We start from the raw sequence: 144,179 nt of genomic DNA on the forward strand, positions 1-144,179 counted from the left end.
AATACATGAGTGACCTTTTTCACTGTTTAATTAATCCTTAGCATATTTAAATCTTCAAAAATACTGGAAGGATATGTAATTCTACATCACTGTACATGATACCATTTGGATATGGCAGCCACAAAAAGGGTTGTGTTGATCCTGTGCAAATCTTGTTTGTAGCACCTGATACTTCTTTCAAAAACCACAACAGACCCATGAAAATCTGTACCTTTATCTTGGTTGCCCCATTGACTTTTCTGTCAGTAACTGTTCTGGAGTAGTAGCAGCTATTTAATATTTATGTGCACTTACATATTAATAATTGATAATTAGTTCTGATTTAGCTAAGGGAAATGCTTGACATGAATAGGGAAGTAATTGTGTTACGTGATAATCTTGGGAGAATTGATGATGGATCAGAAGAAACATGGTATGTCTGAGTATAAACAAAATCACTTGGGAGAAATCACTTGAAACCAAGCATCAGTGTCTGCAAAAAGAACGTGATGGTGCACCCCGCACAAACAGTTCAGGAAACTAAATGGAAGGTGGTGTGTTATGAGAGAAGACTATAGGAACATGAAATCTATATATTAGCCTCTATTTCAGGGACAGTATTCAACTCTCCATACCTAAGAAAAATAAAATTCAGAGATTGCAGTAAAGATGAACCAAGATGCCTGGTGGAGCAAAACCAGTCTTTTTACATAACAAATCAGGACTGTAAATCTTAACATTGGATATTAATAATTAAATGCCTATTATTTCAGTACTTCCTATTTATATAATTGTTACATACTTGATGACACCTACCTATTCCGAACCTCTGGACTCATAGTTAGTAGATGCTATGAAATATTATAAAAGACCAAAATATTTAACAAAAAAAGTTAAGGACTTTTCCTTAACTGTGTTATTGATGCAATGTGTACTGATGTAATATAAGTAAGATGACTACCTGGAATCTAGCAAATTAACATCGGTGAATTTTAGTCTGCCTCTTTGGGATAATTGGGATAATTGGGCATATCCATTATTGTTGATTACATGTTGTGAGAAAAAATACATTTTAATTTCCAAAACATGCAGGGTGCCATCACTTACATAAATGAAAAGCCGGCGACCATTCTCTGGTCCCTCATACCTGTGTAACTGGTTGGTGCAACTGGGCAGGTTGGCTGACTCACAAACCTGACAGCTTTCCCAGGCCTCCGGATTTTCCTTTTCTTTCCGCATGAGTCTAGTTATGGAGGCCTCACATCTGTGTTCAAAAGTCACTTATTTTCTCCTAATTTCCTCTGTAATGACCTGATGAAGCATGACAATCCTTTGTATGACATAAGGATAAACACGTAATTTTTGAAAGAACCTGGAAATCTCATTAACTACCAACGAAGGTAAGGAGGAAGAATATGGGGAGAAGCGCTTTCTGTTAAGCCAGTAAATCACCCAGACACAAGCTAAACTGCACATTTCATGGACACTGTAGTGATTGAGAGCAGAAATCACCCTCAGAGGTGCCCGAGAGTACAGGCCTGTGAGCGAGGGCACAGGCCGTACCACCCTTCCCTCATACAGACCCCAGGCCGCTCCCTCACGCCAGAGGAGAGGGCTCTGCCCCTGACTTGCACCAAAGGCGGTTTAATTCACTAGCTGCTATAAGGTAACATACACTGTAATTATTTAAAAAAACGAACAACCCCTTCACAAAACCAAAAAACAAACAAAAAAAACCCCAAACCATAACCACAAAGCACTCCGCAGCCTGCAATGGCAAAACTTCGAAGGCAAGCAGAAAAACAATCAGCTAAAGCTTTCTGTACAAACGACACCACCTTTATTTCCAAACTCAGTCCTCACACAAGATGGAGTTGGGGGCAGCACCTCCTCTTGCCCTTCCTGCTCATTGGCAGGGCCGGCAAAGCCCGCCGACCCCCCGTAGGGCGCTCTTCAAGTCTGCATCCCCTCCCTAAATCGCAGCAGGGAGCGGGAAGAAGACTCGGCGGCCCAGCTAGGGACGCCGCCACCCGCCACCGGGCGCCACCCGCCACCGCCCGACCCCCCGCAGGCGGCGGCGGCCGGCGCAGCCCCGCGAAGGCCGGTCCCGCCCGGCGCTGAGGGAGAGCCGCGCGGGGTGCGGGGCGGAGGCGCTGCCTGCGGCTGGGGGAGCTGCCAGGGAGGCGGTTGGAGGTGGGCCGGGGCAGTTCTTGGCATCGCTCGGCCCAGAGCGGGGCGGGAGCCGCTGGCGAGCGGCGGGCACGGCCGCCGCGGGCTGCTTGGGTGCCGAGCTGCTGGGAGGCGGCTTCTGGTGGGGAGCGGCCTTGTTTTCTTGTGGGTTGTGGCCGGTGTTCGGGGGCTCTGAGCGAAACAGTGCTGCGCCCCTTTGGGCACCGGGAGGGCCTCGGTTTCTGGTTACTCGTGGGCCTGCTGGGCTCTGGCGATGTTTCACCAAAATTGTGTTAATTGTTTTCCACATGTGCAGGAAAGAGTCTTCCAAAGAGCATTTCTGATGGGCCTTCATAACCTTTGAATGTCCAACTAAGTGTTAAGATGCTCAAGAAAAAGGTCATACAAAAATCCTGCTGGGCCTGCTTGCTACTGCAGAAGGCTTCCTTTCTGGTGGGCAAGTCACCAGTTGGAGTAGCTACTGAGAAGCAATAGGGCCTTTGTAAGGGGAAGTCACTTGATGCTAGTCACATAGAACACTATATTAATCCAGAAGACTAGACTAGATAACTTTTTGAGATCTTTTCTAGCCTCTCCCTTATGCTTACAGGAGGAAATAGAGGAAATTAGAACACTGTACTTGATTTCACCCCTTACCAAACTCAACCTCTCTTTCTCATACGCTTCTGTTCTTGCTTTGGGAGTATGTGGTTTCTTTTGACATCCTTCTCATGGAAAGGGGAAGGTGGAGGGGCAAATGTGTTGGTTTTCTGTCAGCAGGAGTCATCTTGTTTTCATTATCAGGAGAACACTTTAAAAAATACAGGTGTGCTACATTCTAGAAGCTACCCAGCCTCTTAAACATTTTTTCTTGTTTTAAAAAGTGTGCATATCATTTGCAATCAGGGGATGGAGGAAAACTTGCTTTTTTTTATCTTCCGATGCAAATATTATTACTGCATTGCTTTATGCAGAAATTTAGTATATAGTATAAATGCAGTTTAAACAAGCATTCCTTATCTGTATAAAATGAAATACATCTTTCATGCCAGTAGTCTCAGTTCATTCACCTGTAGGAATTTTCATTGTTGCTTTTGACTACAGCTTTCAAGTCTTTATTTTTTAAGATGAGAAGGTAGGAAAATCAGGAGGATCTACCCAGAGCTTTTTTTCCTAGTTTCAGCACAACTGTTCAAATTCAGACAGTAGCCATTTAACAGTTGGTTTCTAGACCAGAATGGGTTCAAACTGGCCTTGATGGAAGATTGTTACTTGAATATAGTAAGTGTTTAAAAGATTATAAAGTAGTATCTGCTCAGATGCTCAGATGATTGAAGAGGGGAGTGATACTGGATCATATTTTAAATAGCCTAACTTCTCTTTTCCTGTTCTATACCTGAATTGGATAATAATCTCTACAGTTTTAACTGTTGAAGTCATGATAGTTTCCTCTGAATCCTTTTTGTTACAATTATTCCCTTGTCTTGTAAAGTCTCTTAGAGAAGACACAATTTCAGTACCGTTACTGTGTTTTCATTTCTACTATTATTTTGCTCTAAAAGAAGCTGAAGTTTCTTCAAATCATGAAATCTCCCAGTTGACAAAGGAGATGGGGGTGGGAAGGAGAACAACTAATATACAGATATTAGAAATGAAGATTTTACAACTGACAGTTTACTTACAGTGGGAGATTTGTCAGCGCAGCACTACCTTAGCAGTTTTTGGTGTTTCTGTCAGCTAAACTGAGTGAAAAGATGCAAAAGTGTATTAATTTAATTCAAGTAGGTATTAAAGAACAACTATACAAGTTTATGTAGAGATATATATGTAAGGAATTCCTGTGCAGCCAGCAGACTGTAAAGGGTACACTGATGTTAATTAAAGTCCCATTGAATTAAATTGTTAGAAGATACTGTAATTTCCATCATGTGTCCCCATAGCCTTTCTCCACGCATACAGGTTTGTAGAGGAAAAATCTTTTTGAGAAGAACCTACAGTAGCTCAGTTGGAAGGAAAAATGAGAGATGTCTGATTCTGTCTTTATGCAGGTTTTTATCCAGCATATTCTGTCATCTAAGAAAACTTATGTGTTAGGCTTTTCTTCTTTTTCCTGCCCAGATGCTAAAATATCGTATATCCTCTTGTCAAATGCAGCTAACAAGTGGTAGATGTTCTCACTTAACATCCATATGTGAAACTGAATTCTCTCTATTGATTTCTGCTGCTTTTTTAAAGTGTGATCCTTCAAAATGTTAAAGGAATCTAAAAAGTTTATTGGTAAATCTCTTCAACCAGCACGACCAGTGCGTCATCTAGCTTCTAAACAAGGTGAGTAGCATGGCTAAGATACGGTTCACTTTACCAAAGCTTCAGTTCCTTTTAAGGAAATAGCAAGGATATGTAAGGTGGCTTTTTTTTTTTTTTTTCAATGACTTTGTTCATACTACAGTGCTGTATAAATACCTTGTGTGTTGATCTTACTCCATTATCTCTGATGAAATCTGAATTTACACTACATTAAGTTTATGCAAAACTCTTTTTGATGATGGTGTTCTAGCTTGGCATCTGAGTGGCTTCAGAATGTTAGATCAGGCTTCTCTATTAAATTTGGATTTCTTGGGTTATTGGGTCCTGCTATCAAATAAAATTTAACAAAAAGATTGTTGTTTAAGTTTTATTGCAAATACAGTATACTGCACCGTACTGTTCTAGCCTTCATACAAGTTTAAAGCAAACAAAAAAAGTGTAAGAAAAAAATCATGCCGTATTTATATCAGGTGTTTCTGTTTTCTTTTTTTTTTTATTATTTTTAAATCTCTGTATGTCTCAGATATTGCAGTATTATAGCTATTATTGTTAAGTTAGAAATTTTTGGTAGCCAGATAATGACAGAGATGTGGACAGGAGCTAAGTGGCATGATAAATTTTTATCTTGTTTAAAATTTGTGGAAGAAATGGAAGAAGGGTGCTGTGGTGATTTAGAGCTTTTAAGTTGTGAGTAAATGCCTATACAGTCTCTTTTCAGTTTGATTTCCATACTGTTCTTATGGCAAGTATCACAAAATAAAAATGTGGAGTCTGTCTAAAATATTTTTTCTTAATGTTTTCTTATATCTTCACTGGCATCAGCCATTGCATTAAACTTTCAGACTGAATTATCCAGCAACACTGAAGTATGTTTGCAGAGTAAGGTTGACTGGGTGAGTATGGAGTAAATAGTAGGTGACAAAGTTGATGGAGTGGGTTCTAGAGTGTTATAAATTGGAGGTCAGATGATCCTGTGTTAACAAATGAAAAGTAAACTCTTTCCAGCTAGTGTCCTTGAATCTGTATGTTAAAAACCAGCAGTGTTAGAAGTGTTAAAATTAAAAAGAAGTATGGGTTTCAGGAATGGCTTTCCCTGATATTTGCATGCACTAGTAGCTGAAAAATGCATCTTATGAGTTACTTAAGTCTTATGAAAGTCTGTGTGGTGTTTCTTCTGTCTTCACTGAATTTAAGATAGCTATTTTAAAGTACACATACTCAATCTTTGCATATTATGTGTAAAGAATAACATTAGAAATACTTTTTTTTTAATTTTTAGTTTTGTTAGCACATGCACCAATCCATTTGAGGCAGCCAGCTTCACAGAACTAGATAATTAAACTGTTGCAGTGCATTCTGTAGTTCTGTTTCATTGACTCTGCTGGACTGGGTGATTAAGGGGCTTTAGCATTCAAAAAAACAGAAGCACTCTAGTGCTTTATTGCCAGAAATACTTCGTTTTGGAGGTGGTACAATGTGTCCTTCAAACTTTAAATTGGTTCTAGCTGTTTGCTGCAAAATGAAGTTTGTAGTGTTAACAGCTGTAATGCTTAATGTTTCATAGTATAAATTTGATTTTTATTGATACTGATTTGAATGTTCTTCGGAGTGTATTGAAAGATGTATTTTTTTTTGTTGTTGTTAGACCAAGTGTCTGTTCCTTCATTTTTTTATTTTAGAAGAGGTCTAATAATCCTGTAGTCCTTCCTTTATTATATGAAGCTCCTGGAAGCTGCCTTTGACTTAATTAAAAAGAAGAAAGTCATGATGTTGGCAGCCTATCCTTGATCACACATAGGGAAATTATCAGTTATAGTTGTCTAGTTGTCTCTTGAGCAATATGTATTTAGGAGAACAAACTATTCCCTTTTACAACAGCCTGTGGTCAGCAGTGTTGTAGTATTCGGTTTCATCAATATTTGGCTACATGTAGCTACATGCTGCATTTCTTTGATGTTAGTATAGCTGTGTTTTTTAAAAGACTTTTTTTGACATAGGATGTTGAAAAGGCTTTTTAATGCTTTTGAAAGTCAGCTCTTTCATGGGTACCTCCAAATACCAGCTAATTAGTACCTGATGAACCCCTACTTGATAGGCAGCATTGGCTTGGAGGCTGGCATAGCAGCTTCACAGAACATTTTTCTAAGCAGGAACATTCAGTATCTAGTTCTGAAGATCTTGGGACCTGAATCTGATGATAGAGTTGTGTATTACCACTCTCTAATGAGTGAGTTACTCTTTAATGCTGAACATTCTCTGTGTTTCTAAAAGTTTCTCATCAGTGATGATCTGAGAAAGCTGTACATTGCTATCTATTTGCTCTTTGGCTCCTGATAAGGTGAAATAATGTCCCCATCCCTAGCATAATATATATATTTCACTTCAAGAACTTGTTCTTCAAACCTGTATTTCAGGTACTTTGAATCTTACTGCCTTTTTGGCAAGACAGTAATAGTGCTCTGTATCTGCAATCATAAAACTTCCATTATCCTCATTCCTTTTCCTTACTCCTCAAATATATTTTCTTTTATAGAAGATAAATGAACACAATGCTAAATACACTGTAAGGTGGAAAACCAAACTTGTTACAACTTTTTATACCAGTGATAGTCTTACATAGTGATGATCTATTCAAGAGAGAATAAATGTTCAAGTTGATATAGGTTAGGAAATGCAGGTTACTTTTTGGAAAGAGTGGTGAACAGTGAAGATTTTAAAAAGTAAAGCAGATTATATTTGCCACTAACTTATAAATAGATTTTTAAAAATAAAAGAGTCTTTAGAAACAAAAAAAAAAAAGCCAATTCTGACAAACCAGGTTCTTAAAGCAGTGAAAGAACTGAGGGAGAATCTGGCAACTGAGTTCTCTAAACTGTTTTACTCTGGGATATTTAGTATGCACACTTAAAGCTGCTTAGACTTCTGCCAGGAAAAAAGAATCATCAGCATATGGCACATCAGTTCTGGTCAGTGTTAGATTCAACTCCGAGTGTAAAGAACAGTGAATTACAGAATTAAAACTACTATGTGAGGAACTTACATTCTGAAACTTCTAGTCTTAAGCCTTAGAGGACGTGGAGAAGAGCTGCTGTTAATATTAAGCACAGTGATGGTTCATGTATCTACAATGTTAGCCTTGATCGTGGGGAATTTCCACCAAACTGGTGTTCACAGTAAGAGTGCCTGAATAGTCAGTGTGTCCTAAGTGGATAATTTAAAGCAACACATAATTTTTATTCCTTCATGGTATGCAAAGAATTTTCAGAAGAACCTTGAGAGTGTTGAGTTCGCTACCTCAGATCTATTTGAGGTAGAGTGAGAGGCTTGAAGTCTCCATCAGTCAGTATCAATTTTAATGCACTACTTCTTAACTACCATTTAAAAATTATGTTGAGCTTCAGAAATACTTGCCCTGATCTAGGGACATTCCTCATAGATGGATTCCATTCTTTGTAGATGGATTTCAGATAAAAAGATGTATGAGTATTGTTGTGAGTGGTGATACTCAAACATTAAGTTTTGGACTGAAAATGAAGCATAATAGAATTATTGATACTATAAACCAGTTGGCAGGATGATGTGATGGTGCAGGAAGAAATTTTAAAATGTAACATTGGCACATTGCTGTAAATTCTGCTCTATCATGTATGTCTTTTTCTTGTGGATTTGAGAATGTGTTAAATCCTTGTCTGTACTTGGAAAGACCCTTTGAGTAGCTAAGACTTGTGAAGCCTAGTTGAACATCACAAAGCAGTTAGAATTAGCAGTGCAGTTGTTAACTTCATTCTCTAAAATCCCTAGTTTTTTCAGATTTTTTTTTCCCCCAGAAGCTTTAGACAAATCAGGAAAAGATAACCAAATTTCAGCCACAGAAAATGGAAGTGTGAGTAGGGTGGGTAATAAACTAGAAATATTTTGCCATTTCAATTTGTAGCCTTAGCGCACCATGAAAGCTGTTGGTGCAGTTACAGTACAAAGTGTTTACTGTGTCTCTGTCTAGAAAATAGGATCTCTTCCACTTTTGACAAATGCTTCCCAAAATTTTCTGGTCTTCCTGCCCTTAACACACACACACACACACACACACCCTCCATCTGTCTCAGAATGAGATTAAAATTCCTCAGCCAAATCTGTGGAGCCTTTTGGGAGCCAAGACAAACTGTTGAGGGTAAACTGCTTTTGTACATTCCAAAACACTCACTTCAAGGTTTTGGCAGCCGGAAGGAATGCAGCATTATACTCTAGATGTTGGATCTTGATGCTTTTGAAACCTTTTGCTAAGTGAGAGAATCCAAGTCTCTCTTTTGGTTTTAAGGAAAGTCCTTCCTGCTTTTTTTATTCCCCAATATAGCAGCTTCTGCTGGATTATCTCTGAGATAAGAGAACAGGAGAAGATAATTAAGTTCTTTTGAAAAAATAGCAATAGTGCTAAAGTTCTCTCTACAAGATTGCTATCTCAGATGTGTTTACCTATACTGCTTTGTAGGTCATTGAACTATTTCTTTATTGTATGTAATCAAGAGTAACAAATGTTCTACAGGTTCAGATTAAATTTTTCGGTGGTTTTACATTACCGTTATTCATACTGACATTTTTCTGCAGTTATTTTGCAGGACCTTCATCTTTCAAGTTAGAGATGCATCAGTTGTTATAAATAGCTACAGTTCTGACTACAGTTTTCTTTGTGCAAGACTTGTTTCTTTTCAGACTGTTTTTATACTGAAAAGGAGATGGTGATTCAGTTGCAAGGAGTAGAAAAAAGTAACAGAATCCAGTTTTCTTTGTGCACAAAAAGTATTAATTGTTCAAAATCTTGGTGACTGATGAAGGCAAAATTTATTACTGAAACTGTTACACTGTTATTTTTAACTAAGAAACTCAGAAACATACATTCTTCTTTTAATATGTTTAAAGGAAACTTAATTTTGTGAAATATATCGAAAAATGTTTAACTCTTTCCTCCCTATTGTAGTTACCTGAAATGACTGAAGTGAAGGTCTTAAGTCAACCTATGATGTCCTGTCAACCAAAAGAGCATGAATCAGAAGGAAAAAAAGGTAAAATATTTCTGTGTCAGAATTGTATTTTCTGCATGGAAGACAGTTGAACTTTGAAGAGATGTGAGCTGCATATTATTTCTTCTGATTAGCCAATGCTTTGAGGATTTGGCTTCCTTCTGTACCAAGAGAGCAGTATGAAACCTTTTTGTTTTCACATAACACTGTAGAGAAAGTGTAAAACTTGGCCATAACTGAGGTGGGAAGCCTCCACTGGTAGACTTGATGCATATAAGGGTGTACCTGTCTTTTTTTAAAACCAAAACCAGCAAAGAAAACCAAGAAAAAAACCTCATGAGCTTAAAAATATTTTTTCACACAAAATCTTAGTTTTGTGTAAATTGCTTCTGTGTGTAGAAGTGCAGATTTGAGTTTCATCCTTTAGCCTGTTGCAGGGATTAGTCATGGCATACAGACTACTGCATGCAACTAATTTAAGAATGTAGTACTTCGGTTTCCTTTTCCTACTTTTACTACAGTGCTTCTGAAATACTAATACTCTGATGGTTAGAAATCACTTAATTTCTGCTATGATTAGTCCTGGACAGTTTGTTCTCATGTCAATGCTGTTGCTAAGGTTTGCTCCTTATGCTTTTCACCCAGTACTCATAAAGCATAGTAGTGTTTTTGTCATGGTTTGGTAGTTTACACAAGCCAAATTTTTGCTCTTTTTTTTATTAAGGGATAATTTCAGATTCCAAATGTATTCTCACAGTCCTCCTCTGCACTGCTTCCTGACTAATTCTTTGTTCTTGAACATGCCACAGGAACTGTGACAGTGAGCCAGCTTAGGTCATCAGTTCATTGAGAAAATTTTTTCTCTTAATGTCTTCCTGCAATCAGGTGTCTCAAATCTCCCATCTACAATCTACAGTCTTTAAGTAATCTCTGGAGACTTGGTTTGTTCTGTTGCACTTAGTACTCAAGAATTGAAAGAATTCTATTAAGTTTTTTTGAACCTTTCCTATTTTTCCTTAGTCTGAGGTTACCATCACCCAGGTTCTTGAGTAATTCTACATAAATTCTACACTGTTGTGTGCTGCTGACTTCAAAGTAGCTCTTCCATGTATCCCCTTTGAGGCTCAAGTTTGTTTCTTCTGTTCTTGATCTTGCTAAATAGAATAATGTTTGGTTCTTTGGATCTAGTTTGGTGTCAAGCTTGTCAAGTTCTAACTGGTGATGGCAGCTTTCTGGTCCTTTCTCAGTGATTCCGCTTGTGGTGTGTAGAGACTGTTTTATTCTACAAGATCTTCAGGAGTGGCTGGAGAGCTGCCTGGCAGACAGCTAAGAAATTCATGATTGAGTTTTCGATCCTGTGATCATGAGATGATTGATGGTTGAGTTTTTGATCCTTGAAGAAACAAAGAGAGGGGTTAGTAAAACTGCCATCTTAGAATTCCAGAGGGCAAAATTTGACCTGTTCAAAAGACTGGTTAACAAAATCCCTTGGGAGGCTGCCTTGAAGGATATGGGAGTCCAGGAAGGCTGGACATACTTCAAGAGCAAAGTCTTAACGGCACAGGAGCAGGCTGTTCCCGTGTGCCAGAAAACAAGCAGGCAGGGAAGAAGACCGGCCTGGCTAAACAGGGACCTTTGGCTGGATCTCAAGAACAAAAGGAGAATCTATTGCCTTTGGAAGAGGGGGCGGGTCTCTCATGAAGACTATAAAGATGTAGAGAAGCTGTGCAGGGAGAACATTAGGAGAGCCAAAGCACAGCTAGAGCTCAACTTGGCTACAGCTGTTAAGGATAACAAAAACAGTTTCTATAAATTTGTTAACAGCAAAAGGAGGATTAGGGAAAATCTCCCTCCTTTATTGGATGCAGAGGAAAACATGGTACCAAAGGATGAGGAAAATGCTGAGGTGCTCAACGCCTCCTTTGCCTCAGTCTTTAGCAGTGGAACTGGCTGTTCCCTGGACACCCAGCCTCATGAGCTGGGAGATGGGGAGGGGAAGCAGACTGAGGTCAGCACAGTTGGAGAGGAGGTGGTCAGAGACCTGCTGCACCACTTGGATGCACACAAGTCTGTGGGACCGGATGGGTTACACCCAAGGGTGCTGAGGGAGTTGGCAGATGTGCTCGCCAAGCTGCTGTCCATGATTTACCTGAAATCATGGCTCACTGGGGAGGTCCCATTGGACTGGAGGGTGGCAAATGTAACACCCATCTACAAGAGAGGCAGAAAGGAGGATCCAGGAAACTATAGACCTGTCAGTCTGACCCCAGTACCAGGGAAGGTCATGGAGCAGGTCATCTTGGGTGCCATTAAAAGTCATATAATGGACAACCAGGAGATCAGGCCTAGTCAGTATGGGTTTATGAAAGTCAGGTCCTGCTTGACCTGATCTCCTTCTGCGACAGGGTGACCCGCTTTTTGGATGAGGGAAAGGCTGTGATGTTGTCTACCTTGACTTTAGTAAGGCCTTTGACACCATTTCCCACAGCATTCTCCTGGTGAAACTGGTTGCTCACGGCTTGGATGGGCACACGCTTTGCTGGGTAAAAAACTGGCTGAATGGCCGGGCCCAAAGAGTTGTGGTGAATGGAGTTAAATCCAGTTGGCGGCCGGTCACGAGTGGTGTCCCCCAGGGCTCGGTTTTGGGGCCACTCCTGTTTAACATCTTTACTGATGATCTAGACGAGGGGATTGAGGGCACCCTCAGTCAGTTTGCAGATGACACCCAGTTGGGTGGGAGTGTTGATCTGCTCGAGGGTAGGGAGGCTCTGCAGAGAGACCTGGACAGGCTGGAGCCATGGGCTGAGGCCACCTGGAGGAGTTTCAATAAGGCCAAATGCCGGGGGCTGCCCTTGGGCCACAACAACCCCCAGCAGCGCTACAGGCTTGGGGAGGAGTGGCTGGAGAGCTGCCAGTCAGAGAGGGATCTGGGGGAGTTGACTGACAGCCAGCTGAACAGGAGCCAGCAGTGTGCCCAGGGGGCCAAGAAGGCCAATGGCATCCTGGCTTGTGTCAGCAATAGCGTGGCCAGCAGGGACAGGGAAGGGATCTGACCCCTGTACTCGGCACTGGTGAGGCCGCCCCTCGATTCCTGTGTTCAGTTTTGGGCCCCTCACTACAAAAAGGACATTGAATGACTCGAGCGTGTCCAGAGAAGGGCAACGAAGCTGGTGCAGGGTCTGGAGCACAGGTCGTACGGGGAGTGGTTGAGGGAACTGGGGGTGTTTAGTCTGGAGAAGAGGAGGCTGAGGGGAGACCTCATCGCCCTCTACAGCTCCCTGAAAGGAGGTTGCAGAGAGCTGGGGGTGAGTCTCTTTAACAAAGTAACAAGTGATAGGACAAGACATAATGGTCTCAAGTTGCGCCAGGGAAAGTTTAGACTAGATGTCAGGAAGTATTTCTTTACAGAACAGGTTGTTAGGTGTTGGAATGGGCTGCCCAGGGAGGTGGTGGAGTCCCCATCCCTGGAGGTGTTTAAGAGTTGGGTCGATGTAGCGCTTAAGGCTATGGTGTAGTTGGGAACTGTAAATGTTAGGTTAATGTTTGAACTAGATGATCTTCAAGGTCCTTTCCAACCTAGATGATTCTGTGATTCTGTGATCTTAAATGGCTTCTCATCAGATCCTGTTCTTTTGTATAGACCATCACTTTGGATCTTTTTTAGTGGTTAATTGCTCTGTGATGCCTTCCTGAGTCTGCTATACATTTGTCCATAATGTCAAACTTTTTCCAACACTTGTTTTCAGAGGGCTTTTCTTTGTTTGCTGATTGTTGTAATTCTTTCCTTTGGAGTAACACGACTTTGATTCTGTTGTTCAGCTACTGCCTACAAAGAAGTCTTTTTTTTTTTCCTTCCTCTCTTCCATCGCACTGTGAAATTTCCACTGAAAGTCCATTTTTATCTCCAGCTGTACCTTAAATTCTAGATAATAGTTTCTATTTGATATCTGTTCAGTGGTAGTATGCCTTCAATTATCTGTCTCTACAGTTCTTAAGTGCTTTTTATTGCTAGCTCAGTCAGTTCCTTGCTTTCCCTTAGAATCATAGTATGGTTTGCATTGGAATGGACCTTTAAAGGTCATCTAGTCCAACCCTCTGCAATGAGCAGGGACATTTTCAACTAGATTGGGTTGCCCAGAGCCCTGTCCAACCTGACCTTGAATGTTTACAGGGATGGGGCATCCACACTCCTCTGGGCAACCTGTTCCATCTGTTTTACCACCCTCAGAGTAAAAAAAGTCTTCCTTATATCTAGTCTGAGTCTACTCTCTCTCAGTTTAAAACGATTACTCCTTGTACTACCACAACAGGCCCTGCTAAAAAGTCTTTTAGCATCTTTGTTATAATCTCCCTTTAAGTTTTGAAAGGCTGCTATAAGGTCTCCCTGGAGCCTTCTCCAGGTTAAACAACCCCAACTCTTTCAGCCTTTCTTCATAGGAGAGGCGTTCCATCCCTCTGATCATTTTTGTGGCTCTCCTCTGGACCTGCTCCATCAGGTCCATGTCTTTATTTATGGTGGGGACCCCAGAGCTGGACACAGTGCTCCAGGTGGGGTCTCACGAGATCCGAGTGGAGGGGCAGAATGACATCCCTTGACCTGCTGGACACACTTCTCTCGATGCAGCAGGGTATTATTGGCTTTCTGGGGCTGCTGGTGCATATTGCTGGCTCATGTTCAGCTTTTCATCCCCCAGTACCCCCAAGTCCTTCTCCACAAGGCTGCTCTCAATCCTTTTTTCCCCCCAGCCTCTATTGATACCAAGGGTTGCACTGATCCAGGTTTGCTCTATTCTATAGGATTGCTCTATTGATACCAAGGGTTGCACTTGGCCTTGTTGAACGTGGCCCCACTTCTTGAGCTTGTCCAAGTTCCTCTGGACGCCATCCCATCCCTCAGGTGTGTCAACCACACCACCTAGCTTCATGTCATCTGCAAACTTGCTGAGGGTGCACTCGATCCCACTGTCTTGTGTGGCTGCTGAAGATATTAAACAGTACTGGTCCCACTGTGGACCCCCGAGGGACACCACTTGACACCAGTCTTTATCCATACATGGAGCTGTTGACCACTACCCTCTGGATGCGACCATCCAACCAGTTCCTTATCTGTTGAAGAGTCCAGCTGCCAAATTCTTATCTGTCCAATTTAGAGAGAAGGATGTTGTGGGGGACTGTGTCAAAGGCCTTACAGAAGTTGTCATTTTCATGTTTTTAAACAAGGGCAAAAAATGGCATCAGTGTATGCTCATGTTCTTTAAACTATTCTTTTAAAAGTTGTCCTTATGCCCTCACATAGGTTCAGCAGTTATTGCAGTCATTTATGGTCAAAAGCAGGAAAAAATCCCATTCATAGTTGACTTTGTGGCCTCTCTTGTCAACAGCGTACAGCCTGAGAAGCAAAACCTCTAGTCAGTCAAGTGGCAGATAACAGTCTTGCAGGAGGCCTGTTATTCCTAAAGGAATAAACTTCTTTGTCACTAAGGACCAGAAATAAAGTTTGTCCCTTTACCTAACTTTGCTTCTGTTCTTGTTTAAGAATATCAGCTTAAAATACGGATGTAGGTAGAGACAGTGGTACAAACTCGGAATGATAACATGCATATTTTAAATAAAGCAACAAAGCCCCTGACTCTTGTTGATTTGGTGTAAACCCCTCAAAACTATTTAATTGGTATTAATCTGCTTGCCAGTTCACATGCAGCAGATCTCATAATTACTTTTAGCTTTTGAAAGACATCAACTTAATAGCTTCAAGAAAAGAGACACTCAAGGTTTTGTTATCCGGCTCATAGTAACATGTGCCACTTTGGTGTGAGTTTTAAACAGATTTTCTTCTAGGGTTTCAGTTTGTGGTGTTTCTGATAATTAGTACAAGATATGGGGAGTCTGTCTGTAGCTTTAGGTTGGATTCACCTTTTTCTGTTCTTTTGTATTAAAACAACAAACCCTTATTAGCTTGGAGTAGTCCTCCATATTTACTAAGTCAATTTGATAGATTTAAAGTTAAATTCTCTGTAATTTACTCCAGATTGTCCTGATGCAAGGTCAGACTTAAATTACTGCTGGTTTTAATAATGATTTTTATATTCCACGTGCAGCATTTCCACCCTTCAATAAGAAACCAGATCAGTTCTCTGAATTCCCAACCTTAACGCCTTAAAAAAGTGTTGAACTTAGTAATTTTGTATATTCACAGAAAGGATCAAATACAGCAGAGATTTCCTCCTGAAACTTTCAAGTGTTTCTCTCTCTCAGAAGAAGCCAGAGTTTCTTCCTGATCATCCAATTGTACTTGAAAAGCCAGTAAGTGCATTTTTCATATTAAGTGAAGTTATAAAAACAGTCATGACAACCCATTTGATAGGAGACATTTTTCTTCAGACTAGCCTGCCAGATTGATAAAATGTTCAAAAGTCAGATTGTGCAATTCAGCTCTGTTAAGTTTGTACATAACTTCCCTGGTCATATAGTATGTGGCATCTTACCGTGGCAAGTACCATACAAAGGAAATGTTTTTTGTTTGTTTGTTTTCAGGAAGAAGATAGGTATGTTTCCAAATTTAAAGTATGAAATCATATTAAAGCTTTCTACTATGAAATAACAGTACATAGCTTTGGTATTCTATGGTGAATTCCATCTCTGTCTTTTCAAAATAAAATAGAGCAATCTTGATAAATTTCTGGCTTGGTGAAAGTCCGATTCCAGTGTTTAAGTTGTCCAGGCATCAGTGTCCACTACAAAATGAGCTTAATGCAGTTTGTGTGCTACCATTATCTCTGGTCTGTGTTGTTGGGGAGAAATGAATAGAAATGAATGTGAAGGATATCCAGGAGAGCCACCTTACCTTTGAGATGAAGTAATCCTCAAATACTTCATATGATAAGGGAAAAAAATCTAATGGTTTGCATTCCACACACCAAATGTGGGAAAATGTTCTTGAGTATAAACATTATAATATCAAATGGGGCTACATACTAGGTTGCTTTTGAGGTGATCAGCGTGTAGTTCTTCTAGAAATAAAATTCCTGGAGAAGTATGTCCCGATGACTACTGTGTTGGCTACAATTTGAGGCAGTTTTAAAATTTAAAAAAAAAAAAAAAATTCTATTTGGAAAAACAAAGTTAAACTAATAGATGACAGTAATTGGCCTTCCCTGGTCTTACTTTTTGCATCTTTCTGTTACATTTGTTCTCAAGATGAAAGCTTTACTTGTTTGAAAACCTGCCTGCGGATAGGAAGTTTCAACTCCTGAATTTTCGAACTTTTTTTTCCTCTTCTTCCTGTTGCTTGAGTTTTTAGGGGGCGCAAATTTTGATAATATATACACTTTCACATGGTTATGTTCATAGGTAAAGGAGGACTCTTGCAGAAATGGCATCAGTGGACAAAATAATTCTTAAATTGCTCATGACATGGCTAAGTTGCAAATAATTTGGGTAGAGGGAAAGGATAGTAAAAACTCATGCAAGCCAAGATGGGTTGCATGTGTTTTAAGATACTGTTTTGGAGCTGTAGGATCTGTGACTGTAGGATGATGTCTTACATGTATCCAGTTGTATATAGTCTTCAGAAATATGAGTATCTCACTGTTTGTGAGGCCTGCTCTTAAAAGTCTTTGCTCTACTTTGTGTTAGTCTTACGTATGTAAGCACCCACCTGCATATGCTGGCTTCTCACAGAGATAAAAAAGCAGTGAGTTCTCTGATTCTGTTCAGCTGCAAAAGGGGTAAATTACAAACCCTTATTAGTTAGGATGTTGTGTTAGAATAACATAAAGTGTATCACTTAGCTATTATTATTGGTGTCTCAAGCACAAATTATGGATGGTGAGTAGGAAGCTAAAGGAGACTAATCCTGTTCTCATTAAAAGAAAGCAAAAGCTGGTGAATTGGCAGTGTGATCTTGGAAACAGTGTTGAAAAGGGTACTGCAAGTATACTGGTCTCATTAGTAAATAAAGGTGATATTACTAGCTTGCCAGTCATACTTCAGAAGTTAGTTCCACATGAGAAGTTGGTCAGTGATAGTCTTTACTTTTTTTTCTGAATTGATAGAATGTTCTGCTCTAATACAGGATAAAACTATCCACTGTTGTATTCTAGTGTTGATTTTTAGTGTTGACATTGAATTTTAAGTAAATTGGGAGTTTGTTTGGAAGCATATTAACATGAATTAAATATATAAATTCTTTGGATGTGGTCTGTCTTAAGATGTATTTTGTATGTCTGCATGGATATACCAGCTTGCTTTTCATTAAGCATTTCCCTTATTGGCAAGGAAGAGGAAAAAATTACCATTGTTTCCAAGAAAGTTGTAAGATCTCTAAAGTATAAGAACATTGTTAGAAACCTCATTGCCATATACTGAAATAAAAATTTTATTTGTGGGACACATGAACCCTACCCAGGTAGTCACTTTCAATAAAAAGATTGAAGCACTTGGAGATATTAAGTTTTTCCATATAGGGATATAAATATCAGAGTATGTGTATAGAATAGAAGCTGAATCTTACCCAGGAATGCATTAGACTTGACTTGGCCTGTCAACTAACAGGTCTTACTTTCGGTCTTGTATATTAGTGAGAAAAGATACATACTGAATTTCAAGAATGAGGAGTGATAAAGCAACGTTTCAAAATTAGAAGAAAAAAAATCCAATAACTAAAAACATTTTATGGGACAAAATATGCATTATTTCATCTTCTGGGTTAGCTTCATCTCTTGGAAAACATTACTAGTGGGACTTCTATGAAATACAGGACTGATTAATCAACATGAAAAAAGGAGGGGCCTCTGTCTGTTCAGAATGTGGGCCTTGTTGGTGTATAGCTCCTCAAAACAGTGACACTGAATAAGCAATTCTACTTTCCAGGAGAGGGTTTGTCTCAAATCAGAATAGTCTGAGCCCAGAATCCCATAAAAGGATATTTGTTTGTTAGGAATTTTTCTTTATACTTCTTATAGGATGCAGATTGAAAGAAAACCATTCAGTAGTACTTGACTATGTAATCTGGTTTTTTTTGTTTGCTGGCTTTTCTTTTCTAAGCATGTTTTTGGTAGCTTTTAACGAATTTTACCAGAATCATTTAGTTTGGAAGGGACCTCTTGAGATAACCTAGTCCAAGGCCTCTGCTTAGGCAGAGTCAGCTAGAGCAGGTTGTCCAGGGTCATGGGCAGTCAGGTTTTGAGTGTGTCCACACTCAGAGACTTCACAATGTCTCTGTGGAGAGATTGCACAACCTGTTGCAGTGCTTGGTCACCCCCATGGTGAAAAAACAGTTGGTGTGGGGAGGCTGTGAAAGCTGTCTCTTTCATTGGATCTTACTGGATGATCCCATTAGTTAAAAAGAAAAAATAAATCAAAGTTTTTCCTTGTAGCCTTTGTGCTTTCTAGAAGGGTGGGAGAGATACTATCTTAATTTTAAGAATATTCTGTAGCAGAGCTGACATGATAGTGAGAAATTGCCTAAATGTTGCTGTTCCTGAGATCTCGAAGGTAAATGCTGAGGTTGATTTCTGTGCAGTTTTGTTTGTGGCATCCCGATAACAAGTTAGCTAAAGATAGTATTCTGTTGGTAGAGCAGTACCAGAAATGGTAGTAGAATGTTTGTATCCTGATGGTGTCATTATTCTGGATTTGTTTTCAGTGGAGTGTGCATAACCACTTAATTTACTTACACTGAACAGTAAATGGTGTTCAATTGTCCCATTAGTTTCCTTCGTGCAGCACATTCTCTGGTTACATGGGAGAATTCCAGTGTGTTGACTGATCCCATGTCACCTGTTTTTCTGCACAGAAACAAGAAGGATTGATGAGATGCATGTGTAAATAAAATGAATGATGCTTAAAAGGGCCAGAAGGAGGCATTGTCATTTCTAATGACAGACAATTCTGTGTGTCAGTGATTTTGTATTTAGGAGCAGGTGGGTGTCAGCAGTTGGCTGCTGAACTGAATATTCAGGCAGTTCTTGCCCATCTTAAGACTTCCCTAGTTCTGAATTTTTGAAGTCACTGCTGAAGTACATGCCCATCTATGAATGAAAGTCATATTTTCAGATGGGGAAAGCTTCCTAGAGTGACTTGTACAAGGGAGATGCTTTTGTTACAGTTAGTGGGCTGTGGGTTGCATTTGTCCCAAAAGACATCGGGGCTTTTCTAGATGTGGCGGTCAGGCCTACCTGTACATAGCTCAGCGTTTGAACTGAACTGGTGCTACTGTGTTGACAAAGACTTCCACGAAGATTTCAGATTAAGTCTCTATGATTAATGAAAGTAGAACTGTTTGCATTAATCAAAAAATACCAAATTGTTAAATGTACATGGAATAGAAAAGGGCTATAAGCAGAATCCTGAAAACTTGGTTTAACTGACCTCTTTCTAACTGTAGTAATTTGAGGGTTTGTTTGTCTTACAGGAAAAGAGCAACCCTTTTATTGACATATGCAAGAAGTGACAGGTTGTTTGGAAGATGAAAAATCCATCAATGAAGGAGCTACATATGATGTAGATCTTTAAGATTTTTGACGGTACTTGGGTATTTACAGATGAAAGTAGGACCCTATGAAACCTATGGAAATGCCTGTTTCTTTCCATAATTGCCTGAATGCTTTAAAAGTCAAACCTTTAATTTGTAATGCCTGAGATGGTAATACAATTAGAGTGAAAATAAATAATTTTACATTTTGCTGGGACAGAATTTTGTCCTTGAATTGTCTGTGTTATGTAGCCATATAGTTTGACCATAAATTCTAGCCTAATACTTGACTGGGGCTTTTTGCTTGCTCCCACCTCCCTTCCTTAGCAGTAATAATGGAACATCACATGCTGGCTGTGTCAAATCACAGATGTCTTAGAGTATGTACTCCTGTTGCTTTTTTTTTTTTTTCTTTCCCCCAAATCTTCACTTCCTTTCTTTCTTATTTTGAAATCTCCATCTTCACACAAGAGATTTATTGTGGATGCATACCTTCTTTCAAGGTACAAAGTCTCTTGTTACTAACAGTTTCACTAAAATGAGAAATTTTCTCTCATTGTGGATCAGAACAAGAGAACTGCCTACGCATTGCATTGCTTGAAGTTCTTTGTAAATAATTGTCCAGTGTTTTTGACTTTGAAAACTGGAAGTAATGGGCAAAATTGAGAAACAGGACATTTTAATCACATCTTATATGGGTCAATGGGTATACCAATTCATAGTTAATAACTTTTTTTCTTAAATTAGTATAGTATTTAATAGTGAAATGGAAAGCAGTAGTTTGAGTGTTGCCAGAAAACATCCTTTAGCTGAAAAGCATCAATAATAGTTGTTTTGTATGAATATAATTACCTTCAAAACCTGTATTCAGACCTACGATAACATAATTTGGGCACTGAAGGCAATTTTTTAACCTCCATCATAAATTGTAATGGAAGATAAATGAAAATGTGTCACAATAGTGCAGAAAACTTTCAAGTTGTATTGGATAGACACTAAGATTTCTTTCCATGAACTATGCAAATAAACTTGTTTGAATTCAGTTTCTTTTATGTTTAGCAGCAGTTAGTCAATTAAAATAAGCTTGCAAGTATACTGTGTTTGTATGTTGTTTAGAAGTAATGTTACAAAGAACTGAAATATTTTTTTGTTTGTCTGGTTTTTAATCTCTGAGAGTTTTTTTAGAGTAAGTGCTATGGATCTTTTTTGCCAGTACATCTTGAAGGCAATTTCTGTGTGTAGCTCTCAAAACTCTGAAGTGAAACTTCTCAAACTTGTTCCGTACAATTTCTCAAAGCATTTGTTTACTAGTAAATATACAAAGGAGACTAACTGTTAGAAGGACATATGACCTTCTAGAACATTTTCTCCCCTCCAGCACCTAATTGACATGAAGTTCTAAAGCAGGTTATTTTAAGAATAATTTTAATAGAGTTTTTCTAATGGAAAGGAAAAATTTCATGAATCTTAGTGTAGTTGTGTCGGTTTCCACTTAAGAATTTACCCTGTGGCAGTGTCACATGTCACTGTTTCCTTTGTTGGTAGATCAGTATTGACAAAAGAAAACATGCTGTACACTGTACTGACATCTTGACATAGGAAGAAAGCCAGCCACATCTTCAGGAATATGAGTACTTTTATTTTGATAAGACAAGAAACCTTTAAAATTTCACTGATATGTCATATGTGAGTGTAATACGGCTGTTGGGTGCCTTTTCAAGGATGAACAGATCTGTAGTTGGATTCTGTCAATATGGAAAGGCTTTGGACTTCAGTATTAAAAGCATTCACTTTTGCTGAGTTACTGTTAAGATTTAAAGGTGAATTTTGTCTCTAACATGGGCACCTAAGTTTAGTTTTTGATATCCAAATTGGCATAGAGAACCTAGGCTTCATTGACTTTATTGGCAAAGGGCTTGACTCCGTTGCCTAAAGGTGGGCATCTGGTGTCACTGAGAAATGTAGGGTATCTGAAGCAGATGCATGGGGCTGGCATAAAGGACACACAACCTATAGGTAACTCTTGGCCTTCTCAGCTGGGAGCTGGAGACCAGTTGGGATACTTTAGAGCACCTCACATGTACTAGATGCCTTTGTTTAGGCAACTAATTTGCCTCAGAACTCCATTGACACAATAGGAGCAAAGATGCTTGGTCACATGCAGGGACATAAATGTGACACCTTTCTTAATCTTGAACACAATCCCGGACATGGTTTCTGGAATACGGAATCTTACTGCAATGAAGATTGATTGTTTGTAGTCTTAAATTCCCCACTTTTAATACATATGGTAATGTATTGGTTGAGTTGAAATAAAAATAGGTAAGTTGAGAAGACATTTTATTGAATATGACTGTTAAGTTACATTTTGAGTACTGTTTGTAACCTTGGACCGCTAGGCAAGTGGAGAGAATGGTCATTTAGTGTGTAGAGCTTGTCAACCTGTCATGGAGGTGTGAGGTTACAATTGTCACCTTTCATTCTTGGCCTGAAGGACACACCTACTGCTCAGATGCAGGGGAAAACAGCAAGACTTTGGCGAATAAAGTATTTGTACTTCCAGATTTATGGATATTTATGCTCTAACAGCAGTTTCTCTGATGACTTTTCAGTGAGCTGCTGGTGGACTAATGAAAATACTTTCTGAGTCGTCAGGACATAGGGTTTAAAGCAAATTGGTTGTGAAATGAAATAAAAAATGCAGATTCTCTGAAGCATAAGACACTTAGGAAGATGTGTGTTCATGTTCATACCTGTTTCTTCTGTAAAAGCAGAAAACGGCAGCATTAAGTCACAGTTGTTTATTAATGTAAGACTAAAACTTTTCACAAATATTTAGTCATAATACCAATCAAGACACACTTTTCTGTGACAGTTTGGACTAATATACACAATAAACAGTTAACCATAATGGTCTTACTTCAGCTTTTAGAATGCATCATTTCACTGAACTAGTCACAAGAAGAGAAGGTAATAAATGTGCAGTTTTCTGTATTTTAAAGTGGAGAAGATCACATCCATAATAAAGAGCATTACATCATAAATTCATAACCCAGCACACATGTACACTGCTCTATGAATGTTACTGAATGTAATGAAAAACAATGCAACATCAGCGTTACTTGGAACCACAGCTTCTAGTTGTTATTGAGGACCCACCACGATGCTGAAAGAGAGAATTTATTTATTTATTTGTTAACATAAACAGTATTTATTTTTCTACCTCTTGTAAAAATCCTAAATAAAATAGCTATAACATTAAACATTACTTTATATATGTTTATTTACATGTTTATTTAATTATTATATAAAGTAAACATTACTTTATATATGTTTATTTACATAAACATTAATTTATATATGCAGCTAATACTACTTTATTTGAAAGCTGTATACTTTCAATGACAAAACCTCTCCAGGCAGGGGAAGAATACTTCAGATACTAGGAAAGATGAATTTAACTGGTTGGGTGATGGCTTTAGCACAAGAATTTATATCTCCTTTTGATAACATCCAAAGAAGCATTAACATGTCAACTGAGCAGTGTGTCCCCTGGGTGGTTGTGCTGCCTTTAATGACTTTCCTTCCTGGTGACATTACTCAAACCTGGTGTTCTTTTTACATGACTCTAGGAACTAAGAGTGTTTTGACCCAAAAAGTAAGAGAATAGATGGACTTATAAAATGTCATTGCCATAAAAGATCTGTAATCACCAGATTATAGGCAGGGTTGGAGTGCAACACATTATGTACTTCTTCCCCACAGTCCTTACTCTTTGTCCTTTTGAAATTGAACCTTATGCAGAGAGGAATCAAGATTTATGGGGAGAGACAGGACGGAAGGAAAGGAATTGTGTCTGAGATGCCATGTCTCCTTAGCAGAGGGATGTCCTAGGCTCAGTAGGTTTTGCCCTACACAGTTTTGAGATTAAATTTATTAACACAACCTGTTTCTGTGAATGTGTCCATAAATCCTTCAATTTATGCCATTTTTATGAAAAATGTTATTCTTGAAGAAGAATGTTGAGAAGATACTTAAGAATCTTAATGGAACTGGGGCTATAAAAGCCTGGTAGTCTCTGACACATCAGTGGATTAATGAATTTTGGCCAAAAAAATGCCAATTTAACAGTTTATTTTATGGCTTGTAGCATCATAAATGTTCAAAAGTTTTCCCCTAGCTTTTGTTTTCTTCACCAGAAGGTTCTCTATTTGAGGATACTAGAGATGTCCAGATCTTATATGAAAATGAGACATTCACTGAAGATGAACAGAGTGATTCATGCCACCCTGGTAGATTGGCCTGAAGCAACTTGGTCAGTTAACAGGTGTGCAAGTGATTATAATAGGTTGTGATTCCTATTATCTGATGGTAAATGAATTTGCTTTAGGATAATACCAGATCTAAGAGTCTTGAAAATCCTAATATTTCTGAATAATTTTTGGCCATAGAAGTTGGATCATTATTAATTTTAATTAATTGGTGGAGTAAAGACTTTTAGGTTGTAATCTTTGATTTAATCAGATTTAGAATTGTTTCAGAGCTTAGTTACCCAGATGTCTAAAAAGGTGTGGATGTCTCTGAGCTGGGGCAAATTTGTTTTTAAAATAGAGCTTATCTATGTGCTAGCTGCAGACAAGGTTTTTTTTCCTGATTTTACAGTGGTATCACTTTACAGTGTCTAAAATTCTTTCATAAAGTACACTGGTAGGATTGCAGCCATCATTTTTTTATTTCAAGAATGTTTTCTGTCTTTCAAATACAAATACAGTTGGTATGGATCAAACATGGGAAGTACTTTCTGTGAAACAAAAGCTCAAATCTCTGCACAGATTTTAAAATTATAGATAATCTATAAAATTGGAAAAATAAGTGTGAGTGCATTAATTCCTGTTGCCTCCCCCCCCAGCAAGTAGTGCACACTGAGAAATGCTGTTTCTATGGCAACTGTCTGCCAGGATAAAGTGCTGCAGACTGAAATCCTACTTAGCAGGTGGAGTCGATGCTTTAACGAGCATTTTGAATACAATTTCAGACACTTTTATTCTTAGGCATTAAAAAATTATGTTTACATTTTATTTTATGTTGATCATACTTAAGCTGTGTGTAAACCACCCCTGGAACGTTCCTGGGTCATATGCAGTCTAGCTCTTGGACACAGAGTTTTGGAAAAGGCCACATTGGTTCCTACAGCCAAATTTGTCTTAAATCCAGACATTTCCCAGTAAGAAACAAAATTTGAAGGAATTCTTGCTTCATTAAGTGCAATCTTCTGATACTGCAGGAATCCCTGGCATATAATTGTGTGTCCAGATCAGGTTCATGAGGTCTGAAAATGTCTTGTCTGGTTTCTCGTAGGGGAGATCAGGGTTTTATTGTAACAGATTTGTGTTCCCCAAGATAAAAAATCTGCTGTCCTCCCTCTGGTGAATATGAGACTGACGCTTGCTTTGTTTCATCCTGCACTGTCTCTTTGAACTACTGTTTCTAGGAGAAGAAAGATGTTGCATACTCATTGGTTTGTATTAGAAATAATAATTTGGACTCTTTAACAACTTGCTTTTTCAAAGTAGTTTGGTTTTGGTTTTTTGGGTGTTGTGGTTTTTTTTTTTTGTTTTTGTTTTTTTTTTTAACATAGCAGGAAGTATGTACAATAAATTGGTTAGTAAACGTCAACTATTAGTAATTAAGGTTGCCTTCAGTCAGTGTAGGTATTATTAAGTTGAGGTCTTCATCATAAATCATTTTTTGCCTGAAAATCTTGAACAGGTTCTATTTTACTATTCACAAATAGTATTGTTTATTCTAGATATTTTCTTAAATAGTATATGCTAGCATAACTTTGCACTATATAAAATAAAGCATTGTGGGTCTTATTCTTGCTGATGCATTTTACATTTCTGTGCTTAAAATAAAAACACTTGGAGTCCCTTTCTCCTCCATATTTTACCAAAGAAGATATGACTAAGGGGGATATTATGCAGTGGTCCTGCATATGGAACAGACTAATATAGCAGAACTCTTCACATGGCACAAGCAAAATAATGTGAAAAATTGATACTTACCAGGGACTAGCATTGTAGTGATGAGCTCTGGAGTTTCCAAGAAGTCCACGTTACTTCTTTGAAATGTCTTGCTGTAATTCATTTGAAGGTGACTAAATAATTGTAAAAAATAAGAATATATCAACTATTTTAAAGGGGCTAATTTTTTTAAATGAGAATTAGCAATTTTACAATTAATGCTGTAACAAAGATTTTGTGTTTCAAAATGTAGGGAATGATGGTAGTGGGAGAGAAGACCAGATAAACTGTGAATTGCTTGCATGTTATATTAAACTCAGATTTTCTTCTGTACGGTTAACTGTTACTCTGATGCTCATCTCTTGGTTGTGACCCACTATAGTGTTGACATGCCATACTAGTGTTCTTGAGTCTTTGTGAAAGTAAACTTCGAACTGGGGTTTTGTTCAAAAAGAAAGCAGCTAAGAGAGACATCATCTTCCTTCAGAATGGGTTCTGTTACAAATTTAGGACCATAGCGTTTGTTTGTTTGATTGTTTTTTTAATGGTAAATTAAGTTAAGGAAAATCTTTTTGTCTCTTCTCAGTTTCACAGGATCACAGAATCGTCTAGGTTGGTAAAGACCTTGAAGATCATCCAGTCCAACCATCAACCCAACATTAACAGTTCCCAACTGTGAGAGACGTAACACCAACTACACCATATCCCTCAGTGCTATGTCGACCTGACTCTTGAACACCTCCAGGGATGGCAGCCCATTCCAACACCAAACAACCCGTTCTGTAAAGAAATACTTCTTGACATCCAGTCTAAACTTTCCCTGGCACAACTTGAGGCCATTACCTCATGCCCTATTACTTATTACTTGGTTAAAGAGACTCATCCCCATCTCTCTGCAACCTCCTTTCAGGGAGCTGTAGAGGGCGATGAGGTCTCCCCTCAGCCTCCTCTTCTCCAGACTAAACACCCCCAGTTCCCTCAGCCTCCCCGTACGACCTGTGCTCCAGACCCTGCACCAGCTTCGTTGCCCTTCTCTGGACACGCTCGAGTCATTCAATGTCCTTTTTGTAGTGAGGGGCCCAAAACTGAACACAGGAATCGAGGGGCGGCCTCAGCAGTGCCCAGTACAGGGGTAAGATCCCTTCCCTGTCCCTGCTGGCCACGCTATTGCTGACACAAGCCAGGATGCCATTGGCCTTCTTGGCCCCCTGGGCACACTGCTGGCTCCTGTTCAGCCGGCTGTCAATCAACACCCCCAGGTCCCTCTCTGACTGGCAGCTCTGCAGCCACTCCTCCCCAAGCCTGTAGCGCTGCTGGGGGTTGTTGTGGCCCAAGGGCAGCCCCCGGCATTTGGCCTTAGTGAAAGTCCTCCAGTTGGCCTCAGCCCATGGCTCCAGCCTGTCCAGGTCTCTCTGCAGAGCCTCCCTACCCTCGAGCAGATCAACACTCCCACCCAGCTTGGTGTCATCTGCAAACTGACTGAGGGTGCACTTGATCCCCTCGTCTAGATCATCAGTAAAGATGTTAAACAGGAGTGGCCCCAAAACCGAGCCCTGGGGGACACCACTCGTGACCGGCCGCCAACTGGATTTAACTCCATTCACCACAACTCTTTGGGCCCGGCCATCCAGCCAGTTTTTTACCCAGCAAAGCGTGTGCCCATCCAAGCCGTGAGCAACCAGTTTCACCAGGAGAATGCTGTGGGAAATGGTGTCAAAGGCCTTACTAAAGTCAAGGTAGACAACATCACAGCCTTTCCCTCATCCAAAAAGCGGGTCACCCTGTCGTAGAAGGAGATCAGGTCAAGCAGGACCTGCCTTTCATAAACCCATACTGACTAGGCCTGATCCCCTGGTTGTCCATTATATGACTTTTAATGGCACCCAAGATGACCTGCTCCATGACCTTCCCTGGTAGTGGGGTCAGACTGACAGGTCTATAGTTTCCTGGATCCTCCTTTCTGCCTTTCTTGTAGCCGGGTGTCACATTTGCCACCCTCCAGTCCAATGGGACCTCCCCAGTGAGCCATGATTTCAGGTAAATCATGGACAGCAGCTTGGCGAGCACATCTGCCAACTCCCTCAGCACCCTTGGGTGTAACCCATCTGGTCCCACAGACTTGTGTGTATCCAAGCGGTGTAGCTGGTCTCTGACCACCTCCTCTTCAACTGTGCTGACCTCAGTCTGCTTCCCCTCCCCATCTCCCAGCTCATGAGCCTGAGTTCCCCTGCTAAAGACTGAGGCAAAGGAGGCGTTGAGCACCTCAGCATTTTCCTCATCCTTTGGTACCATGTTTTCCTCTGCATCCAATAAAGGAGGGAGATTTTCCCTAATCCTCCTTTTGCTGTTAACAAATTTATAGAAACTGTTTTTGTTATCCTTAACAGCTGTAGCCAAGTTGAGCTCTAGCTGTGCTTTGGCTCTCCTAATGTTCTCCCTGCACAGCTTCTCTACATCTTTATAGTCTTCATGAGAGACCCGCCCCCTCTTCCAAAGGCAATAGATTCTCCTTTTGTTCTTGAGATCCAGCCAAAGGTCCCTGTTTAGCCAGGCCGGTCTCCTTCCCTGCCTGCTTGTTTTCTGGCACACGGGAACAGCCTGCTCCTGTGCCGTTAAGACTTTGCTCTTGAAGTATGTCCAGCCTTCCTGGACTCCCATATCCTTCAGGGCAGCCTCCCAAGGGATTTTGTTAACCAGTCTTTTGAACAGGTCAAATTTTGCCCTCTGGAATTCTAAGATGGCAGTTTTACTAACCCCTCTCTTTGTTTCTTCAAGGATCAAAAACTCAACCATCAATCATCTCATGATCACAGGATCATGAATTTCTTAGCTGTCTGCATGCTGCAGGCTAGAATTCAGCTGGTAGGACATTTAATCACTATAATTTCTGTTCTGGACCCAAAATAGACACTCTGGAAATCTGTCAGATGGGTTTTTGTGATGTGTATTTGGAAAGCTTTGGGAGAGCTCCCATGATTGCTTGCATGCTTAAGTGCATTGCTGGATGGTACACCTCCTGTCTCACTCATTGGCACCTTTTTTTTCTAACATTATTGAACTGTGGTAATATTGCTGTTTCCCTGTTCTTTTGTCTCTGATGAACTAACATGCATCTGATGCCATACATTTATCTATTGGCTTTTTATGTTCTGTTTCAATTAGCTTTGTTGTTCTGACATTTTTTTTATATGTTTCAGTATATTTTAGTCTTTAGGAATTGAAGTATTTTTCTAAGTATTAATTGTGATATATTTAGCAAGAGATCAATTAGCAATATTTGATTTGTATTCAGTCATTCTACACAGCTGCTTTCTAACCTTTGAAGCTTTCTGTATTACAAAACCAAAACCAAAACCCTGAAACTTACCTATTCCAGACATTGCTGTTCTCCCAGAACTCATAAACAATGAAGCGGGAATCACCTGGAAGCTTCTGTATGGAAACGCTAAGAATTGTAGGACAGAACTGATTTAGTAAAACATGACCAAGTTATCAGACATACTAATCTTATTCCAAACTACTTGTGAGTAGGACCAAATGCAGTGATTTTTGAAAAAAAAACTAAACCCAAACCAACTCAAATAATAAATTGAACAAATAAGTGATTACATACTGCCAATTATCTGAGGGTTTTTTTAAAAACCCTGACTCTTGGAATATTTTCTCAGCTTTTTAATGGCTTATATTTTATATTGCTACATTTATGATGGATTTATTTATGAAACTCATTTTTCATATTGCTCCAACAATGTCATTTATCTAAAGAAATACTAATTGGTAATACAGAAAATTAAACAACTGTGGTTCAGTGAAAATCAGCTAATCCAGCATATTGCACATAGAGGACAGTTAAAGTAAATTTTACAGAGTAACTTCTGCTGTTTCATTGAAGAATTACACTGTGAGAAGTCATCCTTTTGTATGAGAGATGCATCAAAGTGGCGTAGAGTTTAGGTGCTTTGAAATCAAATATATAATGGAGTATAAAGCCAGATAGGCTGATGTTTCCTGCAGATACACTTTTTAAGTAATACTGTTGGGTATTCTTATGCTATCCAGCATGGGTGGAAAATGACCCACAGAGTATCTGCTGATCCTGTACAAAGAATCATCCCACTTATCCTGAGCATAAAATCTTTATAGCACGTAGGGTACTTATACATTTGGGTACTCACATACTTCTCTGAGTGCCCAAGTGTGAGATTGCTGATCTTACTACTGACCGCCTTGAAAAATGGTCTCAGATTGTATTTAATACTGTAATAAGCAATAAATTTTATGATTTGTTTTCTCCTGCTGTATGGGAAAGTACATTGTAAAATAGCAAAAATATCAATAACTGTTGGAAGAAATGCCAAACAGCTACAGTAAAAAACAAACACTAGGTGGCATTGCAGACTTACCAAATGCCTTTAAACTTGGGAAAGAATAACGTTTTGCCATCGTTTGTTAAGTTGCATTCTAAAGTCATGTAAGCTCTCTCCCCTGACGAGTTTGCAGTCACTACAGTGTTTTGCTGGATGTTAGTTTCTGGAAGGGGGATGGAGTTGTCTTCTTTGTTTTTTTCAGCTCTTGGCCCACAAGAGAATTTTATTTTCCTCATCAGTCTACCTTTACAAGTGACTCACTGCAAAAAGGTCACTATTTTCTTCTTCCATCTTAACTAACTTTCTGGTCTGTGTGAAAGCTACTGATAGAATCCTAAGTGTGACAATCTCATAGCAACAAGACTCATAAATTAGGGATGTGATAGCCTTTGAAGCCTTTAAATATTGTGGAAGATCCTGTATTGTGTACACATTATAAATATTTATTTCATAATGGTCTGTAGTGTGTATGGTAGTAGATTTCTCAAGTATGTAAATTAAGAAATACAGTACAGTGGTGAGTCACCAAAATTTATTCTTAACCCAGTTCTAATGTTTTATTTAATTCTAAAAGGAGCAAAGCAGAAATACACTACTTCATTGAAAATTTTGCCTTCTAATTTTTCCCACTGTTTATCATGAATGCAGATTTTGAAATGACAGCCTAAAGGGAAGATTTTGAAAGCTTCCAAAGAGAGAACTGGCAAACAAGATAAGTTGCTTGCTTGCCAGATGAACACAAACGGAGGGTGGCAAATGAGTTTTCCAATAAAAAGTGTCAGCCTCAAGCTTTCACAAGCCATGAATTGATGACCTGCACAGCTGAGAAGTCCTTTAAAAGACAGTTTAGCATCTTTGGAATTGCCTGTATTGTCAGTTTGTGATACTACTTAAAGTCTGCACAAATACTTTGACATCTCTTTCTGGTTTTAGTTTTCTTTTAAAAGCTCTTATGCATAATCAGCCAGGAAAATGATTTTACAGGTCCATCTTCACTAATAACTCAGTTCCACTTAGATGTTATTCTAAGAAATCAGACTACATCCTTTTCTGCAGCCCAGGGACAATAACATTGTACTTACTGCAAGCAGCCACCCTGAGTAGAAGCAGATTCCACGTACTGCTTCAGAGCAAGCTGGAATTCCTTGATTTCTCCTTCTATCACAGACATTTGACGTTGAACAATCATTATGTGCTGATACAAAAATATGACAATATTACTGCCACATCATCCTCTGAATTCCATGTACTTTAAACTCAGAAAAGTCTATCATAAAACAATAAAAAGCAGAATCATCAAAGAAAACCCAGAAAAGTTCCTTTGAAGTAGAAGTGCTTGAGTGTGGCTTTTATGTTTAGGCAGGCTGCAGCACAGAATGGAAACACCCAAAATAAGTAAGTGTCCACCTTAGGGATAGTGAGAGTTGTCCAAACCCTGGATGAGAGAGTCTTTTTGGAAGAGTGTGAAGCAAATGTTGATCTTTGAAATGCTCAGTAATAAAGTCAGCATGTTTCCTTGGATGAATCTCTATGCAAGCGTGAGGTCTGCAGTAAGAGCGTATTCCCTCAGTCTGCATTGGATTGCAGTGTTACTTCCACGGAGGTGCCACTCTTACAGAGCCGTGACTCACACCTGAATGAGATGCCTAAGGTAGCCCATGTTAAATGATGAACAGAGAGGGGTATTTTTCCTCCATCTTTATGAAAAAATGAACAATCTTTATAAGCAGGACTATGGAAACACTCAGCAGTACAGAAGACCTATTTATCCTGAATTATTATGATTATAATTTAGCTATTTTAAGTAGTTTAACTGTTACAGAATCACAGAATTGTCTAGGTTGGAAAAGACCTTGAAGATCATCCAGTCCAACCAGCAACCCAACATTAACAGTTCCCAACTATACCATATCCCTAAGCACTATGTTGACCTGACTCTTGAACACCTCCAGGGATGGGGACTCCACCACCTCCCTGGGCAGCCCATTCCAACACCTAACAACCCATTCTGTAAAGAAATACTTCCTAATATCCTGTCTAAACCTTCCCTGGGGCAACTTGAGGCCATTACCACTTGTCCTATCCCTTGTTACTTGGTTAAAGAGACTCATCCCCAGCTCTCTGCAACCTCCTTTCAGGGAGCTGTAGAGGGCGATGAGGTCTCCCCTCAGCCTCCTCTTCTCCAGACTAAACACCCCCAGTTCCCTCAGCCTCCCCGTACGACCTGTGCTCCAGACCCTGCACCAGCTTCGTTGCCCTTCTCTGGACATGCTCGAGTCATTCAATGTCCTTTTTGTAGTGAGGGGCCCAAAACTGAACACAGGAATCGAGGGGCGGCCTCCCCAGTGCCGAGTACAGGGGTCAGATCCCTTCCCTGTCCCTGCTGGCCACGCTATTGCTGACACAAGCCAGGATGCCATTGGCCTTCTTGGCCCCCTGGGCACACTGCTGGCTCCTGTTCAGCCGGCTGTCAATCAACACCCGCAGGTCCCTCTCTGACTGGCAGCTCTGCAGCCACTCCTCCCCAAGCCTGTAGCGCTGCTGGGGGTTGTTGTGGCCCAAGGGCAGCCCCCGGCATTTGGCCTTATTGAAACTCCTCCAGTTGGCCTCAGCCCATGGCTCCAGCCTGTCCTGGTCTCTCTGCAGAGCCTCCCTACCCTCGAGCACATCAACACTCCCACCCAACTTGGTGTCATCTGCAAACTGACTGAGGGTGCCCTCAATCCCCTCGTCTAGAGCATCAGTAAAGATGTTAAACAGGAGTGGCCCCAAAACCGAGTCCTGGGGGACACCACTCGTGACCGGCCGCCAGCTGGATTTAACTCCATTCACCACAACTCTTTGGGCCCGGCCATCCAGCCAGTTTTTTGCCCATCGAAGTGTGCTATCATCCAATAGATATTGAGTCATCTACTGAAGTTTGTCAGTTTTACTCATGCAATATTTAAATAAACACCATGTTCTTCTAAATTAATACAACTTAACCTCTTGTACAGTTTTTTGATTTATTTCTGCTTTCATTATTGATACTGTTATCTCATCCCTCTGTCATAAGCATCCTGTCTAGCAATATCCCATTTTAAAAAAGAAAAAAATCTAATGCAATTCCTGAGATGAAATAAGAAATTTGATGGATCATCTATTTTGGTTATTTTTTCATGTGTATTAGATTTCCATTTTGTTATGAAAAGTCCTGAATTTAGGAATGCCAGTGTATTTGAAAAATTTAGCTTAATCTTGGGACATAAGCTTACTTAGAAGTAAGTTTATTTCTGGTCATGATTTTGGTTTTGTAAATTGTAATATTGATTATTGCTTATAAGATAAGATTTCCTATAGCAGTTTTGGGAGGGAGGGAGGCTGTACAACTATGATTTAAAGCATGCATGCAGCATTAGGTAACCAGGACCAGAGAAACCACCACGCCACATATACTGCTGCCAAGTTTGTTAAATCTTATTAATGACATCTTTTCCTCCTTATGTGAGTTGAGGTTTTGGCTCACTGTGTCCTTTGAAAGCAATGCAAAAATTAATATAAAAGTTTTGTCCACATATCCTAAGTTTTGTTTTGTTGCCTCTTGCACAATGTATTCTGCTGACTAAAATGGATTCTTATCACTGGAAAAAATGAGGATGGTGTTTTTTTTAAATTATTTTGTAACAAAAGAGATCAAGTGAGATTGTTGTCTCAACACCTAGCATTCAAAATCAAATATCAAAATCATTATCTTGAAAAGCACTTACAGATCTTGCATTTTCTTCCAAAACTTCCTCTTCAAATGGCTCAAGCTTCAGGTCCTTTGAGGCAGTTGAAAAGAAAATAGAAATATAAGAGGCAATACTACAGCTGTATTCTGCCCTTACCTTTTTAACAAACTATTCCAATAGTTGGATTCTATCTCCTAAAGTTGTAATTAAATACCTTCTTTATTAAGACTCCTGTAAATCAAACATAAGCATTGTTTGCAGAATCTTGCACACTTCAGTGGTTAAATCCAACACACAATGTTCTGTAAATTTTTATTTATAATGATGAGCCAGTGATCTTCCATTTGTAACAAATCCGCTTGTTCACAAATATATGTTGGACTTAACTGAGAAAAGCCAAATACCTTCTCAAATTGCCACGTGGACTACGGAGATGAGCAAGGATGGTAATTTGAAATGAAATATCAGCCACTACTAGGCAATCATAAAGATTGACACAGATGAAACTTCTCTACAGGGGTTTATGGTTGCAAGGGACTGTTTTCTAGCATTGAAAAAGATGTGCATGAGGGTCCAAGTCGGGTTTCTGAGCTGCTGCACTTGCTTCTGAGGACAGGCTGAGCAGCAGCAAAGAGATGAATCTGTGAGGCAGCAGTATGCTTGCTTGGTATGCAGACTGGATCAGTGATTCATACAAACACCATTCAGTAACACACAAAATTTTCATTTACATGCTAGGCACATGCAGTACCTCTAACCTAGTGTCATGTGGATATTTTGAAAAACATCTATATGCCTGAAAATAAGGAGATCGATTTGCAGTAAGCAGCTGCAGCAAAATGCACTCATTGCTAGTGGTGCTTCGCTTCTTATTGCACACAATTCTTGTGTAACAAAGAGAAAAAATGTTCTTCTGCTTCCAGCTGAGTGAAGATTGATTAACCTCAGGTAGCAGGCGTTTTGCCAGCACAGATACTGTACTCGCTGCGAAGCCAACAAGGGGTGTGCAGATAGAATTCAAATGAACAGGGGACACGCACCAGCAGCGGGTGGCAGAACAAGGCAGGAGCGAAGTGGCAGGCACACAGTAACTGCTGTGTAGCTGCATCCCTCCTGCAGAACGTGCATAGAATGCATGAAATGTGTGCGTGGAGGAAAAATCACCTGGCTTTAATAGCTCATTTGTCAGCGCAGACACTTCAGGTAAAAACCTTGAGGGAAAATGCATATTCCTGTGGCTCTTCTATACTTACAGTGCATTTTTTTTTTTCTAGGGAAATGTATCGAAAAAGAGGAAAGGAATGACTCAAGTTGCACCGCAAACTTTCTCTTAAGGGAGCAAGAAAAGAATCAATTTTTTTCTAGTATATATAAATTTTGAATTTGAGGAAAAAACAGATGATTTACAACACTGATTCATTGGTTAAATACACCTTTAACAGAAGACAGCAGAAGAGTTAGACAACACTAACTCAACCCTTCACCAGGTAGTTTTCCAGTAGGACTCACTGATGAACCACTTGTTGCCTCCCTCAAGAAGTTAAAAATAATCTAGAGCAGTTCTTCAGTAATTCTATGTCATTAGACAGGGCATGACTACCCAGGTGGGGTAAGTCTCCACAGCCAGCCTGCTGTGACCTCAGAGCATGTGAGGCACACAGTCCTCATCTGTGTGGAAAGAGTGCTCATGCACTGGCTTACTCGATGTTGAGCATGAGTGAAGTAGCCCAATGTGGAAAACAGAGGTCCTGCCAGCTGATGCAGCTCAGAGCTGGGGCTTTAAAATGCCTCTGCAGTCCTATCTCACCTCAGGTGAGAAGAGGTAGCTTCTGAAATTGCCTTTTAGCATGACTGCGTGATGTTTTCTAATCTGTTTTGGGGCAAAGTCAAAAAGAGGAGCTTTAGTAGCAGCTGAAATATGGCTGATAACACCTCTCACAGTTAGATCTGCCCATGAAATATAAAGTCAAGCAGAAGCTAAGTTAGGCAAAGGTGGATATAGGCTGTCTACTTGGAAAATTAGGTTTATCTAATTGCCATGTTTTATTAATCAAATTTTATATTGACAAGGTGATAATTATGGAAGGTCTATGCTCTGCCACTGTTCACCCTTGTCACTAAGCTCCTTTTCAGACTGAGGTTCTCTGTCATTTCTCCGTAGCAGTTTTGATGACTGTATAGAATCCTTGTAAGTTCATTTACTGCAGAATGGTTGGGTGCTTTCTGTAATGTTTGCATTGCATCATTGCTGTATGCCAGGTTTCTTTTTTTCAGCAACATTCTTTTAAATGTTAAGTTTCCTTACACTCCTTCTGGCATCAGTCTGTGTTGGGAGGCAGCTGTGGCAGGGCAGCGAGCTGCTGTTTCCAAAGCAGAGCTGGGAGTAAAGCTGGACCAAAAGTGAGAGTTACATTTCATGAAGGACTTTGACATTTCAAAATCCAATTTTTATCTGTTCAGAAAAAAATCAAGTTGCTACTAAAATGTCATTAATATGGCAACTGCTGTGTAATTGCTTTTCTCATACAGAAATGACCTCTGGGAAGAAGCTGTTGTGTGCAGGTGGATAGATATGCCCTGGCCAGAGGCTCAGTGGATTGAGCAGATCATGAGGAGCTGCTAAGCATAGCAAGGAGCAGAGTGAGAAGCTGACAGAAGTTACAGACAGTGCCACAAGGAATGGCTGAATTTCACAGCTAGCTAAGGAGAAGCAATGCGAGAGACTGTCAGACCTCAGGGATGACTGAAGGGAGTACTGGGCTCCTTTTGGAGAGCAGGGTCTTGCAAGGCCAGCAGTGCCGGGGATGACTGTATCAGTAATGCAGCTGATCGGTAATAAGGCGGCGATAACAGAAATACCAAATTTTGGTCCTAAACAGGAAAAGTAATTTGTTCATTTGTGAGCGAGGAATGGCAGAGAAAGGTCAGTATTCCATCTTCTTGTTAAATCCCTTACTTAACTGTTTTCTATGTGTATAATTTGCTACTGAATTCGAGTGGGACTAGCGGGTGAGTAGGAGGAGACACTTGTCTGCCAGGACCCAAGGTCTGAGCCAGTACCTGGGTAAGGGGCATGGGTCCAGCCACAAATACTAGGAAGACTTAAAGCCCATGGTAATGTTCATAGAGGAACATCCATCCTGATCAGCTGGAAAGAAGGACCAGGATCAGGCTGTTGCACGTTCATGTTTCCACATGTGCTGCCTGTCTGTTTGCGGTGCTGGTGAAGGCACCCATGCAGATGTGTGTGGACCCATGTCTTTGGAGAACATGCACAGCCTTACTGCTGGTGAGCACTGACCTGCAGGGAGGAGCACCATCAGCTGCACTGGAACTGGAGCAACTTCTGGGTCTGAGAGCACTTCAACCTACAATCTCACCTCTAGTAGACCAGGAGGAAGCAATCCTCTGGGTCCCAAAATTCACTGAATTCAGCCATTCCCTTAGCACCTATCTGAAATTGTCTGTCTGTCCTTCAACAAGGACACTTCATGTAGAGAACAACACAGGAATTTATAACCTTACTTTTTCCTCTGCTCTTCTTTCTCCTCAAAAAAAACCTCCCCAGTCATTACACACAGACATAAACCAACTTTTAAAACCTAGGCTAGCAATCAATCTGGTTAAAAAAAAAAAAAAAAGAGATATTCATACAGGCACATGTTATTCAGGTTTTTGCAAGCCCTGGGAAGCCTTGGTATCGTTGAATCAGAGGGGTCATTTGTCAGATTCCTGGAGGGCTCTGCTTTGGCGTGGGAACCACAGGCAGTCTCAGGGCTCCAGGGCCTGGTGCAACTGGCTCCCAGGCAGGATGGTGGGATTTGCATCACCTTTTGGTTGAACTGTACTTATTAGGGAAGTGTTTAAACCTTTATAAATTAGTATTCTCTGATGGGAAAGTTTGGAGAGGAAGAGAAAAATATCAGATCCTAGAAAGAATGGCTTGTCCTGTGTCCCCCAAAACAAGTATAACTAAATGCTATAACATCCTCCAGTCATAGACTAATGTGACTTTTCAGATTATTTATGAAAAGCTGGATCTGTAGTGATGGCAAGGGGAAAGGGGAGCGTGGAAAAACCATGTCATGATTTTGTGAAATACGAAAGAAGGTGGAAGGAAAATGTAGGCATTTAATGAGTGCTAGCTCTCTTAGGTGATGTTGAAATGTCACTCATTATTGTTTGGAAAGACTGACTGGGACATTGAAAGCATTTGTGGTTTAAGGATTAACCAAAAGAGAGAGAACAAACCGGTGAAAAGAAACACACACCTTCTTTTCCAGCCTGTCAATCAGTTTTTGGAGTCTGTTTATCTGGGTCATCCACTGGCTGTCTTCCTCAATCCAACCTTTGGAAAATATAAATAATGAACATTTGCAAAGTGTTACTAAATTCTAGAACATAGTGTATTCATTTCTTTTATATATAAAAAAGTTTAGCTTAGCTTAAAATTTATTTTGCTTCTTGAAAATTGTGCTGCAACTAGTTCAGTGTTCGTTTAGGTATAACAAGGATATAATGATTTTGAGTATATGAATTATTTTCTTTCTTTTTAAGATACAATAAAAATCCAATGCAGAATGAAAACTACATTCTAGATTAATGCCAGTGCTTTTGAAATCATGCTGATACATTAAGAAAGGAATGGTCTTCTCTGCAGATGGAACTAGCTCATAACCTGAGCACCTTCTGCTCAAAATGCAAAATAATCTTGAGGGTGTGTGTATTAAAGATTTCTCTTGTCTTAATATTTTTTGTAGTTTGCCATTTCTAGTCTTCTTTATGTGAATGTTTCTATAAGAGTCAACTCTTTTGCTGCATAGCAAGCCTGTCTTTGGGATTCCATTCAAATACATCCCATTTGCTGTGTCATGTGTGCAGTTCCTCTTTCACCCGACAGCACTCACTGGTGAAGGTGAAAGAAAGGCAGACAAGACTGTCTTAAATATCCTGGCATGGCCCATACAGCTTAGGTGATAGGATCTTACTTCCTCCTGCAGAGAGACAGCAGACCTGCTGTAGGGCCCCACTGCAAGGACATTGCCGTGGTCAGCCTGTTGCTGTTCTTAGTGTCCTGACATGGTGCTTCCAGCAGAATTCCAGGATTATTTGAAGATTATGTATGTTCCTTCCCCATAAACACCACCCCCCACCCCCCCATTCTTATAAACAGCAGGAAAGAATTAACTAGGTGTACCTGTGCAGCTACATGGTCTAGGTTTCTGGCATGGCTTGTTGAGGAATCCTGATATGGAGGGATTCCTGAAGAAGACTCAACATAATCGTAGAATGTCTCATATGCATTGGGAATAAGGGGCTTTCTCTTTGTTCAGAAAATGTTCATTTAGCTGCAACAGCTGTTTTTATACTTAAACTCTGAGAGTTTTTCAGCTTTGTTACAGTCATCTGCAATATTCTGTCTTAGGGGGTTTTCATGTGTTTGTCCACTAATTATGGATATAATCTTTAGGTGAAATCTATAGCTGATTTAATAACATTAACTGTACGTCCCTTGCAGCTAATGATCCTTCTTTATCTTTCCAACCAAACAGCATGCCTAGGTGCTTGATGAATTGCAGCAATATGATTATTAGGATTGATCCTTTCTACACTATTTTTTTTATAGAATGAGCTTTTGGTTTTGAGATGTGTAATTTACACCTGTAGTGACTGCAAATTTTTACCAACTCAAGATTAAGTTTCATCATAATAATTTTCCTGTGTTTATTTTTCTCCCAAGTCATGGAATTCAGCAGCAGAAGAAAGACTAAAAATGCTGTGTCTTGTCTCTCTATATGGATAGGACATGCCCCTTTCAGAAGATGCTTTAACTCTCCATCTCTACTGCAGTCAATGACCTGATGTCACAGAGTAAGTGTGAAGCTAGAAGAGGTTTTACAAAGGCACAAGCATCTATGAACCTCTCTAAAGTATGTGGAAAATGTTGCATTGCTTAAGTCTCAGGAAAATTGTCTGTCAGATGGAAAGGCTAATACTCAAGGAAACAGGTATGTGCATTATGACAGCAGTTCCTGGCATCACCCACAGTGTGAATGTGTACATAAGTGATTCATTTAAGGAGAGAGGAAGGTTATTTATCAGAAACTAAAGATTTTTCAATGCATGCTCTTGATATGTGCATTCATTAACCTGCTTATTTTCCAGCTGAAAGTTCTTGTGGCACTTGGACTATGTTTTGACCAAACAAAGAAATCCTAATGCTGGGGACATACCACAGGTGCGATATGTAGATGAGGTGGAGTGTGGCTTTACCTGAACAAACACAAAGGCTAAAGAAATGCTGGCTTGAGTGTTGGGTACATATACACACCTACAGTGTTATTGTACATGTGGGCAGCAGGCAGTAGGAGGAAGACCAAGTGCCAAGACAAACACAAATCTTGTTGGGAGAGCAGACAGATGTTAGACAGCTATTAGAATAGTTGTGGAGAAAGATGTTAGCTCTTTAAAATTACATTAAATGGCTTTGGTACAGCTTGCATATTTTTGGGTTCCTTCTGAACTCTGAATTAGAAGTGCAGCAACAAGGCTATGTGACCTTCCTTGTTACGAACACCAGCAACTCAGAGCAAGGGATAAATATCATCCTGCATCATTGTACTGAATGAGCAGCAGCATTTGGTGACTGGCAGAAAGGTCTTCAAAAGAGGGTTAAGAAGGAAGAAGTAAGTACATGGCTGCAAGCAGTGAGATCCATATGACTGGTCAAGAAGTGGGCTTGACCCATCATGTACTTTGGTGCTTCAGTTGCCTTCATGCCTTGATTCTGGGAGACATCACTAAGCCTGGAGATGCCTTCACTGCAGCTTCACGCTTAATGTCACTGCTTCCAAAGAATCCCGTTTACCAAAGTACCCTCGCATGTTTTCCAAAGCAGAAATGCTGTTTCAGATTTTTTTTGTATCATCTTAAATGAAGTCCTTTTTTCTTACAGGTTTTATATTTTCCCTGTTTCTTATTTGTTCCCCTCAGTTGGGATGTAAGTCATGACAGAGAACTTGGTTCTGTATAAGTCACAGCCTTCACCTTTTCATTCTTATCTGTAGGCTACAAATACAACCTAAGAAAAACAGCTCCCCAAAATAACACAGTTTGGCCCATAATTATGTATTTATTTTTTTATCAGTTCAGATCTATGGGTACATATTTATTTTCCTTACAGTTTGAGCTAATACCTTCTGTATTAAACTGAAGATTGATTTCTGCCAGTAGAGTATCTGAGTTAGTTACCATGTCTAAATCAAATTTTTGAAAGGAAGATACATCTATATTTTTCTGTATGTGTGTTTTAAATATCTTTAAAATGTGAAATACCATACCTGTGCTAAAATGAGGGCTATTTGTTGACAGGCTGTTGTTCCTCTGAAGCCTTCGAGTTGAGCGTTTTCCTGGCCATTGAATTGAGGGCACTTCTGGTTTTGCTGGATCTTGTCTGCACAGAAACACAGAAGACTTCATAAGGTAAAACGAGTGGGAGAGCTCTCCTCTCTTTGTTCTCAAAAAATGTGCTTATATGTTTCCTTTTTAATTATAAAAGGAGAAATACCTATTGAAACCACTGAATTATTTTCCAGATTTTCACTATTACTAATCAGTTGTTTATTTAGGTTGCTAGTTATTAGAGAAGTTAAAAATAAAGGAGGGTTAAGCTGGCATAAACCTATCTTTTAGGGAGAGAAAGCTCGACGTCAGTGTCTGTCCATGATGTGTTCTAACCTGACCTAAGGAATCCTTTATACCATTTCTTCATTCACTGGAGTTTCGTAGCATCTCTGCAGATGAACTGGGGTCACAAGAACAGCTAAAAGTGAGATATGAACTTTAAACATTGACCCCTTCAGCTTAAAGATTTACAAGATACACAGCAATATGTATCTGTTAATAAGGAAGAAAAACAGATGAGAATTATCTAATAGTGGATGAAGGACAGATACATTTCTGGGACCAGTACTGAAACAAAGCAGATACAGAATGACTTATGTTTGTACTGCAACGACAGAGTCATTGAACCTTGAGAGTCTGTGTGAGGTCTGAAGGCTGTCTCTATGTGGTTCTTCATCATCCAGCTGGAGAGCAGTGATGGACTATGGTTAGTTTTGAACAGTTAGTTGGATGAGTGGTTGCAAAGAATGCTAGACAGTAGCTTAAACAGTTCAGTAAATAATTCCCAGGTCACTGCTTTGGAAAGTTCTCTGGTCTCCTGAAGCGCAGAATGAAGACTCACCAAAAGCTCACACACTGTGTTAAGGAGATGTTTTAGGGTGGTATTTTCTGCAGCATAAAATCCCCTCACAGTAAACCAAGTTATAGCAGTTCCCCACTCTGAGCACTCTTAAATTAGTTTAAGAGTGTCTTAATGGGATTTTGATTCAGACAATTTGCCCCTGCGTTGTTAAATATAATTGGACACGATTTCACAAAGCAACCAGGGCACCTCCGCTAGGAGCTAACTCATTTTATCCAAAATAGCTGTCATGAAAGTGCTGAGTTTGCCTGGCTCTTCCATTGCTACCTCAGAAAATGGGGAAGATGGTATTTGGCTTAACAGCATCAAACCTCTTTCTCATTTTCTTTGCCATAAACCAAATTCACCATCCAAGAGGATATCTCTGAATAACTGTACTGATAAAACTGGAGAAAGAAGTCTCTCCAATGCCCTACTAGAGAGTCAATGCAGATGAGAAAGCTGGCAGCAAAAGGGATGTTCATATCTCTCAATTCTACGCACCCAAGTGAGTAGTTTGAGTTATTCAGATAGTCTTTCTAGGCTGTAATTTTAGAGAAGTTGTCCTAAAAGGCAAGTGAGAGAAGATGTCAGTGATTATTCCAGAGGATGTTAAGAGTATCTAAGTTAGGCTCCAGCTCTGAACTGGCATTCTAGACTTCTTTCTCTCCCATCAGTTGTGTGGGGAGCCTGAAAGGATGTATGCATGAATGGAGGTGTATATATAGTGTGCACACCCGGCACATCCTCTGCCTTTCAAAACCTGCTTGATTCCTGTGGTCAAGCTGCTGGCACAAAACCCCAGTGTATTACTGATGTACTTCAGAGATACCAAAACCAACAGCAAAACAAACAAGAAAATGACATTTCCAAAAGAAAGAATGAAAAATCAATGCATTTTATGCATTATGCAACATATGAAGTGTTTAGATCTTCTTTGTCCATGAAACAGAACAGCTTGTATTTTGCTTTCCCTATCATTTTTAACAATAGCTTACTGAGGAAAACAAATCCATCAAGCCAAGTACCTTTTCAAAAATGTTTTGATCCTTGATCCTACAAAACCTCATCTAAGAGGTCATAGTATTAAATTTAGCTAAACCCCTTGGATGGATATAAGTTACCCAGGTAATTGAGAGTTTATATGGGATCACTGTACAACCAGGAATGAAAAAAAAAAATTGTAAAGCTGGAAGAAACAAAGAGACAGTCAGTAGTCTTAGTAATTTCAGAACTCTTCACATTGCAGTGGTCTGGTTTCTGCATTTAATATTAAATAGTTAATGGATTTAAAAAGAAGTAAAAGGAGCAGAGCCTAGGATGTAACAAAATGGTCCTCCTACATGCAACCCACCAAAGGATCAGATTGGAACGTGCTTGTATTCAGTTTCAGGAAAACTCCTATTAGTGAGTTCCTATATGGAATAAAAAGTGTGTCCTTATTTCTCCTGTTATTCCCTACATCAGGTTGCTGAGTGAAATGTAAAATGGTCCTGGAGGTTCGCAGTGACCCCACTCCTCACCTCCTTCACTGCAGCTGGGCAGAAGGTTTGCTCACCTCTCCTGCCGAGTCTGCTCCTCTGTGGTTTCCATGGCACACTCCAGGCTGCTCTGGAGGGACTGAAGCTGGTTCAGTGTTTCCTTCAAAAGAAAGCGAGTCACAAACTGCTCCAAATTAGAAGCTTCCTGATAGTCCTAAAAATTACATGGAAAAAAAAAAAAAAAGATAAGGATTTGCTAGGTTAGAAATATGCGAGGGAAGATTCAGACTTAATTCAGAAAGGAAGCAGGTTGGATGTTTTTGTGCTTATACATGCGAAACACATAAGCAACCTTTATGTTTCTGGACAGAAAGACTTTCAGATTTCCAGGTATAGACACTGATCCCACCCAAGCTGAGAGAGGCCCAGGTACATGGTGGCACAACATAGTTTGTACTCAAAAAAAACCCTTTTCCTTACATTTGACTCCAGTTGATGGCAGTACCACATCACCTCTTAAGTATGGAAAAACCAAGATATGATTGACAACTGCAGAAGTGAATTTAAAGTTTTTATTCAGATCCACTCTTGTGAAAAGATGTTTCTCTAGCCCACTGGCCTGTCTCTGACACTGATTATGGGAACAGCCTTTGAGCAGGGCACGTGCTTAGTGATACTCCCCTGGAAAACTCCACCAGCAGTTTGGCTGAAGGACTGCCTGTGCCAGAGTGCCTTCTGAATTTAACAGTCCTTGACTGATTTTTGTTCCTTTAATTTGTTTATTTATTTTTGAAAACATATCTGTATATTTCACAATTACATGAAATGCATCTAAATGTTCTCTGAGTTGGAGCTTGGTTATTAGAAAAGTTTGTACCTATATTTAGCAGTCTGTAATGGTTCTTTGTGTAAAGACATTTCCAATATATTTGATGTGTTCAAAAATATTTATGCCTATTTTGTGTAGATAATTTCAGAAATAAATTCCTACACCTGCTCTCTCTGTGGCCCAATGAATCATATTTCCATAGATGGGGTCAACTTTAACATTTCTGGCAAGCCTAGATCTGCAAAACCCAGTTCTGCAGTGACATATAAGTAATGCTGTGTGAGGGGGTTTGCTTATGCAGTAAGTCTGCTTATGTGTGCAGAAAACCCACTCATCTCATATTGAAAGCCTTTGGGTACAATTCCATCTAAAATGGTTTCATAAAACATTGAATGAAAGTTTTCTCTAGTCAACACATCTGAAGATAGATGATGGTCTGTTATCTTCAAGCTTTAAAGAAAACTTGTCATTTGAATGGTGTTGCCTCCTACTCTAGCTGAGAACCCATTTGAGTATTTTTGGCAATGCATATGGGTATTTTTAAGCTCTTTGCTGTTCTTCCCAATGTGAATTACAGCTGAAACGCCTTTTTGACTTTTAGACTTCTCTTAGAATTTTTGCATGTATGTGTTTGCAATCAGAACACAAATACAGGATGTTCTGAAATGTAAAATAAAAGATTTAAGATAACAGCTTTAAAAGAATTTTGCTCTCAAATGAGAGCAATCTATTCACATTACATGTTGTTAAGTTAGTTCCTGTGGGGAGACTTCTGCTACAGAAATCTCAGATGTTAAACCACCCATGAATTATCAGAAGTTATTTATGTAGCAAGGAGCCTCATGGTCCTCTAAATTTACTTCTGTCTTCAGATTAATCAGGTGTGCCACTCTCCAATAAGTAAATTCTTATTTATACATTTTTAAAATAGCTATTCATGGGAGATTGTCTGCCTACCTTTTGAGTGAATAGCTGAGACTCACACTAGCCCAGCCCTGTAAATAATGTTATGGCAACCTTTATGATTACTAAATCTTATGCGATAGGAAAGCTGATATTTTTTTCTTCTTATAAATTGTCTCCATTGTATAATAACTGATTTAAAACTTTGGTGCACCTGACAGAGATCATTTGCTTTCCAAAAATTGTGATTCTCTGTGGCATGTTAGAGCAATGTGTGCAAATCTGTGTAGCATGAGCAGTTAAATAAAACCCTGCAATATAAACCCAAATTTTCAGCTTTTGCCAGTGCTCCTGGAAATAAGTGAACAAAAACTAACAGAACTGACTATTACTGACCATTTCTTGTAAGTTTTTCAATACCAAAGCCATCTCACAAGAGGAGGATAATCAAAGTGTTTTAAAATCCTGGGCACCCAAAAAGTAATTGCTACAGATACCTCCAGATAGCTTCCTGCTAATAGTCATGGTAAATATGACACCAGCATGCCAAATTACAACTTAAAATGTAGATCAATACTGTTTCATTTTGCAAACTGTTCAGGTGGGCCCTTGCTGATGAGTGGATCATATAAACATTAGCTTTGTAATACCTGCTACTGTCTGAGGCTGGCTGCTTCTTGACTCCTTCAGAAATACTTTCCTGCATCTGAAAGTTATTAAGATTTTTTTCATCAGAACTACTCCAGGTCTCTGCATTGCAGCAGGATTTAGTCTTTCTTCTTCCTGTTCTGTTGTCCCATAAGTTCTATACTTAAAGGCTTTCCTATGGAAAAGGTCCTTGTGATCTTTAAATATGGCTTAGAGTTACCTGATTGGGTACACAGAGCTTTTTTGTAAAGATGGGCTAGGCAGGCTAGTATTATCAAAGACTCTTTCCTTATGTATATTTTACCCAAATATTGGTGTTTACAGCTCTTCTGTGCGGAATTACATAACTCTCCTAATGAACCCAGCTGGGCAAATGGCTACGCAAGTATTTTCTCTAATGTTCTGAGACCAGCAATTCTGAGCTCACAGCAGTGTTGCTGTTGGTTTACTAAAGGTACTAAAGACTTCAATAGAAGAAAGAAAATGTTAATTCTGAATTAAGAAAAATGTGTTTCAATTTACTAAGCATATATTATGGTAGAATCAGTTTAACTGGCATCCCCAGCATTTGTATTGTCAGTATAGTGTGCCAGAAATTAATAATGGGACCCACTGATGGTGTCTGTATGTAAAATAGAAAAACAGCCTGTTACTTGAATTTCATTAGCTGTAAATTACTGTTCATTAGCATATACATTATACTGCACAGCAGTTTGGGCAGTCCAGATGAAATAAATCTGTGTGAACTCATCGTTCTGCTTGTTAGTTTTACTGATTGTGAGTGAGGGTAATTTTCCACATCTTCCTCATCAAGAGACAACTGTGACCTTTGCGAGCAGCTAAGATTTGACTTTCCATTAACGCAACTGAAAATTCACATAATTAGTGATGTCCCCGTGGAAAAGGTCACAGCGATCTTTACAACTGGCTTATGGCTACCTTAAAAGGTGCAAAAGAGGTTCTTTTATAAAGGTAGAGGAGGCAGGACTTAGGTATCTCTTAAGGGAGTCCAGATCTCAGGATTACAGGTTCAGTGACTCCCTTGATCCTGTTGAGCCCCGGTGCCAGCCCCGATCCTCTGCCCTTGCGTGACCTGACATGATGCTGATCCACTTATAAGAACAGCTTCTTGAGATGGGGAAGGAGGGAGATACCTGCGCTCACTTACTTGGGGCAAGCAAATTAAACTTGGTTGGGACAAAAAATAACTCTGAAATTTCTCAGAAGGGGTGGGAGCTTAGGCAAGAGCTCCACAAACTTAGTGGGAAAGGATGTCTGGCTGCTATTTATTCCAACCCCCTGTTCAGGGCAGGGCCAAATTCAAAGCTAGTTCAGGCCACCTGGGGCCATGTCCGGCTGAGTTTGGAATATCTCCAAGGATGGAGGTTATACCATCTCTCTGGGTAACCTGGTCCAGAGCTGTACCACTCCCACTGTGCAAAGTATTCTCCATATGCCTAGTCAGCATTTTCCCTTCTGCGAGCTGTAGCAGTTGCCTCCTACATTTTTGCTATGCACCCCTGAAAAAGACAATGTTCTTTTGTCTTCTCTATAACTCTCCTTTAGATAGTATAATTACATTGTCCCAGAGCCTCTTCTCCAGGCTGACCAAACCTAGTCTCCTTGGCCTCTCCTTCCTATATTGCTATATAGCACTTTATGTTATACAACACTTTGTAATGTATTTGTACTTCATTTTATTGGTAACATTACTCATAATAGTTTATATGTATTACTTCCATATTACTCTGCAATTTTCTGTTCCCTATTTTGTATGTCATATCAAAATAATTTAATAAAAATTATTTACACTTATCTTTACAAAAAATATCCCCAAGACAACTGAAAAGTAGTTATCATTGAGCAAAAGTCAGTAAGGAATAATCTATTTAATTTTCCCTTGATCATAAAATGTTTCCTGCCCTGTATGTTTAGACCCTACATTAGTAGGACAGTGCCCTAAGTTACAACTTTAAATTGAAGATATAAAATTAGTCAGAATAACTGTACTAAAATGAAAAAGAATTTACACCTTTTGTATTTCAGTCACTAAGATCTAATTCTTCAGACTGTTGGATGGCATCAGAACAGAGTCAGAGTAAAATCGTAATTTCAACAGAAGCCAGACCCAGAGATGCTTACTGTGTTGACTTCACACAGATGCAACTTTTACAGAATCCTCACTGTCAGAGTGAGCCAAAGGCATAACATGCCAAACTGTTAGATTCAACTTCCATTTCAGAATGCAGCACAAACTTTACAAGTTTATTGAAGTGTTACATTTGGAAGAAATTACATGTTTAAATTTTGTCTAGAGAACTGGAACAGTGACAACCTCTGCTAAGCGGCTGCAGTGCTGTCATAAAAGCAATGAAATAAAATAAGCAGCCTTGGGTGATTATAGGAGAATACTGAGACACATTTGTAAAAGCATCCACCAGAACATCACGAAAGAATTCATGCATGGATAAAAACTCCTATTTAAATGTTCTTAAGTGAACCACATAGCTTAGAGAGAAGAAACTGTGTTTTGGCTGTGTTTTCTATCAGCAGGTAGCAGGGATATGTGTAATACCATTGCTTCTGGGAAAAGATTGTAAGAATACAAGGAAAACATCAAAGCTGTTGGTGCTTTTCATAAGTATCAACAGGAGAATGGCTAGGTTAAATGTTTCCTTTTCTCCTGTGAAGTTATTTCTATACACTTTTATGTTTAAAAGTATGGATATTAACTTAGTTAAGATTGGGGGGGGTGTTGTTATTTGTTTTGGTTTTTTTTTTTTTTAGTTATGACTACCAGCAAAAATTTGAGTTTGTGTCTTTCTGCCCCAGTAGATATAAGACTTCCACAAAAAAGATCAAAGAAATTCCCAAGAATTTTCATTACTCTGATAAGGAGCTCCAAGGAAAGGGGTGAATCTCTGGAATATTCTTGCACAACTGCTCAGAATTCATCGTTTGCAGCTTTTTGAATTTATCTGTGCTTGACTTGACTTGCACTAGTATCACGAACTTAAATAAATTTTATAGTTAGAAAATTCTATGAAATTAAATTCCAAAACCTCACTTAATGATGTCCCTAGATAAAAATGTTTATTCATAGGGTCCTCTGTGCCTTGTGGTAGGGTGCAACTGGTGTTATATTTGGCACTACCACCAGCATTCCTCTCTTCATCTGAGTTTACAGACAAACATCTGAATACATTAATTTATGCAAAAAGTATCCAGACTCCACTTCTAACTGCTGACAAGTCTGTCCCATCAGAAATTAGGGAATGATAAAAAAAACAACCCAAGGAATTTAGGTCAGGTCATCCATGGTCAAAAGAAAAAATGTTCCAGAAGGTTCTTTTTAGGAATTTACAGATTGCAGTTAATCACTTTTATAGCTATTTTAGCTAGGAAAAGCAGAATATGAGAAACAACTATGCCTGCAAATAGGAACAGTTCTTAAAAGCCTAGTGCAGCTGGAACTTAGTAACAAGTTCATCTGTTGCTCTGATATTTTGATGTTACTACTTTTTATCCCCTTGTTGAGTTCTGATTACTCAAAAAGGATTGGTGGAAAAATTCCCACCAAAACTGTAACTTGATAAAGCTTTGAAATTTAAGCAACACAAAAAAGCATTGAAGGCATCTGCTTTACTCCACTTTTTTTCCATCTTTTACTGAAAAACCTTTGACAATTATTCAGAGTTCAGTCAAGAAAGTCTGGTCTTTAGGACTCCAACAACTGTCTTAGAATCCTCTCTTATTTTGTATATCTAATGTTGAACACTGTTAATATTGTAGAGGGGCATGTTTGGTCTGATATTAGAGCTGAATTAAATGCCTGTGAGAAATGGAGATGGGAGCAGCACCATACCTGTCATTTCTTTGAATGAACAGTATGTATGAAATCTTGAAATTAATGAAATTTTTTTTTAATGAAAAATTGAACCATTTTTTACTAGAAGAATCTTCTTTTGGGCTAACAATTCATGCATTTTTTGCGGTAACACAGTCAACATCTGTCCAGAGGGTAGGATGTTTTTTTTTCCTCCATTCAATTTTACATTCTTGAGGCTGGGCACTGGCAGTGCAGGGCACCTAATGCCTCATCTGTAGGCAGCCACATCTTTTATTGGTTTTCTAGCTCTGTCTTTCCCTCTGTCTCCTCTGTGAAGAGCATGAATTTACAGATCTTTCAGTCCTCATTCCCCTCCATGTCCATAATTTATGACATCCATGCAAGTGGTGCCAAGCCACTGAAGGTACCTGAAGATATGTGAAAACACACCACTAATGTGAGAAGGACAAATCTTGAGTGCAGTTTGCTTGACTAGCTGGATGATAAATATTCTGAGGATGTTTTCTGATGTGGAATTCAGAATGTACTCACTCTTTGTGACACTCTTCTTCATCTATGATCTTTTAATCAATATTTTACTACCTCTAAAAATGATGAGAATCAAACCCCCTACTCACTGTAATGGAAGGAGATGCAATATATGCCCAATTTAGTGCAATAAAGTTAACTGTCATTAGAAGACAGACTAAACCAATCAAATATACAGAAAGAATTAACTGTGCAGTTAAGAAATACATTACATTGCAGTATTTTTGTCAGTTGGCTTACAGTATTAAGTACTATTAATCATTGCATGCTGCAGTATATACCACTGCTGCTCCTTGTCTCTTGAACTTCACCTGTCTGCCTTCAGTGTCCAGTGTAATCTTCATCCTAAACAGATTTATATTTCTTTGTAAGGAATAATAAAATTAATAACTCCTTTTTGTTCTGGCTTTTCATTTCCAGTGGAATCTGGTTATTTTGTCCATCTGAAAACATTAAGATGGAAGAGGACTATGGTATTTTAGACTGATTCTGGGCTGAAAAAACTTAGTGATAAATGCAAGGAATAAATTCACTGGATTCAAAGCCAATGCATGAAAATGAATAATCAGGATAAACTGAGTGATACCTGCCTTAAGTTATTCTTTGGCAGCAGCTATTCATTACATTCATTCTGTTAAAGGTGCATTTGTAAAAAATGCAATTTCAAAGATAACAAGACTAGATTATGTGGAAACTTAATAAATTCTAGCCGTGCAAAAAGTGATACCAGTCAATTTAACACAAATTTTGAGAAAACAAACAAACAAAAATTTAAAACTTCATTTTTGCTCAAACAGAACGTTAGTTGTGGAGCTCTATTGTTGATGTATGCTTGTCTAGCGTTTTTTCAGTTATTTTGTTTTGCGATATAATTTACATAATCACTACTGTTACTATTACTCAAATATGCAATAAAAAAATCTAGGTATTCTAGTCTATAATGAGCATCAACCCTCCAGAGTGCAGTGATTTACATAATTACTACAAATGCAGCCTCAGTAACTAAATTGCATGTCCCTGTGTTACTCTTTCAGGTCCTATAATCTTCTCTGACTGGCTCCTATTTTTAGACTATTCAAGAAGTTTTCCAGTAATAACAAGTCTTCTTTGACTTCACTTAGCTTTGGGGCTTTTTTGAGCAAAGCAGAAAACTGAATGATTTCACAAGAGCAAGGAATTAGACATGCCATGTCAGTCACTGAACACAGCATCTTGCTGTTGCACACCAGGCACTCCCCTTTCTATGATTTTGCAAGCAATATGTAAAAAGCAGTTAGGGTTTTTTTGCCCCCAGATGCTTGTAAGGCTGTTCCAGAATTTGATTTCTCTATTGAATAAGAACTATCTTTTATTTCCATACTGAACTTAGTATGTTTATGTTTTGCATATTTAAACGCTGGGTATAAACCAGTCATGGTTACTGCTGCTTATTAAGTGGTGTTTGTTTGCTTGCTAACCAAGTCTGGCCCCCAACCATCACAGACAAATCATTTTTCGTCATTCATAAACTAGTGGCAAAGGAGGGAAGAAAGCCCCTCCAAAGCGAAGAACATGATACTTTAGAGTTTTAAAAGCAGAAAATTTGTAGTGTCCCATCCCTCATTTCATGTTGTCTGCCATCCTTTTCCATGGAAGTCTGCAGTGCTATTGTCTCCAAAAGGAGAACTGTCCCTCTGTATTTACAGGAGTGTGCACTCAGAGGTCATTGTTCTCTTGATTCCATTTTGAAGAACTGCATGATAACTAGTCTAGCCAAAGCACCTTCTGGCTAGAAAGATTGTGCTGTACTTTGGAGGAAGAAAAGAGATGTAAAGAAATAGAATGAGAACAATGAAATAAGGATGTTGAAAATATGACACAAGAACAGATTAAGATGGAATCTTCAATATTTGTTTAAACAGTTTCCTACTGTTCTTGACAGTCCTTCTTGGTTATTTTGATGTTCCCTTTACTTTAGATTTGAATTTCTCATTTTGCTGTTCATAAATGTTTTCTATTGGCTGTACAAAAGACGTGCCCAAATCCATCTAGGAGGTTGCTGTTGCATTATATTTGTTGGATTTGCGCTTCACACATAAAGTTATAGAGGGTCAAGCTCCACTCTTACTCACTGGTTCAAAGTTTCATCTTGTAAGTGCTGTTAACTCTAAAAGCCAGTTTCAGTTTACTTAAAAAAAAAAAGATCTATTGCACTATTTTGAAATACATGATCTAATAAATATAACCAATGTAATCTAAGAAACAGCTTAGATAAAAAGCTTTTTGTTGCTGGAGGTTGGATCACTTTTACAACTGGTATGGTGGTCTTAAGTCACTTTTGAGACAGCTCACAGCATGGCTGCCATGAATACTACACAAACTCTGGATCTGCAAGGAAAAAAACCCAACTTAGTGCCACCCTCCCGAGGAAGCAGCCTTCACTGTGTGGGTGCCAGTGGGAATACCCATCCTGGCTGGAAAATGACCCCATGGGGTTGGCAAAAGGGAAGGCAGGAGGCACGAGGAGAGGTGAATGCTCTTCAGCTTCTGAAAAAAAGTGAACTTCAAACGGGCACTGTCAGATCAGGGTAAACCATTGCCAGCTCTTCCTCTGTAAGACAGTTCCTCTGGGAAAATCCCTTCAGAGACCTCAGAGCTACTGAAGTACCTAGAGTCTAGTGCCCTACAGAGACTCACCAAGCTGCTGCCCTAGAAGGGGGTTTCATCCTGCTCTAGGTCTCCCACAGGTCCTGTGTGCTATTTGTCAGACCTGTGCAGATATCTTGGACATCCTTGAATACTTTAGATTTTCTAAAATACCACTAGATGTCTGTTTAAACCCTTGAATACTTATATATTATTGACTTCATTTCATATGAAAATGACATTTTGGGTGCTTAAATAAGCTTTTGCTAGTTTACTGAGTACAGAATACCACCACCAGCAGGTTGTATTTGCAATAAACTATAGCAATACCAGAAATAAAAATGATAGAGCAAAACTTGTTCTTACTGAATAGCAACAATTTTATGGCTTGATAACTTAAGAAAGACATGCTCTCTAGTCTGTAAGTTTCTGATTTTCAGTATTCACAGGTCGACAGAACGAAGATGACAAGCATCTTAAAAAACCTGGTCTATTTTAGCCTATCTACATCATTATTCAGTGACAGGTTCTATTTTCTGTTCTTCACGTTGCACTGTTTCTCTTCATTGTGTTTATATGTGACTGCAAGCTACAGAATGTAATAAAAATGCAGTTTGTTGAAAATTTTATGTTTATTTGGATAATAAAAATGTTAAGATTAAATATTTTAATTAAATATATGTCTGTGTTTTGTTATAAAAGATGTCAGAAAAAAAAAAAGGCTTAAAGAAACAAGCCTTCAAATACATTTGTAGTTTTGTTAAGTCTTTAATTTTTAATGCTTCCTATATATAAGATGAAGAAGAAATGAGATAAACAGAACTATCCCAGCTTGTACTTTGATCAGGAAAATATCAACCTGGCAAGTACAAGAAAAACAACAGACACCAACGATTGTGATTTGTCCTCACCACTCCTGCAGAAGCATCTCATCCAGACTCTCCATCCTAAGGAGAGAAGTTATCAAATATCAAATGCCACAAGTCCCTCTAAAAGTCTTGATAAGTGTTTCCATTCCTTCTGTAAGGATAAAACACAAGAGACCAGCACCAAAACAGCAGGGCTGTAGCTTCCCCAGCATCCTTTGGTAAGATGTCTTGTAAAGTTAAAAGTATGTTATTGCAAATACAACTCAGTCTTTTCCCTGCTGAAAGATGGTCCTTGCTATATCTACTTCTCTGCACTTTTATCTTAGCACCTTCCCTTCAAGCAACAGAGCATGGACCACTCCTACATCACCAAGGGCTTTCTCTCTTCCCAGGTGCTATTTAGTTTGGTTAGGCTGGAGGGATCTGGCCCCAGAATGGTGAAAAGAAAGCTGGTTTCAAAGTTTCTTGAACCTACCAACACACTGGAACATTTTTTCCCACAGATAACTCAATATTTTCACTTTCAGATAGTACAGGACTGGAAAACTGGAGAAAAGCTCTGTTCAAGAAAGCTGTGCTGGCAACCCTTTCAAACCACAGACGACAATGAAGTACACAGAAATCATGCTGCAATTACCTTGCAGGAGTCAGTTATCTGCTAATCTGTTGGGTTCAAAATATTTACACATGGAAATAATGTGGAGTAATGGGGACAATTTGGTTGATCTTGAGTCAAATCCAGAAGTCTGTAGGCAAGCCAAACTCCAGTTGCTCTTGGTGGGGGATTTTCCCAACTAAAGGCTGAACAGTTTGGGAATATTTGAAAACAAAACTCAAGGTATTTATTCATTAGTGCATGTGATTTTCAAAAGTAAACGTGAATTAAAAAAACAAGTCAATGTGAAAAATCTACTTGGTGCACACTTGTGTACTGGATTTCTGGTTGTGAGTCAAATAATGCCACACACTTTGGTGTTATCAAACTTAGACTAGCATATGCCAAAAAGTAAAGAAAAGTCTATTAAACTACATATATTAGGGGGGTTTAATTTCTAGTTCTGTCTTTATCTGGAATAAGGAGGGTTTATAGATTAAGTTTTTAGATTTTTCAGACATGCTGATCCACTGTTCAGTTTTTCATTGAAGACTGACACATCCAGCTTCTCCAGGGTTTCCTTGGAAACTGAACAATTTTTCTAGGGCTCCAAATCCACAGCTGCCTCTCACGCAAAGTACCTACTGAGTACAGGCAACTTGAATTTGTAGGAAAGCAGGGATTTTGTATAGGAAGGACTGAGTCCTGATTGTTTATCTGAATCTAAACTGGATAAATAAAATGAATGAGGTACCAAATTGCTCCTTTTTCCCCAAAAATATTTAAGACTGAATGAGCTGCCTACCTCAAGTGGCATGCACTCTGGGAAAGTTTAGCACGGACTGATAGAGGTGCTGAGCCTTCTCCAATCCACAAAACGTCAGAGGGGATGGAAAGCTCACAGCAACCCTGAGAACTAAGTCCGTAATCAGCCCCATGCTCTGCAGAGTGGAGTTCAGGTTCAATCTTAACAGTTTTTACTTTTGGTTTATATCAGGAGAATTTGGTCTTTGTCACTGGGAACTGATCTAGCCACTGTATATACACTATGTCTTTATAGCTCTCAAAGTGTAGGTCTTCAATTCTGGTTTTTTTTCCTATATATGAATTTTCTAACTAGATGGTGGCTTAGAAGATAGGAATAAATGCTCCCATTACTCAGTGATTATTCAAAAGATTAGGTGGCTACAATGGCAGAGCAGTGACAAAGTTTTGTTTTGCAGTAGGAGAGGAAACCCAAGCCTTGTTCTGGATACATGCCAATAGCCATTCATAACCAAACTACCTATTTCTGAGCACCTGCTTGTTTGAGCTGGGGAGTCAACTTGAGCTAGGAGCTACATCACATCTTGCGTGTCACTGGTAAGGAACATCATTCATCCATGCTATCTCAATATGCTAACTAGCTTTTGCTTCACCCCCAGCTCTGATTTTAGATGGATATATTCCAGATTTTAAAACAAACTTCAATAAAAGGTTGGACTATTTAAGATGGAAATTTTAATATTTGCACTCCAATGAGTGAGGTAGTGAGGTCATATAACCTATCTGTTTCCTGACAACTGATTTCCTGTTGCAAATAATCCCGATTTTGAATTGGGAATTTAATTTCCATATAAAGCTGTAGTTGCTGGGCATATCCTTGCCAGAAAGCTCTATTTTAGAATATTTGAGGACATATTTGCTCTTTGACTGTGTTCACACACTGTTCTAGTAATTGGAATTAAAAGTGTTTTTTCCAGTGTTAGCCTTGCTCTAGTTCTGCCACCTCTAATGAATAGTCAGCCGGAATATTCCTGAAAGACAGAAAACTCATTAAGCTTGAATTTTTACTCAGGAAAATAAAATTCAAACAAACTGTGGTTTGGTTATTTTTAAAATGGGTTCCTCAAGCAGAAAAATGAAACACTTATTAATATTCCAGACTTTCTTATCTATTTTTCTAGTCAGGCCAATGATTACTTCTTAAAACTCTGATTAGACTACCAGGACTCCTCCCTGTAATTAACTTCTGAAGTAATTCTTAAATGCCATCTTCTATTTACTTCCAGTAGTTGTCAGATGACATATTCTGCCCTTTAGCCGTAGTTTATACACAGGGCTATTTTTTAAAAAAATATGCATATCCACAATAAACTGATCTGTTGCTTTTTAGTGGTCAGCTCAATGAGGCAGTGAGTTAGCACACATTCACTTCATTAGGAGTGGAAGATGCACAGCATGAATGGAGAGATATTCAGCTTACTGTCTCAAACTCTAAATAAATAAGCTGCACTTTCAGGTTTTTATTTTGGCAGTTCATGTAAAATGTATGAGTACTGCTCTCCTGCAAACACTCGAATGCCACAAATAACAGCTTCTCTAGAGAAGCACAGCTTTCTCCCCACTGATCTCTCCATTGATTGACACAAAAATACAGGGCTTTCCCCCCCCCCCCCATGGGATCTCACTGAATAATTTTGGCTGAAATTTCTGTTCTTGATGCCTTCTAGTGAATAATCTTGTGGTGCGGGTCTGGGGACAGGTTCGGAGGATCTAGGTTCACTTCCTTCCCTGGTTTGTGCTTTCTCTCACCTTTTGAAACTGTTCCACCTGGCACATAATATTTAGCTGTTTAGCCAGGGAAAAGAAGTGAATACCCAATGTCTTGATGCACTTCTGATCAGACATCTAGCTGGGATGTCTGAACAAATGAGCAGGTCTGAACAGACGGGTAGGTATGACTGCAATGCATTGAGTGCCAAGTGGATCAGCCATCTAGCATATCCTGCAGCATGGCTACATCCCCCGTCAGACAGATGGACAGAGAAACCAATCTTGTCCTAAGAAACATCTCCTCCCTCCAGCGTGAATGTCCCCTTGCTGCACTGGTGGGCAATAGCCCTAGCACCTCCTCTTTGCAGACTCTGAATACTGCTTTTGTTTAAAATGCCTGAAATGGAAATGAAACCTTGTTCTTGGTCAGGAGGTTGCACTCAGCCCAGATTTCTATGTCTTCTGTTTTTACTAGCAGAAATACTTTCAAGGGTTTTATATTGGCCAATTATGTTTTGAGACTAAGTAGTGGGGATGCACAGCCACTACCTAAAGGATAGTTTTATAATCATGAAAGTACTGGGATTCAGCTTCAGGGAACATGGGGAGAGATATTACAGCCCTTTTAAATATTTTTAAACTATCCTGGAATCTACATTTAATACAATTTAATAACATAAATACGAGTCCACAATATGTCTCCCATGATTCTTTCCTACCTAATTTAATGGTAGTCAATAATACAGTTTAAGTCATTAGCATCTTATACTAACATGTTTTCTACTTCAAAAACTTGGATTATTTTCTTAAATTCAGACTATTTTCAAATGTTGATACACTGATAATACTTATGCACATTTGGCATGGGAAATGGAACCCTCTTTTGGTATGATGATATGAAGAACATTCTTCAGATCATTCGCAAAACAATTTTGCTTATATCCAAAGTGTAATTCTTTGCAGAAAGAAGTTTACATCTTTGATACTCAACCATTGTGACAAGCCTTTTCCTACTGGACTTTTGCTACAAACATGTATATGTGGAAAAACTTAAATATGAATTAGTAACTTTACCTAGATTTTAAAAAATTAAAAAATATGCTCAAATAAACAAAATGTACAATGTAAATAAAATTTCACATTTTTTACTTACTTTCTTTGTTTTGTCCATTGCCCTCAGTACAGTTATGTTTAAGTCTTCCAAGACAGATAGGACATTTTTATACTCTCCTAAGTGCTGGGAAAAATATTCTAAAAGAAGAAAAAAAACTCATGTCACCTATAAATGACCTGAAAAATCAATATTTGATTAAATATCAATTTTATCAAGTTGGAATTCCATTATGGTTTTATTAGCTATCTAAATATATAAAATCAACAAGAGTTACAATTAAAAGGATTTTTAAATTATTATTATTATTTCCCCTCAAAATCATTCCTGGAGTACTTAAAAATACTGAACCAGTGTTTCAAAACATTTTCTTTCAATAAATGAGGTGCCAAGTTGACAAAAATTTAAAATATCAGTTTGACAGCTGAAATAGATATTTTAAAAATATCTGCATTTTCTTTCTAAATTGGATTTTCAGTTAAATAGTCTACAGTTTCTGGCAAGAAACAAAGTTTTCATGTGTATCTACTAACTCTGATTATATTGATACAAAAATAAATAATTCTGGTAAAGCCCTTAAAAGAGTAAGATCAAGTGGGGGCTGTTGTCAGCTGAGGCCACTTGTTTCTGTCTGAGAAACAAAGAGACCATGAGCTGGCCAGATAAGCTTCTAGTCCCAGGTACTGTAATTAGATTTTCAACAAATAGGATCCAAGCAGAATCCTTTTAACAAAAATCATGGAAATAACATAAGTTGCAGGATGACCTTGCGTAGCTGCTCAAAGCAAAGGACATTTTAACAGAAAGAGCTGATGTAAAATCAGGGGGCATAAATCAGAGAGATTATAGCAACAGGAGGAGGCAAACCTGGGAAATCATGACCCAAGTTCCCATGTGGTCGATGTGGCAAAATACAATAGAGGGAGGCACAGAAAGGAAAAAGTGTGAAAAAGAAAGGAAGAAAATTATGTTAAAGGTAGAGACTGTGTCAGACAAGGCATTCAGACATCAGATACCTGGAAGAGCATGAAAAACAACAACTAAATGACAGACAGGAAGAACAAGGTTAGATAGGAGGCATTTGAAATAATAAATAGCAACACTTTGAGGCATTTAAGAGATCAGCATGAGCTTCTCAGGGGAGTCATGAAAGCTTAAGGCTTCAGGAACATTGCAACATAACTTCATATTGCTGAGAGGTTGAATGAAATGATTTAGAATGAAAATGTACTGTGAATTAGTAACCTGGAAATAAAGCTTCATATCTGAGGAGAACTAAGATAACTCAGGAAGAGCTGCCTAATCACTAACTTAAACATGTATTGTGTAAACTCAGCACCAGAGTCATAGATCAGAAACACTGTAGGGGTAAACAATGAAAAATTTAAAAGGCAGCTGAAAAAGCCCGTATTTAACCAAAACAGACTGAAAACAGAGCCAGTGCCAGGCTGACACCCTCCTCAACCCTCTAGCCAGTCTGAGGTGGCTAGTAGGGTCAGGTGCTGAGTAAACCTGTAAGTCTGTAATTAAAAATAAACCTGTAAATCTTTAAGTGCAACATCAGCAGCAGTAAACCCTTGCGGAACAAAACCACCTGTCTTCCTTGTCCAGCTTTATGCAATTTTGGCCAGATGCTTAACCAGCAGAAGTTCTCACAGCTCAATTCACTTCAGCTGAGGCTCTTGTCATATATTTATAAGCCACAGGGTTCTTGGTCATGGGTAGGGTTGTTCTGTGGGTAAGTGGGCTAGCATTTAATTTGACAGTATTTTCAGCTTTTATAGGTCTTCAATATTGTTGACCATTGGAAATCTTATTAGGCTACCATATTTCTCTCAGAAATAGGCTGGTTTTGACAAGTATAACTGGTTGGTTGTTGTTTTGTGGGTTTTTTTTTTATTTAGTGAGAGGACTTGCAGAAATTTTTTGTGAATTGCTTTCTGCTGCAAGGAGCGCTCCTAAATCAGGTGCTGTAAGATTAGTTTGATAAGAAACAGAATTTTGGTAAAATGACTCACAGCCCAGAATGGGATACAGAAATGCATAACAGAGCAAAATGCCAGGCCTTGCAGGAGTCTTTTGTGATGAAGGATAGTAAGAACTTGTCAAACTGCTGTTCTTACTGCTTCAAGTTAGAGGGATGTAATAAAGTTTCCTCTAATGGGGTACTAATAGGACAATCTCAAAATTGCTAAAGCACTCATACTTCTGAAAGTGATAAACTAAATATAAAAATATCTCATATGAAAGGGAAATAAAAGTTATTTATCTTTAAATCATAACAGATCTTCAAGCTCAGAGAATGTGAACTATTGATTGGGAAAAATATTTTCAAAGTAATTTCTGTGTGTAATAGATGACAACAGTCTGAAAGATTATAAGCCATCTCCATTTTCCCAGGAGTTCTTTCAATAGAAATTATTTTTTGTTTGAGCTACAAACATTAAACAGAAAAAAAAATCATATCACATGATATGTTCACTTGCAAAGGGCTGCTGCAAGCATAGATTATGTTCTTGCCCCAAAAGGAACTTACCGCAGAGTTCTTCTGTGTCAAGATTGCTGGGAAGATAAAAGTATAGACAGTTAGTGAGTTTAGTAATTTTTTTTTTGATCAGTAAATAGTAGGACTCAAAAATTAGCCTGACTGGGATATGAAGCCTCCCTACCTGGGCTCTAGGAGGAGATGTGAGTGCCTGGCCCTTGCTGCCCTTGCTCTGCTGCCTTAGGGAGGCTTGTCCCAAGCCAAAGGCTGTAGCTGTGCTGCAGCATCCCTGAAGCTGGCTGCAGGCGCAGCCCCCCTTCCCGATCATGTTCCCACTGTCACCTTCCTACTCACCAACAACCCTCTTTGAAGCTCCTCGCCCAGCTTTTGTGCATTGTGGTGCAGTCACTACTCCTCAAGCTTTATGTGTTTGGCTCCAGTGCTGGCAGAAATCCATCTAAACACCAGAAATAGTTTTTTCCCCAGCTTTCTGCCTCTACTCCTCTTCTGTGGCTGTCATGCCGGACAGCATGGCTCAGAAAGCTCGACCCTTCATGCTAAATGAGGAAAAACCCAATAACTTTCTCCAGGTTGTAATCCTCACTGCTCCATGGGAGAGACAGTACAGTAGGAAGATAGAATCAGACATAGCCCATCAGCACACATTATTTCTAAGACTTCTTGGCTGTAAACACCCCTTTCACCAGTACTAACTTCAGCAAAATTAGTCATATGAAAAGTATAGCTCTATTGCCATATTCCCATGCCAACATTATACATACAAGTATTTTATACAGTTCAAAACTGTTCACTTGAAACAGACTTCATCTTGCTCAACTCTTAAGTGATATTTTCTTTCTTAAGCAATATTTCCTATCTGAGACTTTAATAGACAAAAGACAAAACATTTGACCTACAGATCAATTCTGAAATTTAGCATATTGACTTTCTTCCAAGGAGGGGAAGAAACTGGTTATTAAAGAAACTTAATAAGCATGAATGTCCTTTTTGAATTTTGCTGAGGGGTGAATACTGAATGGCTGATTGCACTTAGGATTTTTTTCACTTATCTTTTTAATGGGATTTTTTTATTGACCTTTTAATAAAATGATGACACAGTATTATCTTAAAAGTCCCTTTCATCAATGCTAACTTCCATAGATCTGGCTTTTATTTCATGAAGGAGAGAAACAGACAGAAATTGCAGGATCCTGGGTTGTCACAAACTTGCATACTCAGGGCTATAAAAACTTCTGAACACTTTTAATTGCTGTTGTAAATGAGATTTTCCCATAACTTTATTAACGGAGGTGACCTTATCTACATTTGAACAGGCCAAGTTGGATAGCTGCAAATGAGTCTTGTGTCTGATTTTTCCAATGACCTTGCTGGCAGGTATAATGAAATTCATAGTCCATAAGAATTGGTACTGAAGCTGAGAAACTTAATTCTTAGGTCAATAGACTGTGTGATGGGAAAAAGTGTTTGTGACTCCTTAAGGCTGTTCACCACAGACCACTGTGGCATCAATGATCAAATGTGTCTGATCAACCACTACTGCAGTTCAACAGTAATTTTTTGAATGGTCCAGGTGTTCACTCCTTGAATGCAAACTGAAACCCTAAAAGTTGGAAAACTGCCGGAGTCAAAAAGCAGTGACAGAATATGATGATGTTAAATGTCAGGAGTTTGCTGTTATGATGCCTTGTTCATTGTCCCTGCATTTTCTGCCCTTTCACATCATCTGCCCTAATGTCTCCTCTTTGTAAAAGACATTTCTACATTTCTTAAGGTACAGCTTGATGACTGTGTTTAAAAGAGCCTTTCACATTGCTAGCCAGTCAAATTTACGCTCTTTTCAAATTCATATTAAAATCCATTCTGGTCCTTCTGCAGTATCCTCAACATTGTGGTAGCAGAGACTTTTAGTGTTGCTGTCAGCAGAACATCACTGTTACTCCTATTGACAGAAGCCACACAGCTGCAGAAGAACTACAAGTAAAAACGGAAAACTAGTTAGGTGCTGAATATATTTTCAGTTAGAATTGGGCACCTGAATAATGAGAAAATTATTGTCCAAAGTTATTTGTGTAGCAGCTTTTAGGAAGCCTGACAGAACACAGAAATGACATAAAGAGCATGGATTTGGTCTAGCATACTCATAGTATTTCCTTCTCTATTATAACTACCCTCTGAGGCTCCACTGTTCTTGGCATCCTATTTGAAGGGGATGCTGTTCTAGGCAGGGAAACTAATTTTGTGTCACTGATTATTTCATTCTCTCAGATGTAATAACATGCCGCTTCAAACAGTCATGAACAAACCTAGAAATTCTTTTTCTACACACAATTTTAAACTCCCTGCAGGATGCTACAGAAACAATTAAACAAGTTTGGAATACACTGAATAGTAGAGGAGTGAGGTGCATTCCAGAGGGCTGTTTCTGCAACTCAATCCTCATGTTTATAATGGGGCGCCTGTTCATCATTTCAGTGGGTACGTATGCCAAGGATGCTTCTGCTTAGAGCTATAATCTGGAAATGCCGAACATGTTATTTGCAATATTTGCTGGATGACTCACATCCAGGGGCCCGCACTCCACTCATGATAAACACCCAAAGCATAGGGTGTAGCCAAATGCATTCATGGCATGTCAGCACGATCATTTTTTAAACTTCTGCTCTCACTTTGCTTTCTGACTACTAAATGCAGTCCTTTCACATGTCTGACTTTGTGTCTAAAATGTTCTCTACATATTAACATGAACTGTTTTTAAAGGACTATTACAACTATTCCACTGAGCAGTCCTGATCATTGCAAAGTCGATCATACCTGTTGCTCAGCAACAGAAACATAAGCAAATTCACTTGAATGAACTATGGCAAAAGTCCCTATTTGTGGTACCTCTGGAAACGGCCCAAAATGTAGGAGTGCAAAACAGCTGTGATCACGCTCTTGTTCTGCCCACCACAGTCAGCTGTGGACTGGGGCCTGCCAGGGAGGAGGGAAGGTCAAAGCTTCACATACATTCACTGGTGTGAATCCACCAATCCACAGCCCCATCTGCTGACCTGACACATATGAAAGGCATCTCTAGGCAGAGGTACCAGCAGAAAATCTGCATATTTTCCCTGGGCCACAATAAGAGGCAATGACATCTTTTCAGTACAGGAATTATATATAAAGTATGGACTCCGGCATCTAAAGCATTTATTTTATTGAAGAATACAGTACTATGAAAGACTTTATGAACTAGCAATTAAAAAAATTCATTGCCATGACTATCATAGCTGAAGAAAGATAATACTTTCTTCTTCAGATCTCTCTTCATTCTCAGATATGAGAAGGATTTATTTCAGAGGCTTGAACCAACTCTTTTTTGTGTCCCATTTGCACATGTCTTTGCTAAATTTGGTTTTAGGGAGGAAAGTTTGAGGCTGGTATCTCCTATTGTTAAGTAGAAGCATATAATTTATGACTGAAAGGATTTAAGTGTTACTTAGACTGTGCAAGGGCAACTGAATAATCATCCATGGACAGTCTCAGCCAAAAAGCTGTAAGCTCTTTGCAACAAGAAAGCCTGCATACCATCCCACTTCAAGTCAGCAAAATGAGGTAAGTGCTGCAACACTACAGAGTGTGTTTGCAAAGGAGTCTTATGTGTGCACTTCCATTTTAAGGATGTTCTGCTTCACAGCTCCTCTGCAACAGCAAAGACCTTTTTGTTCAGGTTTGCTCAAGGTTTCTTATCAGTGGAGGCAAAACTGCCTTTTGCCAGTAGGATGTGCTGTTGGGACAAGCCGAGGCATTAGCCTCTTGCCACAGAAAAAGGAGTGGCAAAAAGGAGCTAAAGTGGGACAGAGATCCCTGGGCTGGTCCCTGGGGAGCCAAACTTCCTGCTGCCCTGAGAACACTGCTGCTCTTCAACCCCAGGGCTAGCTGGACTGTGCACCCTCTGGCCTTTCAAAGGCAGCAAGCAGCCACCTTGGCTTTCTGGTCTTTGACACGGGCAGTGGGATCACAGCTGTTTTAATGTCCCACATTTTGCTGCATTAAATAATTTCCTAGTTTGCTTATGCTTAGCTCCAGCCCAAGTGATAACTTCAGAATCATCACTTACTGCTATGTCTGTGGCAGGACTACAGGTCTGAATAAAGGTTTTTTTCCTGACTATTAACTTGTCTGAAAAATGAACCCCCTAGCTCATTGCATTAGGCAATGAATCACAATGATGCAATGACTACATAGCTGGCTGGCCACCTTAACCATGCCAGCTGTAACAGTCTCTGTGTTGCTAAAAGCATCTTAATATTATTAAAAGTCACAGTGTATGCTAAAATCTGTAGAGAACTGTACTTAGGGCTGCAGGACTATGATTTTTTTTAGCAGAGTCTGAATAACACCAACCTAAATGAGGAGATGAGAGGCAACATCATGGTGGATCTTTTGTCACAAAGAGCAAATTTCAGTTTTTAACCCTGTAGAAGATAATAATGTTTCAACTCCTGGATTTGTCTGAATATTATTTTAAAAAAAACCCCTGAGATTAAAATATTTATTCTTACACATAATAAAATGTTTATTTTTGTCTATTAAACTCCTTGGAAATGCATATGTTGATAGAGATATCACAACTGCTGTGATTATTTGGGAAACTCAGATCATGGAAGGGACTAGGCCCTTAAACTACACCTACCATTAAGCAATAAGCTCACTGCTAGGAAGCCAATGTTATCTTCTGAAGAACTGAACTGAACTGAAACATTCTAGGTCAGCTCCATTCAGGTCAATGCAGTTCAAACTACTCATTACCATTTGATATTCCCAGTGTGAGTAATTCTCATTTTTTCTGCAGAAAGTTGAATTTCCCATTAAAAATAGCCATTCATATGGAAAATTTCCAGGCAACTCTATTTGCAGATTGTCTGTCTGACCAGAGGGTCTGTTAGCATCAGGACTGTGTAAGTCATTCTCAGTGAACTTGCTTTGTTCAGCCATGAAATACTAAACTGTATAAGCAGCTCATACTGACCAGTATCTTTCCTTTTTCTCCGTACTTCATTTCCAGACTGATTTCTGTGGTTATTGTCTTGAAATGTCTAAGAGTTAAGACCAATCGCTGCAATTATGTCTCTTAAATAGTAAACACACTTTTCTGGTATCATTGCTGCACCATGTGCCTGAAATTCTTATTTAGTCCAAAAGATCTAGTTTTTTAAAAAATGGTCAAAATCCAATGTATTATTTTCCTCCTGCATTTTTTTGCATTCAATAATTCATTTTTAGAAAAAACACTTTTCACTCACCTGCAATTCACCTAATTAAAGAGTGTCTGTCTCCTGCTGCCTTTAATAAATTTTTTTTCCTCATTGTACTTAAAAGTTGATTTTTTTTTTCTGTGTACTTGTATTGAACCGTGATAAATCAGTATGAGACTAAAATATGCCTTCCAATTCAAATGAAAGAAAACCATCCAAGGCACAATTACTATCCTTAGATTCCTGTTAAACTACATAGGATTTGTCATTATTATATTTACAACCAGAGTCTTGAAGGAAGCACTGTGGTCCCATATAACATGTATTTAATTTTAGTTTCAGTGCACAGTACTGAGCTGCAGGTTAATGCAGTCAGATGGGTTCCTTTGATTGCAAGGATAACGCTAACCGACTTCTTGCTCTCAGACATCAAATTGATATCCTTTTGGATTTTCCTAGCCAGGCAGATGACCTCAGCATTTCTCTTTTGACCCAAGGGCAGAACTTGCATCTAATGAAGATCTAGGCAGGTGAGAGGGAAGTGGATTAATTTTGGGGCTGAGTCCTAAACATAGATGTCCATATGTGCACTGGGTGTCCAACCTCCCCTGTCAGGCAAAGAAGCCCCAGTGTATTCAATGGAGTTGGGGATTTTTCAGCAGACCAGCTAGTAGAAGCCTGAATAACTGGATATAAAATAGGCATCTAGTGTTACAGATGCTCTAGTATTTCTCCTACCACCCAGGTCCCAGCCGCTTCTCCTGTGTCATCCCATCCACCTTGGGCTGCTGTCTCAGGTGGGAGCATTTTAAATACCTTATGCCTGGACAATATTGATGAAACCTATGACGTGAGCAGAATTACTTAGGTGCCAGTGACTTCAGTGACCAGGAGGGACCCTTAGACACTCTGCTGACACATACACATGCAAGCATAGATGTGTCTCCATAGTGCCCAGTCCCATCCCTACAAGTGCAGTACACGCAGCATGACAGACTCCCAAATGCCCAGCATACACTCAGTGCTGCGGGTGGCCAAGGCTCTCAGGTCCTCACCAAACACATCTCTGGCTTGTGCATAGTTTACCTTTAGCTTGTGCAACACACAAAGGCTTAATGGGACCTCCCTATCCTTGGGAGGCTGCCTGTGCCCCAGGTCTGCCTCAATAGCTCTAGCATCCCTCCTACCTTGTAACTAATGTCCTGGCTGAGGACTTCATTTTACCAATGAAAAAAGAGAGAAAAACAAGTCTGATTCCCCACTGAGTCATATGAGTCAGTAATCAGTGAAGCATTTATCGCACTATCTCTCTGGCAGTGCTGCAGACTGAATCCCCTTGGGAACCTCCGCGTATCTTAGTTTGTAACTTTGCCAGATCTTCTCATTATCTTCTGACCTTTTCCCTGAGGATGCCATTATGCGAAAACAATTTCCATGAAAGTTATGAGTGGGGCTAAGGAAGGGAGAAGGATAAGAGTAAAAGGGAGGCTTACACTTGCAATGACTGCTAAAACCTATTCATTAAACCATTAACCATGCCAAGGATTCTTGCTCTGCTGAAGCATGGGCTTGTCACAGTTGACATTAAAATCAAGCAGGGGCAGATTTACCAAGGAAATCAGCTTTGAAAGCATACCCCTATAAGCCACAAATTTCCATTTTTTCCTGCGTAATTCTCTGAATTTATAAAAAGACCTGTGATGCTGATACTTTTCTCTACTTTCAGTACAGTTATTCAGGAAATAACACATGTAAGCAAAACAGCTATATTTCTGAAGAACTACCTCCTCTGAAGCTGAACTGTGCTTGTAAGACTGTCTTGCATGCAGGTTCTTTAGCATTCAGTAAAGGCAAATGTGAAGTCCAGGTAATACAATCTATTAATTGTTTAGAGCATGCTAATCCCACAAGTTAGGGTTTTCTGAGCTGGGATAACTGGGAGTTTAAATAGCTTCTTCAGCAATATTACAACCCCCAGGCATTTGCACTGAACATACGCACACATTGGAATTAGAAACCAGATGAGAGCTCATAGAACTGTTAAGATACAAACTAGGTAGTAGGAATGATGCACACTTTGTTAAAGTACTCAAAATAACAAGTTTACAATAAAAATATGATTACAATAAAAATTCCTGATTAGATGCAAATATGGGAGGAAGAAGATTTTCAGATTTGGATTTGGTGTATACATTATGATTTAGTGATTCAAAAGGGCCAAGAAAAGAAATAGCAATGGAAATAACACAAAAAAATTCTTTGATATTTTTCAAGTGGAAAGTCAGTGAGGCCAGTGACATTCCACGATTCTGCTTTCTGTTTAATCTGTAAAATATTCTTGTGCTCAAATATGCTCCTAAAAATAGTGCTTAGGAGAATATGTTAAGAAACACAGTGCTTAAGGTTGCAAGACAACTCCACTCTTCTCTCCTCAGTCTTAAACTTCTCAGATATTGCCTTGTAAAAGTGTGCAAATTTTGAAAATATAAAACTTTTCTTGTGGTTAACATCATCAGCTCACTCTATCTTCAGGTGGCTTTGAGCATCTGTCCCTGATAGCCTTTGCCTTGAGCTGTGTGTACTGATTTATACTCATGCCATGATAGCACAAATTGCTATGCAACAGAAATGAGTGTTTCACATTCACTTGATAGAAGAGTTAATAACCAGGATGCTCCAAGACAGCAGAGCATGTGGATCTTCAGCTTCAACATTACTTCAATTATGACCTGCAGACCATGTCCTCCAAGAGCTATATGCTGTCACCCTTCTTGTCAGCCCCAAGTAAGAAGAGTTCTGGTGCCTTTGCAGCTCCAGCATTTGCCTCCTACACCCTTCCTATTTCTCCCATCATCCCTGTAGAGCCTTGCTGAGCATTGTGTAGCTTAGAGCTGAGGTTGTAGGGGGGAGAGAGGGGTGAGGGACCACACAGGGTTTCCTTCACCCTCACAAAACTCCTCTGAAAAGGTTAATTCAGCTTTCAAGCAGAGTGCATTGAGGTTTTTTGAGGTCTCAGGACAAGCACTGATAAGGTCTCAACTGTGACACTGCAGATGTATAACACAGATGTCATGTCAACTATGATATGTGTCAAATCAGGAGGCAAAGGTAAGTTCTTCCTCTTGCTCCTTCCCTTCTCACAGCCATGTCCTCATGTTGGTCTAACTTGTACTGTGGGGGCTTGGTTCCTACTCAACACACTGTGGGGATCTACCTTGGCCTCCTGATACCTTCAACAGAGCTTAAGATGTTACCCAGATGCTTATAGTGTGCTTATTTCTGGACTATCTGCAAAACACTTAAACCCTTATGAATAAGGGGAGAAGGATCATTGTACAACTCTAGGTTGAAGCTTAAGGCTTTAAAAATCATTGCTCTTGATTTCTTGCCTATATTTACCTTTTTTTTTTGTAAGGGTCTTTAAATAAAAGTCACTGCTTTGCAGTAGATGCAAGTGCTAAGTGCATGCTAGGAAACAAGAACCTGGAGACCTGGCTTTAACAGCCCAGATCTAATCACTGCTGCATCAACGCGAAGCCTTTTCTTACACTGATGGAGTGAGGGCATCTGAGTGGGGACCCTCTATAACAGCTTCTTTATAGTATTTAATGGTATGCGATTGAAGAGGGATTGCCCAAAGGTTTCATGAGATCCTGGAAAGAACAAATAGAAGTGACTTTCAGTGGAAGTCAAATGCATAATTTGCTTTCAGCTTCAATATGAAGAATGACAACACTGGAAACTGCATTTAAGGAAGAATAGTTAACTGCTACCCTCCTAACACAGTCACCTTGTGCTAATTACACATCAGGAATGCTAGTTGTATGGCCTAATCAAAGCATTCTATTGTCTTTTTATGTATCTTTTGAAGCACAGTATCTCTGAATATTCAGAAGTTGGTTGTTTTACTGAAGAATGTTAAAATTAATTTAACGTATGAATTAATTCTTGGTATTACCTCCCTGCCTTCATTAAAAATCAGGAGACTGGCATTCACTGGGTCACCACAGTGGCTCACTGGTCCAGTGTCCTCTTGTTTTTTTGTGGTCATAGGAGACTTTTAAAAAACCCACAACTTACGCTAAGACCTTGTGAACACATATGAGGCAGTCTGCCCATGGGGGTAATTTCTGTGTAACTCTGTGTATCTAGTAGTGTGCCTATAAACTAATTATTATATTGGCTTGTGGTTCAGTAGACAGAAGACCCTGCCACAAATTTGCTTACAATTTATATTTTTGATTGCCAGTTCTTACAAACACAATTCTTGTATTAAAACACCTTCAAGAAAGGTAAAATATTGTAGCAGTACTAAAATATGGGAAAAAATAAGTTCCTTTTTTTTATGGACACACTACTTCACCTAATTTGGTTGTCTAGACAGTGATAGCATCATTATTAATCTATGTTGTACTCAGTATATATTAATTTATACATTTGTTTCTGGCTGTATCAAAAGAAAAAAGGAATGGAAGTTAAAAAAAATCATACAATCATTTTGTATGGTGTGTCTTTACTGGTATTTATTTAATATTTAAAATGTTATAAAAAGGTAATGTAGGTTTAATGAAATAAAAAAATAGCCTGTGTACACATAAGTACATTCATAAATTGCAAAATACATTTTGAAATGATGTACTGATGTAAAATTAATGATTTGCCCTGAATGAATAACCTGTACTTTAGGGTCTAGATAAGTTGTAAATATAAATTCATGCTGGCATAATGAACTCCTATTCAACCTATCTCTTGAAAACTTTATGCAGTGCTAACTAATCTCTACTCATCATTTTTTCCTTGTGATTATGGTCACTGCAGTACCAACTGACTCTTTTTTTGCTTTGTAAAAAAGGTAACTCCTGTCTGCACCAAATAGCAAGGTTCAGAGACCATAGTCAGTTAGGCAGACAGAACCTTAATTTGCTGGGAAGTTAAACCTCATATTATTTGCTCTGTCACCAGATTGCAAATGGTAATTGCTCATTTTAGCCATTTTCCATAGCCTATCTGCTTTGCAACAGGTATGTTACATTAGCTTGGCTTGGTCTTTTAAAAGTTAATAATCTTCTAAATCTCTCTTCAACAAGACTGACATTAGGATCCATGTAACAAGGGTTTTAATACCTGGTTAATTTAGTTCCTTAAAAGTGTTAAGCCAATGTAAGTCTTTTACGCTTTGAATATTTTTTTGAAAGATTGCTGCAGCAGAGCTGAAAAAGGAATTCAGATTTCCTAAGCTTGTGGCCCATGGATATCACCCCAAGGCCACCGCTCCTTTTTTATCTTCAGGCTTTGAAGTGCAAAGACTCATGTACACAGTGAGGCTTTGAACGCTGGCAGAGCTAAAAGATGTAATGCAGGTGGAAACAACCCAAAGTCTGCTCTTGTGTCAAGCTGGGTATGAAATCCTGAGATACTACAAGAAATGATCCAGCAGACCATGATGACATGCTTCCCTAGTCATCTGTTTTAGGCATTTATGTGTAGTGTAAATCCCTGCATTGCTTGAGGAAATTAAAATGTTACATTTACTTATTCTTTCTGTACATAGTACCTATTTATTTAGCAGTATTTCTACAACCTTCTTCTTTGAATTTATAGCACGTAAGTACTTTTGACAAATTAGGGAAATAAGGGAAATTAGGGACATAATGACAGCCTTCTTATGATACAAGATAACCTGTTTATGTCGTTGCTTCCCCTGTATTGTCTGTTAAGGAGAATGATACATCTGGGAAACATGTTTGCCTTTGTTGCACCCTAGTATCAAGTGTCTCCAACACAGGAAGGGTTACTGGATGCTTTAGGATGGCCTTGGGATTAAGAGTCCAGTTCCATACTTCCATTTTGTGCTGGCTTAAATCTAATGATTCTAGGGACGTTATGCCTGATTTTCAGAAGCATAAGTGAGATCAGAGCTAAAAACCAAATCCACAGAGCTATTTAGGCATTTACTCCTAGGGGATATACTGCTCTATGTTGATTATGAATTAGGTGCCTATGTGAATGATTTTAGGACTGCAGAGAACAGATCTAAAAGAGGATTCTTATCTGTAGGAATTTCATGGTTCCATATAATCACACAGACAGTACTGCTCTTGAACAGCATGTTTATGAAAAAAATGTTGATAAAGAAGCAACCAAGCCCTTAAGACAGCAAAGAAATGTGGTTCTGCATATTTAAATAGTTGCAATAAGCAATTCTTTGAATAGTAAATATCTCAATTAACTTAACTATTGATCTTTTACAAAAAAGATTTGTATATTGGCTAAGGAAAACATAGAAACTTTTTAAAAATTTTGATGTTTATCTTCCTGGAAGTTGTTAATAAAAGATCATAAACTGAGATACATATTCCCTAGCACACACTTGTATAATATTGACCAGATTTCAGACTTCAATTAGTTATTTTCTTCATACTTTCTGAAAAAGATAAAGTGGTTTAATAATTCCATCTAGGCTGGAGGGAGGCAAAACTGGTAAAGCAAGAGAATATATTCATTAGATTAGATCATAATGGTGGAAAAAATGGACAAGCTTCCAAGTACATAAAGCCTTCAGTGATGCTTCTTCAGAAGAATGAGTTTTGAGATGGTTCCTGAAAAAGATGATCTGGGAAATTACAGGCCTGTCAGCTTGACTCTGGTGCCTGGGAAGCTGATGGAGCAGCTCATCCTGAGTGCCATCATACAACACATGTGGGACAAACAGATGATCAGGCCCAGACAGCATGGGTTTATGAAAGGCAGGTCCTGCCTGACAAACCTGATCTCCTTCTATGACAGGGTGATCTGCTTATTGGATGAGGGAAAGGCTGTGGATGTTGTCTACCTTGACTTTAGTAAGGCCTTTGACACCGCTTCCCACAGCATTCTCCTGGCAAAACTGGCTGCTCGTGGCTTGGATGGGCACACGCTTTGCTGGGTGAAAACTTGGCTGGGTGGCCAGGCCCAAAGAGTTGTGGTGAATGGAGTTAAATCCAGTTGGTGGCCGGTCACGAGTGGTGTCCCCCAGGGCTCGGTTTTGGGGCCACTCCTGTTTAACATCTTTATTGATGATCTAGACGAGGGGATCGAGGGCACCCTCAGTCAGTTTGCAGATGACACCCAGTTGGGTGGGAGTGTTGATCTGCTCGAGGGTAGGGAGGCTCTGCAGAGAGACCTGGACAGGCTGGAGCCATGGGCTGAGGGCAACTGGAGGAGTTTCAATAAGGCCAAATGCCGGGGGCTGCCCTTGGGCCACAACAACCCCCAGCAGCGCTACAGGCTTGGGGAGGAGTGGCTGGAGAGCTGCCAGTCAGAGAGGGACCTGGGGGTGCTGATTGACAGCCGGCTGAACAGGAGCCAGCAGTGTGCCCAGGTGGCCAAGAAGGCCAATGGCATCCTGGCTTGTGTCAGCAATAGCGTGGCCAGCAGGGACAGGGAAGGGATCTGACCCCTGTACTCGGCACTGGTGAGGCCGCCCCTCGATTCCTGTGTTCAGTTTTGGGCCCCTCACTACACAAAGGACATTGAATGACTCGAGCGTGTCCAGAGAAGGGCAACGAAGCTGGTGCAGGGTCTGGAGCACAGGTCGTACAGGGAGCGGCTGAGGGAACTGGGGGTGTTTAGTCTGGAGAAGAGGAGGCTGAGGGGAGACCTCATCGCCCTCTACAGCTCCCTGAAAGGAGGTTGCAGAGAGCTGGGGATGAGTCTCTTTAACCAAGTAATAAGCAATAGGACAAGAGGTAATGGCCTCAAGTTGCACCTGGGCGGGTTAGACTGGATATTAGGAAGTATTTCTTTCCAGAACAGGTTTTTAGGGGTTGGAATGGGCTGCCCAGTGGTGGAGTCCCCGTCCCTGGAGGTGTTTAAGGATAGAGTTGACATAGTGCTGGGGATATGGTGTAGTTGGGAACTGTCGATGTTAGGTTAATGGTTGAACTGGATGATATTCAAGGTCTTTTCTAACCTAGATTATTCTGTGATTCTTTGAAAGCCCTTGGCTGGAATTCCAGGCCTTCTGCTGCAAGGTTAGTTGTCATATCAATGGCCAGTATCACGCCTGGTCATTGACAGGCCACCAGGGTGATGGGCCTGGGCTCGTGTTGGCATTTCGGGCTAGTGATGCACAACTCATGGCAACTGGGTGTCTGAAGAGGAGGACTAGGAGAGCTGAGAAAGAGGGGAACAAGAAGGGCGTGATGCTGTGACACAGACAAGCAAATAAGAAAAAAAACATACTAGAGCCACTGTGAGGAAGAACTGGCCAAGGGAAAAGGCCTGTCCGGGGCTACCTGGGGTAATGTGCAAGTCCTAAAGTATTAAGGTGACTGCCAAATTCATGTGTCTGAGGAACAAAGCTACTAATATCTCACTGTGAGTTAAGTGTCTGGATATTTATATGAAGTACATGAATTACAAAATCACAGCCTGGGGTTTTTTTTTGGTTTTTTTTTTTTCCCTGTGGAAGGTAAAAAACCCAGAGACACAGCAGCCTTTAGCATTGGCCAAGGTAATGTCCTGTTACATTGCTCCTACCTCTTCTTACAGTAAACACAGGAAGCAGGACTGTGATAGCATCTTAATACTTGCTCTGCTGTAGGCAGCTGAGAAAAGCAATACTGACTTACTTTGTACTTGCTCTTTGTAACTGGAACCACAAACCATGTCATGATTACTACACGATATCTTTTTAACCTCTTAGTGAAAGCAGTAAACAGCTTTTACTCGGGGCCTTCTCTACCATAGGAATAGTCTGATTTAAAAACCACTAGCTTAGTAACACCCTCTTAATTAATAGCAAATGGGAGACCTGCTGTGAATAACTGCTGATGGCCAGAAAGCATATAAAAAGGAAATTCATTCTCTTCTTCAGTCATAAAATCATAGGATGGATAAAGTTGGAAGGGACCTCTGGATGTCATCTAGTCCAGTCCCCCTGTTCAAGCTGGGCCACCTACAGCCAGTTGCCCAAGACCATGTCCAGACAGCTTCTAAATATCTCCAAGGACAGAGACTCCACAGCATCTCTGGGCAATATGGGCCAGTGCTTGGTCACCCTCACAGTAAAAAAGTGTTTCATGATGTTCAGAGGGAAGCTCCTGTGCTTGAGTTTGTGCCCACTGCCTCTGGTCCTGCCACTAAAAAGAGCCTGGCTCCATCCTCTTGGCTCCATCCCTTGAGGTATTTATATACATTGATAAGGTTCCCCCCTGAGCCTTCTCCAGGCTAAACAGCTCTGGCTCTCTCAGCCTTTCCTCATATGTGAGGTGCACCAGTCCCTTGATCAACTTTGTGGCCCTTTGTTGGACTCTCTCCAGTATGTTATGCCTCTTGTGCTGAGGAGCCCAGAACTGGACACAGCACTCCAGGTATGACCTGAGTAGAAGGGAAAGATCACCTCCATTGATCTATTGGCAATACCTTGTCTAATGCAGCCCAGAATATAATTTGCCTTCTTTGCTGCAAGGGCATATTGTTAGCTCATGTCCAACTTGGTGTTCAGTTCATGTCCTTTTCTGACAAGCTGCTTTCTAGCTGGGTGGCCCCAGGTGCAGGACTTCGCACTTCGTCTTGTTGAACTTCATAAACTTCCTGTCAGCTCATTTCCCTGTGGCCTTGTTAAGTCCAGCGATAACTGGGATATCCAAACAGCCTAAGTGGTAACACCAACGCAATTGCCAGCACCAGACAGGATGGCTTTTTCTGCTCTTTACTATATATGATTACTTAATTTATTTTTTCCCCTGCTCAACATCTAGTCCAAGTATTCATCTCATGTATTAATTCAATAAGTGTAGTGAGATTAAGAATTGAGGAACTCGTATTTAAGCCTTAAGGAGGCCACAGCCCCTTTTCCTTACTATCATGTGTGGGTAACACAGATGGTATCCAGTTTCGACCCTGTGTTCTCAGTACCCAAACTGCATTTATTGGAACATGCAGGTATTTGTACAAGGTTTAGAAACACTTCACTTTGTATATTTTAGAGCCATATGACACAGCCTAGCTTCCCTGAAGCAGCTTGCTTCTTAAGAAAGAAAGTTTAAAAGCTCTAAAATCAGCCAGATGTCTTTTTTCCATTCTCAGGTACAGAGAGTAGCACTGTAATTGCAAGAAGGGGGCACTTACTCAGTATTGTGTGTATCAATGGTGTGAAAAAGTTCATGCAGTTCTTCTCCACTCAGAACTCCATCAGCAAAGTAAGCTTTGAATTCATCAAAGGACAGTTTTCCGTCATCTGAAACAATGAAGAAATGGAAAATGCCTTAGTTTCGTTTATGATTTTGCTTGTTTTACTTCATGCAGTTGAAGCGGAAACTACTAAAAACCTCTAGATCTTCAGATTAAATGTAGAAACTTTACATATTTAATCAAGACACATAAAGATCCTGATGCTAAATGCATTGGCTGTTTTATCAGAGTTCTCAGTTTTCTTGGTAGCTCTGTTACTGTTCCACCTTCTTATCTTTCAAGCAAAGATAGTTTGGTTTTGGTAAGTCTCTACTGACAAACACATCACTACAGTCCTGTCTTTGCCCTGATGTCATTCACCGTGGCTTCTCCCCATCCTGCTGTACGCTTCTCCTACTTAGTCCCTGACCGTGTCCTCGCCTCTGCATGGAAGATCAGTGACCTCCTGAGACTGAGTGGGGCAGAGAAAATCCAGGGAAATGCAAAAGCAAACATTTATTGAAGGAACATATTAGTTCAGTGAAAATGTCTTCAGCTATCTAGAGCTATTAATTTCCCGTTCGTTTTCCTCCTCTTTCTTTCCTCTGGTCTCTGCCTCCCATATGGGAGACTGAGACTCAAGTGCCCAATTCAGTAGTAGCAGGGGTCTGACCCTGGATTTCCTCTCTACCTAATCAATACACTGCACTGGTTTGCAGAATTTTGATTCTCTTCCTAAAGTACATATTTCTCAAAAAGCTCTATGCTTGATGTGTAATTAACAAAATAAATTTTTTAAAAGTTTGATTTTCATGGAATAGGAAGCAAGCTTTGTGTCTTCTTCCACTGGAAAGAATTGCAGCTCATTTTCTTGGTCAGCATAGAAAATAGTAAATTTCTATTTGCCAGCATGCAATTCATCTGGAGATTACATAAAAATACAGGAATGAGAAAACTGGTTTAGACATATATCAGAGGTCAGTGAAAATCTTCAGATGGATTTTCAGATGGAGTTTGAATTGGCCATTTAATATACAGTGAAGCCCAATTATGAAGAAGTTGACTTTATTTTCTAAGTATCTGCTGTTCTCATTTGTTTGGGACAAAACCAATCATCAGCACACGGGTCCTCATCATCATCAATAACATGTCTGCAGTGAGTGGAAGTGTCTGCAGGACTAATGCTCAGAGGGAGGGGCAGTACCATATGGTAACATTTAGAAGAACAGTAATGGGATGTACATAAGTCAAAGGAGAAAGTTCATATTACAATCTCTACTACATTCTTTAGTGGAGTCTGTTTCATCTGTTTTTTAAGTCATCTGTAATTATAGCAAGACCTTAACTATATGATGCAAAATCCTCAAGATGAGATGTGTTAAAATGAACAGATTAATTCATCTGGTATTTTCAGCATGTTATCACTCCAGATTCAGGTTCTATCCTCCTTCTGTCAGATCAAACTGCACAACCATCAATGCTTTCTAAAGGGTATTCCAACAACTACTACAACATTCATTGAAGAAGGGATCACTGTATCTCACCTCACTTACACGTCTGATAATCCCAAAGAAGTTCCTATATTTCAGATTTTCCATGTTCTGTTTGTTTTGGTTTTGGGGTTTTTTAATTGTGAAAAATGGATAAAATGTGCCACAATTTGGAAAGCTTGTCCCACCCACAGGGTGGCTGTGGCTGCAGTGACAGAAGTGGCAGACTTGGGCTACTGTATGTTCTGGAAAGTAGGACTCTGGGGCACAAGGACCATTAGACTTTGTTAACTCCAGCCTCTAATCATATCACAATGACTATGTAAACAATATATGACAGTCAGTACAATTAATTTTTTTCCTGAGTATATGATTCAAGGCTGAGAAGAAGGTGATGTGAGAAACCAACCAATGCCTGTCAGCAGGATGTTAAAAAAAAAAAAAAAAGTTTACAAATGGAAAACTGACTGCACAGAAGTCCACGAGATTTCCCTGGGGATCCCTCAGCAACAGCTGACATTTGTTTCTGTCCTGAAGAACAACTGTCCCTTTTCTTTGCTGTACAGACATGACTTCAGAATTGCATGGGATGAGGCAAATCCATAACTTTATTAAAACAGTTAGGACAAGTGATTCCTCATTGACTAGTGTAGTGAGTTTTAAATGCAAGACTGATAATCAGCAAAAAAAAGCCAAAGAAAGAAGATTCACCTTTTGCTTTTATTTAGAAGAGGTTTGAATGGTTAAGCAGTAGTTAAGTAATAATTTATCTAAACTGATTGGGCCTTTGCATGAAGCATAAAGAATATTTTCAAAGCCTAACACTTCATAAATCTGTTTTGGGTAGCACTAAATTTAAGTTCACATGTCTTTTTCTCTTCCTTCAGTAACATACTGAATCACTCATAAGGCACTAAACAACTGTAGAGGAAAAGACTAAGATGTCCTAGGCACCAGACTAATCTACAACATATTGTGACCTAATTTTATAGTGGTGAAGAATCTATTACAAAGGCAGTATTTCAGTGCTGTAACTACATGCTGTACTACAGCATGCAGATTTGAAGAGTAGAGCTGAGGAGTTTCCTCACTCTTTTACTTGTTATTATTTCATAAATTCTTTGACTTGAATATATGGCTTCAAATATGTAACCTTCAAGAGGTTTCAAAATTGCACAAATTAAATGTCTGCTTCAACAAAAACATTTTGAAATGTTTAATATGAAAAGACAGATTGTAGCTGGAGATAATCATCATTACGATCAAAATAAAATGTCAGCATCTACAAGAGCTAAAAACCAAGATGGTACAATACTGTGTTGAAGGTAGGCAATTTTCTTTGACAGAGCTGCCATGATTACCTAAATGAGAATCTAAATACATCTGCCATTTGGCACTGGTTACAGAGGAGGAATATCAAATATTGAGCGTGTTGAAACAAGCTTCTTTTCACAGCTCTGCTTCCTTTGGCTCATACAGATACAATTGATTGTTTAATCAAACTGCCTCTGCAGCTTGAGCCTTTGCTGGGAAGAGTGATTTGCATGCAAGTTATACACATACCCAAGAAACTAGTGATTTTTGGCAACTTTCCTGAGATAAACATGTTATGAGTTTACTCATAGAACAGTCTGGGTATGACACAAAACCTGAAACATCTGTCTGTTTATCTCTGCTCTTCAGGATCATTGGCTTTACATCAACCTAGAAAATCAATGATCTGCCAACAGCCAGATTGGGCACTTCAGCTATTTTCTTTAAATTTTATCATCCAAGAGCAGACATAGCCTTTTGCTTCATTACTATTTATTCTCAATAACATTTTGAATGTTATTGACATTGACTGACACATCACTGAGCTTGTTGCTGGCATAACCCAAGGAGGTTTGAACCTATTTGGTTACTTACAGACTTCATACAGTATGTTTACTGAAAAAACCTCTGATTTTCCAGGGCATTTCTCTGATTTTATATGTGTAACTGTTTTGCAGCTTGGGATTCAGCCTCTGGTTGTGCAGGCCACCCCTGCACTTCCTCAGAGCTCAGAGGAAGCTCAGACCCAACCCCTAACAAGTGCTCCTTGTGCTGTTTAAGTGAAAACACATTTGTCTACCCAGGTTTTTTTTAAGTGTCAAGAATGACTTTTATTTTAAAGGCTATGCTATATATCCTCATCACTGCCTTGCTGGAGCACACCTTGCTGCCCTTGGAGCACCCAGATAAATACTATCTGGTTTAAGCACTTCAGAGCAGCTGAGCAGAAACCTCTATTATAGATGCTTCAATCCTTGCCACTGGCAAAGTGACAGGGGATGGATGATTCATGAAAGACAAACTTCTCGAAGCCATGCATCCCTCAGACATATCAACCTTCAGCAGCGTTTGCCTTGGCAATGTTATCTCAAAGAAGCTGGTTTGCAAGCCTCACTTGCTTTGTGTATCTTCTCTGATGTCTTTCAAAACCAGGGTTTCTTCAAAACAAGCACAGTTGCCCATCCTCCTCAGAGTCAAAACACTCCTGACTGGCAGACAAATAGATAAACAATGAAATTAATCTTCCCATGCAGCATTTAAAAGTTTAGAAATATATTTGCACGGTGGTTTAGGGGAGCCTTCCTTTGGGTTACAACTGCATTCTTACATTTATTTCAGTAAAATTAATCTCTCTGTTGAATAGATGTTTTTATGTGTGAAACAGGCCCAAGTGACATCCCTCAGACATTCTGCTCCAGAAACACTTGTAATCTCCAGGAAACATTTTGGATAGCTTATTACTTCAACAGACAACAGCATATCTGACAAAGAAAAGCCACACACATACTCTCTTTTCTAGTTGAAAGTTGACTTCAGTGAGTGAAAAGATATCAAAAAAATAATGAACAAGGGCACATATATATATTTGGAGTCTATATGCCCAAAGACGATGATGGCAAATGGTGAGTCTGCTGTCAGTGAAGGAAATTATGGTGATGTAGAGGAGCAGGATGTCTTGCAGAGATGCCAGCAAATGCTGCAGGGCAACATAACACTTCCACTCCCACCTATTTCAGGCTCTTTGTTAGGACTGTGAGCCTTTCCTAGCAGTTAAACGTGCCTGTGGGCTCCATGGAGGACCACCAAAGCAGTCTGTACATAGTAGGAGTGGAGCTCCTATGGCTGAATGGCAGCCCTAGGGCTTGTGTCAATTGGAAGAGCCACATGGAAGAGCTTATGACAACTGGAGGGAAAAAACCCACTGGACTAGATCTCATTCTGGGTTCACCTTGGTGGAATGGGATTTGGAAAGCAGAGGCCATGGCACTGTCCTGCTCCAACCAGACATGCATAGTGGCAGAGCAGTCAGGTTATTTCAGGTCTGGGGCTCTACAACCATAGTCCTCTGCCCTTGTAGGGCAAAAATTAGCAAAGGGAGAAGAGATAACAACAAGTAAAACCAATAAATAGAAAAATCCCCTGTGGCAGAAAGTATTTATTTCCCAGGAAGGTACAGCAGAGACTAGGAAATGACAGTGCTCAAAATGAAGCAGTCACTTCTGCCATAGGAAAGGCAAAGGTCAAAACCACAGCCCCATCCAGGACCTCCCAGTTCTCAATGGGAGCTGACTTTCTAAATCCCTTGTGGGAGCTGTGACAGCCCTTTATGTTTTTTTGAAGTCTGTCTGCCTTTGAAGAACTTAAAGCCTTAAAGTGTCTCAACTGAGGCCACAGTCCCCTGCATGATTGAAGCAAACATAGTGGGAAGGCAGCATGAACGTGGGTTCTCCTCCCAGCTCACCTGATCCCAGGTACCTCCTGTGTGACTTGACTTTTTCGAAGGAACTGATACCTGCTGTAAAAGGCTTGGATCAGAGCACGAGTGCTGAAAGATATTGCCCTATACACAGAGAAAATGAGGTAGTGGCAGGGGGCACATGACAACAGACATAGGTGGACTGAACCTCATGCACAAAGTTGAAAAAATACCTGATTTATTGGCATGCAGCACATAGGCTGGAATCGGACCAAGGAAGGGCTGCTGAAATAATAAATTTCAATGTGCCAAAGCGTATAACAATAATATCCACTAGGTCTCAGTCATAAGGGGTTGCATAAGAAAAAGCACAGACATGGGATGAAGCTTTAAAGATTCTGTACAAATGCACTAAGCTTTCATGGTCTCTGATCTGTATTGAATGTTGATATAACCAGAAATAATGATTTTGAGCCATTATTCCAGCTGTTACGCTGGAGAAGCTTAGCACATGTAACCACGTGGTCCTGAGGGGACTAGGCTAACAGGTTTAGGTTTAAAACTAGGCATTTTGTCTTTCTAGAAATAATAATGTTTGGAATCTGAAGCGCAGAGTCCAGCCCTGCAGCACCTGAGGGACCCAGGAGGTGGGATGGGGAATCCCACCCCAGGCACAACCTGGGCGCTGAAACAGGAGCCAGGGTGGTGTCTGCAGTGGATCCAGACACTTAGGAAGCAAACAGCAGCATGGCAAGAGTCTCTGGAGTCTATGCTACAAGGGCTTTGCCTTACAAATCCATTTACCAGTAATGATTGAATAATTTGGGAGCTCAAATAAGCAATGCTGTAGTTCAGAGAATTTCTGTGCTCTGTCTCCCGTTCAGAATGCATGTTCTGTAAAGTCACGCAGTAAATCTATAGCTCAAATGTGACCACTATGATGTTAATAAGACCTGGTCCTTCTGGGCATCATGGCACATAGAGCTTCCCCAAGGGATTCCTGCACACAGCTGGTTTTCTCGAGGAAGGGCACACGAGAGCTGGGTTACCCTGTCCATGTGTATGGAAGGGAGAGCCCATGCACTGCTGTAGCTGCCGACACGCAGCACTGATGGGGGCAGTCTGTGAGCTACCCGAAGACCTTATGAGATGTCAAGACATTGTGGGCCCCGAGTAGGAGATACTGGACAAGGGAAAAATGCTGAAATCAGGGACTTGACATGCCTTGCTTTGGTGTAACTCTAAAACGTTTCCTGAAAAAAAGTATAAGGCCATAAGTGGAGATCTTCAGAGTGCCTCCAGGCCAACTCTGATCATTCACGTTAGGGTGATTCAAGAGATCTCCTTCCTGAGGTGCTTTCCCTGCCTCTCACAGGCATATTCACTCAGTCCTCTGGGATAGCTTAAATTAGCACTTTGGGCTACAAGCTAGAGCCACTGAGAAGTCACCATCTGAGGACTGCTGTAGTGAAGCAGCTATCACCCTGCCAGAGCTCACATGAACAGACACAGCTAGTAGAAGATTCACCTACAAAGTCAGTGTTTGTCCTGCAATGGCACTGTCACTAAATAATGGATACAATCTCTACAAAACTGACTCTAGAAAGAGTGTTGTGAGATTTCCTCTTGATCATCGTAGAGGTGCAGCTTGGAGGCTTTTTGGTTATTTTGTGGAAATCTTGTCAGGTGACTCAAATGTGTATGCTCTGTGAATCAGTTCCTCTGGTCACTGACACCAGTGGAAGCTATAGGATGCTACTGCTGCACTCTATTGCCTTATTTAAAATGGGTCCTTTATTTATGACATGCAGTTTTTTGTCAGGCTAATGTTCGCCTGGTTTTAGAGCTGGCCTGAAATCCCCAGGCCACTGCAGTCAACAACAATTTTGCTACTGCTGGAGTGCTGTGTATTTTACAGAGGGCACCGAGGGACTTTTCCTATACAAATTCTTACGCTAAAGGCAGGTGAGAAGATACTGTTAGTATTATGCTATACAGTTTTAGAATTTTACATTTAAAAGTGTGATGTTCCTGCTCCATATCATGGACATCAGGAGGTGCTGAATGAAGACATATGACAGAATGAGAGGATCAGTCTCATCTGACTGTATTTTTTGTTTGACAGATTCTCATTCAATGAAATTATAAACCCAACATTTTTAGGGGGAAAACAAGCTTTCAGTGAGTGCTTGTTTGAAATGTCAGAGAAAAAATGAAACAAAACATAAATGAGCTGGTTCTGGCATTAATAATATGTTGTTGCTGGTCTATTCTGGGTGTTTGATATTCAGGTTTGGCCATCTCTGGAGCTTTAGTCTTACTTTGTTTAGTCATTTTTTTGGTTTTCCCTCATTTGGTTGCAGTCATTCCTGACTGCCTGCAGCATACTGTTTACCGTGCTCCTTACTGTTAAGGCTTTTTTTTTTTTTTTTTTTTTTTTTTTGGAGAGTCTCCGCTTCTATAGCAGGTATTACCTATGGTGTTTGCAAATATTTGCCTCTTAAGAGATTTAAGGATTTTGATATATAGCTTAGTGCTTTTTCATAACAACTGACTTGTATTTGCAAATCAAGGACAGCATCTAACTCCTGCCTGGAGTTGATCCAAGGGTTTGAGGGCAGAAGATGCAAGTTTGAACCAAGCCCATAATCAAATACTAGTTTTAAACTTGTAGAGGTGAGAGAGACAGCTGAGAGGTCCTCCTTCTGGAGGACACGGCTGTGGGCCACTCCTCCCTCCAGGTTTAACTGGATGGCTATTTTCATCTACAGTGGAAGTGCTAAGCAGAGTTTTAAACACCAGGACATGCCATGTTTTCAGCACAGGAGAGAAATCTCATGCCTTAACGGATGGTGGTTGTGCTGGCACATATGCTCAGCAGCCGACAGTCAGGCAAGCATGTCCCTGGGCTCAGAGTCATTCGTTTCCACCTTCATAAGAGAATAGACCTGAAGCAGCCAGGCTCCCCTCAACAAAGAGATGGAGATGATAAAGTAGAGAAGACCAGCCCTCTTCTCCCACAGGAGGATGGGAAATGATCCCCCCCATGATGCGGGCAAAGCAGGACACTGCTCTCTCCAGGTGCTGGAGTCACATGTGTGTGGGTCAACCACTGTTGCCTGTGAGATGAGGGAGTAAAAAATTGTCTTGATTAGTAAAGACTGCATTCAGCAGTTCCAGTTTTCCATATTTCTTGTTCCTGCTGTCTAGGGTCAAGATTTTACTTGTTGGGAGGAATTTAATGAGTATTACTTTGTTTTAAATAGCAAAAGGAATTAAATAAATTAAGAACTTTCCTTTTAGCTAGAATTTTTCCAAATTAGCTTTCCTTTGAATGTATGGAGTTTTGTAAAGTAAACCTGACCAAAACTTCATTTTGACATGCAAACCTGAAACTTCTCCTTTCCAAAAAGGTCAATGTGCAACATCTCACCTTTATGAAATTGCTTTTTTCCCCTCAGGGTTTTCTGTTGCTTTTGTCAATATTATGAACCATATATTTCTTATAAATGCGATATTCCTTCCCCATGTCTTGTTCTCCCTCTAAGAATATCACATGCCCTTTTCAGTTACAGGAGGAGTATGGATCTGCTCCATACAGAATAGAGCTGCTCAGCCATGAAATAAGAACTATAGAGTTTATGAAGCTGATCTCCTTGTGGAAGCTGTGCATAGCTGTTATTTCCAGAAATGGGAGGGTAACAGAATGTACATGGGCTAGCGAAGAAAGAAGGCACTACCCCAAAGGAAACAACATTTGCATAGCTTCTTTCAAATAGGGGAATGACTGTTTCATAAAGGAGTTTCTCATTTAAACCCAACTGTCATAAATCATTGTAGTATTTTTGAGTAACAGTAATTCAGGCAGGGTTTCTGGGCTCTCTCGATCTCTTATATTGTCTTTGCAAGTACAGTTGTCTTTTCTTGTTGCAGAAGGATAACCTTAAGTCCCACAGTCCCTAAATTCGTAGTACAAGTGTGTCTACTATAATACTCCTATTTATCAGCTTGATTCACTCTTGGATTTTTATTTTTTTTTTGCTGCCAAGCAAGTACCTAATAAGGTTTTTGATGATAAATTTTTTTTAGAGTATTTTAATCCTACAGAGAATGAATATGGCAGCTCTGAGAGAGACCTGTTAAAAGTGTATGGGTTAACAGGAGTGTGTCATGGACAGTAATGTAGTATTTGTTACTGTAAGCCAATACTTTGTTTCCTCCAGCACATAAAGGTAACACTGAAAGTGTAAGTATTTAGTCATTAACAAAAGCTAATAATTTGTGTTGACAACAGTGTAAGCATGTTAGATGAGCGTTCACTTTCTCAGAAGGTACTTAACATCCCAGCCCTAAAACAAATCTCCTCATTAATGTGGCATGAGCCTGTGCATTGCTAGATTAGCAAAGTGGAAGTCCCATGGGCAACTGATGTTTGAGCAAACACAATTAAGCACATAAACTGAAACCATTTCAAGCTTATGGACTTAAATTAATAGAACTGAACTGGCTAAACTTAGTACTTTTCTCCCAGTAATATGTTGTAAAGGATTCGTATATAGGTATGAACTCTGGTGACCAAAGTCTCTAGGGTGAACGTGGCTTCATATCGTTCTGGAACAAGCAAGTTTGTCACTGAACATGTGAGCTGTTTCCCCTGTTTTAATAGCAAAGTATCAACTGTGGGGTAAACCCACTGAGGACTGGAAGCCTTCCTGATCATCGAAGTGCTGTGGATCCACCAGGGCTGGGACAGAGCATGAGCTGCAAAGGCCAGGGCAGGGACATGAAGCTGCTGGGGCTCTTTTTGACCCCAGGGGGATGATGACCACTGCTCTGCACCACACACTCTGACTCTCATCAGTCTTCACGGTAGACTCATTAATATCTATTTCAAACATGGCAAGGAGGTCTGCAGGGGATGCCAGCAGAGCTTGGCTGTGGTTGGCACATAGCTAAACTGGAAAACATGGCTGAAGGGGAAGGTCCTTCTCTTTCCCATCCCAGCCCTCATGTTGGGATTCAGCCTGCACCATTGCTGCCCTTCCAAGCCACTGGCAAACTGACTGAGGGAGACAAAATAACCCCACTAAAAAAAACCCCTCAGAGATGGGTTTTGTGGTCCCTGAGCTCTCTGAAGGAACCTGCCTTGGTTTAGTGGGAAGCGCCAGTTGCTGCACACAAGCTGGGGCAGGAATATGTAGCCAGAGGTGGGCTGCAGGGGAGGGATTGCCCTCTCAACAACAATAAATGGTTATCTGACAGGCTCAGTTATACCATTAAACTGTATGGTAGCCCCTTACTTTCCAATAGTTCTTCCTTGAAAGTGATTCTTTCTGATTTTCCCAATAGTATCCATTATGTCTTTAAATACCTGAGAGTGCACTTTATCGAACCTGTACAATACCCATTTTCTGAGGATTGAGTGGGAATTACTCGTCAGGATTAAACCTGTATGAGCTGTGGGTCTAACACTCTTCAACACTTTCAGGAAAAGACCAAAGTCTGGCCCATGCTTCTTCATGAAGTCGCATCTCCCTTCTTCCCATACGGTGCTAAAAAATTGCAAGTTTGTGTCTCCTTCTCATCCTGCAAGATCTAACTCTGGTTATCTGAGTTAAGTATAAATACTATTATGCTAACTGCAGAGCTACAGAATAGCCTCAAACATACCAAATATCACACTCTGTGTAATGCAGGGAAGTAGCAGGGGCTTAATTTCTCTGATGGGGTATGTAGCACAAAACCAACAATGTAACTTGTCCAAAATTGTGCAGCAATTCTGAGATGGGAAAAAGAGGTAAAGTCAGGTTCAAGACCATAACTATGTATACCAGAGAAAAATTCCAGTGGTTACACTTGTGGTCCTTACAGCAAGGACCTTTCCCTGCTGCCACCAAAATAGGAGCATCTTGTGAAGCCTTACAGTACTATGCTCCAATTTACTGAATTTAAATAAGGGAAAAAAATATATGTGGAAGAAAAATCAGTCAGTAGGACAAGGGCAAAAATTTTGATTAAGAACATAATAAAAACCTCATGAATTTTGTGTTATAAATATGTGAGTTGAATTCAAGGCTTTATTCTGTCTACTGACATGCTGAATAAATACATAACTGTGAAATGTAGGAAACAAATCTGACTGCTGGATATAGCTTATGATGGTTTTAAATTAATAAGGTGGAGCTACTAACAAGTATTTCAAACCTTTTTGTGAACACTATGTCACCAAGAAAACACATACATGCAGCCAAAGTGCAAATCAAACACACATGCCAAATTGTGAAAACACAAGTTCTTCCCTTAAAGGAAGGATCAGTGCACAACAAAATACATTACATTGAACCTGTAGAAAACATGAAATGACATGAGGGATGGCTGGTTTTCCTGTTAGAATGTTTAAAGCATAACTTAAAATGCTGAATCAGTGATGAATTTTTTTTCCAAAAGGAGGGGGGAAGACAAGTGACCAGTCTTACCATTCTTGTCTGCTCTTCTTAATATCTAAACAAAAAGAAAGAGAGAACAGAATCACTTTTTTGGGGGTATGGGTTAATAGCACGCAATGCTATATTTAGTGGACATTTATAGTTTGAGCTCTACATATCATGTTTTCACAAGGCTGCTTAAAACTGAAAAGCCCTTAGTGTGTCTCCATCCCTCCCGCAGAGTACTGCTTTCTTTAACCACTCCTGTGCTGTGTGCACTGGAAACCAAGACCATAATACAAACCACCTTTATTTTCTAGATTGTGCATGGCTTATAAGGATAATGTTCAGGCAAAAAACCTGACACTATATGGCTACCATGATACTGGATTTGAGGTTGAGAGAAGTGGCTTAAAGAAGCAGAGTAAGGATGATAGCTGGGTGCATGCACTGAGCATCTGAGATGGTGAAAAAGACTCAGGGTTTGTGTGGGTGGAGGAAGCAAAGGGCTAAGTCAGGAGAGGAGCCAGGTGGCATGAAGGGATCAGACTGGGTGTGGGAGGCAGCGAGATCAGATGTGTGGGAGCAAATTTGAGGATTGTTCTGACAGAAAGTACAAACCAGATACAGAAGAAAGGGGAGAGGGAAAGCACAGAGGTTTATAAGCTGGGAAGGCAAGGGAAGCGTGAGGATGCCTGCTGTATGTCCTCCCCTGTAATACTTCTGCCATGAAAACTGTATGTGACCCCTGCTTATCCTCATGGCGTGCAGGTCTGCATTTTCTCCCCACTGCAAATAGCACCTGCTGGAGAAGCTATTTAAATATGTAGGTAAGAGCCTGTAACTTCTCGTGCAAAGTCTGAAAAAATGATCCTGGGGGGTGCATCCTGTGAGGACAGGTGGCAGAGCCCTCCAGGCCCAGCCCTGCCATCAGTGGGGGGACACAGCACCAACCCATCCGGGACTGTATGCAGGTGCACTGGGTCTGTCTTACTGCCAGCGACACGCCAATGTGCCCGCCTGTCCCTGCTGGAGTCCCACCACAGGTACCACTACATTAGTCCACACTTGGAGAAGCGATCAGGGATAGTGAGTAGAAGCGACAGAGCGGGGTCTTCTCCAGTTTCTTTGCTCCCTGCTCTTGAGATGAGATGGTTTTGCTGTGGCATGGGTCACCATGCAACACTTCAGATATGTGTAACCGCCATCCATTGTCACTGTGCTATGTCTCCAGATGTAGTCCCCATCACTACTTCAGCCTGAGCTGCAATGGGGACTTGTATGGGCAATGCTGTAACAAGTTTAGGCATGGAAAGAAAACAAATCTTCTAGATATAGTTGCATTGTTGCTATGAATACCATTCAAAATGGACACATGTATCTTTGAGGGCTGACAGCAATGGAAACATTCTCCAGTTTGATAAACTACTAGTAGTATTTAAACCACTTCTGCAACACATGCTATAACTGCTCTGCTCCTAAAGGTGAAACAAATGAGAATCTCAAAGATCCAGGTGCCAAGCTCTGTCAGAGCAACTTCTTCACTGTATTCTGTAGGGTGAAGTTAACAGGGAACTAACAGAGTTGTGACCCACTTCACTTGTGGCCTCTAAGCTGAACTTTGCATTGGACCAAGTTTACAACATACAAAGTACAAAATAAACTTAGTAAGATGACATCTTCCCTCCCTGTATATCGAAATAAATCATATATTGCAGCTCTGTTTTTAGTATGAGGATTGGACTTTTTAGGGCTTTTAAATGTTTACTCTTAAACTGGAAATTTTTGCCTAATGAGAACTAAATGCAGAGTAAAGGGAAGATCGTTAAAAGCATGATTAGAATAAAATAAAAACTCTTTCTGCAACCCTTAACAGGTAAAATACAGTCCTAGATTCCTGGAAGACTTGGCTGGATTTTTTGGGGAACCGTTGTGGGTCTTTCTCCTATCTCACTGGCAAGCAGCCTTGTTTCCATTTTGCGTCAGCTGAAGGGAAAGTCAGCCTGCTTGTCAAGGTACCCACCTCCATGCTCCTACCTACCTCCTGTAGACCTAGTGCTGCTCAGGAGTTAGTAACTATATGTTAACAGATGGCAAAGCCAGAGTGCTGAAAGCTTTTGCAGATTTTCAGCTGGAAGCGGAGAGATTTGTGAAAAATTTGGTAAGGGTGGAGAAACATGATGCTCTGAGATCTACAGGCTTTCTTCTGCCCAGTTACACCCAATAAAAGGGAATGAGTGCCCCCAAGTAGATGCATACCAAAGGGGCTAGCGCTGAAACCCCTCGGCTCACAGTCACGCAGGCTGAGCTGCCCACTGTGGGCACATGAGCAAGCATGTCTGATGGCAAGGAGCAAGGTGTGCTTCAGTGGGGTCATGGACTTGCCCAGCATGGACACAAGCATTATGCACAGATGACCGGTGACTTGTGCCGCAAGTAGCAAGGACCCATGCAGAGCCACATGGGTGTTACAGCCACACCTCGAGCAAAACCTCTCTGTGAGCAAGAGTGCTGGCTTGTATAGGGCTGGGACTGCTGCAGCGGCAGAGTTTCAGTCAACTAGAAGTGCCCTGTAAATACGGGTCAAGGGTGATAAAAGTTTCTGCATGAGTAATTTTTCTTTTTTCTTTTAACATTAATTGTAACTAATTATTTTTACTATATTTATTAATCGTTATTTAATGTTTGCATTAATTAATTTTAATTAATTGAAAAAAAACAAACCTTAAGGAAATGTTAAACCTTTGGACACTTGATAGGGACTTTGACACAAAACCAGGGAGAAGGTTGCATTACAAATCAGGTCTCGCTCTCATGAGGTCTCTGCCTATCCCCTAGTGGGACCAGGACCTCAGTACCTGCCCTTTCTGTGCAGCCTTACAGCCAGTCTCTTGCTGCCTGGTCTAATAGGCAGTTGTTTATACAGGTGGAGGTACTTCACTGAGGGGTAATCACAGAGCTGCACACCCCCAAATATTTATGACATGAGTGTACATTCACAGGAGGAAGGTCCCCCTTTCCCCCCAGGAAGCAGGCAGAGACTAGGTTTTCCTCCAGATGTAAGAGCAGAAGTATGGCTGCAGCCCCCCCTCCCTCCTCTTCAGCAGTTTTGTGATAGGCATCTGCTTTTCTATAAATAGGAACTTAACACTGGTTTAAGAAATTACTGAAAATTAAACAATTTTAACTTGACTTAACTCTTTACTCTGGATGAAATCAACAGTTTTCAGTTTATCAGATATTCTGACCATGTGCAGTTTTCTAACCCGGTGTGTTGAGTTAAACTGGGGAGTTGTCCCTATTTAATGTTTTTTAACTCTTCCCTGGCAACTTAGGTTTCTCTTCTGTCTTTGTGATGTATGCCTGTAATTCTCCTGTTTCTCTTACAAGTGGTATTTATAAGACAAAAAACCTGCATTTTCACTATACACTTGAATGGAAATAATAAAAGTCAACAAAGAGACTAATTTAAATGATTTCTCATGGAAGCTAGAGAATCAGGAGATGAGCAGACAGGGGATGCCTGAAATAATTGGGGAAAAGGCTGGGGAAGTTAATGCGGGCACATTAAAGAAAACATCTCTATAAAGGGTCCTTTAATACAGAACATGTCATTTCCAGCTGATATTGTGGACTAACCCCAGTATAAAAGTTGGTCTGAAGTTGATCGGAATTGGTAACAGAGCTGGTCTGAAGATTTCTAGGTCTCGTCAAGGACAGGGGATACTTTGGAAATCTCTGGGTGGGACTTTGCCTTCCATCGGGACTTGCCTTGGACCGAGGAAACACTCTGTGGTGGGCAAATTTAGACAAAAAACTTTACAACTGCATCTTGTGAGATGCTGAGCCCTTAGTGATGGTCCACAGCACTCCTGAGAGGTAGGATGGCCAGGTGAACAGGGGGCACCTCGCTGGGCTCCCCCTCAAAGGGCTGAGGGGCTGGGGGTTGCTCTGCACATCAACCGTGGGCACCTCGAATCCATCAGGGTCTAACAGAATGGGAGGGAGCCTGCAAAGTTTGGGAAAAAACTTTTGTAGGGTGAGAAACTCTTCAGTGAAAAGCACGGGAAAAAAAAAAAAAAAAAAAAAAAAATCCAAGCAATGTGTTTTGAAAAGTGACAGCGTTTTTGCCCAGCACCTCTGCTGACCAGCCCCAACTGCTAACCTGCTCTCCTCACACATGCACGCCATCGGAAGCAAACTCACTGCCCCCATTAACATTTTAAATGGTAAAAACATTTCAAATGGTAAAAGACATTTTAAAAAATAGGAAAGGGGAAGGGACAAGCGAAAGGGAAAAGTGAAAGGGAAGGTGAAGGAAAAGGGAAAGACCCACAGCCTCGCTAAGCTTCACCCCCTTCCACCCCATTGAAGAAATCATGGCTTCAGGGGAAAAAAAAAAAAAAAGGGTGGGGGGGTGGGTGGGTGTAACGGCCTCACCAAACCCGGGAGGGGTTCACGTCAAGGATGCCGCGTACTCACATCGCGGAAGATGCGCAGCCCCGCTCCCAGCTCCGCCGCCATCCGCCCGCCGCGGCCGCCGCCAGCGCCCGGAGCGGCGGCGGGGCCGGGGGGCGGCGGGGCCGGGGAGGGAGGGGAGGGCGGCCCGCCGCTTGCTGCGCCGGGGGGCCGAGCCGCAGGCCCCGCCTCGCCTGTCGCTGGAAAACCTCCCCAGGGAGGGTGGGCAGAGGCGGCTCTTGCTCCTTCTCCCACTGCCGGCCTCGGCGGAGGGTTGCTGCCGTTCTGCTCTGCAGCCGCCTTGTCGCGTCTTTAAAGTGTGCTCGCGGCTAGACGCGCTTTCTCTCCAGGAGGGAAACTTGGTTCTTGCAGTCTGTCAGGTCACGTTTTCATCACCACTTTGGCTGCTCTCCCCTTCAGCACGGTCCCCTGGGGCAGACCCTGCCGGGGCACAAGGCCGGGGGTACGGGGCCTACCCGGCCTTTCCAGGGCTGACGCACACACCACCATACCCTGCGCTCTGCGGCACCGCTGCGCCTCGAAAATAAACTCCTTCAATGTAACGCAGCCCTCAAAGCGGCCTGCCCAAAAATCGGGGGCTACCGGGACCTGGGAGCGCGGGCGTTTCGGGTGGGGAGCAAGCGCGGAGGTGTGGGACGGGCGGGGGCCGGCTCTGCGGGGTGAGGGCAGTGAGGAGGAGGAGGATGGGCCGAGGGGCAGAGCGGCTCTGTGGGAACTGCCCACCACCGCACCACCGTGTTGCTGCGTACACTTGCCAGAAGGTTATTACATGGACATGGCGTTGTCTTTGTTCTCCCACCACACACCACCAGCAGGTGGCATTGCAATTTTACATGATGTATTACACTTTATATAACATATTATTATCTATTATTATAGAAGATATTATGCTTCATGAGAAATCTTAGAGTGATTTTTTTCCTATAAAACACCTTCATGTATGAAAAGCCTTGGCCGTGGCATGACTTGCTGTGCGAGGGTGTTCCTGCTTCTTCCACCTCCCTCTCAACATTTGGAAAGAAAATCTGAGAGAGGGGAGAAAGAATCAAGGACAAGGCATTTCACAGGATGAGAAATTTTTATCTCACTTCCTAAAGATGACTTGATAAAAGATGGAAAAATCATCTCAAGCTACTTTTGCATTTTAATAATACCGAAAGGGTTTTATTTAATCTGATTTTTATAATAGAAGCATGGGAATGTATCTCTTCGCAGAGAGAGAAAAGAAGAAAAAAGTCCAGTTTGTCTCAAGAGCTAGGAGGGTGAGTGGAGATAAGGGAAAGCTTTTTTAGACTGTAGAGGAGCTTGGTTTTGTTAACTGTTATAACAACAATTTACATATTTAACTTTCTGGAATGAGCTATCTTGGAATGAAAAGACTTTCATTGAAGAACATGTATCTTTCCCCTTTGATTAGCCTTAACATTCACTGTGAATATTTTAACTTTGTCCAGAGAAATATTCCTTAAAAACAGTAAGAAAAAAAAATGTGTTATCTTGATATTTTTAGGGCAAAAATTAAAATATCAAAAGCAAAAATAATTAATAGGCCTTTTACTATATTAGGAAATATATTACTCTATTTCCATTATTAAAAAACTTATTTGCAAATCACCTTTGCATGACATAGAAATGTGCAAGTACTGTTTAAGTCATAATTTTTAGAGACTTCATTTTTCAGGTTCAGATGTACAAACAACTCTGAGTGGAGCATACGCAGCACTTAATGGTGATAATTTTGTATACGACTTTAAAATTATCTGAAGTAAAATCTCAATTTTAACCACACAAGCAGGTGAAAACGGAATTTTACCAGCTTCCCTATTCATTGCATGATTTCTCTCGCTCTCTAAGCAAGAGGCTGTGAGGTGGAGGAGGGGGGATCTCAGCTGCATGGTTCCCTATGATGTGGGAGTACAGGTATGGTACTCACTGCCATAATGGGAGGATGATGGCTTTGTGAAATACACAGGTGAGGTTAGTAGAGGTCAGCACTCAGTGATACATTCACTTCTGCAGCCACAGACTCGTGCTGGTCATAATCTATTACAAGAAACAATAGTTTTGTGTGCAGATGAAGATAAAACCTAGAAGGTGCCTGCTTTTTTCTTGCTGTATGTCAAATCATTAAACTTTTATTTAGAAACCAGCCTGCCCACATCTTCGCTCATGTGAAATGAAGTGGTCAGCCAGTATTTGATGATTTTGTCCTTTTATCTGGGAAAAACAAACAAATGAAAACTGGCAGCAAGAGCTACCTTCCACTTACTGTACAACAGTAGTGGGCTGTGCAACAAGAGCCGTTGGTGCTGATAGATAGCTCAGCTTCCTTTTTACTGAGGAAATGCAAGCTGTGTAACTGTCTAATCAAGTTTCTAAATCACTGCATGATGTTTAGCTATGTGTGTTGCCTCTAAATGACAGAAAACCACTATATCACGCTTATGTCAAAATAAAACCTTTCTGGCAGAAGAACAGCTTGCATGCTCAGGTACCCCACAGGTATTGTAGTGAGAAATACTATTTGCCATTGGCTAAGGAAACGCTTTATGGTCCTTTTTTCACCACAGGAATTGATTGGTATCTCCCGACAGAGTAGAGTTATCATAATACGATGTTTCCCTTGAGCTCTCAAAACATGTTTTGTTGTGGTTTGACCACCTGGTCTGGTGTTCTGTACACCAACCCCAAACAAGCCTCTGGTTTGAGTACTCAAAAGCTGCCTCTCCGTAATAGCTCCCTCATGACTTTTCTTGATCAAAAGCTGTAAAACTAGAGAGATTTCAGAGTTAGTATGCATGTGGCCATGGCTTGTTATATGAGCAGTATCAGATGATGCTAGAGGCCACCTTTCCTTTCCATCACCTGTGTCTTGCACATGAACTAATCTGACCCAAGTGAGAAGCCAGTATCTTTACAGCTCTGTGTTCCCGTGAATGGGACTGTCAAGATGGAAAAGTGAGTCTCCTTCCATATGGTATCTGTGACAGTGACAGCAAGGATGGATGTTCTAAATCCCACTTAATACTTCAGTCCATTTGACAGACTCTTTCAAGCCAGTGGGAAATGCCAAGCCTGGGATATCCTGGCATCTAAGTCAGGCTTTAGACCAGCAGCTATGAACGTCAGTCTCTTTACCAGCCCCCTTTCTGTCTGCAGGAGACACATAATACTCCTGGGATAGAAAAGTATCATTATAAAGATAAACACAATAAAGATGGAACAGTTCTGGGTCAGTAATGCACAGCAGTACATTAGAAGTGCCTAAGTACGTAAACTATATGCACATCATTGCACATGGAATATTGGTTGTTCCTTGCAAGATGTAACACACACTTTTTTACATGCTCTTTCACATAGATCTGGACAATTTGGTAAATTTAGGACAACTTTTTAGGACATGTGAAATGCATAAGATGTGTGATGATAATTAATATAGTATGTAGACTCTCCTGTGCACATTCTGTTTGTGACCAGCCCTGCAGGAGCATTTTGGAAGCAAGCAGTGTAATAAAAATGACTGTAATGGTGCATCCAACAGAGACTGTGGCTCATGTTGAGGAAAAAAGCCTGCTGTGTGGCTGGATAGCTAAGTCAGATATTTACTTATAAGACCTAAGAAAAGGAACAAAGGAAAAGATCAGAACATTACAGAGAGTCAGAAGCATAACAATGCAACAGCACAGTAAAAAAGATGCACTTTCATTCTTTGTCTTTGCAGCGTTCCCAAAAGAAAGGTTGGAGGAAACTGCTGTTGTTAGTCTGCAGCTAAAAATAATATCATATTTAATCCAAACCCAAAGAGGTCCAGTTCACAGTGCCTGTCAGACTGAGATATAAGCAATGGTCCTGAGCAATCCATACACACCAGGTCCTTTCCCCTTCAGAAGAAGGTTCATAAGGTTATTTGTATTGCTAATCTTTAGTCACTAATTAGTTGCCAAACCTGGGAGGACAGTTTTCCATTCAGTTGAAGAAGGAAGTGGGGCTCCACCAAAGAGTTAAGTCCAGTCTTAAGGGTCCTGGTCTATATTGGCTCTGAAGAAGCCATTGACTACAGAGTAATTTATTCAGGTGCTTGAACTTGTTGGGATGTGTAAATAATTAGTTTCTTCTTCCGTGCCTATGTACTCTCCCACCACAGCCCATCTATGAGTAACATGTTTTGAATTACAAAGTGTTTGAGGACTGCCACTGAGAAAAATGTCAAAGGCTTTCTGCCTCACAGCTGGGCTAAAAGTAAGTGCATATATATGTATACTGGACAGCACAGAAATCTGGGAGAGTGTCTGAGACCTATGACACGGAGTCATGGTTTTGGACTTTGGCAAAGCTTCAGTGCCTAAGCTCTGCTTTAAGTGCCCAAATATTTTTCTAGGTGCAGGACATCATCCTTCATATACAAGAGGAATTTGATTATACATGAATCCAGTAACAAGATAATGGATCAGAGTATCTCAAATTCATTTCTATAGCTGGATTTGAGAAAATTTGAAATATTTCACAGAAAAATTTCATTATTCCAATGATTCTGTGAAATGAAGAATTTTCTCTCTACCCTTCCCAGACTGCCGCTGCTCCTGAGTTATACATCTCCCATGAAGAAGTACCTGGTGTGACAATGCCAGCTCTTTGCTTCTCAATTTGAAAATCCCTTGCAGTTGTTGAAATTCTGCTGTCAGAAACAGCCACCTGGCTTATTCCAGTTCAGTGATTTCATCACTTACAGCCATGCTGACAGCTCAGAGTCTTGCAGGAAACCCCTGCTCCCCAAGACAAGCAATGCTCACAGCCTGGTGGCACACATCTCCTGGTACCTCCTTCTCACCTGAAGGAAAGACAAGGGCTCTTCAAGGTCTTTTTGACTGATGTTTGTGATCATACTGTTTTGCTTTCAGAGGATTTTTTTAAGGATGCAATTCTTGCAGATATGGAACCATCTTATTTCAAAAAATTTCTACCAACTGTATATTGCTAGAACATTCAGTGACAAGCAGTCTGTTTGCTCCCCAGCTGTTCTCATGTTCAATCCTAGGCTAAGGAGAATAATGCAACAAAATGAAAAAAAAGGAGGGGGAAAATAAATTAACAATAATTAATACAATTAATAGGTCAATAATTAACATAATTAATAGATGTCTACTTGAAATAAAAAATCAGTTCTGTTAAATGACGGAACTAAAACGTTTAATCCAGAGGGCAGCTGTGGAGAAATTTCTATCCAAATACAACTTTGTACTAGAAATTGAGATAATTTCTAGTAATGAATGTCAAATTTTTGGCGTGCTTCTGAATATTGTCCTTATTTGGAGAAATTCTACATAAAAGTTCTACTTACAGATGGGATTTGAGACTGAGAATTGCAGTAAGCAATTTGGACAAATGCATCCCAGTAATGCTGTCATTATCCCAGAGCCAGGCCTGTGAATGCTGGTTCAATGCCATGACATTAGCCCAACCCCAAGACAACGAGGTTAAATTCCTGGCCAGATTGCAGATTTTCTGTAGGGTCCTAGACAAATAATTTAGTAGCTCTGGTGTGCTGAGGAGCCCCTGGATCCACGAACTACCTGACAATTTGCCGAGGGTGGACCCTATCCCACCATCCTTGTCATTAATGAAGATGTTATATAGTACTGGTCTCAGTTTCAGCCCCCGTGGTGCACCACCAGTGACTGGCCTCTAACTGGCCTGGAGAGGTTGAGAGTGCTGGGACTGTTCAGCCTGGAGGAGAAGGCTCAGTGGGGACCTCATCAGTGCATATAACTATAGACATAGGGTCAGGAAATCAAAATCCTGCATATGATTTCAAAATGCAGCCACTCACTGCAATACTAACAGGGAACTGCAGACAAGGTTTTAGGGTGTATACTCTCTACAAAGGCTAAAATACACAAAAAATCATCAAAGGATGCAAAAAGACAACAGGGACATTTGTGTGTGTTTCACTGTGAGAGGCATTTTTAGCATTCAGGGACTGATTGTACATCACATTAAAATTAATGGGAATTGCAAGACTGAGTTTTCTACATGTGATACATCTCTGTGAAATTTTAAAGACTCTTTATTACCTTCAGCTAAAAAATAAACAGGCAATTTATGCTTTTTTGGTCTGTTTCTCTGCTAAGTTATATTAATATAAAAAAAGAATAAGAGTATTCTTTGGTGTCAGTCTGCTGGCTCTGGAGAGCCCCCTGAAGCAATGCTGCTGGTGTGAGTAGAGGATCTAACAGCATGAGATAAGAAGTTGACTCCTTTCATTTCAGTTAGCCTGACAGCTGTAGGGATCAGCAGGAATTCTTTTATCCTTTCCTCCTTTCCCTTTTCCCTTTTCCTTTCCCTTCCTCTTCCTCTTCCCCTTCCCCTTTCCCTTTCCCTATTTTACTTCCTTTGCTTTTCCTACAGAGCTCTAAGTGTGCATTCCTTCCCTGGGAAAGATTTTAATCTGAAGTCTCAGCCCCTCACATCATTATGGGCTTCCTGGAATTGCATTCTGTGTTTGGAGGATTGAGCCCTGAAGTAGGTACAATACTACAGAGGATAATGACAGAAGTATGGGAAGAATTAGAGGGGGAAGAACGTTATGTATTCAAATCCCTCAGGTTGTTTTGAAAATCATATTCATGATTATTAGTGAATGTCAGTGACTTAAATTCTTACTTACTAGGACATTTTTTATAAATATTATACCAGATACAGCAAGAACAGTCACAGGTATTTCTCAGTTAAAATAAGGAAGACTGTCAACCCAAAAGAAAAACTTGTTAATTAAAGTTTCAGATCTCATTTAAAAACATGCAAGCTTTTGTGAATCTCCTCACTGTCCAGGTCAGAGAACAGTTTGCCTGGATAAAATGTAAGCAAATTTGGTAATGCCAGTTTTTCATTTGGATGCTAATCAGGAATTCTGATTTACTACAAGAGGACTTGATAATAAAATTATCTTCCTCCCCTTTGGATATAGATTAGATTATTAGATATAGATATTTCTGATGGACATACATTGGTATTTGGATGAGTTCATATTTAGATTTTTATTATTCTGCCATAATGGGACCTCTCCAAATCCCTGGCATTTGTGGCAATTATTATCAAATATGGCAGTACATAAATGGATGGAAAGTTAATATTTTTATTGCAGACACTCCTAGAAATCTTAATCATGGACTATCACCCTGTTATGCAAGATGCTGAACACCTGCAGGACAAATGGCAAAAACTCGGTGGCGAATGATACAAAACATATCATTTTTGTTAAAAAAATCCTACAACATCAACATGATGAAATTCTGTCTCCCTGCATAGTCCTCAGTATATGTCTGTTTCTCTTTACCTCAAATCATCTCCTCATTAGTTAGAGGATAATGAAAGCAAATATCCTGGAGACAATAAACTTATACTGTCCAGTTCCTTGTGATATGCTGCCAGAGTAATGATTTGGTTAAATTTCCGTAATATTTTCTGGGTCATTCAGAGCAGTGAATATGAATCCTACAAATCCATATTACTAACAATATTGTCTCATAGAGTGCATTCATTGCCTTGTGGATTGTATTATAAAAAGACTATTTTCAAAAGGTCATTTGTATCTGACATCTAATTAGGGATTATTCTCAACTCTTTCACTATTCAAAAATTGAAAGTGGTTGCAAATGAAATTGTCTGTAGGACAGAGAGGGTTTGTGGGTATTAAAGCATTCTGCACCTTAAAAAAAAATTGATCACTAAAAAGCTATTCCATAATCATTGTAATATTTGACTGAAAAGAATCTAAAGTCACACCATTCTATTACATCTCAGGCAAAACTGGTTTCCTTGTTCAAAACTAATTTCTGCTTTGAGATGTTATTTTTTGTAAATATATAAGCAGTTGATTATTGAAAATCAAAGATTCCAGCATTGTCTGTTGTTTATAAGCTCAGAGAACACTGCCCTTCAATTAGAAATAAGAGCTTTTTCACCAGAATACGATACTTTTTGCTCCCCCCACCATCTATAATTGATATTAAATACTATGTTAATTTTATTTTAAATCTGTTCATTCCAGGCTGCCTTATCCTGTTCTGTATAGCTACTACAGCTGTGCCATCTTGTGGTCTACACAAAGCTTGTAATGTTTTGTAGCTTGGAAATTAATCAGAAGCATAACAACTTACCAGCCCCAGCCAAGGCAGCACGAATCAAATGGCACCCCCCTAAGCAATGGTCCAAGCACTCTGTTAAGCAGAGGACGCTTCACAGATGGATACATGCCCAAACCAAAGTTTCAGGTCCGCTGGCTCCTGGCCTGGTGGGCAGGGACAGCAAGGGCTGTCATTGTGGTAATGTCCAGTGGTCTTTTGACCTTCAAGATGTGTGCATGTCCTACCTGGAGTCTCAATAATTCATAGCAAAAGTGTATGTAAGCTTTTCTGTAAGGTCCCGCGTTTTTTCCAAAGCAGAGGATTTATAACCAACCCTCTGCTATTGCAGTTCAGCTTCAGCTGTTGTTCTGAATATTGGCTGAAGTTACTTATTGTGGGCTTGTTGCTCTTGTTGCCATTATTTTTGCTCCTTTGTTTTAGGAGCAGTAGCAGATGGGTCTACAGGGGCTAGAGAGATTTGGTTCCAGTTTCACTTATAAATCCAGAGCAAAGAAACTGCTCCTTTTCATGTAGGAGCAGCCTTTTAATCCCAGCATTAATAACCTGTGCTTAAGAGCAGTCTCTCCCATCGAGAGAAGAGGTGGTTTTACTTACTTCCATGCAATTTGGTATCCCTTCAGCTTCTGTATGCCCAGCTGCAAAGTAGAAATGACTTATGTCTTTTTATGGTTTCTTTTTCCTGCTGCTGGATGGCAGTGTTCAAGGTGGCCTTTGGATATGCTGATTAGCTGCTGTCCTAAAATGATATACGATTTTATTTGCCTCTACTGGGAGACAACCCTGCTCCCCAATAGTTATTTTTTTTTCCCTGTTTTCCAGCCTAAACATATTCATGGCCAGTTTATTCCCATGTCTTGCTGTGTGAACTAGCAAGACATTTTCCTTCTTTGGGGTTTGGTCTTGATAGCTTTACAGACAATAATTGCTTCTTCTTTCAGCCTTGATTTTGGTAGACTAAGTTAAACTCTTTAGTGTTTCTCTCATTAAGAGAAGCTGTCAGTTCCTTCATCATGTCTGTCTTCTCTGCATGGGTTCACATTTGTTTCTCTTTCTCAAAGCAAGGGACAAAGGTTTTATGACATCTTCCAGAATGAGCTCACAAGAAGAATGTCATTATATGTCTCCCCCTCTTTGGTAGAAGTAGCTCAGACAATAGTTTCTAGGTATCTTTACTTCTTTGAAAATAAATCCCTCGTCCATCATCTCCCCAAATGACGAACTCCCAGTCTGTAGCAGAAATCTCATTGTAGGTCCAAAAAGCATGGTCTTACATATTTGGTGGAACTCATCATGCTGCTGTGAATCCATGCCCTAAGGTCCTCTAGTTCCCTCTGAACGATATTGCAGTCTTCTGCTTTGTCACATCTGCAATTTCAATTAAAAATAACATTTTAAGGTTACAAACGAAAGCCATCTTTCCATGTTTGTTATTTGCTTCCACCCAACATAGGAACCTATTTTCTTTACCAGTTGAAAGATGACCTGGCAGTGCTATCAACTGGACTTGAGTCCAGAAGGTTTTGTGGTGTTTGTGTGGCCCTTCAGAACTCTTCTGAAAGTGTCCATGCTTGAGGAAAGTGAGAGGCATCACCATCCCTGCACTTGCTGGGTGCTGAAGCCCTCCCTGGAGTAAACTCTTGAAGCCCAGGAGGAAGGGGATTATTTCCCCAGGAGGAAGGGAAGTGGCTGGTGACATGGGTTCCCACCATCTGGGTGGTGTGGCTCGGGGTCCAGGGCAGCATTGCATTCATTTGCTGATCAGCCCTGGAGCACCTGGTGAAAAAACACCTCAGGGACCTATGGGGTTGGGGGAGGAGGAACAGCATTAAGTACTATTACAGAAGATGACTAAACCCACCACAAATCCATGAGGATCTCTACTACTAATCCCTTCCAGCATAGTCATTTTCCTTTCAACAGAATCAGATTGTCATCAGCCCTGTTCCAAACCTCCTGCTTTTATAGTTCTTTTATGAGTTCCTTTATCATTCATCTAACAGATACAGTCCCAAGTGGCAGCACATTAAATGTTTTCCTGAACTTCAGACAGATGAGATCTGCACTTCCTATTCAGATCTCTTAGCACATCAAAGAAGCTTAGCCTGTCATGATCTACCATTGGTAAACACATGCTGCCTTTGATCTCGTTTTCTATTAACCTCTGTGAGCTAAAATTATAACAGATGTACAGTGATTCTAATTAGAAATCAGAGTTCCCATGAGTCTCATTTTTATTTCTACTTTAATGGTTTCCTTTTGTTCCTTCACATTTCCTTATACATAGTATCAATGCAAGCATAAATAAATATATATATACATATCATGCTCCTGAAAAGCAGGAGATTAACAGCTGGGCTTGCTGAACTCCATTAATCTACAGATCAGGTACATCACGGGCTACAGCCTTAGGAAATGCTGTGCTCACATCTGCCGCAGACTGTGCTGGAGAAGTCAGGACAGAAATATCCCATGCAAAGGGTCTAGAACTAGGGCTCTCTGCGCCCCAGCTGGGCTGTCTGGACACAGCCACCGGCTGTCCTTCAGCCACAGAAGAAACACTCTGCTTCCAATGGGCCCCGCTATCAAGTCTCTGAATAGCATGTCGCTCTCAGATTTTTATTTTCAATGGTCTACTCTTGTCTTAACTCTCAGAGATTTTTCTTTTTTCATCTATTGCAATTCTGCTGTAAAAAGCATATAAAACCCTAACTGTTTTCACCTTTGAGGAAAACAACCCAGGCTGCAGGCACACTGGTCTCTCATCTGAACTCTAATCTACCTTGAGAGAAGCACTACTCCTTTAATTTAGATTTTATTGTTTACACTTCAGCCTAATACTGTCTAGCCAAAATCTTTAGGGAAGTTTCTCCAGTCTCTCCTAATTAAAGTGCTAGAACATCATATCTTCAGCAAACATGCCTTATTCTGCTTCTCAACCAGAATTGGTTGAATAGTAATATTTGAATAATCTTTCCAACTTCCCACATAAAAGTGTTTGCTCAGAACTAAACAAATAAATCATCAAACATGCTTGTGAATAATGCATTTGACAAAACTTGTAAAACATTAAAATGACATTGATGAATACTGTGATCACTCTCCCTTAAAATGTAAAAGTAACAAGGAAATTTGTTCTTTTTAGAAAATAGAGTTTATAAATCTCTAATTTATATTTTGAAGTATAAACATGGTGCCTATATTAATTTCAACTCATTTTGATCTTATTATATTTAAATAAAAAATAGATTTATGATCTGATGAAACAGCATGAAGGTGGTTTGAACAACATAACTTCTTTGTTTTACCGGCTTTTTCATTCTCGGTGAGTTTCTGAAACTGAATGCTTTAGAAACTCTGACTCTTACTACCAAGTAATTAAAACAAGATATTTAAAGCTGTGCAAAGCTAGTCTTCTATTCCCCCCTTCATGACATTCAGCAATTTTGTTTAGTCCTTAGAAAGCTGTGATGCATGGAAAGAGGTTTACCAGTCACATCTGGTTCCCATCTTATATTCTTTTCTTTCCCTCCATTTTGCATTTAAATTTCTACAACTGAACAGATATGAACAGGCTAAATGAGAGCAGTGGAAGTAAAATGCATACATGTACAAACTCCATCTGCGCAGAGCATTGCCCACACTAATCCTTCCTCGTGGATAAGGATTTGGGAGTTAACAACGGTTAGTACTATTTGTCATGTATTTGATTAAACCATGAAAGCAGTTAACAGGATGATGACCTAAGATACCTCCTAATGGGCCATCAATTTCTACAAACCACAAATTAAAGTAGGGAAAGTGCTTACACAGAAAGCACTCTCCCCGTTGGCCACAGGACGACAAGCATGTGCGCTGTTCCAGGAAGCTGGCATGGTCTGTTGGATGCTCCTCTCTCCTTAGTAGCACTATGTGTTTGACTGGATCATCTTTAATAACTCAAAGCTGTTGGATCCTGATTCTGTTTATCAAGGTAGAAAGTGACTGAATTATCAGAAAAGATTCTGAGGGAGCTTTAATTCTGGTGAATATAAGAAGAAAGTCTGTGATGTACGCAAGGCACAAAAAATTACTAAAGTGCCAGATTTGATCCTTTTCCATCTGTCTTTACTCAGCACTTGATTTGTCAATGTGAATATTCTTAGACAATTCCAGTTTCTCGACTGAGAGAGGATTTAATGTCTGAAACTTTTGTATGGATGAGAAAGTTTATGGAGATGTATGGCAGCTGTAGTTTTGCCCTTCTATTTTTTTTTTTTTAACATTTGCAGGATCCCAACTGATGTCTCTTTTATCAACAACAGAATCCTCATGGTCTAAAATGGTCTATGCTGTGCTCCTTGGTTCTTACATGTGGCAATAAAATGGCCATGTATGGCAGAAACCTTAACTCTCAGCGTAGCCTTAATTAACACCTAAGATTTACCATCCCTTCTTGCTTTATGTTGTCAACAACGAGGACGGTACAGGCAGTTAAACAGTAAACTTAACTACTTATCAGGTGGATCTCACTTGAAAAGGAATCAAATTATATCTAAGACATTTTTAAGCCACTAAAGCAGCTCTTAGTAAATGAACATCACCACTGTCCATGGCAGCCTGGGAATAACTCCTCTGCTAATTCTGGACTACCTAAAGTAAGGGCAAAGATGTGTCTGCAGAAGATTAAGACCCTGGGCTTGCTGGAGAGGCTGTGGCCAGATCTTATGTGTCTCACTGACTTGGTGAGGTGCCAGAGCTGCAAAGGGCACCCTCTCCTCCTCCCAAGGGCAACGTGCATTATTTGCTACGCAGGTGACGTGCACAGAATGTGTCTGTCTCCACTTTATAACCCCAGTGTATTTCAGCCACTGCTTCTCCTAACCTCCTTCATTGTGAAAGCCACGCTGTCTGTAGTGGGTGTACTCTGTCTAATCATATCTTCTTGCCAAAGGTCAGATTTCCATATGTGTGCTCAGTAATAAATGTCTGTAATCTCTAGCAAATAAACCTTGATTCTTGTGTTGGTATTTGTTTTACATTTGGTTTTTCCCTGTCCTTCAGAACAGATGTTGGCTTCAAATCTACCAAAACTAGCCTGACAAATATTTCTCAGTGGTTACCTCTGACTGTTTCCCACCCACCAGTCTTCTGCTTCGACACATTTTGGCCCTGCTGCGTCCTGCCTTACATACAGCTGAACATTATTTCTTAGTTCTTTTCTCTGTCTTCGGGAAAATGGACACCCAGCTAAAGCAAAACTCCATCAATTTCACTTGTAAAAGCAGACAGAGAAATTATACAACAGGTCTGCAATGCGACTCCTTCCTCTAATTCCCTGTTACCCTAAAGAGAACCAATTAATTTTTTCACCATGCTCCAAGTACATCCGTTCTCTGGAAAGCTTTTTCCTGTCAATTGAGATATTGTCTGTGTATTTTGCAAAATCAAGCCTTATTCCTCCTTCCTAATTTTTTCAGTTAAGCTTCTTTTCCTAATCTACCCATTTCCTTCTGATCACCTCTTAAAAAACAGAAGGACGTAATTTAGCTAGCACTCATTTCAAACATACAAAACTAGATTTAAAGCTGGGGTGTACTGTAGATTTACAGCATTTACTGGTATAGTTTGGTATCAATATTTAATCATTAGACAATCTTCGAACTATTAAATATCATATACCTAGAGCTGTAATGTCTGTGTTGTAATACACTTTTGTACTGGCAGATGGAGTAAGAGACTCATACCTACAAAAAGTAGTGGTGGTGGTACAAATGTCTGCAGCATTTGTATAATTGAGTTTCAGATAAACAGAGTATATAAAACAATGGACAAAATTAAAAAGGTAAGAAATTTACTGTAGGAAAATTTCTCCTTTTGGAAATGAAGCTTCATTAAAAACTGAACCATCTGAAAAAATGCATTGCTTTTTGTGAAATTCTATGATAAAAAGAATTGAGAAACATTTTAACAACGTCAGTGTGATTAATTTTTATCCTTTTCAGAAGAAATTTTCATGTTTGAAACTCAAAGCTCTTTACTAGTTAATTATCTTAGAGTAATGCATTTCAAATATCCTGAAACAGCATCCTGTCCAGAAACTTGAGTTTTAAGAAACTGTAAAAAGTTGGTTCTGTTCCCATTCAGAATGAGCACAGCATTCAAAGAGTCAGAATTTTCCTACAAATTCTGATCACTGAGCAGCTGAAAATAATTGGAATGATGTTGTAGCAAAAGTAATTTTGAGTCTCAGTGGAGACAATAATAAAGTTTAGAAATTAATTTTAAGGCTGGTGAATTAGTAGCCACATTCTTCCATCACTTCTGCCAATGTAAAATCTTGTGGAAAATGTAATATTAATGGTTTTAGTTCTAGGTCTTTCCAGAAAAGGCCAAGTGCTCTTGGTCTCTTATTCTCGTGCTAATGTAAATTTATTGATTAAGCAAGTGATGACTGAATCCAACTATGTTGTCTTAATTTTAATGCTGGAGACCTTCAGGACATTGCACAGAAATGTGCTTGTGTAAAATGGTAAATATCTACTAGTGGACTACACCACTGGGACATATGTTAGAGCTAGTTATTTCATTGTTAATCTTAAACCCACAAGTCACTTCTGTCCTTTGTACTGTCACCAGTTAAAACTTCTGCACCTGGAAATCTGCTGATTCTGGGAACTTTACTAACAGGCCATGAGTCAAATACTGGCTAGTTCTGCTGCCTATACAGTTCTAACAAATGAGGTTAAAGCTTTGCTTTGTTTCCAAAACAAGCAAATTCAAGCAAACCTATAGAGAAGGGTATGGATTAGTCTCTGATGATACTTGCACAAATTTCAATTGGGTTAGCACATCTCCATTTACATTACAGACATAGCTTTGGAAAATTACCTTTTAGTATCAAGTTGGTAACTGATTATTCATTATCATATATTATATAGCATTTACTAGTATTAGTGGCAACTGCATTCTGCCTTTTGTTGGAGACTTTCTCCTTTACTCAGTGAGTAACTCACATGAGAAAACAACAGTATAATGAGAGTACTGCTTAGTGAAAGAGTTTCCCAGCTGTACTGGTTTTAGGCAGGCTTATGGGTCTAAATGCAAGTTTTTGCTTTGGTTTTGTACTTCAGAAATAGCAACCAGAGGTGTCATTGGTGCTTATGAAGTGGTTTCCACAAAAAAACTCTTCTTTTCTCTTTCCTCCTCTTCCTTTTCCAGGTTCCACTGGCAAGTCATTTGTGAACTATAACATCTTTATTAATCTAGTTAGTACTAATTAACCTCTCCATCTTTAGTTTGAAGGATGAAAGTGGTTCTTGATCAGACAAGAAAGAGAATGTGAGGAAGGATTGTTACATGCAGAAGATGGGATCTGAGGTTAGGCTGGGAGAACCTCTACACCCACATACAAAATGGGCTGCATACATTGGTTTGGAAAAGCCAGCTGCAGAATGAAAGGGATGGGATTCCCAATTCATCGACGAAATCCCTTGCAGTTAAGTCACTGCATTTCTGAAATACTGGAGTTTAAGAGGATGAGTTTGGCAGCTGCTGCAACTTAAAAGAATTCTTTCTTCCTTGTACACACAATTTCGCCATCAAAGCAGGCAAGAGATTTTTATTCCTCTCTTTCCTTTGCTTTTGTGTGTATATTGCAGGAACTACAGTTTATAGACTCTCAAACTGTCTGTAAACACTGAAAAAAATTGATTGTATGGTTTAGCAGAGGTTCTGAGAAAAAAGGCAGCAGTGAAAAGGTATTTCATGCAGATTTGTTGGCATAGCAGTAAACATGAACAGAACTAGGCATGGAAACTTCTGTAAGCAGGGGAACAGCATCAAGTCACTCAGAAATGCATACTTAATCAGTGGCAAAATTACAGAAATACTCATTTTCTCCCTTGCTAAGTATATGGCAAGGGTTCAAGCATCCTCGCCATTTTGTACTCCTGTGAGGCCTGTTCTGTCCATCATTTCCAACTAAGCAGTTTCTGAAGTCTCTCATGTTTGTGGACCAGAAATCCTGATCTTTTGTAGGCTTCAGGTGTACTTAGAAATGCTTACAAACCCACTGCTGAGTATTCTGAGCACTTCTCAAAACCTGCTCTCCTGCCTTTTTCTCCCTTTCCAGTGTCCTTTATCACAAAGAATAAGGCTTAATAATTTATTTTTGGCAGGCAGTAGAGAGAATATTCCAGGTACTGAATAGTCTGAACCAATCAGATTATTTTAAACATAAATGGCAACAGAATCTAAATAAAACACAAGCATGTCTTTTATTGGATGGGCTGTATTTGCACTGCTCTTTCTCTCAGGCTCTCCAGCTCTGAGTATTCCTATTTTACTTTTATTCAGTCCCCAGCACTAAAGCTGGTTGTATAAATCTAGATAGCCTACACAAAGCCATAATTCTGCTAAATTATAGCTACTTAGAATGGGTAAACTTTCTAAATTAGAAAGTGTCTAGAGGTGGGCAAGAGACTAAGGGTTTGTATCAAGGTCTCATTCATGGTTGTCTCTTCTCACCATGGCCAAAATCTTACTGGATAATGCAATTAGAGCTGCTAATTCCTGAGGCTTTTCCCAAGATGGAATCTGGCCTAATTCAAGGAGTAATTAAGCTCCACCCACAGAGAGAAGTGCGAATGTGTCTCCTGTTGCAGCAGTGTATGCATCCAATGGCATGTCTGAAACTGGCACAGAGTTGGTCACACGCAGGGCACCGTATTCTGTGCAATCTACCCTTCTTTCTGTATAGTTATTAGCATTATCCCTCTCCTCCTCCTCATATGCTCATACTGTATACCATACAGCTAAACCCAAGAGTTTTTTATAAAGGGCAAAGTTTAATAATATGCTCTCTGGGAAAATCTGGTTGGCATGCTGTTATTCTGAACATCAGATGAGGCCAGATACTATGAATTATTGAGGGGTCATGATGGCTCTAATCAGTTTCGTTTCACTTCAAACCTCTCCTAAAAGGTACACAGCATCTTTAGACTGACTGACTTTTAACATCTTTAAAGGAGTCTTTACTACAGGCTGAAGAGAGTCTGTAATGAGAGCTGCCAAGGAGATTGCCTTCAAATTTATCTTTTGATTCTTGTCCAATTGTTAAACAAGTGCTTTTTCAGGAGCTGGCCTGTGTTGACTATCTAATAAAAGCTTTGGAAGTAAAAACAGAATAATTTCCTGGTTTATTTTTAACCCGTCTCATTACTTAAGTAACAATGATGATACAGTCCTTGTTTTCTTTATTTTTGGTTACATAGTTAGGCTGAAAAGTGATGTCTGAAGGAAGCAGTGTGAATAATCCCTTCGCAATTGTTGCCCTTTTCTAGAGCTGCACGAGCAGTACAGGCTCTCTTGCACGGCTGCTTTAGCAGCCTCCAGCCTGGTTTTGCAAGAAAAGTTATCTCTTTATCTTGGGGCATTTATTTCAGTGTTAGATTCTGCTGTCATAGGAGAGAGTTTTGTGCACACCATCAGGTGATTCTGTGTGTATTTGTTGACAGTGGTGTTGCCAAGGGACTTGCAGCATCCAAGACATGGGTATTCTGAAAAACCCTCCAAGACATCTCCTGTGTGGCAGTCCCTTGAGAAGGCATAAGGCTCAACTGTGAGCTTAAGTCACCTTGGTGTAGTAGTAATTTTGGTCTGCTCTGCACTGAAACAGGACTATTTAGTTCAGGTAAGAAGGCTGATGAGACTATTTCCTTTACAGGAGGCTCTTCTGTCTTAACATCAGGTTAATTCTTTTAATTTTTAATTGCCCTGTTGCAGAAACATAGGAAATAAAGCATAACTGCTGCAGTAGTAACACTAGTTGTGCTAGTACAGCGTATGTTTAAATTTAATTCCAGAAAACCTGAAAATGGAGAATCATATTTGTGTGGTAACCTATATCTTGAAGGGTAGGGATTAATGTGCTACTGCCTGTATACGTCAGCAGTGAGGAAGAAGCAGAAGTTCACCTGTTTCCTGAGTTCCCCTGAAAGCAAAGGTCTGCTAGACACAGGCTGGTTGGCTTCTTTCCAGTGTGGCTTTCTTCTAATGCTTGTAAATGCTTGTCCTCTCCTCTCTGAAATCTTGGTATGAAGTGTCTTTATCATTCCTTGCCACATTTTTGTCTTGCTTGAGGTCTGAGAAAGAATAAAATCCCTTGGCTCTGTAGTTTGTCCCCTCAGTTGAAAATATTTTCCTTCTTTTCTGCTCATGGTAAAGCAGGGACGCTGTTCCAGACCACAAAGTGGTGATCTTTGCCACAGATGTGCCGAATCTGCAAGTGTCTCATAATGGCAGGGCAATCTTTTTGCTCTTCTGCAGGACAGCAGGCACAGCAGACTCTCCTGACACACTGAACGTTGCCCTCATGTTCTGCTGCTTTGAAATCACAGCTTCCCTCTTTGGTTCTCCTTCCAAACCACAGAGACTGTTACTGTCTGTGCAAGGGCAGGAAACAGGTGGGGAAATATTTTGGGGCTTTTTACATGTGCCTTGCTCTGATCTAAATCCTGGCATGTGGAGGAGCAGCTTGTTGTCCAGTCATACATAGCATACATCCACTTTCTCCACCCACAGGTGACCTACTCTAGACTTTTCTTAACGAACACCTTAAAACCAGCTGGTTTTACACTGTCAGAAGGAAATAAAGGCTACAGATGTGAATATACTTTCTGAGGAGCTCTAGGTAAACTGTGCATCCTACAGCCGTTTCCAGGGGTGGCAAAGCACTGCCTTTTCACTTTCACATGGAAAGAACAGTTCTGAAAATAACCTAGTCAAACTGTGCAGATCAAAGTGTATCATGAAGATGTTGGGTGCTTATGTTAAAAAAAAAAAAAAAAGGAAAAATAGAACACTTGTCTTTAAAGCTCTCCTTTTGCTGAAGTTTCTTTCTGCTGTGTGCTTCCCTGGGACTTCTCATTATTTTCCCACCATCAATCAGTAATATTCCCCAGTGAATCAGCTCATCCACTCATTTTCAGCTCCCTGCAATTTCCCAACGAGGTTAGCAACAGCAAATTGCTGTAATGTTAAGTAATAAAAACCAACCCTTTTACAACTTGGCTGTTGCTTATTTTTCTCTAGTGGATACCAATAAAATAGAAAGAGCTCCCTTGAGCAGGACATCTGAGAAGCTGGAATGCTTTTAAGTGTGACACTTTAGAAGAGGTCTTTAGAGATAATCTCCAGTACTCTTTAAAATGAACTCCTTGGAGGAAATCCTAAATAATTCTTCATAATTAGAAACTTCATAACTGGTTGCAGCAGATTTACAACTACTTTATTGCCTGTATTGTTGAAGCAGCCTTCTGTTACACTCAAGACTAGGTAAACCTGACTGCTTTTGTGTTTCCTTGCTTTTCTGCTCATGCAAAACCTCTGATGTTAATGATAACTTGTCCTAGAACTATTGTAATTCTCTGCTGAATCTGATCAAGTCTTCAGCTATGTAATTACTGGTGTAGAGTTTTCATTAATGTCCCTCCTCCAGTTTGTTACCTGTTTACAGAAATAGTTCCTAATGAGAGGACAATATCTTGCAGGTAGGGTTTACTGGAAGAGGTGGAGTGGCAGGGAGGAAGGGACAGGTAACATGGCCCTTAACCTTTCTCTTCTCCCTTTAGCCTCTTCCAGTGTGGCACATGGATTCAGTCATGCGGGAGAGCTGAGCACGCACACGACCAATGTGATCAAGCAATGCCCATTTATGACAACTAAGAAAGCCCTTTTATAATGTTCTCCCGCACACGTGGGTAACAGGCAGTACAAGTCCTCAAGACTGGACAGTTAACTTAGGCCGCGCTTTAAACCTTCTTATGATTGGATAAAAAGTGCCACATCAGCCTTGCCAGGCTTCCTGCCTTGTGCAACTTCCTCTTCCGTCCCAACCCCTTCCGGGGGTTGTTTGTCTCATCGAGTTTCTCCCCCCTCATTCAGGGTCACATCCTTATCGCATTCTTGCGCGGCTGAGGCTCTTATCAGTCTTGTTCTCACGCAGGATTGCTCACATGGCCATTCTCTCACAGAAAGCCCTCTTGAATCCCAACACAGTCACACAGTGTGAAGGCTCACACACCGCACAGTCCCCAGATCTGGATCATGCTTGGAACCAGCCCTGCTTGTGTTTGCTATCCACTGGTGACATTCAGTGCTCATAGTATAGGTACTGTACCATAAAATATGTGGGGAGAAATGTGTAGCAGCAATAAAAATATACTCTGATTAAAAATTTTCTGCATGATATCTAAAAGATACACAGTTCAAATAAAGTCTTCTGAGAACACGAAGGAAAAGATGATTGGGAGCAGTCAGCATGGATTTCACAGAATCACAGAATGGTTTGGGTTGGAAGGGACCTTAAAGGTCATCTAGTTCCAATCCCCCTGCTATGGTCCAGCTTCCACCAAACCAAGCTACTCAAAGCCCCATCCAACCTGGCCTTGAACACTTCCAGGGAGGGGGCAGCCACAGCTTCTCTGGGCAACCTCTTCCAGTGTCTCACCACCCTCACAGTAAAGAATTTCTTCCTTATGGCTAATCTAAATCTGCCCTCTTTCAGTTTAAAACTGTTTAGCCCTCATCCTATCACTACACTCCCTGATAAAGAGCCTCTCCTCATCTTTCCTGTAGCCCCTTTAAGTATGGAAGGATGCTATAAGGTCTCCCCAGAGCCTTCTCTTTTTCAGGCGGAAAACTCCTAACTACAACTCTTTCAGCCTGTCCTCATATGGAAAGTGCTCCAGCCCCCTGAGCATCTTTATGGTCTCCTCTGGACCTGCTCAAGCAGGTCCACGTCCTTCTTATGTTGGGGGCCCCAGAGCTGGACTCAGTACTCCAGGTGAGGTCTCACGAGAGAGGAGTAGCGGGGGAGAATGGCCTGCCTTGACCTGCTGGACACACTTCTCTTGATGCAGCCCAGGATACTGTTGGCTTTCTGGGCTGCAAGAGCACGTTGCTGTCTTATAGTCAGTTTGCCATCCACTAATACCCCCAAGTGCTTCTCTACAGGGCTGCTCTCAATCCACTCATCACCCAGCCTGTATTTGTGCTTGGGATTGCCTTGATCCATGTGCAGGACCTGGCACTTGGCCTTGCTGAATTCCATGAGGTTTGCACAGGCCCACCTCTCAAGCCTGTTCAGGTCCCTCTGGATGGCACATCCCTTCCCTCCAGGATGTCGACTGCACCACACAGCTTGGTGTCGTCGGCAAACTTGCTGAGGGTGCACTCGATCCCACTGTCCATGTCATCAACAAAGATGTTAAACAGTGCCAGTCCCAACACTGACGCCTGAGTAATGCCGCTTGTCACTGCTCTCCACTTGACATTGAGCTGTTGACCGCAACTCTGAATGTGACCATCCAGCCAATTCCTTATCCATCGAGTGGTCCATCCTTCAAATCTGTGTCTCTCCAATTTAGAGATAAAGATGTTATATGGGATAGTACCAAATGCTTTGAACAAGTCCAGGTAGATGATGTCAGTTGCTCTTCCCTTATCCACCAATGCTGCAAAGAATTTACCAAGGGAAAATCATGCCTGAGCAACCTGATTACCTTTGATAGACTCCATTAGTTTTTGAGATAAAGGAATAATAACAAATATGAGAAAGGACTGCTCAAACACAGCTAAGTAAAGCGCTAATTAAAATTCAAGACAATAAAAATTAAATAAATGCTTCATGGATTCAAAAGGCTAATGCAAGGAGTTGTTCCTGTGTTTGGTATTTCTGTAAAGGATAACTTTGGAAAAACTTCCTGTGTCTTTGTGGAAACTACTTGGATTGACTTTATCACTAAACATCGTTTATGATCAGTTGTAAATTCTGAAGCAATCTCCAAAGGTATTGCCTGAGAAACATAGTCTGCTTTCTGTCCTGCAAATTTTGCCTCAATGAGTAAGTGAAGGAGTAGTGGATATTGAAGTAACATGAAGCATCTGAAGGGTTAAAAAAGTTTCAAAGTTTAAAAATCCATGACAAATTATAGAGGAAGGGGTAACTAGGAAACAAGAGGGTGAAATACAGACTGAAGTTCTTACTTACAGACCTAAGATACTAGATGTCTGCTCTCAAGAGAAGCTCAACACCTCACATCCAGTTTTCTTGCTAGTTTTCTGATTTCTTTAAGGAACTGCTTCATGAGGCTTCATTTCTACCTCCATGCAATAAAGAAAAAAAATCTAGGAAAAATAATAATAATAGCTACTACAAAACAAAACAAACAGAAAAAACAAACAAAACCCCCCCAAACTTTTTAATGCTATGGATGCAAGTAAGAAAGATGCGATCCTCCTCTGTACTTGTCAACCTCTATTAGCACCTTAACCATTCATAAGCCAGACAAGTAGTTTGCATTTTTAACACAATTTTCCTTAGAATTAGCAAAATAAATGATATAACCTATATTGAACTGGGTCTTCACAGTTTGGGATATCTGCACATACAATGTCAGTGCTCCTGAGGGTAGTATAGGTCCCAGCATAGGGACCAGTATAGGGACAGCAAGCACAGTTTGTCCATGAATTCATACTAGAGGTCATTTATGTCTCTGTCATTACTGAAGTGCGTGTCTATGATACAGTCCCTGAAGGCGATCTAGAAGGAAACTGCTTACAACACCTGCTTTGTGAGGAAGTAAAGGCTTTTTGCAGGAATCCAGCAGTTCTGTTTGGATACCTTGGATCAAAGTATGTGTTACAGAAAAAGTCTATAACTTCATAAGTCAAGAAAAAAGGCACCACAGCCTCTTTCTTGTGATTGCAATAGGTTACTCTAGAATGGAGAGGCTCACAATGGAGCATGCCATGGTCTTACTCCAGTCATAATTGGCAAATAGCATATTAATTCCTACACAGCATATAGTGTGTTTGAGAATATCATGAAAGTACATCTGTTGGGTTTAGCACTGTAACTTGGTCTGCTTTTTTTACTGAAGGATAGTGTTGGCATCATAGACTGTGACTATTTTCTCAAGTTATTAAATATCAAAGTCAAGTCCAAATGTATTTTAATTATTTTTGTCTTTTTCTTCCTTGTCAAATAATTATTTTATGGAAATTTTTGTGCACTTTAGAGGAGGTGAGGTAGACTTTACACTTTAAAATGTATCTATTTCATAGCAAAACTTTTCAATATCCTTGTATGTCTTGACAGATGTGAGACTAATCTGGAAAGCTTTGATGCATAAAGGAGGAAATTAGGAATACTTCAGATTAAGGCAAATTTTGGGCTGTAATGGTGTGGAGTTGCATTCAGAACTCATTAAAAAAATCATGCTCTTCACTATTTCCTTTGGTATAAAATTAATCCTGTTTTATTAACAAACATTAATAACACACATGAAGAATGAAACTAGATTTTAATGAAAAACAGCTGATTAGGTTATCCAGTTTCCAGTAAGGAATTTAACAGCAGTTCTGCTGTAAGAATGGAATGGCATCTCAGCTGGTCCTGGTTCATGACTGGTGTCTGCTGCCCGTCTGACGGTAAAGTGATAAAGCAGCAACAGCTGCTAAGGGGCACAGAAAAGTTAATTTGAAGAGATATGCGTGCCTGAAGTAACTGGTGTAACTGCTTGAAGAAATAATATATGCGTGCTACCCCATGGCCATAGGCAGAATGCCAGAAAGGAGACAGAGGAGGAAAGAAAACAGAGATGAACATCCCACCGTTATTGAAACCAGGAATAAAGGATGATGTTGTTACCACTGAGACCGTACATAATGACGAAATCTAACATCTTCCTAAAGATGGAGCAGTATGAGGTGTCTGTATATTAATAAAATGTTATTTCATGAAGGAATACAAACTACATTGAAAGAATAATTTCAGAATATGTTGAAGAAACTATGAAAAACACGAAGAAGATTTTTGGGAACTCTTCCTGTTGCACAAACTTACTTTTAAAAAAGATATGTTCTCTTTAAATTTTTTTTAAGAGAGAAAAAGAACTCACAACATTCTAAATTTGTATAATAGTAGCAAAGAATTGATTTCAAATCCCAGATTTGGTACTAATTCTCTTTTTTTCTAACTTAACCCTTCTGCCTTATTTCTGACCACAAGAAGTAAACAAGCAACCAAACACTACATAGAGGCTTTATAAAGATAGCTGGTTCAATGTTGGACAAAGCTTTTAAGCTGCTTTTTCAGTGAAGGAGAAATTATCTAAGTTAGGACTTGCTACAATGGTTCACATAATCATTTCTGTTACTTCAGGAGGAATAATGGGGAAAGACTATATTTTGAGGCTGAGAACATCTCCCTGGGATATCTTTGATATGCTGCCGATATGTTTATTTTCTGAGGGGATAGCTGAGTTTGCATACTGCCTGTTTTGCCTGATGACTTGGAAGGCACTTTAGAGCAGATTCATTCAAATGTACAATGTGTTTGATTTAATGTATGCATATTTTATAAAGGTAACTTTAAGTGCTTCAAGGGACAGATGAAGGCAATAAATCCAGCAAAAAATGCTTATGTAGTGTTTGGAGGATGCAAAGTACAGGAAACAGCTGAAAAAATTGTAGCCCAGTGAAAACTGTTGAAATTGAAACTTTACATAAAGACTGAGTAGCAGTGGTGTAGATGGCTCAAAACCCCAACAAATCACTTTCACAAACTAACTCTAAATCCAGGTAAAGATCTGAGCTACAGAAGAGATGGGCTGTAGAGCATATCAGTGAAAACCTCTGGATGCTTTCACATTTTGCGTATGTCTTTGCCTGAACGTGTCTACCAGTCACATCTATAATGCTGTATGCAACTGTTTACAATATTCCTTTGGGTTTTATTGACTGCAGAAAGCAAAATTCTGCCCAGGATACAGTCAAAAGAGGACAGGCCAAAGAATCTACTTATATGACTAAAACCTATGTGCTGCTATGTCTTTGAAAGATCAGGTTTAGAAACCTTTTTCTGATTTTATCTAACAATATAATTTGAACCAGGCTTACTAAATAACTTCAGTTTAAACATATGCTTTTGGGTATCAATGTATAAGCCATTTAAGTCAGTCTAAAAGTCAATAAGTAGTTTCAACATGTCTAAATATTTTTAATACAGCTATTCTGGCTCTGTTGAACCTGGTAACAGTTTGGGAATGTTTGTTTTCAAAAGTCCAAATTGCCAAGCACCTGGACTCCTACTTGCCTAAGCTGTTTGCCCTATAGAGATCTGCTCTGTACACAGGCTTCATATTTAGCAAACACACTAATCTTAATTACTGTGTGCAAGGTTGTCTCTTACAGCATTAGAAGTTCTTCCTTGTTATGGAAAAGTTGCCCCCAAGTGCAGAAAAGGGCGCACGGAGGTTGCCTTGGATAGCGTGGCTTCTGGGCCAGAGGGAGCACGCTCTTTCACGCACAGACCCTTTCCTTCTACCCTGTTTCTTGTACCTTCTGTATAACTCCATTTAAGTAGTACTAAAAGGCATTTTTATGTTTATAGCACCTCTTGTGACTGGGGGAGAAGAGGTATGGGACTGAAAAGAACACACAGCCCTTTTTCATGTGGTTTCCTATCAACACAAACATTCTTAAAGTCCTGTCAGCCCTCACTACCTCATGTGATCATTCATTTATTTGTGTTCTGTGTTTATTTCCTAAGTGGCTCGATGCAGAGCACCTCTTATGAGTTCCTGAGTGCCTGCTAAGCCTCCTGAGGACTACTGAACACATCAAAAGAAAGAGAGGACACTCCAAGCCTTTGGCAAAATCTCTTGCAAACCTAATGAATTGCTGCTTCTTGCAACTACGTTGTGCCCCTGATCTCAGTTGCTAGAGTAGAGGTGAAGACACCAGAGCCTAGAAAAAGCAGGCAAGAAGTAGAGTTTCCATTCTGCAGTCTCAGCACGTAAGTGGTGAGAAGACGAAGAAGAGACTGGGAACCGTTTTCCAAACTCAGTCATAATCTGCCTCTCCTTTAAACTGCACAGCAGAGGAGAGCCAGGCCATCTACTGAACTCTGACTTTTGGGGCTTCTAGATAAGACACTCTTTTGCCAGGGTCTAGGGCCATAACAAATAGAATGGGAGATAAATTAGGCTTCAAATCATATTTTCGCCAGTGCTTAATGTAAAATGTGAATGTTCCCTCAGAGAAGGTTTGTAACTCATCAGTTATTCTAGCTGGAAACTAAGATAAATAATTTAGCAGATATACTACAACAAGGATTGTAAACAAGTAGGCCGATATAATCATGCTTTGTTGCAGCAACAGTGCTGATATGATGGAACACTCAGACAAGGGTTTTGCCATTGATTTTAGAAGCTGGGATTTTTTCAATCCCCATCTTTCTACAGAGGCATAAAAACCTGCTATGTTCAATGCCTGCTGGCGGTTACCAACCACATTGTGGTTTCTCAGATAAAGGAATAACAAAGATGGGAAAGGGCTGCTAAAACTTTGCTATGTAAAAGCTATTTATAAATCAAGACAACATGAAGAAATAGATTCATGAGCTTCTTTCTGACCTTAGACTACTGACACTGAGATCAGTGGCCTGATTCATACCAACAAACTTAAATATGTTTGTTTATCCAACCCACAAACTCAAATACAATGTTCTGCTTCAGTGCTGACTTGAAGCTAACCTTAAAGCCACTTGATAAAGCTTAACAGTAAAAAGTCAAATATTACTGTGCTGCTAAAACAGAATCTTTGGATCTTGGGTTAACCTTTAACGTTAAATACTTTTATAAAAATCACTGATCCAAAAATATTAGGAAAAACTGACCTCCAATCCATAACATGCTAGGACTATACCCCTGCCATTTAAAGAGTGAAAATGCAATCTACTTTGCTTTGCTTTGTAATTAGTCTAGCATACTTTAAAAATACATATATATAAAAGGAGATAGATATAGCTTTCACATATGGGATTGGATAAAAAGGACTGTGATTGCTTAATGAAAAATATCAAAGTATATTGTTAGAAAGCCACAGTTTGTGGGAACTGATGAAAACATGACACTAAGGATATGTTAACATTTCCTAAATCCCTCCCATTAAAAGTGTCCTGAGCATGGTATTTAGATATACTTCTTTTAGTCACTTTTAAGTGAAGAAGAATCTGTGTGTAAACAGCCTCCTTCAATGAATTATTTTACTGAGAGGTTTCTATTCCTCAGATATGATTTGCTCACTGTACTTTATTTCATGATAACAAAAATTCATTTTGAAAGCACACCATCTAAATGTTAGTGCTCTCAAGAACTGCTTCAAGTATTCTGTTGCATGAAAATGTGGATTTCTAGTTTGTGGCCCTGGCAGAAGCATGGTTAACATTTTGAGAGGCATCTAATGTTTGTCCTGTGCAATTCAGGAGGACACTATGAATGTACTAAACTTAGTCTTTCTTCTATAGCTTACCATTTACTAGGGCTGCCAATGCTAGTCTAGATCTCATGAGCAATTTTGTGACTTCCAAACTTCAGGCTATTCTGCATTACACCAACAGCCCCTGACCAATGCAGTCTTTTGGCAACAAAGCAGTCATTTCATGGAACAAAAAATTGGCGGAAGTTTCTTCTGTCAACTTAAGGATATCCTTTTGCAAGGAAGAATCCCATGTGAGTCTTTAAGATGAATTAGCTTAAATTTTCCATTATCGCTGAAAGCAGCTATAGATGGACCAAGTAGAAAGCTGAATTTTTGCCTTATGTATAAGGATGTTTAAGGTTTCTCATTTGCTGTTTCTGGGCTGGGACGCTCTAAGGAATATCATGCAAGTCATCATAAATCCTCAGTTCTACTGAAATGGACTTGTTTTCGGTGTCAACTAGTTATATAATAACTAATACCAGAGTGATGTCTCAGAATCTTCCTTTCAATGTAAATATTTCAGTACATTGCTTACTGTATTTATTCTTCATGCCTTACACAGAGTTGTAATAAAATCTGCTTGAAATGTTTCTTGTAAAATCATTGCATTAACCATATTTTTCATGTACAAACATGTATGAAAATAAACACATTTATTTTCTGAATTATATGAGTTTATGATAATAAATCAAATCATTCATTGTTTTTAACATGATTGTATGGCACTCATCTGGGAAGCTGGGACTATAAATAAAGCAATAAAGTTTCTAGTCCTGTATGTAGACACCAAATCAATCAAGCTGCAAAATAACACAGTCTGGATTCCCACCCCAAGACTTAAAAAGTAGTACTCTAATGGATACGGTTATTTTTATGGGCATTTCATTTTCTACGCTTGTATCTTTTATTTAAAGATCTTTTCTGATTGAGATAGCTCTAGGTGAAAGCGATGCAAGCTTTGTTACATCTTGATTGATATCTGTCAAAAAAATTACAAGACTGGATGATCCTAAGTTGCTAATAGTGCCATTTCTCCTCTTACACCTCCTTCCTGTTCCTGATGCAGCAATTTCAGAACTATCACATTCCACTGGGAATTTAACCAATTTTATATAAAGCTACATGATAGCTTGTTTTCCTTCAGCATACTTCTCATTCGCTTTGACAAAAGTGTGAATGCACATGTATTTAAAATATAACGACCCAAATCAGTGGTACCCGGGCAATCGCCTGCAGACTTAATTTGGTCTACAAGAATAATTTCTCTGGTTGAGCTTGTTCCTCACTAATATCTTCCCCAAAATCCTTGCAACTTGTCCTTTGTTAAACAGCAAAAAGTGTATTCCCTGCATGAGCAAAGTATACACACCTTCCTTCATGGGGATGTAAAGGAATGTATGACAAGGAAGACTGCAAATAAGATGGAGGCACTTCTGGTGACAGCCTGCTGTGGCCAAAGAATGGTTACTCCTGACATAACTTAGTCTGCAGGAGAGCTGAGCACGCACACGACCAATGTGATCAAGCAATGCCCATTTATGACAACTAAGAAAGCCCTTTTATAATGTTCTCCCGCACACGTGGGTAACAGGCAGTACAAGTCCTCAAGACTGGACAGTTAACTTAGGCCGCGCTTTAAACCTTCTTATGATTGGATAAAAAGTGCCACATCAGCCTTGCCAGGCCTTGTGTAACTTCCTCTTCCGTCCCAACCCCTTCCGGGGGTTGTTTCTCTCGTCGTCTTTCTCCCCCCTCATTCAGGGTCACATCCTTATCACATTTTTGCTCGGCTGAGGCTCTTATCAGTCTTGTTCTCACGCAGGATTGCCCACATGTCCATTCTCTCGCAGAAAGCCCTCTAGAATCCCAACATCAGTCAATGTTGGAGTTTCCACCAAAGGATCTTCACATTAATGCCGATAGAATAAAATAGCACAGGCATTTCCAAGTAAACTGGAGTCCTCAATATCATCGTCTCAAAAAAGTCCTGCTTCTCCCTCCCAAAGAGCAATTCAGAAATAACTATGGCAGTTTTCAGGAGCTCGCAACTCAGAACTATTTTGGCTCCTGATTCGTGGCTTAATGTATCCTACTTTCCAGCTTCAGGACCCCTATTCAGTGTGGACCAGTTGCATGGGCCTAAATGAGTCATGTCTTGCATTTCAGTAAGATGACTCACACGCTTAGTTGGGTGTGTTTGCATGCTAATATTCCTTGAAATAAAAAATGAGACAGGAGGAGCAGAGTTTTAGAACACAAAATAGCATTTCTCAGCTGCTCATGCCAGATCAAGGAAACATCCTGGACCTACAACATGGGCCTGGAAAAAACACATGGCAAAAATTCTTCAGTATCCACTACAGTCTATGTCATCACGAGATCATCTTTCTATAAACAGCTTTTCTTGGAGCAGAACAGTCCTCTGGCTGTTACCCTGTGCCTCTCAAGTGAATCTCACTGATTCACTGACAAATACTAAAATAAAAGACAGGTAAGAAATAAGCTCAAATCATAGATAAGTTTAATAAGAATCTAAGTAACTCAGCCTGAGGAAGTATAGAAGCAGTTTTAGTTGATGTAATGTAATCATTCAAACCCATATGTAAGGAAACTGTAATTTTTATTCCTATTACTTCAAATAATTTCTGAAGATAATCCAGCCAGTAGTGCTTTTTTAAAGAACAGGTTAGACAACATTCATTGGAAATTATTCACTAAAGCAACTAATCTATCCAGGAAAAAAAACCAACCCAAGTGCTATTTTTTGAAGCACAAAGTGTTTGTCCAAGAGCTTGTCTGGTTTTTTAAGTGTAGTGACTGGACTATGTAAAGGTAACTGCTCTTCCTGACAGATCTTGCCTTGCCTATATCATCAGGCCACTGCAACTACATCAGCCACAGTATGGTAATATGATTTAATGATTAGTAAGTCTGAAAAGTGGATCATTTTGTCCAGCATTTTGTCCACCAGTGTGCCAATCTGGCACATTTTCAAGTGTGTGTGAGGTTGGTTTTTTTCCCCCTTCAGATGGTAAGAGTGCACTGGGATGACTTGCAGGAGCCAGCTGACGCTGCCTCTCAGCTCTGTAGCCGTATCTGCTCTGCGTGTGGGAGAGGTTCCCAGCTCCGCCAGAGTCCTGCTGAATTCCTGCGGCCTCACTTGGATGTTTGTCCAAAGATGCTTCAGCTCTTGCTCCATGACCATGCTCTGTGTCACTCAAAATCTGACTGAGTGTTGCCTTTCCTTCCTGAGCTATTGCTCCAAGGATGTGTACAATGCCAGGATTAGCCATTTTAGGGGGACCAGGTGATGGATGAGGTCAAGGAGTTTCAGCCTGTATATTCCTAGGGACAGGAGAAGCATCTCCCCTAACTAGTTAAATATTTTTATAGGTTGGAGTATAATGTCAGGACTATCACTTAGACCATTATGTTCCTCATAACCTTTCATGGTCTCTTTTCAAGTACGTTTTCTGTGATTATAAACAGAGAACCCTGTAGCTTTTAGGAGCAGCAGCAGGAGCTTCATTCCAGCTCGGAGCACAAGGATATTCACTTTAAATGCAGAAATGTAGGAGCAGCGTAAAGCGTGTAACTCTGATAGGCATTTCCACTCAGGCTTTTTCATCTTCTATAGAAGCAACTGTACTGAACAAAAATATACACAAGCTGAATCCACATCAAAGACATACGTGCTCTTAGTATAAAACCAGAAATTAATAAATTGTCTTGGTTTTCTGTTGAGCTTCCAGACGTGCCCAGTTTTCTGAAATGCCTTACTGAATGTACAAGCATGCCCATCATCCTTTATAAGCTGTAATGCAGGGCTTTCTTGCTGTTATTATTACTCTGGATGTACACCCTGCCTGAGTTTGCATCATAAGTAAATCAATTGCTCACATTTGGATCCAGGTAACAGCAAGAAAGCAGATTATGCTGGAGATACTTATCTGCAACTTCTCTGTTGTACAGTCTCCCAGGATTGTTTTATTCTGTTGTGGTGCTCAAAGACATCTGTAATTTTCTTAGGCTGATTTGTTGGATTGCCCAGGTTACAGCATTTCTAACAGTGCATTTTGTAAGTGCAGCTATTTGTGGTACATTCTTCAAGATATATTACTCATTTTGAAATTCGGAGGGGGGGTGGGGGGTGGTGGTGTCCAATCACCCTTTAACTTTACAACTCCCACACACATTCTCATTTTACATACGCTTGCAAATCTCCCAGCGGAGGAACATAAATCCACTGGAGCACAATGTACATTTAAGCGTTTGTAAAGAAAACAATCCCCTTTCTGCACTATACGGCTCCTGTCATTAGTAACGCCAGAGCAGCAGCGACCTACGAGTCTGTCGAGCCTCAGCGAGGCTCCTGAGAAAACTCCCCTCTAAACTGCGCCCGTGCTGCGTATTCAGGCTGTTTCTTTTCAGCAGTGGCTCAAAATTCAAGCTCAAACCATCCAGAAGTGCGTCTGAGCCTTCAGGCATGTGAGCCAAGCAGTCGGGTGAGCCCAGCTGTCCCGGTGTAGAGATGCCACAAGCACCGTGCAGCGGCGGCGGAGCCGAGGGGCCTTGGCTGTCCCGCCTCGGCTCGAACCGCCGGCTGCTGGCTGGGAGAGGTTCGTCTGGCTTGTGCAGACGAGAAAAGCGCGGTGTTTGCGGCAAACAGCCTTCCCGCGAGGGAGGGAGAGCGGCCGGCCTGTCCCGGGAGCCCGAGAGCAGCCGTCTAGTCAGAGGCGCTTCGGCCACGCGCTCCTCCGACAGACAATAACCGGCTTCGCAGCGCTCCAGATCCCGCCGGCGGAGGCTCCGCCGCGGACGAGGCTCCCAGAACGGGGCGGGAAGGCGCCCGCGGCCGCCGGCTGGGGCTGCCTGAGGCGACAGCGAGGGCGAAGCGGGGGGCGGCGGCGGCGGCACCCCCCGGCCGGCGCGGCGGTGCCGGGGCGGGGCGGTGCCGAGCGGGGGGCGGGCCGCGGCGCTGCCGCCGAGCCCCGCAGCGGGGCAGGGCCCCGCCGCCGCCGCCGGAGCCCAGCCTCCTCCCCCTGCGCTGCCAACGGCGCCCGGGCTGCCACATCGGCACCGCCGCTCCGAGCAGGCGCTTCCCGGAGCGGAGCGGGAGCCCAGCGCGCTGGGAGATGGAGCCCCGCTGCCGCCGTTGCCGCCGCTGCTGCCGCCGCCGCTGCCGCCGCCCCCCGGGACCCGCGCTCCGCCAGGGCCGCCGCTGCCACTGCCGGGACGGAGAGCGCGGCGCCGCCGTCTAACGCCGCAGCCCCGGCGGTGCGGCCGAGGCGGGAGGCGGCGCGGAGGCCGCCGCGGCCCCTCCGCCCGCCGGGCCCGCGCGGCGGCGGCGGCGAAGCGCGGCCCCCTCCTCCCCGCCCTCCCCGCTGCCGCTTCCCCGCCCCCGCCCGGCCCTCGGCCGAGCTCCGCCGCCGGCAGCCGGGCCATGGCGGGGCGATGAGGGAGCGGCCGCCCCTGCCCGCAGGCTGCGTGGGGAGGCGAGGAGCGACGGCGCTGGGCGGCTCGGCGGCGCTAGAGCCGGGCGGCGGGGCGGGGGGATGTGGGGCGCGGGGGCCGCGGCGCTGCAGCTCCTCTCCCGGGCCGTGAAGCAGGCGGCGGGGCAGGGGGCCCGGCAGGACCTGGGCCGCTGGCTGTCCCGGGCCGCCGGGACGGCGGCAGGAGGCGGCGGGGACCCCGTCGGCTTCGTCCCGGCGGAGGCGGCGGGGGCCGGCGGGCTGCTGCTGGGGCCCTACGCGGAGCAGGGCGGGCTGCCGCCGGCCGAGCTGCTGCTCTGCCAGCTGCCCGAGGCGGGCGGCGGCGGGCCCGGGCTGGCCGAGGCCCGGGGCTGGCGCTGCTCCTGCTGCCTCCTGGGCACCTGCTGGTGCAAGAGCTGCCTCAGCGTGTGCGTCCTGGCGGCCCTCTGCTTCGCCTCGCTGGCCCTGGTGCGCCAGTACCTGCGGGACCTGCTGCTCTGGGCCGAGAGCCTGGACAGCCTGGCCGGCGTGCTGCTCTTCACCGTGGGCTTCATCGTCGTGTCCTTCCCCTGCGGCTGGGGCTACATCCTGCTCAACGTGGCCGCCGGCTACCTCTACGGCTTCGTGCTGGGCATGGGGCTGATGGTGCTCGGCGTCCTCGTCGGCACCTTTGTCGCCCACGTGGCCTGCAAGCGGCTGCTGGCCCGCTGGGCGCGGGCCAGGATCCAGGGCAGCGACACGCTCAGCGCCATCGTCCGCGTCGTGGAGGGCGGCGGCGGCCTCAAGGTGGTGGCTTTGGCGCGGCTGACGCCGATCCCCTTCGGGCTGCAGAACGCCGTCTTCGCGGTGAGTCCCGGCCCGGGCTGTGTGCCGCAGCCCAGCCTCTGCCTGGGGGGATAGCTCGCAGCGTAGCGGCCGGTGTCGCCGGTGGAGGTTGCCTCCTTTCTCTGGAAGAAAACTTGGTTTCTTTCTCTTTTGCCGACAGTAAAAGCAGCCCCCCTGCCTGCTCTTGCTAGTGGCTCTTCCGTGCTTGCGGAGGGGCGGCAGGCAGGTTCTCGGGGTGCCTCGGTCAGTGGCATTGTGTTAAGAGTTGCTGTCTGGCTTTTGAGACTATGTGCTGGTGTTAGGAAGAAAGCGCCAAGGAGCTGTGTAGCAAAATCTGTGGAGAACTCAACAGATTTAAAGTGCTTGTGTTTTTAAAGTGATCTGAGTGGGAGGAAAAGTTGTATTTTTAAGCAGTCTTGCCAGATCTCCCTCAACTACTTAATATAAATAACCATATTGGAAAGAAAGAAGTGGACAGATTAAAATTCTTGCTCAGTTTGGTGGATGTTTGTAGCATACATACATCTAGCAAATCCATAAAAGACTGTTAAGTCCATGCACACAAGAGAGACCCGTGCATTTTGGGCAGAGCATTAAGATACAGGCTCAGAGCTGAAAAGGAGCTTGGTACACTGCAGGGGTACAGAAAGTTACTTTAAACTTGAGTTTGGAAAAGGGTTGGACTTGCTGTTCTTTCAACAGTCTTTTTAGATGAAGATTGGTATGTTCCTTAAGAATAATTTATTTAAGACTTGTGATCTTACTGTTCTGTTTGATCATCTAGAAGAAGAAAGTAAAGAAGGACATGGAGGGTACTGCTTTTGAGTACCGTCATGCTGATGATGACAGTTTCAGACCCTCAGCTCTTCCCTAGTGCTTTGTCAGAAAGATCTGATTTTGGTTGTGTGTTATGCCTAGGTGTGTCTGCTAACTTGGTGAAATCAGAACAAAGCAAACCAGATTGGGATATAATTTAAATGTTTAAGTCCTGTGTTCTTTAATGTAAGAGACCCTATGAGCAAGTGTTTTGGCCTGCTATGTTGTTATAGCAGTTCCCCCATCAGCAGTCCTGATCTTGTACCCTTCTGAAGTGCTTGCTTAATTTTGACAGAATCATCTGGTTGAAATGAGTAGGTCACTGAATACCAAGTTTGTTATTTAAGAAAAAAAAAAAAAATAATCCACACAATTTTTAGGGGGTTAACAGCCATATCACTTATTTAAAATTGCTGTGCATAAAACTTTGTGTGCTGGGGCATTTGTCTTGGGAGCCTCAATCTCTGCCCATATAAGCTGTAGCAACGTTATTATTTCTTTTTAAGCAGATCCTTTAACCATCTCCTTGTTAGGAATGAGAAGAACCTCAGCTGTTTTATTTATTTACCTATATTACTGCAAGACTGAAGAAGCTTAGACCTGTGCTGCTGGGAGCGGAGTCTCCCCGAAGCCCAAGGTCCTGGTGTAGCATATGAAGCTTTTGCTGTAGTGCAACCCTCCTAAAGTGGGAAGAACTGTTGTGCTTCGGTTGTTCACAGCTTCTGGGTGTCTCTTGAAGAAGTCAGCAGATGTTGTAGAGCAGTATTGGATCTGAAGAACTGAGCAGAGAATTGCTGTGTTAAAATGATTTCCTTCCTGGCGTAACCATTCTGTTGGAAAGACAGTTCAGCAGAGTATTCAGGCCAGTGCATTATTAAAATGATTCTGTAAATCAGTGTTTTGTATTCTCCAAGTAATGCAAGCTAAATAATTTTCTTTCCAAGTGGAAGGTTTCAGTGTTAAAATAATGGATAGAAAATGAGATGAAACCCGATTTTTGCGTGCGCCAAATAACTTTAATGTTGCCTGCTAAAATTACTTTGGGTTGCATTTATTACTCTGGATTTATTACTTTGCAGCATAGTCAAATAAAGCATGGTGTGTTCAGTTTTTAACTGACCATGTTTAACATGAACTACTAGATTACTGAAAAATAAAAATGTTGCATGCAAATCTGGGAATGCAAGGCAGTTTCTCACAGTGAGTCAAGTTTAAGCTGCGTATAGAGTACAAAATTCTACCTACATAGACTGAGCTGTCATTTCTTTGAAATCTGATTTACTTGAAAACTTAATGCTCTACTTACATTTAAAATGCACAGGGATTTAGGGTGCCCTAACCATCTATCCATACCCATGCTAGCAACTTCAGCAATGAATTTGAAGGGGATTGCTCTTAATAGTAAAGAACAGTGAACTTAAAACCTATGCATCTTTAATTTTCTGGCAGTCTGATCTATGCATGTTTTCTATGTGCATATTTATAAATAAAAGAAATAGTGAGAATACTTAAGTGAGAGGGAGGGAAGGAAGTGACACATGAGGTCCAGGACAAGGCATAACCTTGATGTGAGAGGGGTCATCTCCAGGCCTGGGATTAGTGGGCTTCTACAAGCACTTCTTCAGTGGCGTGTACCATCTGCTGAGGGTTTTGGGGAGGTTGAATTACAGGGGAATGTAGAGAAGGAAGGAAGAACTTCCTAGCATTTGATTAGTGATAGGATCATATCACCTGAAACAGGACAAGAAGGAAATTAACGTGAATTTCTTAGTTTCTCACCAGACAGACATTAACATTTTGCTTCTTAAGGTCATGCTGCTGCTCTTTGGGAAAGCACTGATAGTAGGAGCACTGGGATAATGCATTTACTTGCCTTTCTGGAAGACCTAGAAACTTCTTAACTGAAAGCATGTTTGTATTTCTCTTTGAGTGGGTTTTGCTTAATGGTTGCTTCTGTGGTGCCAGGGTGGCCTGGGCCACTGGGGTGGCCTGGGAGCTCTTACTGAAGTGTTTGCCCAGGCACAGCCCTCTCCCCTTGGCAACTCTTGAGTGTTCTGAAGGCAGGTCTGTAAGGAGGCCTGGTATGCAGGTTATCACCTCCTTCCCACTACTGGGTCTCTGGAGCTAGATCTGTGCAAATTGATTATTTGTAGTTCAAGGTGTAGCTTAAATCAGAACTGATATTTCTTCTTTCTTCTCTGAGAGGGCTATTGTATGGAGAAATAACATGTCCTAGTGTGCACCTCTGATTTGAGAAATGCACACAGTGAAAGCAGAGTTTGAGAAATGGTACCTGCTTTGCAGGAACATGAAGGCTGCTTACTCTGCTTGTTGTAAAGTTGCTAGCTATTTTTTTTTGTTTTGTTTTTTACTCTCTGTTTTTGTTTGTAGGGGTTTTTTTTGGGTTTTTTTGTGGTTTTTTTTTTGAGGAAGTAAAGAGAATTGTCCTTTGCTCTTGGTTGTTAAGCCTAGCTGATACGAAACACGGGATTTTGTCAGTTGAGGGGAGAAAAATCTGCTGCAATCCCCAAAGGCATCTGAGCACCCAATAAAGCCCTGACACAAGTGTTTATCCTTTCACAGGACTGAACCAAAGGTGTCAGCTGCAAAGAATACACAAACATTTTACTGGACAAAGCCTGTCCAAGGCTTAGTGGGAAAACTTCTGGCTAACACTCTTATTACCAGAGTGGATAGGTAGTTATTAATTTTATTTTGATACAGTGGTATGGCCTGTAACAATTGCATTCATGCTTGTGTTGGGATTTCACTATTAATTTTGCTGGCTTGATGTTTCTGTAGAAAACCGGGTTCTGGTAACCTCTGTTCAGCTTCTTGGCCATGCAGACCCCAGTCTGGCAGGTTTCTAGAGCAGGTAGAGTTTCATAGAAGGAAAGTCATGAAAGCTGTAAATTTCTCAGGTTTCTTGGGTAAGGATGCTGTCTATATCCTATGCCTTCTGGGGGAAGGGATACCACTGTAGGTCTAAACCCTGCAAACCAGGAGTTAAAAGGGAACCTGCAATTTTTTTATTTTTTTTTTTTTTTTAACCCCTCTCCTTGACTTTCACAGAATCAACTAGGCTGGAAAAGACCTTGGAGATCATCTAGTCCAACCGTTAACCTAGCACTGACATTTCCCAACTACACCATATACTTAAGTGCTAAGTCGACCCTAAAGTTTAGTGGGAGGCACAAGTCTCTGTCAGCATGTCTGTTGGCAGCCTCCCCTTCATTTGGGAACAGTTTCATGGCCCAGGATGTCCAGTTGCTTCAGGACAGATCCAGATGTGCAAAGTGTTGCTCTGCAACTGAAGTGTCCTTAATACTTACAGAGAAATGAAAGAGGTCCCTGAGAGTGTTAAAACAATCTTTGGGAAATTTCCCAGTTCCATTAGATTCAATGATACTGTCCTACTTAGCAAATCTTGCCTCAGTGTTAGTACTTCAGAGACTTTTAATAGCAGTTCCTTCATTCCCTTGGCAATATGGGAAGTTCTTGTGGTGCATTCTTATTACGTGCTCCAGATTACTATAATGTTTAAAATAAAAATAAATTAAGTGTTGTCAAAGCATTGGTCAGATGTGAATTTCTACCACAGCTGCGTAGTGCTTTTTCATTAGAAGTCTAAATTAATCTTATATAGAGAGGGAAAATTATGTGTTAGTTGTATATATTTCAGTCTGTGGGAAGTGTAATTTGCAGTGAGAAGTTTGGAATTGACTTATTGGATCTCTTTCCAGTGAATTATCCTTAATCTTTACGCTTCATTGCATTTTCCTCCTCCACTGTCCTTCCTTCCTTCCAAAAACTTTCCACTGATGGTGCTTAGAGCTCTGAGAATTCAGCACTGTGACTTTCATAGTAACCAAAGTTTATTTTAAGAATAGCATGATGAAATGAGTAACTTTACTGCTATTCTCTTGTCTTCGACATTGTACAAAACTGTCAAGGTCAATAATTTCCATGTAGGCTCACAGTGTTAGGGGCTGTTCTTAATTAGAATGTGTTTTTTTACTATGTGATCATCTGAATTGTCTGGAAAATTCCTTAGACTGATTGTTTCAAAACTGCCCTTTTCATACTCATTTTTAACCCATAGTTTCCTCCTGCTTTCATTTTTCTTGCATAAATATCTTTTGGCCTCTTGGCTTTTGCATTTAATGTGTCCCAATGGCTCCTGATACTAATTTAGCTAGTACTGTGTACTTTGTTCTCATGTAAACTGTCTGTGTACTGACTCAGAACAGAAATTTCACATCAAAGAGAGGAAAATACCTTGAAGTATTATTAGTGGTTTTTTTCCAGAGAAACCAACAAAAGCTATAGCCGTATCTACTGTTTTGTTCACTAATTAAAGTGTGATATAAAGTATCTTTGGTAGAAAATCTTAATGATAGTATATATATCACTGATAGGTACAGGTAGATATTGCTGCTCGAGATCACTGGTAGATATGTGTATCGTAATGAGTCTATAACTTCCCTTGCAGAGGTAAATCATGCTGTTTACCTAGATCATATTTGATACAGTGACATTTTGAACAATTATGTCTTTTGTTAGTTGCCATACATGTAAAAAGCAAAGGAAATAGATTTTTGCTTTAGACCTTCACATTTGATAAAGTAATTTCTTCCTGCGAGCAAATTCTCATAAATTGTAGGGCTCTGTTCACCATGAAGAAATAAACATCTTCAATGAACAGTGTAATTGCATCCTTGGTTAATGACTTTGCACAGAGATGTTGTTGTGTAATGTAAGATGAAATGAAATAAAACCTAGTAACTTTAAAGAGGTCAGATGAACACTAGCCATATACTGGTTTATTGTATTATCTTAGATTCATGCGCGGTAGAAACTTCCAGTGAAGGAATGTAAAAAAAATTACTTAATTTTCTTGCATGAATGTTTTTGTGAGCGGCAGTCTGGTGGTTTATGCACCTAGGTTGTGTTGTAGCTTGTTCAGTTTCTTATGCTTTCTTTCATTCAGATTACAGATTTGTCCCTACCTAACTACCTGATGGCTTCTTCAGTTGGGCTGCTTCCCACTCAGCTCCTGAACTCGTACTTGGGCACTACCTTGCGCACCATGGAGGATGTGATTGCAGAACAAAGTGTTAGTGGCTATTTTATATTCAGTTTACAGGTAAGATAAAATGATTGCTCTCATAGACCTCGGTAACAGTAATGTCAGTCTCTTTGACTGCTTGGGTAAGCAATCATTCTTGGAAACAGTCATCTTCTTGTGTTTGAGTTTATTTCTTTATCCCCCTAATTTCTTGCTCGTCTGCTGTACCAGTGGGACTCAAGACAGGACTTTGCTTCTGGAGACAGTAGGCAAGTTTCCTTCCTGTAGCTTTGTCTCTTCAAGTCATTGAATCTTCTCTTTGGGAACTGCATGCCTGTAGGAACATGTACGAGATGTAGAGAGGTTCAGCACTGCTGATTTCTCTTTCGGACTGCACAGCCTCCAGTGTAAAAGGGGTGGACTGCAGGAGGTTTGGGGGGATGCATGTCTCGGGTTAAGAGCTGCACTCTGTTGGCATAACAGCTCCCTAGTCTGGGCTCCTAAGGCAGCCAACTCTTACAGAGAGCCAAGCAAGTATGGCATGTGGTATTGACAATAGGTTTTAAAAAGTGTTTAATTTATAACCCTGTTATTGGTATTTTCAGTAGATTGTGTAAAACCGAGCTGACATTTCTTCTTCACAGGCTTATTGACTGCTAGATACCCAGATAAATGGGTTTCCAGTACTGTTCTCTTTTGATTTTGCTGTCTTAGAAAAGTTAGAAAAGTTTTAATTCTTTCATACCTCACATGACACAAATCAGAACTTACTCAGTGTTCTCTTTTTCTCTTTCTGCCACAGTTTTGTCAAGTTTTTTTTTCTCTTTGCCCTCTGCGGTAATTTCCCGCTGAATAGTAGACTTGTCAAACCACCAGTATACAAAAGTCCACGTCACCAGCTGTGAAGTGGTGTGCTCAGGGTGCTTAAACCCAGCACCTATGCGGTGTTCACTATTAGCATTGTATGCTTCCAATTTTGCCTTGGTATTTAGGATTAAAAGTGCTGTAGAAATACCATTTTGCTGTTGTTGAAATCAGAATATCCAAATTTTTCAAGTGGGTAAATTAATGAGAACTATATAGTACCTTTACATCAGCTTAGCCGATGAAATAATTTGTCAGTAAATCTTGGGGGTAAGCAAGCCTTAAGTCTGAGACCATTACAAATGTAGAGATTGTGTGTATTATCAGAACCAGATCATATATTAAAACCTGCTTTGACAGCATTGGTGCTTCAGGCTGTGTTTGACCAGCAGTTACCATGGTTTGCAGACTTTTAGTTGGTACTGCAATCATTTATCTTCCTCAGTTTTTACAGTTATAAAGCTGATGTTTAACAATGCTAAGATAAGTCTCAGGACTGTTTTAAACCTCCCCCCCTGCCCCAAACTTGGGTGTTCTTAAAAAGAACATATAATTTATAGACTCCATAGAACAGGCTTATGATTATTAAAAATAGCTTTGTAAATTGTGGGGTGAATAACCTTGATAGATCTATGAGAAAACAAATGGTTTCTTGATCAGCTTTCATTTTAGTTTTGAAATGTTATTTCTGGAGAAATTTTTAGTGGTCTTTCCCCTTTTTTTCCATTAATGTTTTGGGTTTTTTCAAATGCTATGGGCTCTGCTTTGTGGCTTATACATAGGTTGTAGCATAACTGTCACTCACTAGCTGAAGAGGCTGGAAGTCTGAATAGGAGTGCTCACCTCCTTGAGAGCAGTCCTTGGGACCTGACTAAGTCAAGGGCAGCCTGTTAGTGGAGGAATTACTTATGTTCTCCTGCTTTCTTGCAGGCATCTGCCTGGTGTTTTGCCTGGCTGAGCTTTGATGGGACTTTTGATTTAGTAAATAGCTCTAAAGGTCCTTCAAATTTCATGGTTGTATGTGTGTATATATTTTTTAAATTATTCCTCTAGAGAACTAAGCTACTGGTAGTAGTATTTCTAAGACCAGTCAAATTTAAATATTTGGGTAAGCTTTTAGAATAGGATTTTTCCTATATATTCAGAACTTGATGTTCATAGTCTTTTTTTGACTCTTATATTGACCAGTTTTTAAATGGATAAGTTTAATTTGTGAGGAAAATCTTTTTCACCACAAGGATAGCCAAGAAGTGGAGCAGGTTGCCTAGAGAGGTGGTGAAATCTCCATCCTTGGAAGTTTTCAAGGCCTGACTGGACAAAAGTCCTAGCAACCTGGTCTGATCTTACAGCCCTGCCTTAAGTAGCTAGATTGGCCTCCATTACCCTGTGACCATACTTGTCAGTCATCTTACTCGGTGGTATTCTAGCATATTTTATGCCACGCTGAGAGACATTTTAAGTGATAGTCTTTAATATTAATGAAAACATAGCCCTACCAATTAATAATGAAGTTCAGATTTTGGACTCGGAACTTATTTTGAAAGGATGTTGCAGATCCAAGCTAGTTTGAGAAAACGTTCTTAAAAAGCACAGAGGAATTGAATTCTTTCAAAGGAACTGTCACTAAGAGACAGCTTGATTTTTATTTTTTTAAGGAGGATCTCAGCTGAAAATTTAACTGGTGTTTTACTGAAACCAAAGGCCAGCTTTGGGGAGTGCTGTGAATGCAAATGTCATTGAGTAATTTATAAGCAAAAATGTCCGGGTTTATTCCTGATAATTTTTGTGGTGAAAGTTTAAAAACTCTTGACAGTAAAATTTAGAGCAAAAACCTGATCTGAAACTGTAGTTTTGGACAATATTTTCTTCTTAAAACAAACAAAAAGCGCCCCCCCTCCCCCAACATCCTGTCCCCTCCCCAAGCCATCTTCCAGAAACCTAGCTCTTCCTGTACAGATAAGTCACTCAGAAACTCTGATTGTGCCCTGTTTAGTCCTGATATCTGAGAAGCACAGTGACACTGCTGCTCTCGATCTTACACGCCAGAGGGGTAAGGACAAGAAGTTTTATTTCCTTTACTCCGCATCATCCCCTGTCTATGCTGTTTTGCAAGTTGCAGATGCCCAGTACACTTTCAACCTGTTACTCACTTGGTACATGGAAACCAACCTTTTTGACTTACAGAAATACACCACGTCATTTCTTTCGAGGAAAGGTTTTTGCCAAGAAAGTGAAAGGATTGCTTTCTAACAAGTATGTGCATGTCAGTGGAAAGAAAGAAAGAAAATATCAATTCATATCAATTTAAGTTCTATGTATTGTGTGTGTTCTGATGTGCTAGTTACATTGTTACAAAGGTTTAGAGCCACTCATTGATTAAGTTCATCTCCCTTCTAATGTCTTGCCAGTGAAGTATTGAGTCAACAGATGCCTACATGAATCTTTGTGTGGATGACTCTTTGTTTTGATCAGAACAGTTGCTTTGTATTGGTACCCACAGTTCATATAGCCTACAACACTCTTGTTTTATTTGCAGATTGTCATAAGCATAGGACTCATGTTTTATGTTGTTCATCGAGCTCAAGTGGAACTGAATGCAGCTATTGTAGCATGTGAAATGGAAATGAAGACATCGCTTGTTAAAGACAGTCAACCAAGCATTGGTGGTTCAACCACATACTGCAACAAAAGGACAGTAACATTCTCTGGAGGAGGTGTCAATATTGTGTGATTTCAAGTATTAATAAAGTAAGGTTTTATGAACCTAAGCTATTGCCTAGAAATATCTATGGACAATTCAACTAGCTCTAAAAAAAATTACAAGTGGTTACAGGTTGCACTGTGGCACAAACCAACTGACCAGCTCTTCAATTGCACATGGGGTGACTTCTAGCAAGAAAAGAAAGATGGTGAAGTAACTTAAGATGTAAATGCAAATTTAGCTGCACCTTTGGTCATTTATTATGCCTGTCATGGCCTGTAGTCTGCACTTTAGGTTTTTTTCTTTTGCTCCTATAAACTAAGAAATGCTTCTCTAAACTGAAAAAAGTAGCACAGAGGTAAATATTTTTCTGCTTAGTGTTATTTATAAGGCTGAATAATTATATGCAGTAGAATTTTATTACTGATAAAGATGAATGAGAAAGTATGCAATTCAATGTATGTTATTCTTGAATGTGCTTTTACTTTGGAATTGCTTCCATAACTTGGAGTGTATTATTTAGCTGATGATGGGACCATTTGGCTTTTCCTTCATTTTTGATTTTTAAAAAAGAGAACCTTATATAAAGCTTTGGTTGAATGTATTTTTGTAAGTCATTAAAAATGTTGCAGAGCCATGCATAAGTATTCACACAAGCTTAAATCCTACATTGTGGGACTGAAGTGCTCTTAAATAACATTTTAAGTTACACTGTGTAATATGCAAAGTAAAAGGGAAAATACAGAAGTTATAATAGATTGCAGTGACTATTCAAAGGAGACTTTATGACTTAATTGTTGCATTGGTTTTACCACCTTGGTGATCGTAACAAAGGGCTGTTCCATGTTAGTCCTATTTATAATATTTTTAATTGTTAAAAGGATGGAGGTTTTCAGCTTACATGACTGTGTGTAATAAGGCTTCCAGAACAGGGAGCTGATTCTCTCCTTTAAACAAAATAATAGGATACTGGCGGTACTGATCTTACATGAAGGTGGCCTTTGTTTTGTAAGTGAATTCCCCCCCTCCCTTTAAAAAGCTTTAAAAATTCACTTTGGTTGGCATGTTTTTTTCTAAAAGTTTTACATTTTTTAGACGATGCAATCTGTTACAAATTTCATCAGAGTGAAGATATGAAAACTAGAGGTTCTCCTTAGAAAAATAACTAATCCATTAATGGAGGAGGACAGTAATGTCCCTGAGACTCAGGAATTCTGACTCCATTTTTGCAAGACAACACTGTATTGGATAGTGCTCCTTTTACGTGTGCTGTGGACTGTTTTTCACTGCGTTTGAATAGACCGAATGACCTGATAATAACTTGTGTGTGTGTAAAAGGAAAATGACAGTAATGCCTGAACATGATGTCTTGTGGGTGTGAGTTTCATGTAGATATATGTACCAATGTTCAATTGCTCAAACACACGCAAGTCATCTGATACAAAAATAATGTAATGTATTGCTTATTTTGTAGTTATTTTGTCTAAGTTTTTAAGGATGCTTTCAGTCTTCAAAATTTTGTTATTTTCTAATAGTATGACTGTGCTTCCTTTTTATAAGGCTGTTTGCTGGGTTCAAGCATATTTGTGATGTTGAGAACAGTTCTTCAAGGTTGCTGGGAAGCAGAGATTTGATAGCCTCTAACAGTCTTACTGTGAGGATGTATAATACTCGCATAACTTGACATCTACGCATTCCTTGGTAGTGGAAAGTTCAATTTTGTTCTTTAAATATGTATCTTTTGCAGACTGCTGTTCTTGGGTCTTGTGACCTAAGGAACTAAACTAGTTAAATGAAAAAAACAAAGTTCACATTGTCGTCGTCTTGTTGTTTTGGGGTTTGGGGTTTTTGGTTTGGTTTTTTTTTTGGTTGGTTGGTTTGTTTTTGAAAAGGCAATCTGTATATACCTGGAAGTGTTCATTTACACATCTCTGCCTCTGACAGCTCCTGCGTGAAAACAAGAGAGCCAGATAACTTTTTGATGGCGTTATTTGTCATCATAGTATAATTGAGCCCTTTCTTAACTGAAGGTTTTTTATTTTTTTTGTTTCTTGGAAAGAACAATCCTTCAATAAATGAACTGATCTGAACTTTGCTCCATCTTGCCAAATCAACAATAGTGTTTTGAAGAAGGCATCTCTTTCTTCGCATTTTTAAACTAACTTAAGGTTGTGTTGATTATTTGAGAACATTTCCCAAATATGTATTTTGAAGTGCTTTTATTTCCATGACATTTTGTAACCAGAGTAACTTCACTATGTGAACACTTTTGTAGTATGGGATTAGTTCTTAAGACTTTTGCATTTTGCTTGATACTTGTAATATTTGTGTACAAGTTAATGGGAAATGTGCATTAAAAGGAACTTTTCTGTACCATGCCAATCATAATTTTATACAATAAATTCACTCAAATTTCTTTAAAGGAATATGTATTAAATGTTTAGGTTGCTATGAAGTAGTTGGAAAGAAGGTGCAGTGGAGTGTTGTCTTTACGTATGCGTGCAAAGATAGTTGTCTGCATTAAATGAGTAACAAGTTAGGATTTAAGGATTAGTTCCATGGGTGAGGAGTTGCTGACAAGACACTTGATTTTTACTTTTTTAATAAATTAAATACATGCCTAATTGTGTTAAATACTTTGAAGGTTAGGTATTTGTAGCTGCCTTTTTGATAGAAGAATAAGCACATGTGCTCATGAAAAATGTGCTACTGAACCGAAAGAGGATTGATGTTTTTGCATGTAAAAGTAGTAGAAGTCATGTGACAATTTTTTTTTAGATAAGTCTTCCTACCCAATGCAATTAAAAAAGAAAAGGGTGTGAATCCAATTTAAATAATATGTGGCATGTCACCTTCAAGAACATTTTGAGTTGCATGATGGTGAAATTCCTCTATTTTCTATATGAAACATACCTAAATTGCAGGTCATATAGAAGAAGGAATCTCTCCCAGCTGCATGGCACCAGTTTTCCTTTCTCCTTGTGGTAAGTGCAACTGTGTAATAAATTTGTCAAAACATAATACTATACTAAGCACCTGTGAGGAAAACCATTTTTTGTCCAAGAGCTTTATATACTCTTCATACTGATTTTTGCACAATAACTTCAACTGTCGTTGAGGTCAAATTTGAAGAATGGAAAAACTGTTCTTACATGGTGTGTGGGTAGTGTCACATAATCAGATCATTTGCGTGAATTTTCAGCTTTCCACCTGAGGCTGGTATGATTTGGGTTTTGACTGACCAGGATTACTGGAGTCATCAGTGGCCTTGCACATAATCTAGGATATGATGCTTAAGATGAAGTACTATAAATGTGTTCTCATAAGCTCTGTGGGCATTCTTAATGATGGAAGCAAATAGCTAAGAGCAGCTCTGTGACAGGCTTCCTCACTCTAATAAATTCAAAGCTGGTACCAGTATTGTCTATGTAAGAAGATGGTTTGAACATGAGGGAATAGTAAATCAGGTGCACAGGGGAAACATGCAGATTCTGCCTCTGCTGAGGAGAACAGCTCATCCCTGTCCTCTCCAGTCCTGCAGAATTATAGTGATGTGCCTGGCAGCACAGGGATGATGAGTCTAACTCATCCTCTCTTCATGGACATTAGTGTTTCTCTCGCACTATCCTGCTGTATTGATTTTTCATGTGTATGGTTAGTGGTAAGTAGTGAGAAATAACTGAGTCTGCAGTTTCAATCCTGTCCCTTTCCTTCGTCATTAGATTATTCTGTCATATTGCTAAACTTAAAACTATATTTTAATTAAGTCTTTTGTTCATTAATGTTAGTTATGTCCTCCTTGCTAAACAGTAGTTGGTTTGATCTGAATTCTTGATTCATCTGGAAAATTAGAAATTTGAAGTGTGCTAAGTCCTCTACCTTCTAATTATTTAGGACTTTAGATACATTGTAAAAGAAATTAAGAGAATATGTTTATTATATACAGTTTTTCTTTTCTTTTGTTTTAGAAAAAAATGTTACTACAAAGATAGCAGAAGAAGGATTTGTTCTGTCCTGATCCTGAGACTTGAGTACAGGGTGTCACCCTTCCTGGGAGATGAGAATGTTGCCAAGATGTAGTACACCTAAGCTTAGGTTGTCAAAGTAATTAGGTGCCCACTTTGGTGAAGAGGATGTAAAATCTGTATCTTCATGTCAGGATGGCAAGTCTTTTTTTTTTTTTTTTTTTTTTTACCATATAATCTACAGACCAGCACAGTTTGGCATTGGTGGCTGCAGTGAATTGCTTCTCACCTCCCTTGTCTGCAGGAGGGGAAATCTAGAGGGCTACAAGTCTTTTGAGCTGAAGGGGAAGAAATAATAGTCCAAGCACAGCAGACAGTTTGAGGAGGTTAAATTAACGACAACACTGCCAGAACTGTGAATACATGCAAGTGCATTGTTTTCTTAACAGCTTCCACCCCTTTCCATGGGAGGGCAGCTGGGTGGCCTCATATAGACGTAGGTCAGTGATTTCTCTTCTGGAGAATTTTAGCATGGTTTGACTGTTGGACCTGGACCTCTTAACTTCCATTTAGAATGATTTAGTTTGTTCCAAGAACAGGGCAAGATCAGCTGGGGTGCAAGCATGTTTGTACCAAGTGATGTTCATGCATTTGCACCTGGCCCAAGAAGGAACTCCTGTAGGGCAATGTGCATGAACTCAATTTGCTGAACGTGAGGTGTTTCCCTCTGTTCCCAGTGAGCTTTAGCTGTTTCCCTTAAAGGTTGTGGGTGGGAGGAAGGAAGGAAAGGCCTGTGGTTATAGACTATTCTAATAGCAAATTTTCACTCTCTGCCTTAGAAGCTTGATTGCTTAAGATCACAGATACTCTCCATTTAATGTGAGAAATGGTAGGTGGTGATGGAATAGACTAATGAATTCTCTGACTGTGATTTTTGTGAGGGAGTAACGATTTGCTTCAGTTCGCGATGAAGCACCCAGATGGTAGAGGGCTGGGTTTTTTTGTTGGATTTTTGGTGGTGGGGGTTGGGGGTGGTGCTACTGGAAGCAAATAATGCTGAAATGGCAACGATATGAAGTTACTGCTGATTCTTTTGAACTTTGACTTATTATGACTGTCAGATGTCTTTTACAGCTGTGGGGAATAGTGTCTCAGAAGCAGCTGGATTAAGATCTCTAAGTAGGAGCATCTCAGCTTCCGGAGGGCTGCTGAATGCATGCCTCTGCCTCTGGGGCCTGCTTTTATAACCTGGGCTAGCGAAGTTCAAATCAGAAGCAGTGAATAGTTCTCATCAGAAAAGGAACATTTGTTGCTGCCCTTTTGATATCTTATGCAGCAGAAGTATTATGTTGGATGGCGTGCCTGCCGTGTTCAGGTGGCTGGGTGAGGAGGAGTTGGGCGTTTGCCATTTGCACCAGCCGAGGAGGCAAGGGTTGAATATCTTATATATTCTCTGGCAGATGTAAATTGAGGTAGAAGATGATGTTCTGTGTTCAGCCAGCTGTAGTAATTTTTTCCACACAGTGACTCCTGTGCTGAATGAAATTCTCCTGCCATTAAGCTTGCTAGGGTGCAGGACTGTGGTAGCCATGAAAGGATTTGTCCTTGCAGCTTGCACTGTATCAGATCACTGATTTCCAGTCATGATGTTGCACTGAATTGTAGGGTTTCACAACTGTGGGAACTACCTGCATGTGCATGTGTAGTGCCAATGTCGCATGGATTGGTGCTTTACAGACATTTCTGTGTTCTTGTGCATTTTGTGGGAGGGCTGCACTGGTTGTAATGTGATGTGTGTCTTGTCCTGGTTTTGTCAAGAGTACAGTTATTTGGATTTTTTGTTCACTGAATTAAACAACTGTATTTCACTGGCTATAGCATGCCTCTTCCACACCCCACACCCCACCCCCCCCCTCCCCCTAACCATGTCAGCCACAGTGGTTTACCACTTTAATTTGCAGTCAGGCCGAAGACTGATATGCATATGTGCTGGTCCAGCATTGAACAGGTCTTTTTCTGCAGCTGGCTCCTTTCACCTGAGGAACCTGTCTTCTTTCCAGCTATGTCAGTCAGTCTAATGAAAGACATTCTCCTTGCAAATGATGCTTCTTTAGATTAAGGTGTTTATGACAGTGCTACTGTTTCTTTCAAACAAACTTTGAGGTGGGAAAATCCTCCAGGGTCTGGAGGAAGAACCCTGGGCTGCCCAGAGCCCCTGGCATTTGCACTGGGGAAAAGACTTGGAGTAATGAGTTGTTCAAATGTTTCCATAAAGAAGCATTTTGAGACTGGAATTGAAAACTTAGAGGAGGAGGGGAAAAGTTGCAATTAGTGCAAAAGTATTAGTATACTTACCAGAAGGTAAAAATCCTGGCAGCTATAATTAGAGAAGGTTATTCTCCCCTTTTCAATGAGTCATTCCTTAGAGAATGGATTAAACGTATTTTATTTTTTAAACTCCTTTTCACTTGTTAAAACCTGAATAGAAGAAGGAGAGGCAGTCACAGAAAAATGTATTAACAATGCAGAAAATGCAGACTCATAAACATTACTGGATATTAACCTTGAGGCAAGGCAGAAATTTGCTTTTATAAGTGGCAGGTATGTTGGTACAAATCTACTTTTCTTCATTATATCTGCTTTGATAAACAGTAAAGGAAAGGTAACCATTAGTGAAGCATGCATAGATTTGTATCATGTGGATTATATTCTTTTGAGGAAAAGTCCTTGGGGATTCAGTCTTTCAGGGTTGCATGTAATACAGGAGGACCTGGTGTCCTCTTCCTGTGCTCCATGTTGACTGTGTACGAGCCACTTCTGTGTCTTAGAATCAGCTAAATGTATAGCTGCAATAATATGACGTGAGCCTGAGCAAATAATACCTCCCTCTTACCAGCACCTCTTACCAGTTTGGAACGTGAGTAAAGGTAAATTGGGAGATGCACCTGTATTTTCTGATAATGGATATCAGTATCCTTAATGATATTTACAGGGTTTCAGGTACCTTTGATGGAAGCCCCGTACAGGTGTAATGTGTGATTGCATTTGCCTAAGTAAGAGCTGAGTTTTCTCCTAAAAAAACCCTAATTCAACTAATATTTAAGCGTAGTCTTATCCAAGTTGGGAAATTCTGTCTCAAAGACGTGAGATCATATAGATCAGTTGAAGCTCCTCTGAAAAGCAGTTTGTCTCCAGGTCATAGCATTGTAGAGTAATGAAGATTGGAAGGGATGTCAAACAGTATAGCCCCTGCTCAGATTGCATCCAGTTAGATCCGATTGCCCAAGGGCTACATCTGGATGAGGCTTGAGTATCTTCAAGGGTGGGGGATCCACAAGCCTGGGTGATGTGGCCCAGTCTTTGACCAGCCTAACAGTGAAAGAATATTTGTCAGAATTTCTTGTGTTGCAGTTTGTGTCCATTGCTTATCCTCCTGTCACTGTGCACCTCCAGGAAGAGTCTGGCTCTGTCTTCTCTTGCCTGCCCATTAGGTAGTCAAAGACAGTAGTTGAACTGGAGCTGGGAGCCACGACTCCCTCGGAGGCACTTCTGCTGGTCTGCTCCTGCCTTGCCCTGGCTTGTAAGAGCCCATCTGGAACAGGGAGAAGATGCTGGCATGGGAGCTCGTGCTGGGGGTTTGGTGTGATGATAGGGAAGCTTGGCTGGGCAGACACCAAAAGTGCAAAAGGTCGTGTTCATACACACAGCTCTGCCGGCCAAAGAAATGCATGGTCCCTTGGATTTGCTGTCCCTCTGTGGTTGTAATGAAATGCATGCGCTTTGCATGTTTGCAATGCAAAATAGTTATTTGTTCAAGAAGATCATGGATGCGGCGAAAGGCATCTCCAAATGCTGACCTCGCTAAGTTACAGCTAGAGAACAAAGAAAAATAAGAAATCCCAAGTGACATCTTGGGCTAATTTTGTTTTTATCCTCCTGCTGAATATGCATTTTTGCCATTTCGTGAAATAACTTTAGACATGTCCCCAAAACTTCAATTTTTGAATTGTTGTATTTAATTGCTTAAATAAAATATCAACATCACACATTATTTCATTCCAAAATTTTGTTGTAAATAGCACTGAAATTATTAAACTGTTCTTTTTAAAGTATCAGAGTAATAGCAGGTAAAAATAATACCAGAATATCAGCTATTGAGAGCAGAGTGTTTTTATTCGGAGGTGTCTGCAATAATGACAATTAATGCAAATGTCTAAACACTTGCAAATACCTGTTTTAAGTACTGTGAAATCTCTGTGAGGCATTTATATGTCTGTGTCCCAGCAACTGCTTTATCTTTTCTATTGTTTAAAGGTAGTGGGTATTTAACAGTAGCAGCACAACAGTAATGCTACCAACACAAGAGAAGAAAATAATTTGTCTGAACTTCTCAAAGAACACTGGAAGTCCTGTTATGTATAATAAGTATTAGATACCCAGAAAGCAGTCTTCCTAAAGTAGTTTGATGCTTAAAGGATGTATGGAGTCATGTACCAAGGGTCTCCGAAGCACTTCAGCACCCAGTACCACTGAACATTTCTGACATTTACCAGTGCTTCTGAGGGATGGGTGAGCTGCGTCTTTGCTTTCTGACCTACTAGCATCTGTATGACTGTCTTTTCCAGCATTCAGTCATGCACAAGAGGATCAGAATGGGAAATGTTCTGGTATCTCTGCAAAGCAGCAATTCTTGATCCTCATTGCTACTGATTTCTGAGCTCAGCAGCTCTTG

General features: G+C 40.4%; 3 protein-coding genes across 6 annotated transcripts; 2 read left to right on the forward strand and 1 right to left on the reverse strand.

Moving 5' to 3' along the window:
- Positions 1–4,397: 4,397 nt before the first annotated feature.
- On the forward strand, positions 4,398–20,021 carry C2H8orf88 (chromosome 2 C8orf88 homolog). The gene is made up of 5 exons (XM_074897641.1): positions 4,398–4,476; positions 5,278–5,348; positions 9,428–9,512; positions 15,667–15,773; positions 19,885–20,021. The coding sequence occupies exons 1-5, from the start codon at positions 4,398–4,400 to the stop codon at positions 19,921–19,923; spliced, it is 381 nt and encodes a 126-aa protein (XP_074753742.1). The 3' UTR covers positions 19,924–20,021.
- Positions 20,022–22,133: 2,112 nt separating this feature from the next.
- Positions 22,134–92,810, reverse strand: NECAB1 (N-terminal EF-hand calcium binding protein 1). 4 transcript variants are annotated; one of them, XM_074898744.1, is made up of 13 exons: positions 92,289–92,809; positions 87,858–87,882; positions 76,120–76,228; positions 60,800–60,825; positions 58,306–58,403; positions 43,848–43,984; positions 41,385–41,497; positions 38,316–38,392; positions 34,081–34,134; positions 31,417–31,529; positions 29,335–29,412; positions 26,010–26,101; positions 22,157–23,110 (listed from the first exon to the last, which is right to left on the reverse strand). In XM_074898744.1, the coding sequence occupies exons 1-13, from the start codon at positions 92,328–92,330 to the stop codon at positions 23,082–23,084; spliced, it is 993 nt and encodes a 330-aa protein (XP_074754845.1). In that variant the 5' UTR covers positions 92,331–92,809; the 3' UTR covers positions 22,157–23,081. The 4 variants fall into 4 exon arrangements, with proteins under 4 accessions (XP_074754848.1, XP_074754847.1, XP_074754846.1 ...); XM_074898745.1 differs by lacking the exon at positions 60,800–60,825 and having other exon boundaries at positions 22,136–23,110; positions 92,289–92,808; XM_074898747.1 differs by lacking the exons at positions 60,800–60,825; positions 87,858–87,882 and having other exon boundaries at positions 22,134–23,110; positions 92,289–92,810.
- A 32,391-nt stretch (positions 92,811–125,201) lies between these two features.
- Positions 125,202–137,892, forward strand: TMEM64 (transmembrane protein 64). The gene is made up of 3 exons (XM_074898748.1): positions 125,202–126,054; positions 131,840–131,995; positions 135,318–137,892. Exons 1-3 carry the CDS (start codon positions 125,293–125,295, stop codon positions 135,510–135,512), a joined length of 1,113 nt encoding a protein of 370 aa, XP_074754849.1. The 5' UTR covers positions 125,202–125,292; the 3' UTR covers positions 135,513–137,892.
- The last annotated feature ends 6,287 nt before the right edge of the window (positions 137,893–144,179 follow it).

Source organism: Athene noctua, chromosome 2 (assembly GCF_965140245.1).
Source record: "Athene noctua chromosome 2, bAthNoc1.hap1.1, whole genome shotgun sequence".
Classification (NCBI taxonomy): domain Eukaryota; kingdom Metazoa; phylum Chordata; class Aves; order Strigiformes; family Strigidae; genus Athene; species Athene noctua.

Excerpts from the sequence above, each read along its gene's own strand:
- NECAB1 (XM_074898744.1), bottom strand. The coding sequence starts at position 92,330 with ATGGCGGCGGAGCTGGGAGCGGGGCTGCGCATCTTCCGCGAT. Across the intron at positions 29,413-31,416 it reads ACTCAGGGTGGCTGCTTGCA|CGTTTCCATACAGAAGCTTC; the intron begins GTAAGTACAATG and ends TACAATTCTTAG. Across the intron at positions 26,102-29,334 it reads AACAGCAATGTCTGGAATAG|TCACCTTCAAATGAATTACA; the intron begins GTAAGTTTCAGG and ends ACAATTATTTAG.
- C2H8orf88 (XM_074897641.1), top strand. The coding sequence starts at position 4,398 with ATGTTAAAGGAATCTAAAAAGTTTATTGGTAAATCTCTTCAACCAGCA. Across the intron at positions 4,477-5,277 it reads TCATCTAGCTTCTAAACAAG|CCATTGCATTAAACTTTCAG; the intron begins GTGAGTAGCATG and ends CACTGGCATCAG. Across the intron at positions 15,774-19,884 it reads CAATTGTACTTGAAAAGCCA|GAAAAGAGCAACCCTTTTAT; the intron begins GTAAGTGCATTT and ends TTTGTCTTACAG.
- TMEM64 (XM_074898748.1), top strand. The coding sequence starts at position 125,293 with ATGTGGGGCGCGGGGGCCGCGGCGCTGCAGCTCCTCTCCCGGGCCGTG. Across the intron at positions 126,055-131,839 it reads TGCAGAACGCCGTCTTCGCG|ATTACAGATTTGTCCCTACC; the intron begins GTGAGTCCCGGC and ends TCTTTCATTCAG. Across the intron at positions 131,996-135,317 it reads ATTTTATATTCAGTTTACAG|ATTGTCATAAGCATAGGACT; the intron begins GTAAGATAAAAT and ends TTTTATTTGCAG.